The sequence below is a fragment of the Coregonus lavaretus genome (genome assembly GCF_964263955.1).
Source record: "Coregonus lavaretus genome assembly, chromosome: 30".
In the NCBI taxonomy this organism is placed as follows: Eukaryota; Metazoa; Chordata; class Actinopteri; order Salmoniformes; family Salmonidae; genus Coregonus; species Coregonus lavaretus.
Window position 1 is genome coordinate 15,196,035 of NC_140017.1, and position 143,761 is coordinate 15,339,795.

General features: G+C 44.5%; 6 protein-coding genes across 8 annotated transcripts; 2 read left to right on the plus strand and 4 right to left on the minus strand.

Moving 5' to 3' along the window:
* Positions 1-12,603: 12,603 nt before the first annotated feature.
* LOC311105756 (SPARC-related modular calcium-binding protein 2-like) lies at positions 12,604-19,348 on the minus strand (the record flags this gene model as incomplete). The annotated part of the gene is made up of 4 exons (XM_084147964.1): positions 12,604-12,862; positions 14,643-14,736; positions 15,070-15,110; positions 19,221-19,348. 4 exons carry the CDS (start codon positions 19,346-19,348, stop codon positions 12,604-12,606), a joined length of 522 nt encoding a protein of 173 aa, XP_084004090.1.
* Positions 19,349-28,157: 8,809 nt separating this feature from the next.
* Positions 28,158-65,084, minus strand: LOC311105462 (alpha-actinin-4-like). Of its 3 annotated transcripts, XR_014610259.1 has the most exons (22): positions 64,744-65,084; positions 43,959-44,073; positions 43,280-43,399; positions 42,802-42,888; positions 41,768-41,855; positions 40,772-40,850; positions 40,586-40,667; positions 40,085-40,170; positions 37,418-37,510; positions 36,874-37,104; positions 36,437-36,584; positions 35,890-36,040; positions 35,385-35,493; positions 35,039-35,179; positions 34,400-34,582; positions 33,821-33,955; positions 33,360-33,539; positions 32,589-32,735; positions 31,406-31,486; positions 30,398-30,556; positions 29,960-30,205; positions 28,158-29,461 (listed from the first exon to the last, which is right to left on the minus strand). XR_014610259.1 is itself a non-coding variant. In XM_084147622.1 (21 exons), the coding sequence occupies exons 1-21, from the start codon at positions 64,876-64,878 to the stop codon at positions 30,047-30,049; spliced, it is 2,709 nt and encodes a 902-aa protein (XP_084003748.1). In that variant the 5' UTR covers positions 64,879-65,068; the 3' UTR covers positions 28,158-30,046. The 3 variants fall into 3 exon arrangements, 2 of the variants coding, with proteins under 2 accessions (XP_084003748.1, XP_084003747.1); XM_084147622.1 differs by lacking the exon at positions 40,085-40,170 and adding an exon at positions 38,527-38,612 and having other exon boundaries at positions 28,158-30,205; positions 64,744-65,068; XM_084147621.1 differs by having other exon boundaries at positions 28,158-30,205; positions 64,744-65,068.
* Positions 65,085-67,343: 2,259 nt separating this feature from the next.
* Positions 67,344-85,049, minus strand: LOC311106275 (calpain-9-like). Its single transcript, XM_084148562.1, has 20 exons — positions 84,541-85,049; positions 83,321-83,390; positions 80,808-80,926; positions 80,438-80,571; positions 79,957-80,128; positions 79,664-79,735; positions 79,377-79,468; positions 79,209-79,283; positions 78,901-79,064; positions 78,566-78,723; positions 78,161-78,369; positions 77,416-77,458; positions 77,227-77,301; positions 77,088-77,148; positions 76,692-76,756; positions 68,672-68,740; positions 68,279-68,357; positions 67,975-68,091; positions 67,647-67,705; positions 67,344-67,456 (listed from the first exon to the last, which is right to left on the minus strand). The coding sequence occupies exons 1-20, from the start codon at positions 84,787-84,789 to the stop codon at positions 67,430-67,432; spliced, it is 2,109 nt and encodes a 702-aa protein (XP_084004688.1). The 5' UTR covers positions 84,790-85,049; the 3' UTR covers positions 67,344-67,429.
* Positions 85,050-87,376: 2,327 nt separating this feature from the next.
* LOC311105549 (eukaryotic translation initiation factor 3 subunit K) lies at positions 87,377-95,313 on the minus strand. Its single transcript, XM_084147725.1, has 8 exons — positions 95,138-95,313; positions 94,638-94,736; positions 91,116-91,236; positions 90,149-90,226; positions 89,805-89,871; positions 89,633-89,710; positions 87,803-87,928; positions 87,377-87,528 (listed from the first exon to the last, which is right to left on the minus strand). The coding sequence occupies exons 1-8, from the start codon at positions 95,197-95,199 to the stop codon at positions 87,497-87,499; spliced, it is 663 nt and encodes a 220-aa protein (XP_084003851.1). The 5' UTR covers positions 95,200-95,313; the 3' UTR covers positions 87,377-87,496.
* Positions 95,314-97,875: 2,562 nt separating this feature from the next.
* On the plus strand, positions 97,876-131,205 carry LOC311105686 (mitogen-activated protein kinase kinase kinase kinase 5-like). The gene is made up of 31 exons (XM_084147904.1): positions 97,876-98,089; positions 103,965-104,022; positions 104,926-105,016; positions 105,187-105,251; positions 106,119-106,174; positions 106,304-106,351; positions 106,649-106,691; positions 106,795-106,867; positions 106,980-107,111; positions 107,442-107,504; positions 107,630-107,711; positions 115,914-116,030; positions 116,232-116,313; positions 118,013-118,065; positions 118,215-118,276; positions 118,448-118,492; positions 118,610-118,630; positions 125,835-125,880; positions 126,005-126,164; positions 126,359-126,459; positions 126,608-126,649; positions 126,962-127,117; positions 127,427-127,487; positions 127,593-127,695; positions 128,858-128,916; positions 129,120-129,223; positions 129,481-129,658; positions 129,788-129,856; positions 130,026-130,118; positions 130,241-130,364; positions 130,459-131,205. The coding sequence occupies exons 1-31, from the start codon at positions 97,982-97,984 to the stop codon at positions 130,553-130,555; spliced, it is 2,592 nt and encodes an 863-aa protein (XP_084004030.1). The 5' UTR covers positions 97,876-97,981; the 3' UTR covers positions 130,556-131,205.
* Positions 131,206-131,832: 627 nt separating this feature from the next.
* Positions 131,833-137,177, plus strand: LOC311105801 (WD repeat-containing protein 20-like; the record flags this gene model as incomplete). The annotated part of the gene is made up of 4 exons (XM_084148001.1): positions 131,833-132,306; positions 132,971-133,153; positions 133,960-135,324; positions 135,562-137,177. 4 exons carry the CDS (start codon positions 131,833-131,835, stop codon positions 135,607-135,609), a joined length of 2,070 nt encoding a protein of 689 aa, XP_084004127.1. The 3' UTR covers positions 135,610-137,177.
* Between the last annotated feature and the right edge of the window lie 6,584 nt (positions 137,178-143,761).

A 143,761-nucleotide genomic window follows, 5' to 3' on the forward strand; every position in this document is an offset into this window, starting at 1 on the left:
GGAGTAAAAAGTACATTATTTGCTTTAGGAAAATAGTGAAGTAAAAGTTTTCAAAAATATAAATAGTAGAGTAAAGTACAGATACCCAAGAAAACTACTTAAGTAGTACTTTAAAGTATTTTTACTTAAGTACTTTACACCACTGACCACTTCCTGGTCTTTCACTCACTGAGCAATTGCTACGGTAACGATTTGCATGGTTGGAGACAGACAGGGAAGGCCATGAGTGACATTTAATTCCCTGAATCAAACATCACAGCCTCATCTCTTCCTTTTTCCTGCTATCTCTCAATCACCCCATATGGAGGGGGGGTGTGAGAGAGAGTGACAGACATAAAAATAGAAAGCTACAGACTTGTCATTTCCTCTCTCTGGGCTGCAGACAGATTATTAGACAGATGATTATAAATTTGGCTCAGCAGAGCGCTGTCAGCATCACCGGGGGGGGGGGGGGTATGTTTGTGTGTGTTTGTGTGTGTGGACTTGTTTAACTATACTTGTGGTTAAGGTTAGAATTAGTGTTAGGGTTAGAATTAGGTTTAGGGTTAGGAGCTAGGGTTAGTTTAGGGTTAGGAGCTAGGGTTAGGGTTAGGTTTTGGGGTTAAGGTTAGGGTTAATGTTAGGTTTATGGTAAGGGTCAGGTTTAGGTTTAGGGGTTAGGAAAAATAGGATTTTGAATGGGACTGAATTGTGTGTCCCCACAGGGTTAGTTATACAATACTGTGTGTGTGTGTGTGTGTGTGTGTGTGTGTGTGTGTGTAAGCTATTCCTGTGGAACCAGAACAGCTAATGTAATCAACAATTCTGCAGCGTAACTCAACCAAGACGGTACTGTGCCAGAAATCCATCCACTCTCAGACAGGGACCAGTCGGATGGAGAAATAATGGAGATGGAAGCAGTTCAGGGCAGGACAATGCTGCCAATGCCAATGCTGCCAGTGCTGAGTCTTCCACAGAGATGTACAGATGTAGGATCTTAATTTGAGCCAGTTTGCTACAGCAGGAAAATAATCCTCCAGCAACAGGAAATGTGAATTATTATGTGGATTATAATTAATGGAATTTTTTTGTAGGGGTTGATACATTTCTGTTCAGGGCAAATGAAGTCGGACATTTTAAAGTGGTAATTACAAAATTTAGAAGCCTTTTTAAACGTTGAATACACTACAAATGTGCATTTCCTGCTGTGCTCGAAAATTCTCAGCAACAGAAAAGTGATCAAATTAAGATCCTACATCTGTACTTAGTCAAAGTAGAGAAGTAGAGCAGGTGTTATGTTTTGATACTGAGGTAGGTAATAGGTAGGAAAAATACATCAAAAATACAGTAGCTCATTTTGTAATTACTTATCACTATCCACAGCACAGACCCACTGGGCGCACCATGTCATTTCAACGTGGAAATGTGGGTAATATTTGGTGGAGACGTTGATAAATGAGATTTCAACCTTTATTCACCCACTCAAAAAGACAACCAGAAGTTTGTTGAATTCCCAATGTGTTATCACTATGCTTTCAACCATCTAAAAGCATAACCAAGTTCAAATGGGAATACCATTTCAGATAGTATTTATACAACAACTTAATGTGTTATCACCGTGTTTTTTTAGTTTAGATGGAGACGTGAATCCAACATATCATTTGTTAACTTGTCGACAAGTTAATAGACTTTTTACTGTATTGCAAAAGTGATATTGAATTGTGTTTGGTTGTCAACGCAACCAAATATCAACATTTGAAAGAGATGTATATTTTGTGCCACTGACTTAGTTTGGCTTTATATCCAGTTTGTCTTCAAATTAGTAATTTATACACTGCTCAAAAACACTACAATAACACATCCTAGATCTGAATGAATGAAATAATCTTATTAAATACTTTTTTCTTTACATAGTTGAATGTGCTGACAACAAAATCACACAAAAATGATAAATGGAAATCAAATTTATCAACCCATGGAGGTCTGGATTTGGAGTCACCCTCAAAATTTAAGTGGAAAACCACACTACAGGCTGATCCAACTTTGATGTAATGTCCTTAAAACAAGTCAAAATGAGGCTCAGTAGTGTGTGTGGCCTCCACGTGCCTGTATGACCTCCCTACAACGCCTGGGCATGCTCCTGATGAGGTGGCGGATGGTGTCCTGAGGGATCTCCTCCCAGACCTGGAATAAAGCATCCGCCAACTCCTGGACAGTCTGTGGTGCAACGTGGCGTTGGTGGATGGAGCGAGACATGATGTCCCAGATGTGCACAATTGGATTCTGGTCTGGGGAACGGGCGGGCCAGTCCATAGCATCAATGCCTTCCTCTTGCAGGAACTGCTGACACACTCCAGCCACATGAGGTCTAGCATTGTCTTGCATTAGGAGGAACCCAGGGCCAACCGCACCAGCATATGGTCTCACAAGGGGTCTGAGGATCTCATCTCAGTACCTAATGGCAGTCAGGCTACCTCTGGCGAGCACATGGAGGGCTGTGCGGCCCCCCAAAGAAATGCCACCCCACACCATGACTGACCCACCGCCAAACCGGTCATGCTGGAGGATGTTGCAGGCAGCAGAACGTTCTCCACGGCGTCTCCAGACTCTGTCACGTCTGTCACATGTGCTCAGTGTGAACCTGCTTTCATCTGTGAAGAGCACAGGGCGCCAGTGGCGAATTTGCCAATCTTGATGTTCTCTGGCAAATGCCAAACGTCCTGCACGGTGTTGGACTGTAAGCACAACCCCCACCTGTGGACGTCGGGCCCTCATACCACCCTCATGGAGTCTGTTTCTGACCGTTTGAGCAGACACATGCTCATTTGTGGCCTGCTGGAGGTCATTTTGCAGGGCTCTGGCAGTGCTCCTCCTGCTCCTCCTTGCACAAAGGCGGAGGTAGCAGTCCTACTGCTGGGTTGTTGCCCTCCTACGGCCTCCTCCACGTCTCCTGATGTACTGGCCTGTCTCCTGGTAGCGCCTCCATGCTCTGGACACTACGCTGACAGACACAGCAAACCTTCTTGCCACAGCTCGCATTGATGTGCCATCCTGGATGAGCTGCACTACCTGAGCCACTTGTGTGGGTTGTAGACTCCGTCTCATGCTACCACTAGAGTGAAAGCACCGCCAGCATTCAAAAGTGACCAAAACATCAGCCAGGAAGCATAGGAACTGAGAAGTGGTCTGTGGTCACCACCTGCAAAACCAGTCCTTTATTGGGGGTGTCTTGCTAATTGCCTATAATTTCCACCTGTTGTCTATACCATTTGCACAACAGCATGTGAAATGTATTGTCAATCAGTGTTGCTTCCTAAGTGGACAGTTTGATTTCACAGAAGTGTGATTGACTTGGAGTTACCTTGTGTTGTTTAAGTGTTCCCTTTATTTTTTTGAGCAGTGTATGTTGGATTTACTTCTCCATCTCAACCAAAAATCTAAATTAAAGAATATGACTAAATCAAATCAAACTGTATTTAAAGTGCATTTAAAGTTTTATTTGATTTAGTCCTATTCATTAATTTGTATTTTTGGTTGACATGGAAACAAACTGTAATTAAAGCCAGACTAAGTCAGTGGCACAGATGGAACTATCCAAGCAGAAGATAAATCTCCTTCAAATGTGTACAAAACATAAGTGCCTTTGAACGGGGTATGGTAGTAGATGCCAGGCGCACCGGTTTGAGTGTGTCAAGAACTGCAACTGTGCTGGGTTTTTCACGCTCAACAGTTTCCCGTTTGTATCAAGAATGGTCCACCACCCAAAGGACATCCAGCCACCTTGACACAACTGGGGAAGCATTGGAGTGCTATTCGGAAAGTGCTCAAGTTAAATAACGGTTAAATAAAAATAAATAAAATAAAATAAACAGGGCTGGGTTAAAACCCTGGATGGGAGACCAACGGGGTAGCTGTAGATAGATGAGCTTTCCAGTAGGAGGTGCTGCCCAGCTCTGATGTTGTTTCAAAGGTACAAATTCAACATATTTTATACAAGGTTTGTAAAAAAAAAAAAAAAAAAAAGGGTTACAATGATGCTTCTACATCTGCATTGCTTGCTGTTTGGGGTTTTAGGCTGGGTTTCTATATAGCACTTTGTGACATCTGCTGGTGTAAAAAGGGCTTTATAAATACATTTGATTGATTTATTGATAATCATGTGGTTGAAATGTCATCATCAAACAACAGTTTACGTTGATGACTTTTTGCAAATCCAATGTATTTTCCATGTAGATTCCACGTCACAATACGTTGACAAATTATGTTGAAACAATGTTGATTCAACCAGTTTGTGGCCAGTGGGGACTGTGGTGGTGGAATTGCTTCATCTTTCATACATGGGACCAGGAAGTCCAAGAGCTCAAACACCAGACTGCCTGCAATGCTTGTCGCCTCTTCCAAAATGCAACAGAGGACAGCTTTTTAAATAATGCATCTGCCAATGTCTGGTACCCATAATATAGGTACCAGGCAGGCAGACAGGACAGGAAGCCTCGGTTTGGGCCAGCCGATCCCTGTAGGTCACACTAATCTAAATTAAATCTGCACCGACCGCTGGGAGGCCATTTCTGCTCTCCACAAAGAAAAACAAATTAGAGTTAAATCAATGCCCTTGGGGGTACGAGGACTGAACACGACCCATCTGTGATCAAGTCTGAGCTGAACGGTCGCTGCGTGGGTGGGTGGGGTGAGCCTATTGGAAATCATTAAGAAGACACCTTGCTTTGAACTGAGGCACAGTATAAATAAAGCCCTAAGATCTCAGTTTAAACTACAGGAAACCTTCACAATGGATGGAGAGAATGCAGGAGGGGAAGGATGCAACACTGGGTGAGAGAGAAACAGAGAGAGAGGATTCTGGAATAGGGAGAAGAGGAGAGAGAGGAAGGGAAGGGAATGGATGGCAATGCCCTGTGGTGCCTTTTGTGCGTATGAAATTAGAATGAATATGCTGTTAAAGCTATATTAGCACTAAACTGCTCATGCCCTGAGGAGTGTCACGGTGTGGCAGCTGTCCAGAAGGAGTGAGAGAAAAAAAGAGAAGAGATGATGAAGAGGAGAGAAGGAGACTAGAGTTACTCAACAACAGAGAAAAGTGAGGAGAGAGGAAAAATAGCAATATAAGAGCCTTATATCTGCTGTCACACTGACTTGTGCGCTTGTCTCCTGTCAAAACAACTTGTTTGCCAACAGAGCATCTGAGAAAAATGAAGAAAAATAGAATAATATTTAGATGTCATAAAGTCATGCAGTATGACACATGGCAATTGGCAAGACACCAGAGAGAGATGCTGAAGGCAGCTCAAGCACACTCAACTTTAACCAGAGACTCCATTCCCAATTAGCATGTGATTAGTTGGAAAGTAAATGAATTCAATTACAGGTGTGCACTCTTAATTTGATCACTCTGTTGTCTCAGAGAATTTCCCTGGGTAGCACGAAATGCAAATTCTAATGTTTTCAAGGTTTGAAAAGGCTTCTAAAGTCTGTAATTTCCACTTTAAAATATCAGACTTGATTTATCATAACAAAAAAGGAATCAGCCCCTACAAAAATGTCCATTAATTAGAATCCACATAATAATTCACATTTCCTGTTGCTGAAGGATTATTTTCCTTGTGTTAGAAACTGGTCAAATTAAGATATCATATCTGTACACAAACACATAAATCCTCCTCATTCAGAAAAGAGCTCTGGGCCCGAATTCATGAAGCTTCTCAGAGTAGGAGTGCTGATCTAGGTCAGTTTCGCCTTTTAGATAATAATGGATAAGGTTACCTAGACAGGCCCTGGAGAATGAACCAAATCCAACTCTGTGACTGAAATAGCCAAATCTATGGGGTGCCGTATGTAAAGTTCAATGGTCCAGACAATTCAACCCCACAGTGGAATCTAATAGAATCTCCTCTGTTTCCATCTCATTAAGTCAGTGAGATGGCAGTGAACAGTAACAGCAGAATGGGAAAAACAAAATGTCAATATCCAAAGCAAATGGTGTTGCAAAAGGAGCTATGGATTGCATGAATTATAGATTCATCATAGCATGCAAATGTCTGAGTTTCTCAAGGGGTTGGGGTAGTGGGAATGGGAAGTGAGATATATAACCAATTTGGAGATTGCTGGGATATTTATCACCCTGTATGACCTCATGCTCACGCTCCAGCCATTTGTCACAGTCTTGGCCCTTTGATACAGGACCTCAGTGGAGAGATCAACCACAATATCATATCACATATTCAAATGTAGCATATGGATAACCTTGCATATCCATCCAACCATTCACACAAGCACGCAAACAAACACACACAATGCAACCACTCATTTTGTTTTATGTATGCATGCACTGAGGTGCTATTCTGCTTCTGGGCTGGGAGCATATCTGGCAAAATAGCCCCCTCTCCTGGTCAAAATTTAGAGATTATCTGAAATATTGGGGTTCTCGCAGACATTTGTCCACACAACAAGAGTAGTTTTAAACACAACAATATCCCAACATTTAACACACAAAACCATGCATAGCCAGACAATAGTAAGATCATTTGGTAATAGTTAGTAATTCTTTGCTATTCTTGAACATGGCAATAGCACCGACATAGGCGTGCACAACATTATGTTGCAGATATGTTTATGTAATGGGTCAGACCATTACATAAACTTGAAATGTCGCCAGTGCAGTGGCGATTTTAGTATGTCAATCTTGGTGGGGCAAACTCAACAGCAACAAAAATGAGATGCATGCCAGCAAAGCCACTACACAACACAACACTAAACAATACATTAATTGGACTATGACGGTTACAAACGGTGCCCACAAAATGTTAGGGCCTACATAAAGCTGTCCCAACAGCAGAGTCCCAACAGCAGTCCCAACACCTTACCACCGCTACACATAGCTATCAGCGGAGCCTTGTCTGGCAGTGAAACAGTTCATTCAGCCTCATTTACTGCCTTTTAAAAAAACATAGCTGATATGCCTGACTTGCTTAAACAAATGTGGTTTCTACTGACAATTAAGATGTACAAACTATGGCATAAGGGGAAGACAAGCGGATAAGAGGCAATCAGTAATTTCGATTAAGACATTAATGAGTGAGCTAGAACGGACATAGTCAATGTAACTATTTGTTCAGCACTTTTGAAATGAACAGACAGAATTCAGAACATGGGCCGTTCTTACAGTATTCTCCCTGTACACCAAGTCAGAACCGTAGGATAAATAAAGGGGGCATATACGCAGACAATGAAAGCTCTTACAATATTCGATGATGACATTTCTCTAAAACAGGCTATATGTCCACCACCAAGTCAGAACAGTAGGCTAAATTATGAGGGGAAAAGGGAACTAATTATTAGGGTGAGGCACATGGGCTAGCTTACTACACAACATACACTTAGTATTACTTTCTTAGCTACAGTATACATATCTCCTTGGCATATTACATCATTTATGCAGCAGCATACAGGACAATTTTGGACACCTTGTTGTGCTGTGCTCACTTGAACAGGAAGGTGGTCCTTCGTGGGCAAATTATGTCATCAAACTTTGTCATCAAAGTCTGGCATTCTCTGGATTTATGGTGCTTTCCACACAACTGGGAACTATGAAACAAACAAGGTTGAATCATGACATTAGTGATCTTCAGGTCGGAGCTCCAGAAAGAGGCCCAAGTTCCCGACTAGGAATTCCGAGTTGGATGACCGTTCAAAACGTATTTTCCCAGTCGGAGCAAGTTTTTTCAGAGTTCCCAGTTTTCTTGAACTCACTGAAGTCTGAGATTTCCCAGTTCCGAGTTTCCAGTTGTTTTGAACGCAGCAGAAGTCATGCTGGATTGACAATGGCAAATGTTGAATGTTTATCCTTTTAAGCTTGGAAAAGAGACCCGTAAACCCAGATTTGGACCACACATCCACTCCACTGAACAGCAGGCTAGTGATTGCTTTGCAATGCTTGCAGTTAGCCACTGATTCCTTCCAAACCACTAATTGTTAAATTTGCTATTTCCAACTTGTTGTGTAATGTTTATGTCCAATGGCCGATGACCACCGATATGTTTTATCCATCATTTCTCTTCATATGACAAGGATTGAAAAGGATTTGCCAGTAGATTGTCAACTTGATTCATGATGATGACTGCTAGCTTGCTAGCTAAGATTTTGAAAGTATGATGTTGACGTGATCAGTCCAATCAAAGCTACTCTAGATATAATGTGATTTGACTAATTTTATCTATGGCCAATGACCTTGAGCCTTCTTGGATGGGCACTTCTAATGTAACTCTATGGCAGCACCCAAGGGGCTTGAATTTTTTTGCTCTCCCCGTAGATTTTGCGGTGACGTAGTGTCCCCATGAGTGACAGAAAACTGTGCCAGTCACGGCACAACTAGAGAACATTACCAACCCCTATGCTCTGTATGTTCCGCTGGCTGCCCCACCACCACAGAAAGCACCGAGCTAGGCTGAAACACCTGCATTTTGGAGCTGCCTTACTCAAGAAAGCAAAAAAGAGACCATGTTTGTATGTGGCTTTATTAACTCAATGATTTGTATTTATTTATTATTGTTTGCAAACTGATATGTGACACGTATTAATGCCCTCCAAAATGTTGAGCTAAACAGGGGGGGCTCAAAACAGGCTCTGCCCCACCTGCCCTGAATGACGGGTGGCCAGTGGCACCATCGAATCAGATCCTTTTCGTTGGCACAACTGGTTTGTACGTTGTCAAGCGAGCAGTCACAAGTGTTTGTGATCAGAGGACCACTACTAGTTCGAGGAGTCCAGTAAAGGGACAGGGACAGTGGAGCAATTTAAATGTACTATTGATCCTTGTGTGTCCCAGTCTCAGCCTTGTGACTACACTTTCCTCCCTTCTCTCGGCCTGTGGACCTCCCTGGCCCCACCTTTTCCTGGATCTTATACAGGTGTCTTCCCTTTCCCACAACTCTTGCCATTTGTTTTTAACCACAGGTCTTATCAACCCCTTGGCTTCTGCTTTACTGATGGACAATTCCATCTCAACATTAGGATGTTTAAGAGCCTGCTTGGAGATAGCATCCACCTCCTCATTCCCCTCTACTCCCACATGAGCTGGTATCCAGAGGAACATCACAAATACCCAAATCTGTTTCACCCTATACAAGCACTGCAAAACCTCATACAATACATCCTGTCTGCTCCGAGACACAAATGAATTTAAGCTCATCAGTGCTACACAGGAGTCAGAGCAGATGACTACCCTGTATGGCCTCACCCCCTTCCACCCACTCTGCAGCCAATAGTATGGCCATCAACTCCATTGTATAAACAGATAAAAGCTATTTTTGTCACTGCCACCTTAAACTCAGGAACACTAAAAGCTGCACCTGTCCATGTGTAACCTTATGTCCTTGTAGATGTACCCAATGTGTCATGGTTAGCTGTTGTCTTCTTAACTTTAACAGCATCTCTCCCAACTCTACCTGCATCACCGCCACCGGGGAGGTCCTGAGTGCTCCACAACATATTCTTAGGGCTTGGGCCTGGATTATATCTAGCTTTTTTAAAGATGGCGGAGCTGCTGATCCATATGCTACACTTCCATAATCCAGATATGACTTTAACAGCGCTATATATAGCATTTTCAACGCCATTCTATCTGCCCCTTACTCCATTCCTGACAGGCAACATTCAATATTTTCTTTCCTTTGACAACTACTCTGTTAATATGCTCTGCCCATGTCATTTGAGTGTCAAGCCAGACCCCCAGGAACCTTAACACTCCCACCCTCTCCAGATTCCTTCCATACAACTTCAAGTATATTTCCTCTAGAACCTTCCTTCCAGAAAAAAACACAGTCTGTGTTTTCTCAACTGAAAACTTGAAGCTCCACCTGAGGGATCACTGCTCAACTTCACTTATTGCTTCTTGAACTCTCCAGGCTGTAAGGGGAATATTTCTCCCTCTCTTCCACAGAGCCTCGTCATCCGCAAACAATGACCTCCCAATATCAGGTCTCACCAGGGAGAATACATTGTCAATCATAATGGAGAACCACAAAAGACTAATGACACTTCCCTGGGGGGTACCATTATCTACCTCATACTTTTCTGACATAGAGCTCCCCATTCTCACTTGTATTGATCGGCCAAAAAGAAAATCCTTTATCCAGTTAAAAACCCTTCCTCCAACCACCGTAATACCCAGCTTGATAAGTAGGCCTTCCTTCCACATCATAGGCCTTCTCTACATCAAACAAAATGGCTACCACCACCTACTTATTTGCCATTGCTTTCCGTATGACTGACTCAAGGCATTGAACAGGATCCATTGTTCCCCTCCCTTTCCTGAACCCACGTTGATCTGGTGACATTAGTTCTCTACTCTCCAGGAAGTAAGTCAGTCTTTCCGTTATCATCCTTTCCATAAGTTTACATACATGAGGCGTCAATGCTATCGGCCTATTGCTTGAAGGACTAGTAGAGTCTGTACCACTACAGCCTGCTTCCAACTTCCAGGCAGATCCCTTCCTGCCACATCTTATTGTAAAGGCCCAATACTTTCCCCACTGCAGTATCACTGCAATGAGCCATCATGATGTAACACATCTCATCCTTCCCAGGAGATGCTACCCCAGCATTAGCTAATTGCTCTCTTCAAAATCGCTGCTTTACTCTCGCAAATGTCTTTTACAGTATGTCCAGTCCTCCATCAGTCACATTGTAGGCTTGAGCGCCGTACATCTCCATTTGTCAGTGATTCCTTCAAAAGATATTGGAAATTCTTGTTGCATTCATCATAAACATAAACAGATGACAACCCTACCTGGAGAGTAAAATGACTTTACTATGCCACTTGCTCCCCAGGTGGGTTAATCCATATAGGGATCTGTACACGGTATAATAAATACAGTATTGTATTTTTAAAATCCATTTTATTTATGGTCAACAAATTTGAGCGCGGGTTTACGGATTAAAATGACAAATACACAAGTTACATTGTGGTTTTACAGCAGAAGACCTTTACTGATAAACATGAATATGAGGAAATGATCATAGCCGACAAAATAACACAAAATACATAGGGCACATTCAAATAAAGCAGAGACTATATTCTCTATTCTGTGTGCTGTATATTCTGCAACGGCGCTCCAATTGAGGCCTGATGTTTGTGCTTTACAAAATGCTGTACAACTGGATCTTCCAATGACAATTGGACAGGAGTGGAGCAGAATTTAGGTCTACCAAGCATTTCAGAGTAGGAGTGCTGTTCTAGAATCAGTTTTGCTTTTTAGATCATAACGAATCAGATTACATGGACCTGATCCTAGATCACCATTCCTACTCTAAGACGCTTGATAAATACAGGCCCAGGACTTCAGGCTTGGATCTTCTGTTTCTCTATGCTCTCCTCTGCCTTCTCTCCTCGATTCTACTGACAGATTCTGTAGGTAAAACAGGACAGGATAGGAAAGGAGAGGTAAGGGGAGAAAGAGAGATTGAATGAATTAATGATTGTCTTGTTTAAATCAACAGCACCTCTAACCAATGTCTTGTGTGCTTTAGTTCTGTTTCAGGCGAGTCGTTCTGAATCATTGGAGGTCTTCCTCATTATTCCTATTACTGTCACCAGGAGTGTCTGGGGGACAGATAAGTGTGTTAGATAGAGCCTCATTACAAGACCTCTCACCTTCTCCCCTAGCTGTCACTACACCTCAGCTAGAGTGAATCATTGGAGGTTAAGGGCGTGGTGGGATTGATAACTGACAGGGTGGCCATTTTGGCTCGAAATGTACATAAACACACAGCAGCCTTTTAATTTATCTGACACCGAGCCAAAAACAGCCATCCCTGGTGAGCTAGCACAACCTTGAGGAGGTAAAAGACCCTCTTTCTCTCCTCTGTCTCATTCTCCCTCTCGCTCACCCTCTCGTATATGGAATGGAGAGAAGGAGAGAGCAGGAGAGAGAAACCCAAACACAGAGACCAATCTGGAGCTGGTATGGAGAGGGTCTGGGCCAGTGGGGGCTGCTGAGGGGAGGACGGCTCACAATAATGGCTGGAACTGAGCAAATGAAATGGCATCAAACACATTGAAACCATGTGTTTGTTGTATTTGATACCATTCCACTCCAGCCATTACCACCAGCCTGTCGTCCCCAATTAAAGTGCCACCAACCTCCTGTGGTCTGGGCCCCTGAGGGACGTTGCTGACAGGTCTTTACACTAGGGTGAGAACACACAGCTTCTGTTACTGCTCAAACCACTTCTTGTCACGGTCTTAACATCCTTTACCCATATGGCTAAATGGCATGACACTGTGTATGTGTGGAACCCTTAAGAGTGATCATGTTCTTCCTCACCCTCCATGTAATTTAATGTGGCTAGTCTTAACACATCTTCATGCTAAGATACAGTAGAGCACATATACAATGTGGACAGGCCTAGGGAGAGAGAAGCAGTGGGTTGGAATACAGTAGGTCTTACATAACATATACAGAAGGACTAATCTCACAACTCAAAGCCTGTCACCTCAAAGTGGTAACAAACTAAACATATAAAAAAGCCACATTTGAACCCATATTCACCTCTTCAGATTTTTTTTCTCAAAGCCCAAACCCACCTCACAACCTCAGACAGGCACTGAGCTCAGACACGGTCGCAGTACTGGGCAAACTTCTTAGCACAGCGACGCGGCTTTAACCTCTTGCGCAGGTAAAGTCGGAGGGGCCGGGCCTCACGTTTGCTCAGCACTCCACTGTCATCCGTATCCAGCTGACTGAAGTGCCACCGCAGCCCCCCATCCACCCCACCCGGGCCTGACATGTCCCACTCCTCAACTCCCAGGGAGAGGACCGAGGTGGATGGGGGAGGGGACATGGTGCCTGACAGGGGGGCATCCGAAACCCTGGTAAAGAAATGACACATTTCAGACCAGTAGCATCTCTCTTCTGCACACAATTGTCATGTATTGGCTTGTATAGTCTTGAATTGAAATCAAATAAGTGATGAGCCACATGCAGAGAGCATCTAGCAGACACCAATCTGAGAGTGACTTCTTAAAGGGCCTCATGCTGACATACTGAAGATGATGTTCCAATGTGTTTTTTACAGAACCACAGAGTCTGACTAGTCAGTGAATCTATATTTATGAGATTCCTGCAGTCAGTATAAAATAATGAATTTCACACAAGCACTCCATTCCTGAACCTTAGCTGAGGCAATGCTGCTTGACCTGTAAAGGATGAGTATTCCAGACTGTTCCAGACTGTTCCAGACAGGCATATTGAACATACTGTATAACCATATTCCAATTTCTGTGTCGAGACGAAAATAGCAAACAAGTTATTTATAAACAGGAAGGCTATCGGTATGAAAAATATGTATTCGAGAGAACAAATACACTGTATATCTAAAGATAAGTTTGAAATATTTAATCACATGCTGGAGTACTATCAGATCCATTATGGCACAACAGCCAATCAGTGGCCTGGTAAATTGGTAATGTATTCAGAAATACACTATACTACTACTATCTGTCAGGGAATAGAGGAGGGTTTTGGAGAGAGCAGGGTGAGAGAAACAGGGAATTACAGATGGACGGATATGTAAAATAGAAGAGGTTGAGTGAAGGAAAAACGGACAGATGGAGAGAGAGTGAAAGGAAAAAGAGGTACGGAGCATTTAAGTGGCCACGAGAGGGAGGAGAGATGAAAGAGTGAGAAAGAGAGGGATGAACTGGAGAGATAGAGAGATGGGATGAGTAGGCCCACAGGGTTTAATAGAGTGGTATGCAGACTGACGTAGCGAGAAATAGAGGGATGGGGTCAAGATATAAACAGATGGTAGGGGGTCCAGTGGGTTTAACAGTAAGTCCAGTGGGTTTAATTATACTGAACAAAAATGTAAACGCAACATGCAACAATTTCAAAGATTTTACTGAGTTACAGTTCATGTAAGGAAATCAGTCAATTTAAATAAATTCATTAGTCTGTAATCTATGGATTTCACATGACTGGGCAGGGGCGCAGCCAGGGGTGGGCCTATGAATGAATGAGTTTTTCCCCACAAAAGGGCTTTATTACAGACAGAAATACTCCTCAGTTTCATCAGCTGTCCAGGTGGCTGGTCTCAGACGATCCTGCAGGTGAAGAAGCCGGATGTGGAGGTCCTGGGCTGGCAAGGTAACACGTGATCTGCGGTTGTGAGGCTGGTTGGACGTACTGCCAAATTCTCTCAAATGAAGTTGGAGGCGGCTTATGGTAGAGAAATGAACATTAATTTATCTGGCAACAGCTCTGGTGGACATTCCTGCAGTCAGCATGTCAATTGTACACTCCCTCAAAACTTGAGACATCTGTGGCATTGTGTTGTCAGACAAAAATGCACATTTTAGAGTGGCCTTTAATTGTCCACAGCATAAGGTGCACCTGTGTAATGATCATGCTGTTTAATCAGCTTCTTGATATGCCACACCTGTCAGGTGGATCGATTATCTTGGCAAAGGAGAAATGCTCACTAACAGGGATGTAAACAAATTTGTGCACAATATTTGGGAGAAATAAGCTTTTTGTGCATATGGACAATTTCTGGGATCTTTTATTTCAGCTCATGAAACATGGGACCAACACTTTACTTGTTGTGTTTATATTTTTGTTCAGTGCAAATAGAGTGGTATGCAGACTGACCTGTGAGGGATTAGTATTCCAGACTGTTCAGCCTCCAGCTGCAGGGCTCTCACCAGACTCCGCAGGAACTCTTTCTTCCGGGCCCCAGGGCACCCTGGGAGCAGAGAGAGGGTGTTAAGGCAAGGCAAGGGGGTCAGTTTAAGTTGTGAGTCTTGACAGAATGAGGAACGCCTACCCGCTATGATGTAAACTAGACAAGACTCCACATTGCGTTCACCACAGCTCATTGACACAGTACCCACGGTACTCAGTATAGAAAGTACCAATCAAATGAACTGTCTTAGTGTTAGCCTGGTCCTAGAATAGTTTTTAATGTCTGGCAATGTCTGGCAGAAAGAACAAACTGATCTGGGACCAGGCTAGTAAAAACAAGAAAGGTCATTGTTGAGCTATCCAGGTATAGTGCAGTACAGTAGGATGATCTGACCTGGTAGAGATCGGTCTCTGTAGCTCCTGTCAAGCTGGTTGCTGAAGGGGGCAACAACAGCCATGGGAATGATCTACGTCTGCAACCATAACTCATAGACTCCTCTTCAACCATTTAGTCACTATGATCATACATCACAATGCATTTACCCAATGGTTTGCTCCCTTTTGCCATTTGATATAATCTGTGTTATCATCCACCATTGACAGGAGGAGATGCAGTAGAGGCTACACTATACCCTATGAGCACAAGACGTGGAAAATACATTGAAAATACGTATTTTTGGTTGAGAAGACCTTGAACAGAAGTCTTTCAACCAATTCTGCTCACTGGGGTGTCAGTGGCATTGTTAGCCAGAGAAGTATATGAAGCTAAGAGAAAATACAGTGAAAATGGATGGAAATGTCCATAAAATAATGCTATGCAACCAGGATACTGAAGAAGGTCATCAATAAAACCATAGCATTGCAGTATCAAGACTTTAGTATGGTGCAGGGGGATGGTCTATTTGTAGTGCTGCCCCCCCAGAACACTTATGCCCCTGGAGGCAGTGGTTCAATCCCCCGTTCTGCCACTCGCCACTCTCTGTTCCCTTTCCTCTATCTCCACATCTACAGTACATACTGTATCTACACTAAAACATTTTATTAAAGTAGTAGTAGAAGGTTTTATTGGTTTCTCGCAGTCATAGACTGAATTGTACACCAATTTACAATATAATTGTATATAATTAGATAATAGATCATTGCCCTCAGAACAGCCTCAATTCGTTGGGGCATGGACTCTACAAGGTGTCGAAAGCGTTCCACAGGGATGCTGACCCATGTTGACTCCAATGCTTCCCACAGTTGTATCAAGTTGGCTGGATGTCCTTTGGGTGGTCGACCATTCTTGATACATACGGGAAACTGTTGAGCATGAAAAACCCAGCAGCATTGCAGTTCTTGACATAAACCGGTGCGCCTGTGTTGGAACCTACCACCATACCCCGTTCAAAGGCACTTAAATCTTTTGTGTTTCCCATTCACCCTCTGAATGGCACACATACTGTACACAATCCATGTCTCAATTGTCTCAAGGCTTAGAAATCCTTCTTTAACCTCTCCTCCCCTTCATCTACACTGATTGAAGTGGATTTAACAAGTGAGATCAATAAGGGATCATAGCTTTCACCTGGATTCACCTGGTCAGTCTCATGGAAAGAACATGACACACTGTTTTGTACACTCATCATATACTGCTGCTACTCTGTCCTTTATTTTACTCGTATTATTATCTATCCTGATGCCTAGTCACTTTATCCTGCATTCATGTACATACTGTATCTACCTCAAAGACCTCGTACCCTTGCACATTGATCTGGTACTGGTACTCCCTGTATATGGCTCCATTCTTGTGTATTTTATTCCTCTTGTGTTACTATTTTTCTTTTTATTATTATTTTTAACTCTGCATCATTGGGAAGGGCTTGTAAGCAAGCATTTCACGGTAAAGTTTACACCTGTTGTATTCGGCGCATGTGACAAATAAAATTTGATTTGCTATGATTTTCTGTATTTTGAAAGACAGACAGTACCTGCAGGAAGCTTCCGTCCGCACTGCATTCTGGGACGGTGTGGCTCCGGACACTGGACTCCAGGGCCTGACTACGCAGGCACTTGGACTGGGTGGGATCTGAAGGGGGATGTCCAGCAATGACCTCTACTACTTCCATTGGCATATATAAATCAATGCAGAAGTGTGTATAGATTGTGTGTACTGTACAGTGGGGAAAAAAAGTATTTAGTCAGCCACCAATTGTGCAAGTTCTCCCACTTAAAAAGATGAGAGAGGCCTGTAATTTTCATCATAGGTACACATCAACTATGACAGACAAATTGAGAATTTTTTTTCCAGAAAATCACATTGTAGGATTTTTTATGAATTTATTTGCAAATTATGGTGGAAAATAAGTATTTGGTCACCTACAAACAAGCAAGATTTCTGGCTCTCACAGACCTGTAACTTCTTCTTTAAGAGGCTCCTCTGTCCTCCACTCGTTACCTGTATTAATGGCACCTGTTTGAACTTGTTATCAGTATAAAAGACACCTGTCCACAACCTCAAACAGTCACACTCCAAACTCCACTATGGCCAAGACCAAAGAGCTGTCAAAGGACACCAGAAACAAAATTGTAGACCTGCACCAGGCTGGGAAGACTGAATCTGCAATAGGTAAGCAGCTTGGTTTGAAGAAATCAACTGTGGGAGCAATTATTAGGAAATGGAAGACATACAAGACCACTGATAATCTCCCTCGATCTGGGGCTCCACGCAAGATCTCACCCCGTGGGGTCAAAATGATCACAAGAACGGTGAGCAAAAATCCCAGAACCACACGGGGGGACCTAGTGAATGACCTGCAGAGAGCTGGGCCCAAAGTAACAAAGCCTACCATCAGTAACACACTACGCCGCCAGGGACTCAAATCCCTGCTTAAGCCAGTACATGTCCAGGCCCGTCTGAAGTTTGCTAGAGTGCATTTGGATGATCCAGAAGAGGATTGGGAGAATGTCATATGGTCAGATGAAACCAAAATAGAACTTTTTGGTAAAAACTCAACTCGTCGTGTTTGGAGGACAAAGAATGCTGAGTTGCATCCAAAGAACACCATACCTACTGTGAAGCATGGGGGTGGAAACATCATGCTTTGGGGCTGTTTTTCTGCAAGGGACCAGGATGACTGATCCGTGTAAAGGAAAGAATGAATGGGGCCATGTATCGTGAGATTTTGAGTGAAAACCTCCTTCCATCAGCAAGGGCATTGAAGATTAAACGTGGCTGGATCTTTCAGCATGACAATGATCCCAAACACACCGCCCGGGCAACGAAGGAGTGGCTTCGTAAGAAGCATTTCAAGGTCCTGGAGTGGCCTAGCCAGTCTCCAGATCTCAACCCCATAGAAAATCTTTGGAGGGAGTTGAAAGTCCGTGTTGCCCAGCGACAGCCCCAAAACATCACTGCTCTAGAGGAGATCTGCATGGAGGAATGGGCCAAAATACCAGCAACAGTGTGTGAAAACCTTGTGAAGACTTACAGAAAACATTTGACCTGTGTCATTGCCAACAAAGGGTATATAACAAAGTATTGAGAAACTTTTGTTATTGACCAAATACTTATTTTCCACCATAATTTGCAAATAAATTCATAAAAAATCCTACAATGTGATTTTCTGGAGAAAGAAATCTAATTTTGTCTGTCATAGTTGACGTGTACCTATGATGAAAATGACAGGCCTCTCTCATCTTTTTAAGTGGGAGAACTTGCACAATTGGTGGCTGACTAAATACTTTTTTCCCCACTGTATATATCAGGGATGGTCAACTGGCGGCCGTTTTGAAGGCCCTCAGATCAATTTCCACAACAAAAAAGTTTTTAAGAACTCAGTCGGGGTCTCAACTTTCTGTTGAGAGTTTGAATAGTAGAATACACAAGGTGCAATTTCGAAATGTGGTTGTGCATCAGTAGTTTTTCTCTTGTTATGTCAGTCAGTGATAGCAGTGGAGGCTGCTGAGGGGAGGACGGCTCTTAATAATGGCCGGAATGGAGTGAATGGAATGGTATCAGATTTGTTTTTGGGGGGTTTTCATGTGTTTGATACCATTCCATTCAATCCATTCCAGCCATTAAACTCAATTTCAGCCATTATTATGAGCAATCCTCCCCTCAGCAGCCTCCACTGCCTGATAGTCAGTCAATTAGATTGCTAAATTAGTTTAGCGGCCAGCTGTCTAAACTTGTTATCATGGTCGAATTACCAGACAGGGGACCCCCACTGATTTTGTTGGTCACTCTCACTCAGATATCATATTAAAAACTGCAAACATTTCTCTCCACCCTATGGCAAAAGGTATAGAATTGCAGGAAATTAGCAGTAAAACAGCTAATTTTCCTCTCTGCCCCATGGCAAAATGAGTAGAATTGCAAAATGTTCTTACATGCTTTAAAACTGCAACATTTTCTCCAATTTGTACAATTGCATGAAGTTAACCCGCAATGTGGGACGGGGGACGGACGGAGGAGGAGGGGGGGGGGGGGGGGGGGGGGGTGATTGAGGGGAGGGACACAGACCCAGGAGCAACTGCAGCCCCTAGGCTCTCTGGAAGGCACACAGGGCTCTCTGGAAGGCACACAGGGACTTGTAAAGGCGTCCATTGCTGCCACATACTGTCCGGTGGCGCCCCCTGTGGCAGTCCAGCGCACAACCCCGGGGCCACATGTTTTCTGTGATCAGAAACATCTGGACACAAGCAGCAACACAGGCTGTACAATGCAATTACACCCTACTGACCGGTACTCTCATATGACACACTTTGACCCCCAGCAGCATACTGTATCAGAGAGATAGATTGAAAAAGAGCAGAGTAGGGCTCGTACTGAAGTTGCGTGAGACATTTGAACACTAGTAAATACACGTTTGGAGTGTATTGGTGTGGATAGACTTTAGCAGAGTTGGTCAGAGAGAGGGATAAAAGGGAGATATTTGTTGGTGCTTTGGCTAGTGAATGCTCAGTCTGCTGCTTGTCTGGCACAGGAACAGTGTTTCAGTGTCACGCTAGGAAAAAGCAGAGAGAGGGAGCGCGTAAAAGATGAGAGGCACTGCAGCAGTCAACACATGACCAATGTATGTGAACATTTAAAATAGAAAATGGGGAAATTAGTGGATGTGTGTGTGTGTGTGTGTGTGTGTGTGTGTGTGTGTGTGTGAGGTGTGTGTATATCTTGGTCTTCACCTGCTCCTATACCTGTGAGAGCTGGTTTTGCTAGCTAACTGCTCTGTAAATAAACAGGCCCAATTGAGGGGACGGTTCCAGAACCTTCAGGCCCGCCTCACCCCCCTGCCTGTCAGCTGTGGGCTCAGTCTGCAGCTCATTGTGATGGCTGGAGTAAAGTACTGTATTTGTAAGTCGCTCTGGATAAGAGCATCTGCTAAATGACTAAAATGTAAATGTATTTTGCAGGCCTGCATGCAGAGGGTAGATGCTGGAACATTTATGTTCTGTCATCTGAATATTGCTCTAATACTCTAATACAGGACCATACACCACACATGCATGACCTCTAAAATCTCTTACCTGTCTTTGAGTCACTACCAGAGTCACATCCTAGAGAATGTGACACTTATCGCCATCATGAGAGCAAGTCTCTTTTTTGCAGAACAGGACTGCTGTCCGAGGGCTTTCCCTGTATCCCTGCTATAGTATCGGTGCATTGCAGCTTTTTCCAGCCTTATTCATAGGCACAGTGGTATCCCTAATCGTTAGTGGGATGCCCTAGGTCTAGACTGCATTTGATAAATTTCTACTGTCACACCATGTGTCTTTTTTACATCAACATTCCAGTGAGGTGGGAGGAGAGATGAGAGCAGAGGAGAGAGAGAGGTGTACTCGGATCACAGCCCACAGGCTTGTGCTAAATTGCTAACACATGCTGCCCAGTGCCAGACATCTCACTAAAAGCTAGGTATCATACATACACTCACACACGGGTCCCTCTCTTTTCCCTCTCTGTCCCTCTCACACACGGGTCCCTCTCTCCCAATCCCACTCAGATAGAGCGGCTTGCGGAAGGATTCACCCCCCTTGGCATTTTTCCTATTTTGTTGCCTTACAACCTGGAATTAAAATGGATTTGTATCATTTGATTTACAAAACATGCCTACCACTTTGAAGATGCAAAATATTTTTTTATTGTGAAACAAACAAGAAATAAGACAAAAAAACTGAAAAGTATTCATTTCCCTGTATTTAGCGCCATCCATCATTCCTTCAATTCTGATCAATTTCCCAGTCCCTGCCAATGAAAAACATCCCCACAGCATGTTGCTGCCACCACCATGCTTCACTGTGGGGATGGTGTTCTCGGGGTGATGAGAGGTGTTGGGTTTGCGCCAGACATGTTTTCCTTGATGGCCAAAAAGCTCAATTTTAGTCTCATCTGACAGAGTACCTTCTTCCATGTTTGGGGAGTCTCCCACATGCCTTTTGGCGAACACCAAATGTGTTTGCTTATTTTGTTCTTTAAGCAATGGCTTTTTTCTGGCCACTCTTCCGTAAAGCCCAGCTCTGGGCTTAAAGTGGTCCTATGGACAGATACTCCAATCTCCGCTGTGGAGCTTTGCAGCTCCTTCAGGGTTATCTTTGGTCTCTTTGTTGCCTCTGATTAATGCCCTCCTTGCCTGGTCCATTAGTTTTGGTGGGCGGCCCTCTCTTGGCAGGTTTGTTGTGGTGCCATATTCTTTCCATTTTTTTATAATGGATTTAATGGTGCTCCGTGGGATGTTCAAAGTTTTTTATATTTTATTTATAACCCAACCCTGATCTGTACTTCTCCACAACTTTGTCCCTAACCTGTTTGGAGAGCTCCTTGGTCTTCATGGTGCCGCTTGCTTGTTGGTGCCCCTTGCTTAGTGGTGTTGTAGACTCTGGGGTATTTCAGAACAGGTGTATATATACTGAGATCATGTGACACTTAAATAAAGTCCACCTGTGTGCAATCTAACTAATTATGTGACTTCTGAATGTAATTGGTTGCACCAGATCTTATTTAGGGGCTTTATAGCAAAGGGGGTGAATACATATGGACGCACCACTGTTCCTTTCATTTCACTTCACCAATTTGGACTATTGTGTGTATGTCCATTACATGAAATCCAAATAAAAATCAATTTAAATTACAGTTTGTAATGCAACAAAATTGGAAAAACGCCAAGTGGGATGAATACTTTTGCAAGGCACTGTAACTCTGGACCCAGACCATGGCCTATTCCTTTCCCTCACACTACTACCCTTGCCCCCCCTCCCCGAGCCCCAGCCATCCTCCAGGCTCTATCTTCAATACCTCTTTGTCTCCCGCTCTCCCTCACACACTCTCTCTGGCATTATTTAATTGATTGATTCCTTGTGGAGAAAACCATATACATTGAATATGTGTGTACATGTTGGAGACATCCAAGATAGAGGTAGTGTCCTCATTGTGGCTGGAGGACGGGGGAGATAGCTTTCTAACTAGGAGTTCACTGTGTTCAATACAACTGAATAGCAGGCAGACAGAGGAGGGGTGTCCAGATGCAAAGTGTAGCTAGTAGCCTTGAGTGGCTTCTCTGTTCAGGTGCAGTGTTACAATGTGTTCCCGGCTACAATTAGTGTCAGTGTTCTGGGCGGAGTGTTGAGCAGTGCAGTGTGGACAAACAAGGTGGCATGGTTTTAGGCAACCTGGTGTTAGATTGACTGATTTTATAACTGCATATGAAAATATAAATATACAGTTGAAGTCAGAAATTTACATACACCTTAGCCAAATACATTTAAACTCAGTTTTTCACAATTCCTGACATTTAATCCTAGTAACTATTCCCTGTCTTAGGTCAGTTAGGATCACCACTTTATTTTAAGAATGTGAAATGTCAGAATAATAGTAGAGAGTGATTTATTTTTTTTATTTTTATTTTTTTTATTTTTTTTAGCAGACGCTCTTATCCAGAGCGACTTACAGTTAGTGAGTGCATACATCTATTTATTTATTTTTTCTTTTCATACTGGCCCCCCGCAGGAATCGAACCCACAACCCTGGCGTTGCAAACGCCATGCTCTACCAACATCCCTGCCTGCCATTCCCTCCCCTACCCTGGACGACGCTGGGCCAATTGTGCGCCGCCCCATGGGTCTCCCGGTCACGGCCGGCTACGACAGAGCCTGGATTCGAACCAGGATCTCTAGTGGCACAGCTAGCACTGCGATGCAGTGCCTTAGACCACTGCGCCACTCGGGAGACTGTTTCAGCTTTTAATTCTTTCATCACATTCCCAATGGGTCAGAAGTTTACATACATTTGGTAGCATTGCCTTTAAATTGTTTAACTTGGGTCAAACGTTTCGGGTAGCCTTCCACAAGCGTCCCACAATAAGTTGGGTGAATTTTGGCCCACTCCTCCTGACAGATCTGGTGTAACTGAGTCAGGTGTGTAGGCTTCCTTGCTCGCACAGACTTTTTCAGTTCTGCCCACAAATTGTCTATATGATTGAGGTCAGGGCTTTGTGATGGCCACTCCAATACCTTTACTTTGTTGTCCTTAAGCCATTTTGCCACAACGTTGGAAGTATGCTTGTCCATTTGGAAGACCCATTTGCGACCAAGCTTTAACTTCCTGACTGATGTCTTGAGATGTTGCTTCAATATATCCACATAATTTTCCTTCCTCATGATGCCATCTATTTTGTGAAGTGCACCAGTCCCTCCTGCAGCAAAGCACCCCCGCAGCATAATGCTGCCACCCCCGTGCTTCACTGTTGGGATGGTGTTCTTCAGCTTGCAAGCAACCCCCTTTTTCCTCCAAATATAACGATGGTCATTATGGCCAAACAGTTCTATTTTTGTTTCATCAGACCAGAGGACATTTTTCCAAAAAGTACGATCTTTGTCCCCATGTGTAGTTGCAAACCATAGTCTAGCTTTTATATGGAGGTTTTGGAGCAGTGGCTTCTTCCTTGCTGAGCGGCCTTTCAGGTTAATGTCGATATAGGACGTGTTTTACTGTGGATATAGATACTTTTGTACCCGTTTCCTCCAGCATCTTCACAAGGTCCTTTGCTGTTGTTCTGGGATTGCACTTTTCGCATCAAAGTACGTTCATCTCTAGGAGACAGAACGCATCTCCTTCCTGAGCAGTATCACGGCTGTGTGGTCCCATGGTGTTTATACTTGTGTACTATTGTTTGTACAGATGAACGTGGTACCTTCAGGCATTTGGAAATTGCTACCATGGATGAACCAGACTTGTAGAGGTCAAAAAAAAAAATCTGAGGTCTTGGCTGATTTCTTTTGATTTTCCCATGATGTCAAGCAAAGAGGCACGGAGTTTGAAGGTAGGTCTTGAAATACATCCACAGGTACACCTCCAATTGACTCAAATTATGTAAATTAGGCTATCAGAAGCTTCTAAAGCCATGACATCATTTTCTGGAATTTTACAAGCTTTTTAAAGGCACAGTCAACTTAGTATATGTAAACTTCTGACCCCTCTGGAATTGTGATACAGTGAAGTATAAGTGAAATAATCTGTCTGTAAACAATTACAAAAATTACTTGTGTCATGCACAAAGTAGACGTCCTAACCGACTTGCCAAAACTATAGTTTGTCAACAAGAAATGTGTGGAGTGGTTGAAAGACAAGTTTTAATGACTCCAACCTAAGAGTATGTAAACTTCCGACTTCAACTGTATCTCAAGAGGGTCACCATAGGGTGATGAAATACCATGTTTTTGCTAAGACTGTGCAATTTCGCTGAAAGACTTGCATACTTTTTTTTACATCCAACTTTTCCGTTTAAATAAGCCCCCTCCCCTGTTATATGTGGAGTAAAAGTAGTGAGAGCAGTTAATCAGTCACTTGTGAGGAGTTCTTCTCCATTAATCTCTATGGCATGGCATGATGGCTGGACAGACAAACACACTGTGTGAGCAATCTGTCAATGTCATGAGCCTGTAGAATACAAACAACCAAACATTGCACACACACACGCTGACATGCTAAACAGGTGCTCTTTCACAGCTGAGTCATGTACAAGTACACATTTTCTCACATTTCAAAATTGGCATGGTAACCAAACACACTGAAACCTACAAACATTGTATGCACACACTAAAACACATACAGTGCCTTGCAAAAGTATTCATGGCATTTTTCCTATTTTGTTGCATTATAACCTGTAATTTAAATTGATTTTTATTTGGATTTCATGTAATGGACATACACAAAATAGTCCAAATTGGTGAAGTGAAATGAAAAAAATAACTTGTAAAAAAAAAAGTGGTGCGTGCATATGTATTCACCCCCTTAGCTATGAAGCCCCTAAATAAGATTTGGTGCAACCAATAACCTTCAGAAGTCACATAATTAGTTAAATAAAGTCCACCTGTGTGCAATAAGTGTCACATGATCTCAGTATGTATACACCTGTTCTGAAAGGCCCCAGAGTCTGCAACACCACTAAGCAAGGGGCACCACCAAGCAAGCGGCACCATGAAGACCAAGGAGCTCTCCAAACAGGTCAGGGACAAAGTTGTGGAGAAGTACAGATCAGGGTTGGGTTATAAAAAAAATATCCTAAACTTTGAACATCCCATGGAGCACCATTAAATCCATTGTTAAAAAAGGGAAAGAATATGGCACCACAACAAACCTGCCAAGAGAGGGCCGCCCACCAAAACTCACAGACCAGGCAAGGAGGGCATTAATCAGAGGCAACAAAGAGACCAAAGATAACCCTGAAGGAGCTGCAAAGCTCCACAGCGGAGATTGGAGTATCTGTCCATAGGACCACTTTAAGCCGTACACTCCACAGAGCTGGGCTTTATGGAAGAATGGCCAGAAAAAAGCCATTGCTTAAAGAAAAACATAAGCAAACACCTTTGGTGTTCGCCAAAAGGCATGTGGGAGACTCCCCAAACATATGGAAGAAGGTACTCTGGTCAGATGAGACTAAAATTGAGCTTGAGGGAAACCTGTTTCAGTCTTCCAGAGATTTGAGACTGGGACGGAGGTTCACCTTCCAGCAGGACAATGACCCTTAGCATACTGCTAAAGCAACACTCAAGTGGTTTAAGGGGAAACATTTAAATGTCTTGGAATGGCCTAGTCAAAGCCCAGACCTCAATCCAATTGAGAATCTGTGGTATGACTTAAAGATTGCTGTACACCAGCAGAACCCATCCAACTTGAAGGAGCTGGAGCAGTTTTGCCTTGAAGAATAGGCAAAAATCCCAGTGGCTAGATGTGCCAAGCTTATAGAGACATACCCCAAGAGACTTGCAGCTGTAATTGCTGCAAAAGGTAGCTCTACAAAGTATTGACTCTACAAAAAATCCATTTTAATTCCAGGTTGTAAGACAACAAAATAGGAAAAATGCCAAGGGGGGTAAATACTTTCACAAGCCTTCAGAAAGTATTCATACCCCTTGACTTATTCCACATTTTGTTGTGTTACAGCCTGAATTCAAAATTGATTAAATATATTTTTTCCTCACCCATCTACACACGATACCCGATAATGACAAAGTGAAAACATGTTTTTAGAAATTTTTGCAAATTTATTTAAAATGAAATACAGAAATATCTAATTTACACAAGTATTCACACCCTTGAGTCAATACATGTTAGAATCAACTTTGGCAGCAATTACAGCTATGAGTCTTTCTGGACAAGTCTCTAAGAGCTTTGCACACCTGGATTGTAAAATATTTGCACATTTTTTCTTTTTTTAATTATTCAAGCTCTGTCAAGTTGGTTGTTGATCATTGCTAGACAGTCATTTTCAAGTCTTGCCATAGATTTTCAAGCTGATTTAAGTCAAAACTATAACTAGGCCACTAAGGAACATTCAACATAGTCTTGGTAAGCAACTCCAGTGTATATTTGGCCTTGTGTTTTAGGTTATTGTCCTGCTGAAAGGTGAATTTGTCTCAAAGTGTGACGTTTTCCTGTATGATTTTGCCTGTGCTTAGCTCTATTCAGTTTCTTTTTATCCTAAAAACTCCCTAGTCCTTGCCCATGACAAGCATACCCATAACATGATGCATTCACCACCATGCTTGAAAATATGAAGAGTGGTACGCAGTGACATGTTGTGTTGGATGTGCCCCAAACGTAACACGTTGTATTCAGGACATAAAGTTAAATTTCTTTGCCATATTTTTTGCAGTTTTACTTTAGTGCCTTATTGCAAACAGGATGCATGTTTGGAATATTTGTATTCTGTACAGGCTTCCTTCTTTTCACTCTGTAATTTAGGTTAGCATTGCGGAGTAACTACAATGTTGTTGATCTATCCTCAGTTCTCCTATCACAGCCATTAAACTCAGGTGAAATCCCTGAGCGGTTTCCTTCCTCTCCAGCAACTGAGTTAGGAAAGACGCCTGTATCTTTCCTAGTGACGGGGTGTATTGATATATCATCCAAAGTGTAATTAATACCTTCACCATGCTTTTTTTTTTACCCATCTACCAATAGGTGTCCTTCTTTGCGAGGCATTGGAAAACCTCCCTGGTCTTTGCGCTTGAATCTGTGTATGAAATGCACTGCTCAACTGAGGGACCTTACAGATAATTGTATGCGTGGGGTACAGAGATGAGGTAATCATTCAAAAATCATGTTAAAAACTATTATTGCACAGAGTGAGTCCATGCAATTTTTACGTGGCTTCTTAAGCAAATGTTTACTCCTGAACTTATTTAGGCTTGCCATAAAAAAGTGGTTGAATACTTATTGACTCAAGACATTTCATCTTTTTATTTTTTAATTAATTTGCAAACATTTCTAAAAACATAATCCCACTTCGTCATTATGGGGTATTGTGAGTAGGCCAGTGACAAAAGTCAAGGGTTGTGAATACTTTCTAAAAGGCACACACCCGTTTTCCCTTGGGTAGAATAAAAAAATAACAGCTTAAATATTTACCTTGAGGCAAATTCTGACCTTTGGTCTGGGCTAGTTGGCCAGTGTTTGTCTACTCCATACACGGCCTCCTCTTTAGGGAACATTGGCTTTATAGACTTTCTCAGATTCCACTCCATGGCTTGGAGGTGTGGCCCCTACACACTGATCTTGGATCAGCTTGTCATAATCTAGTACTGACCATAACCATTTAGGAGATACAACTAAACTGACTTTAGATCACTCAGAGCTCTATGACTCAAGGTAACAGGTATATTCCATTAATTCATGGATGTAGCCAATCTGAATAAAAAAGGGTTTCAGCACTGCTTGAGATGGCAACCACTCCTTTCTGTCTATTATAGTCTACTTCACTCAGCCAGAGCACAGATGTAATATATAGTTTTGCACTTGTTTAGTTTTTATATTTTAAATGCACCATTGGTGATTGGATTTTGGTTTAAATTCAGGTGACAATCACAGAAAGTGAATAAAAAATGATTGTTTACTGTCCAGAGTCAAATATTACCAACAATAACATGTATTACAGAGGATGCATAGGCTATGTATATATATTTAGACCTAGGCCTAGAGAAGAGGAAAGAAAGACAACAAAGTAGTAGTATTTTATAAGGAAACTTTATGTGTGCTTGTGAAATTCACTTTTAGACAGAAGGCTGTTTTGCAGTTTCCAGTACAGCAGATAAGGTTTGATATTAAAGAGTACAAAAAAGAAGAAATCACAATTCCAAAGTTCAATGCTTTCCAACCTTGTAGGTAAAAGTACAAGCTTTTGGCCCAAGTCTTATTTTTCATCCTCTGGCTCACTTCCCCGGCTCACTTCCCCCTAAGCTCCTCGACCCCTCCCCTTTACAAATATTAAAGAAATAAAACAAATGTCTTGCACTTAATTTTGTCAATTAATTTCTTCAAATAAATTCCCGCCATTTCTCTCTGAACTCTGTGATATTGGATATAGATGATTGCATAGATTGGTAGTCAGTAATTTACTTTTATTTAAGACATTATGGAATGTTTATTAAGACTCTGGCCCACTCCCTTTGCCCTCCTTTCCGCTGCAGAGGGAAGACAGACAAGGAGATGGAGAGATGGAGAGAGCGAGAGACAGGGCTGTAGCCATTATCAGGCACATTTTTAGTACTCCCATCGTTTCCAACTTCATCAGGGAACTCTAAAGCAGTGTTGCTATAGAAACAATTAAGCCGAGGATAGTGTTGGGCCTTCACTTTGTCCATGTAAGCATTACATGACCTGACATGCTGTGCTTCTAGGGGATATTCTTTAATATGTTCTTCAGTTGAAACTATAATAAAGGAATAGATTGGGTGAACAAGAGCACCTTATATGCCTCCAAGATAAAAGTGATATATCATGAAAGCAAAGTTTATTAAATGCCAACATGTTTATGTCAAGTGTCATGTGATGTTTACATAGAAGCTATAAAGGCCTCACATATACTTCCTTCAACTAAATTGTCACCATATCTTCAATACAACAGGATTCCATATTTGACAGTTGAAACAAAAAAAACAAAAAAAACTTTATCCAAATGGAGACTCACAGTAACTCAAACCTATCTACCGTACTCAATGTGTGAAACTGCTATTTTTTTCCCCCTTCGCTATTTGTTGTTTTTGCTTTTAAAAATGCCACTCTTGTTTTGCCCTACAAGCCTGCGATGAGTATTCTGACTGTGTTGCGTACTGGAAAAATAAGTATGTACAGCACTGAACCCACTTACTCACATTTGCTGGAGAAAAGAAACAAACAAATGGGTAAAGGAAAGAGTTGAGGTTAGCAATCCAAGTTCCACTTATCCAGCAAAATGCGGTAAATGTCATTATTCTCTGTTCAACCCCCTGCCCCCCCTTCATATATCTCTGTGTTCTAATACGCGCAAACTCTCCACCCCCCCACCCCCCATCAAGATAAAATAAACAAAACGAAAAAATAGTATAAGAATCATCTGAATATCTTGTGCCACCCCCATCCCCCCCCCCCCCCACCCCCCAAATCCATCCCCAAGGCAGAGGGTGAAGATGGGACTTGCACTACAGAGCAGTGTTCCCATCCTGTTCTGACCCAGAAGTGCACCTGTGGTTGCTGGTTTTCACCCCATAACATGATGTGCATTTGATTGTAGTTGATCTGTGAACCAAGTAAGTTGCGCTCAATAACCGCTTGGGACAGCCAACCAGTTTGAGATGAAAACCTGTACTCAGGGGCACTGCGGGACCAGAACCTAGAGGGAGCAGTAGAGCTGTCCACCAATCACTTCCCAGGACTCTCCACCTGCAGCCCCACCCTCTTCTACAGAACCAATCAGACTCACTCCCCTCTTCTCTCCTCCTACTGCTCCCAGTGACTGCAGGCTATACCTAGAGGGGTGGAGAGTGTCTACTCTGCATTGGGCCTGGCAAGCCTCTATGTACCCCCCTTCTACCCCAAACCTCATCCCGTCTCCCTCCCTCCCCTCTGTGGTGTGCTCCTAGAGGTCACTCTCCCCGTAGAGGGCAGTGGAGAAGGACATGTAGTCGAGGGCTCCGGGCTTCGCATCGGGGCCTGAGTAGGGCGCCATGCGGGCGATGCAGTACTCCGCCTGGTCTGGAGGCAGCTCCCGCCTCAGCTCCTCGGCCATGATGAAGTTCTGACAGAGAGTGAGGGAAAGAGATGGGAGGGAGGGACGTTGAATAACAGAGTGATAGTTGAGTAATAATAGTTTGTCTACTTCAGCCGTCTCAAGTAGCTGCAACACACATTCTCTCTCTCTTACACAGACACACACACACACACTCACCACACGAGCCCAACACCATTCCACCCCCACAAACCCCCTCACCTTGTCTGCAGCCAGGATCTTGAAGGAGGCGATGACCTGGTCGGCTGTGTCTGTGTCCGTGGTCTCCCTGGACATGAAGTCTATGAAGGCCTGGAAGGTGACCGCTCCGCTGTTGTTGGGGTCCACTATGCCCATGATGCGGGCAAACTCGGCATCACCCTGGAAACCACCACCACAGGAAAACACAGGTTAACCCAGAAACAACAATAGGAAATCGAGGGTATCACTGACCAATGACCAACCTCTGAGCAATATTACCACTAATTAAACATTTAACTTGAATTTGACAACATGCCTCAACGATAAAGATTGTATTAATATCTGCTTAGGGGCAGGGTTGTTAAGAGGGATTGTGTTACAAGAGACAGTTACTACACATTATGCTTACCATGTTGCAGTAGCTACAACAGTAAGGGTCTTATTCTAAACTCAAGACAGAGGGAGAAAAAGAAAGATTGAGACGAGAGCAGAAAAAGCAGAGAGAAGCAGCAGGCAGTACCAGGCTGTTTCCAGTGGCAACGAGCAGAGCGCGGTAATTGTCTATGTCCATCTGCCCTGTGCGTTTCTGTTCCCAGGGACCGAGAGATTGAGAGGAACAGATATGGAAGGAAAAGGAGAGCAATAGAGGGAGCGTGGATTCGAGGGGGACAGAAAAGTACGAGAGGAGGAAGACATGAGCAGATAGAAGCATGGAAAGAGGAGGAACAAAGGAGGGGAAGGTGCGGAGAGGTGAGTAATGAGAGGGGAGTGAAAAAAATGGAAAAAGCAGAAACAACGTTAAAAAGAGATGAGTCAAATCAAGGTAAAAAAAAACTGCAGTGTTGGAGCCGAGGCTGTGGCTAGAGTGGAGGCCAGTGAGTGAGTGGGTGAGTGAAATGAGAGTGAATGACAGCACAGGCAAGCAAAAAGCCAGGCAGAGCGCGGCCCCAGCAGGTTAGACGGGTAACAGCAGCAGCCCCTCTCTCCTCCGCCCCTCCGCCCCCCCCCCGACTTGTCTGCGCTCCTTACCGTTTTGTTATTCTCCACATCGTAGCCCAGGCTGATCAGGCACGCCTTGAACTCCTCAGCCATCAGGGCCCCGCTGTGGTCCTGTGAGGTCAGGTGAGCGTGGTCAGTGATGGGACCATGGCATGCAAGACGAGGGTGATGACGGACAGACATGGTGGGGACAGATAGACAAACGGATGTTAGATGTTAAACAATGACAACAGCTTATGGGGAAAACAAATCTGTGATACTAGACACACTGACAGGCACACCAGTGACCATGACGGGCCAGTGTCTCCAAAGCGCTTGTCTGTAAGCGCTTTGGAACACATATGCGATACTCAAGCACTGTTTAACGGTGACCCCTATATATCTTTATGGAAATGACAACAGGTCCTCAAAGATCACCATAGTGCTAGTGACAGGACAGCTTTGTCCCAAATGGCACCCTATTCCCTAGATCCCTCATATTCAACTCTGGATCTCGAAGCCAGTTCCACTGCTTTTTTTCCCACTGTTCACCACTAACCAGGGACTTATCTAGACCTGGGACACCAGGTGGGTGCAATTCATTATCAGGTAGAACAGAAAACCAGCAGGCTCTGGACCTCATAGGATAATAGTTGAATATCTCTGCCCTATATTGTGCACACCATAAGGGCCCTGGTCAAAAGCAGTGCACTATATAGGGAATAGGGAGCCATTTAGGATGCAGCGTCTGTCTTGATATTGAGCCAAACACAGCATGCATAAAGACAGTGAGGTGAAGTGATGAGGTATGGTGTTGAGGTATGGCGCTGTGGGATGGGTGAGGTGAACTCAGGGGTTACACATCCCCCCCTCTCATTGCACTCAGCTCCACTCTACACAGCCCCAGCCCATGGTGAAACACTATTAGTTCCACCTGTGACTGTCAACAAACAACAAGGAATAGGTTTGTCCTCACAAGTCTAGTCCATTTCTTACTCCCACCTGAGTTTCCCTTCTGAAATAAGAGGGGGACTTAAGTACTATGCTTAAGACTTAAGAATATGCACATACAGGAGTTAAAAGTAAACCCATCTTCTAGAGTAAGACACTCAAAAGCTGGTGGCAATAACAGCATTCTCGCAGACATTCTTTCAATGTTATTTTATACAAAAAGATGCCCTCCTGTTCCCTCTCGCCTGATCCCCCATGTTGACCCCTGCTGTTGACCCCTGACCTTGTCAAAGTGGTTGAAGGAAGTGCGGTACTCATGCAGCTGCTCCTGGCTGATGCCCTTGGCGTCGCGGGTCAGGATCTGGTTCTCGATCTCGTTGATGGTGCGGGCGATAGTGGTGAGGAGCTGCTCCCAGCCCACCCGCAGGTGCTGAGATGGAGGGATGGAGGGATAGGGTGTGGGAGAAAGAGAAAATATGTTGAAGGTTAACCACATGCAGAAGAAACAGTATTGAGTAAGGAGGAGAGATAGTAACCAGTGTAACATGATATGTAGAACAGAGACGAACGGACAAACATTGATCTAAAAGATGGAGGACAGCAAAAACCTCCAGGCTGTCATTGTAAATAACAATTTGTTCTCAACTGACCCGCCTGGTAAAATAAACAGGTAAAATTAAAAATTTAAATAGAACAGATGATGAAAATCAGAGAAAATAATGGGGAAAAATAGTGACCTATTCCACATAGAAAAACAACAAGAGAAAGAGAACCAACAGAAAGTCGAGAGCAGGGCGGCGTCCCAAATGACCCCCTACATCAATGGAGGCTGCTGAGGGGAGGACGGCTCATAATAATGGCTGGAATGGAGTCAATGGAATGGTATCAACCACATGGTTTCCACGTGTTTGATACCATTCCATTGACTCCATTCCAGCCATTATTATGAGCCGTCCTCCCCTCAGCAGCCTCCACTGCCCTACATAGTGTACACTATAAAGGGAATAGGGGCCCATTTGGGGTGCAGTGAAAAGTCAGTGTTTTGTGTAGCTACCTCCATGCTATAGGTGGTGTATTTGTTGTCGAAGATGAGGGCCTCCTGGATGAGCTGATGGTCTCCCTCCAGCTGGTCGATGTTGGGCTTGTACTCTATGATGCTCTGCTCATACTCTCTCAGGTTCACCAGCTGGTCCTCCAGAGTTCCGTTCATCTCAATGGATATCCGCCCAATCTCCTACATACACATATATATTCAAGGATCAGATCACCAAAAGGCCAGGGCCAGCGTGTATTCACTAGGCACCAAACGGAAGAAAACAGGCTGAAACAGGAAGGGTCAACCTTAATGCTCAATTTAGTTTTCTGTTACAAAACATTTTAAAACATCTTCTGTTGAATGCCATAATGAACACGACCCAGGAGGCACAGAGCCAATAATGACACTAAGAGGGCTGGATCAATCTTATGTAGTATGGGTTGGCACAGTAAGTGTACGTCTCGGTTCCTTTACTGTACCTCCATTTTGGTCTGTATCCAGGGCCCAACGATGTTGGCCTGGGTGGCAAACTTGCGGCGCAGGTGGTCGTTGGACTGCTGCTTGGCCAGCTCCTCCTGCAGGGCCCGGTCACGCTGGGGCACCAGCTGTTCCACCTACAAACACACACCACATGGGGGCGCCACAGTCAGCACAGCACACACATTCCCATAGTAGCAGCAATGCCACAAGGCTGAGGCTCACTCAGGAGCCTGTTTTAGGTAGGTTATTAACTACCCCACACACAATATATATATGATTAATTGAATCCAAATTATTCATATATTCATGGCTACAGCCCTCCGGTAGCTCAGTTGGTAGAGCATGGCGCTTGCAAGGGTTGTGGATTCATTTCCCACGGGGGGCCAGTATGAAAAATGTATGCACTCACTAATTGTAAGTCGCTCTGGATAAGAGAGTCTGCTAAATGACTAAAATGTCATACATACATACATACACACACATACATATACAGATATATATATTTTGCAAAGCATATGAACATACAGCCACAGGTACACATTGAAAACACACACAGACACACAAACAAACACACATACCTTTTCCCATTTGTTGTCGATACTCTTGGGGGTGATGGTGGTGTAGGGGTTGCCCCCGCTCAGCTTGATGCCATTGTACTGGGCAATCTTCTGCACCTCCGCCTGAATGGCCTGGATGGCCTCCCGCTCCTTGTTGGCCTCTGGGAGGGTAGACTTGAACTGCTCATGGGCTGTGATTAGGCCCTGTAAGAGAGAGGAGAAAGGAGAGAGAAAAAAATGAGAGAGGGAGAAAGAAACAAAGGAGAAAGATGGGAAATGAGGTGAAGGACAAAGTGAAAGGAAAGATTAAAAGAAAGATCAGCATAGTATTACAGTACGTACCCATATCAGTCACATGAACTCGTGGATACCATGCATGTAGTATGAAGGAAGTTACCAGTAGTTTCGCGAGCCAATGCTAAGTAGCGTTAAAGCAATGACTGGAAGTCTACAGGTACGGTAGCATTGCTATTGTACCTGTAGATTTCCAGCCATTCCCATTCATTCTAAACGTTCGTTACCCAGTATGAGACTAAATGACAACTTTATTGACAACCTACTGTTAACAGCACAGGTCATGATGATACATTGTGATAGTGGAGACCCTCTGGAGACGTAAGGCAGTAAACGGTTGGTGATGGGTGTCCCCACGTCTTTTACCTGGATCTCTTCGATGTTGTGAACGATGAACATGTCCTGCAGGTCCTCCATGGCCCCCTCCATCCAGTTGTTGAAGGGTGCCGCCCTCTTGGCATACTCCAGGTACAGCTCGTCAATAGACTCCAGCTGCTTCTCTGTCCTCTGTGGGGGGAGAGAGGGAGGGAGGGGGAGAGACTGGGGTCAGGTGCCTGCTGGGAACACTAGAATCTATGTGACAGGGATTCAACATGAGACACAGAAGGGTAAGGGAACCCTGGTAGAAAGTCTGTGTGTGTGTTTGGGTGCGTGTCTACCCATGTATGAATAGATGGGAGTGTGTGAAAGGTGGCTGGCTGCGTGGGCGTACCTCCAGAGACTCCCTGCGGCTCTGGGTGAGAGTCCCCAGGGCGTCCCACTGCTCACAGATCTTCTGACAGCGGGCATTCACACTGGGGGAGTCGTAGTAGTCCAGCTCACTGAGGCACGGGGAACACACACACACGTAATTATTATCTTTCTACATGAGTCCTACTCAACCTGACCACAATCTCCATCCTTGAATTCTTCTGGATTATTTCTCCATTCATCTCTTCCTCCTGACTTCCCGTTCTCCCATCCACCCTCAGTCCCCTTCCCCTCCTCCCCCATCTGATTTACTCCATCCCTCCCTAGACTCCTCCCATCCCTCCCCAGACTCCTCCCATCCCCCCCCCCAGACTCCTCCCATCCCTCCCCATACTCCTCCCATCCCTCCCCAGACTCCTCCCATCCCTCCCCCCATCCCTCCCCAGACTCCTCGCATCCCTCCCCGGACTCCTCCCATCCCTCCCCGGACTCCTCCCATCCCTCCCTCCTTTTCTCCGCTCTCTTACTTGAGTTCCTGTGCGATGGCAGCGATCTGCTCCACGCGGTCCTGGTGGGCGGCCAGGTCAGACTCAAACGCCTCGTGTTTCCTCAGCAGGGCCTTGACCTCCGACAGGCTGGCTGTCTCATAGTCCTTCTGGGTCAGCATGGCCTCCTTACCTAGGGAGGGAGAAAAGGGTTAAAACAGTTAGGCTCAAGATATCCAAACCCAAATCAACTCACTCAAACCCTTATTCTTTATTATCAATATGGTAAAAGCTCTACCTAGTTCTTTGAGATCTATAGGGAGAGAGGACATCAACAAGTGTCTAGGTAGAGTACGGTTGCAAAATTCCAGTAACTTTCCCCAAATTCTAAAGTTTTCCAGAAATCCCAGTAGGAAGATTCCCAGAAACAGGATAGAACAAGCAGGAAATCCAGAATCCTCCAGCCAGGATTTCTGGAAAACCTGGGAATTTTGGGAAAGTCACTGGAATTTTGCAACCCTAAGCTAGAGTGAGGGTGAGGGAAAAGGAGCAGTGCAGCCTGTACAGTAACTAGTGAGAGTCTCCATACCATCGGTCCAGGACTCGTGGATAGTGGCTTTCTGACGGAACTTCTCGGCCAGGTGGTCGAGTCTCTCCAAGCGACGGATCTCGTTGAGCATCCACTCCTCGTAGCCCTTCTCCGCCCCCTCCAGGTTGTGCCATGACCCGTTGATATCCTGCAGCCAAGGAGAGGACACTGTGATCCACCATACAGTAGAAAGATATACTGTATCACAGCATTACTCTCTCTAAAGTGAACTACTATTATAATGATCTAAAGAAGAATGATACTGAAATAATACAGAAGAGTTTTAGGATGAACATGTGAATTGTCCAATAGATATGGATGGTATCATTGGTACAACTGCTCTACATGTCTAAACAGTCTCTGTTTCTGCTTCTAAATGTCTCTATTCCTGAGGGAGTGAGTGAGTGTCCATTCGTCCGTCCGCCAGTCCCACTCACCGACACCATGCGTCCCTCGGAGGGCATGAAGGCGGGCCTGTTGCTCAGCCTCAGCTTGGTCTGCAGGGTGTTGAAGTTGATCTCCAGCTGACACTTCTCCTGCACCTTGGGGGGCTTGTGGACACGGCGGTAGTCCCGGAAGTCCTCCAGCTTCTGCTGCATCTCGGCCATGGTCTTCTCTGGAGCCCGGTTCTCCAGCCACGGGATGGTCCGGCGGATCCACTCCAACAGCTAGGGCAGAGGAGGAGAGGGAGATGGAGTGATATAAATAACAGAGAAGTGTGAGAGAAAGGAGGGCAGATGTTTTTATGGGAGATATGAGTAGAACTGTAAAGGTAAAAGGGAAGTTTAGTGGAGAAATGGCCTATTTGGAGGTGATGAGAGGAACTATAACCTATGGAAGTTACTAGAGGAGCTAGGAAACATGGACAGCCCATCAGAGGGACAGAGCAACATTTCTCACTGACAGACACAGACAGACAGTAGATGTGTGGTGAGGAGGGAGGGATGTCGACAGACAGACAGACTGTGGGGTACTACTCACATCACTGGCCAGTTTCTCGTAGTCCTCCATCAGGTGCTCATTCTCCTGGTTGACAGCCAGCACCTTGCAGATCCTATTGGCTGCAGTCTCAGCCTATCACAGATGAGAATCGTCAGCAGTGTACACAGGTTGCTTGTTATGGATTAGGTCATCAACTCCAAGGAGCATGTGCACAAATGTGTGTGGCTTTTACCAGAGTGGGGTCAAATGTACAATTCAGATCAGCTTTCTACCAGTCGAAGACAAACACAACTGCAGTACAAGCTCAAACTGAAGGTACTATGTGCTGGCCTTACTCAACTCGAGTTAGACTTTAAACTAACTAGACGGAGTGTCATTTCTAGTTTTTAGCTATGAACAACTCAGTAAACTGAGTGAACACACAAAAACCACACACAAGCCGTGACTTGCACTCACAGATTATTTAAACACCGTGCACACACAAATCCATTGGATGGCTGTACAGTAGTAAGGGTATAGGCTAATGCAGCATGCTACAGCTGACAATGGTTAGTTCCATGTACTCTGTGTGCCAACTTCACACTCTGTGCCTCAAAAAGCTACATGCTTCTCCTGTACAATGGGAGCATTCAGTCACTGGTTCTGTACCGCTTTTGTCCACATCAGCTGGTGTGTTTATGGACTTAAACTTAAACCACTGAAATAAAGAAACAGTAACAAACTGTATTATGCCTTGGCCTAGGAACTTCCAATAACACACTATGGAGTAATCTCTATATAAAAACACATTATACACATTGAAACAGTTGTAGTGTTAATAGTTGGACATTTGAACCGTCGTTAACAGTGCTTCCCACAAATCAGTGGAAGCTTATTTCATCCCACTTTAGACTATACATTTCATAACTGCTTTGTTAGAGTAATGCCTTAACTGTAGCTATGGGAAACACTGCTAATGATCAGTCTATGGGGTCAGAGTTGAAATAGGGCAGTTGGAGAGTAAGGAGGAGCGTGTGTTTGTTGTTTCGTAGAGGTGTACTGTGAGCCCAAAGCGTCAGTGAGCATCATTGGCCAGTGTGACATTGCCAGTGATCCTGGCTGGTGTCACAGAGGTCATGGGTTAAAGGTTACATAGTGGCGGTGCTCACCTTCTGGGCGCCAGAGAAGGCGTGATAGAAGCAGGAGACATAGGTCATGATGGCCTTCTCGTCAGGCCTCAGCGTGCCCACGATGTCTACACAACCATGGCCAGGCAGTGAGCGGAGGGAGGTAGAGAGAGAGAGAGAAGTGGTGAAGCCAAGTTACCCAAAGCCAGAGTGTCCCGCCACACAGCGAGGTGGGGGGTGAGATGGGGGTGGGGGGGGGGGGGGGTAGTGAGGGGAGTCCATTGCTGCTGCCCCCTACTCTGGGGCCTCCATGATGCACCGGAGGGGTTGGGTCGCTGTGGTGTTACCATGGTAACCAGGAAAAAGAGAGAGAAAGTGTGACCGAGAGAGAGAGTCCGCCTCGGGAGACAGGAGGGGTCTGCCGGGGCCACGATGCGGAGGTTGGGACACACACACACCATGTTTAAATCAGCTCTATGTGGATTATAATATTTCAACTGTCAAGCTGGTAATAGCAGAAAAGATCCTCCTAGTCCTAAAACTAAAAGAGAAAGGGTACACTAGTCTATCCAATGTCCTTTCCTTCTCTGTATTAATGATTATCTTCCAAAATGAACAATGATTGCCCAAAGGCCTGCATGTAACCCAGCATGGGCTCACTGGCAGCTTACTGTGGTGTTCTGTAGTGTAGGCAACAGTGGGACTGTGGCAAACAACAGTTCTGCACGCGCACCTCCCCTGAGACTGGAGCTCATAAACAACTTCTTAAATTAATAAAAAAAATACAGCGCAGTCAAAAAAACATCCCCATCGGCAGGCTTCCTGTTCTCAGTCCACAGGGAGAGGGGGAGAGTGAAAAAGGAGAGAGGGAGAGGAAAGAGAGGAGGGGGAGGAAGAGAGAAGGGAAACGAGGAGGGGGAGGAAGAGAGGAGGGAAAAGAGGAGAGGAAAGAGAGGGGGAGGAAGAGAGGAGGGGGAGGAAGAGAGGAGGGGGAGGAAGAGAGGAGAGGAAAGAGAGGAGGGGGAGGAAGAGAGGAGGGAAAAGAGGAGGGGAGGAAGAGAGGAGGGGAATAAGAGGGCGGGGAGAGAGAAAAGGCAACAGAGGATGAAAACAGCAGACAGAGAGCTAGAGGGGTTGTGGTGGAGGGTGAAATCACAAACATCTATAAAGAGTTCTCAAGAGTCCCTCTGACTAGCCTACTCTCTGCTCAGACACAAACTGACCCAGGGCTGATTGTGATCACTGTCTGATTTTATATGATTCATTTAACTACCAAGGGCCCCTGAGGCCTGATCCACTCCAACTGAATCACTATACACAGACAGGCCACTACACAGGAACAATAGGGCCCTGTTATTACCAGCAAGACATTAAGATTCAGAGACTTTAAGACTTAGTGTGTGTAGCGTGTGTGTGAGGAAGGAGTGTCCCAAACCAGTTTCCGGTGAGGCCGATATCAATGCTGCAGGATAAAGCCATGCTAGAGAGGAGAGGAGCAAAGGGTGGGGGTAGATGTGGAGGACAGGACAGGACAGGACCAGGGAGGGTTAGTATCAGGGCAGGGGGGCGGGTTGGGTAAGGTGGGATGGGGAAGGGGTACCTTCTGGGCTCCAGAGAAGGCATGGTAGAAACTGGACACATAGGTCATTATGGCTTTCTCATCCGGACGGGCAGTGTTCACAATGTCTGTAGGGAAACCACAGTTACACACATACAGGCGGACAGAGACAGGGATAGTTATACACGTAGAGGGAGACACACACACAAACACTTCACAACAGGTATACACACTGGAGGATAGAATTGCGAACACACAGACAAGGGAAATAGGGGATGGACAATCCAACAGTAACAACGGTGAGCGATGATGGGAAGGAGAGGAAGGAGAGGAGCTGAGGGGACATGGGGGGGCAGAGGCTAAGGGTCTGTTTGTAAGGGTGACCACAGCAGCCGTGGTGTCACAACACATCCACCTGCACACTGGAGTCACGGAGTGTTGGGATGAAAGAGCAGTCAGATGAATTAATACAATACAGTATGAATATGCAGAAACGCACTACAGTCACACACACACACGGGAGTAACTGTGCCCCATGCATACCTTCTGCGTCCATCATCTTGGGAATGTCCAGGTACTTCTCAGCCACCTCAAAGGCATTGTTCAGGTTGGTCAAGGGGTCATCCTGAGCAACCAATCAGAGGGTGAGAAAACAAGTGACGGACGTGGCATGCACTCAAAGCGAGATGTGGGAGTGTGTGCTGACGGAGTATGTGTTGATCCACTCACCTTCCTTAGCTTGTCGTAGTCAATGAGCTCTGGCCTGTGTCTGTGGATCAGAGCGTTGAAGGCAAGGCCATCCTTCCAGCTGTCAATATGAGAGCAAGAGATCAGAGAGAGCAAGAGATCAGAGAGAGCAAGAGATCAGAGAGAGCAAGAGATCAGAGAGAGAGAGAGGTCAGAAAGAAACAGTTCTGTGGCCTCAAGAGTGGCACAGCGGTCTAAGGCACGGCAACGCAGTGCTTGAGGCGTCACTACAGACCCGGGTTCGATCCCAGGCTGTGTTACAACCGGCCATGACTGGGAGTCCCATAGGGCGGCGGAACAATTGGCCCAGCTTTGTTCGGGTTAGGGGAGTGTTTGGCCGGGGGGGGCGACTTTACTTGGCTCATCGCGCTCTAGCGACTCCTTGTTGCAGCCCGGGCGCCTGCAGGCTGACTTCGATCGTCAGTTGAATGGTGTTTCCTCCGACACATTGGTGCGGCTGGCTTCCGGGTTAAGCTGGAGGGTGTTAAGGAGAGCGGTTTGGCGGGTCATGTTTCGGAGAACGCATGTCTCGACCTTCACCTCTCCCGAGCCCGTTGGGGAGTTGCGATGAGACAAGATCGTAATTGGATATGACGAAATTTGGGAGAAAAAGTTATATTTTCTTTTTTTGCTTGAATAAAATACCCCCAAAAAAGAAAGGGACAGTTCCATGCAGCACATCCATAGGTTATGCACATACTACTAACGTCTATCCTACGTTTCACCAGCAGAGGGTAGCCTTTCTAGAAGAGCTGGTGGAGTTTGCTGGAGTGTGTGAGTGATGCAATGTTTGAACAGGCTTCACTACTGTGGAATTTTATAGAGGTCAAACAAGAATGTCTGTGGAGAATTACTATAGCCTGTTCCGGTCTCAGGTTCTGTAGTCAGGCATGACGTCTAGCTGCTGTCGAGGCTGTGTGTGTGTGTGTGTGTGTGTGTGTGTGTGTGTGTGTGTGTGTGTGTACACACGTAGGCTACCTGATGTGGAAGTTCTGCACGTTTACGTTTTTGTAGGGCGCAGTCTTCCTCTGGCACCACAGGAGCAGGCCCTCCTTGGCAGAGGTCTCTGGAAAGGGGAGAAGGAGAGTTAGATAACAGTCTATGGCAGGGATATTCAAGTCCTAACCTGGAGGTCCAGAGTACAGAGTACTGCTGGTTCTGTTCTACCTGATCATGAATTGCACCCACCTGGTGTCCCAGGTCTACATCAGTACCTGATTAGAGGGGAACAATGAAAAAAGGCAGTGGAACTGGCTTCGAAGTCCAAATTAGAATTTGAGGGATCTATGTATGTACAAAATGGCACCCTATTCCCTATATAGTGCACTACTTTTGACTAGAGCCCTATAGAAATAGGGTGACATTTCAGAGTCAGACGCAGCCTAGACCTAGTTTGACTGTGTTTGAGAGTACAGTATAGATAGCTAACGTGTTTAACGTCTCTCCCGGTCACAGATGAGTGCAGTACAGCGGAGCTGGGGAAGCTAGGGCTAACGATCTCTCCTGCCATTGTGTCTTAGTCAAGTGCCAGTGAGAACAGAGCAGGCATGTAGGCCATAATTGTATTCACTTGGCTAGGCTCACTCAACCCCCTGTGGTCTCAGCAGAACAGAACAGAACAGGGGAGGGGAGGTGTTTTTAGTTTGTGTGTGTGCGGGGGCATTGCATCTGAGATACCCAGTTGCTTCCACTTCACTTCCCTGTGGAATCCCCTCAGCACAGCTGTGTTTTGAGTAGGAGTGTGTGTGTGGAAGGGGAAAATGCCTGCTCTGTTACTGGCATAAGAACATAGAGCAGCAATGGATCCCTTTGAATATGAGGGGTGATTTAACCAGTTATATCGTTTTCAGATGAGTTTCTCATTGGAAATAGAGGAAGAACATAAAGGAAAGTTGTTTTCTAAAGCAACCTTAGTAGCTGCCTATTGGGGGGAGGGGGGGAGAGAGAGAGAGAGAGAGAGAGAGAGAGAGAGAGAGAGAGAGCGAGAGAGCGATGAAAGGAGAGAGACTGACCTTCCACAGAGATGTCCTGGATGGCGAAGCGGAGGATGATTGTCCAGATCATTCCCAGGGTCATCTTGGCGTTGCCATCCACAATTTCTAAGAGAGAAAATCACTCATAAATACAATAAAATATCAACTCAGTTATGCATTAGCCTGGTCCCAGATCTGTTTGACAACTGGGCTGTGTGTATCATGCAGTAGGAATGAGGGGTGGAGGCTGGTGGGGCCATTTGCCATGACAGCTGGAGCAGGAAGGTCATTGTCACCGTCAGAGTCGGACTACAAGGTCGTTTCTCCTCCTGATTTACTGGCCTTGTGAAGGGCCTCTTGCCCCCTCCCCCAGAGCGCCCTCCCTCTCCAGCCAAATGCCTTTGCTCCCAAGTGGGAGATGTACTTGGCAGGATGCTGTGAGCTTTGGAGTTGTTTGTCAGTGCTCTCTGTCTGTGTGTGTGTGTTGGTGCAGAGTGCTTGTGGTAGGTAAACTGACCCTCTGCGCCAATGGACACCAGCTTGACCCCCTTGCCGGCGATGTAGTCCAGCGCTTTGTTGACGTTGTTGATCTTGTGGACCCTCATCTTGCCTCTCTCGGGCTTAGGTAACCGTTCCCCTGTGGATGAACACACACACACACACACACACAGAGAAACATACAGGCAAACAAAATGCAGTGAGCCCAGAGAGTCCCATGACAAAAACAGCTCTTTCCACTGGCTCAGCAGAAGACAGGCACAGCTCCTTTTAAAGTCACAGTATCAACCTTCACAACACAAGGCCAGTCAAAACAGACAACATCTTCTACAGGGCCAAAACCATGGCCTATGACCAGACTACTTAGTTCAAAAGGTATCAAAAGAACAGGAGACACTAATACTTTAAAGAGAGTCCTTCTCTGGCACCGCATTCGGGTGTACCCAAATGGTACTCTATTCCCTACATAGTGCACTACTTTTGACCAAAGCCCTGGTCAAAGGTAGTGCATTTTATAGGGGATATGGTGCCATTTGGGACCCAGCCTCTGGTTAGTGCACAATTCAATCAGTTCACCGTCACAGTAAGTTGCAGCTCTGCAACCTGCTACAGTAGAGTGCAGTAAAGTAGATTAGCGCTTAGCTGTGGTAGTAGCTCTCTGTATGTGTCATGATGATCAAGTCAATGGGCTGGCTCACCTGAGATGACCTCCAGCAGGAGCATGAGTTTGAGGCCATCCCTAAAGTCCACCTCGATGTTTTCGATCTGCGTGCCTGCTTTCCTCAGGTGGGAGTTGCACCAGGCCGTGAACGTCTGGAGAGACAGACAGGAAGTGAGGTCAGAGAGGGCGGAAGCGAGGTCACAGAGTGGTGTGACCTCACAGAGTGGTGTTGGAGGGCCAGTAGGAGGCACTCTTTCCTCTGGTCTAAAAATAAATTGGCTCATTCATCCCTGCTCCTCTCCACTATCTATTCCCCAGGTCACTGCTGTAAATGAGAATGTATTCTCAGTCAACTTACCTAGTAAAATAATAAAAAATTGACACAGGAACAAACAAACAGAAACAGGAACAGGGGGGCTGCAGTTCCTCAGACAGTAGGCTACACGTGGCAGGAAGTGCACCGTGATTGGTTGACGTAATTCTGAGTAGAAGTGCTGATGTAGGATGAGGTCCCCCGTCCATATAAATCGCATTCATTATGATTTAAAAAGGCAAAACTGATCCCATTTCCGCACTCCTACTCCAGTAAGTATTTACCGGAGTACTTCAGGGGAAAGTGAGTTGTAAGGTTGATATACTGTAGTATACGTTATCCTGGTCACATAGGCCTATCTGTTTGTCCCATCATGTTAACTAACTAACTGTCATGACAAATATGTTTCTGTGTTCAGTGACACATTCTTTAAAAAGGACTCATGACAAGGAGTTGACTTGAGAGCAAACAGATCTGGGACCAGGCTAAATGTACACATTATTAAAAACTACACCAGCACCCAAGATAAAAAAAGATGTGTGTTTTATCCCCGCTACATTATGTCACGAGGCACTTTCTTTCTAGTGAGAAACAGTCATTGGAAAACACGTGTTTTGAATCTACTTATTTTGAAAACTTGTGGCACACACTATTCATTAGTGGAGGGTTAAAAATGTTCTCCCCAAACTCACAGAGAAGGCAACTAGGCAAGCATCTGAAATGTGAGCTAAATGGTGTTCCTTTCTGACTGGGCTATTCTTTATCAGTCAGAAATTGTATCATAAGAGCAGCACTTGTGGTTCTTGGCTCCGTGTGTAGTAGACTGGAACATAGCTTCTGTAATACACACCAACAGTAAAACACACCAATTCCTGAGTGGGTCAAACAGAGATAGAGGACACTAACCCTTGCTCTTCTTGTCCAGAGTCAACGAGACCCAACATGGCGCCATTCAACCTCTCTGAGCTACCGTTTGAACACACATCTTTGCCCTCCCCCACTCGCCCCCCCCTTTTAACTTCTGTTAACCACCTCCCCTATCACCTCCTTCTCCCCAAAAGCCTTGTTTCCCAACCCCAAGTTTGAATCAGTCGATCATCCCTCCCCGCCTCCCCTCCCTCCCCCTAGGATAGGCATGGCCCGGCAGGGTGTTACGATATGTGTTGCAGTATGACAACATTATGACAGGGTGTGGGGCCTGGACCTGCCTCTCTCCCCATTCCGCCGGGCTGCCACACAAAGGGCCCATTTAGCAGCATGTATATAATGAGTCCCTTCAGCCCCCTCCCTGCCTTCCAGCCCATCACACCCTTGCCTGAGCGAGACCGGGACTCACAGGGACAGGGGAGGAGGGCTGACACACAAACAAACATCCCCTGCAAACCATGCTCCCACACGGTGTAGCTAGCTACCGGCCTCCGTAACAGAGCAGGGATGTGGCACAGCACAGTACCATTAACATGCAAACAAAATGGCTAAAATCAACACAGTTGATAATTACCAACACAACATAAACTAACTTGAACATAGAATGTGACCTGGTTTACTCTGTCTAATTACTCTAGCTAGACACCAATAGCCTATATGACACATAACCACCAGTTGAAAATATCTATTGTATTCTACTTCCTTGCTGTGGTAACTGAGTTCAGTGACACTACTAGGCTACTACTAACCCTATGAGGAGGCGCTAAGGCTCTGGCGCCATATCCCTAACAGTCATGATGTCACACAGGGACACAGGTGTGTATCTCTTTAAGTCAGGAAGGGATTGGGCATGGCAGACCTGTGAGCATTAACAATGGCATTTTACACCTCAGTGTTGCTCAAACGTTAAATCAACTTCCATAGTGAGCAAATAGCTTGCCCTTCTATGGCCAGGTATGTGTTGGTTGAGAGTGTGTGAGGTGTACAGTACTAACAACTAGACAACACTATTCTTGTCTTGTTGAAGGACAGAGCAGGATCATTGCCACTTAGGAAAGATCTTAGTAAAACACAGATCAAGTGGATTACAGGGATCTCTGCTCTCTCAGTCTACAAACAATGACCTGGACTAACCTGGACACAGACACACAGGGCAACAGCCAGGAGGAAACATTGTCTCAATGTCTCGTTCTCTGGAAATAAAAGCCATGTGTTTCTTTCCAAAGCTACTTCGAGGGGTGGTATGGTATTCCTACCAGCTGGTATGTCCATGTTTGACTAACGAGGATCAGAATAACTCAGAGTTCCGCTGTGTTCTGCTCAGTTTGACCACAGCAAAGGTCACCTTTGGTCTTTGGGTCAGGGCTGAGCCTCACAGGGGTTAACTTAAGGGTCATGTAGATAGCTGGATAGCCCAGGTTTTAGACAAGGGGACAAACAACTCAGGTCTCTGCCTGCCAGCCAACCGACCCACGACCAGCACTCCCCGAGCAGGAATGTAAGGGAGTCGCAAGAACAGACAACCTACATAGCCGACCTACACACCCATTTCTTCCTTCTGACAGACTTTCCCTGACAACGCACGCAGCTCCCTAATCAAACATCTGCTTTTGTGACACACTAAACAGGTAAAGGTGTGGCTGGCTGGCTGCACCTAGAAATAATGAGATAGGCTCAACACTCACACAGTCAGTAACACGCTGTCTCCCAGTCAGAAAACAAGGCAGGCATCAACATGCAGCAGGGCCAGCTTAGCTCTGGGAGCGTAGCGGGTAATCAGTGGCCCGTCTGCTAGCAGCTACGCACCGACCGTGTGTGTATGACAGAAACTAATATGGCCTAATGGACAACGGCTGACAGGCCCAGTCAGGGACATGGACCAGGCCGGGGGGGATGATACTGTGTGTGTTCTCAACTGTCACAGAGGTAAGGAAACCAGTGAACAGAGAGGAAGCTCCCATGCTACTGATTATGAAGTTGTCATCATCATCATTATGGAACTCCTGTGAGGATTTCGTCAGAGGCGACAGCAGAGGTGTGTGTCGTCCACCTCTGAGTGAGTACAGGGAGAGGATGGAAGGTAGCAGGCAGGCAGGTCTGGGAGTCAGTCATCAACGCCTTGGCTGACACAAGGCCACCTATTCTTAGGCTACGGCTCAATTAGCTAGGTCTGCCTGCTGGCCAAGGCACTAGAGGTCTGTGAGGTGCCCATTGTCTCACGCAGTAGTCGCATAATAGCCACTCTGTTCAAAAACGTTGGAACAGGTAGCTCATTGTGCCTGCCCACCAGCACCACACGCCAAACTATTTCTCTAGTTGACTGCTAGGACTTAATAGCGTTTTCATGAAATGGGTTTCCATGGCCGAGATCACGATGCGCAACGCCAAGCGTCGGCTGGAGTGGTGTAAAGCTCGCCACCATTGGACTCTGGAGCAGTGGAAACGCGTTCTCTGGAGTGATGAATCACGCTTCACCATCTGGCAGTCCGACAGACGAATCTGGGTTTGGCTGATGCCAGGAGAACGCTACCTGCCCCAATGCATAGTGCAACTGTAAAGTTTGGTGGAGGAGGAATAATGGTCAGGGGCTGTTTCATGGTTCGGGCTAGGCCCCTTACTTCCAGTGAACGGAAATCTTAACGCTACAGCATACAATGACATTCTAGACGATTCTGTGCTCCCAACTTTGTGGCAACAGTTTGAGGAAGGCCCTTTCCTGTTTCAGCATCACAATGCCCCTGCGCACAAAGTGAGGTCCATACAGAAATGGTTTGTAGAGATCGTTGTGGAAGAACTTCTGGCCTGCACAGAGCCCTGACCTCAACCCCATCAAACACCTTTGGGATGAATTGCAATGACAGGCCTAATCGCCCAACCTCGCTAATTCTCGTGGCTGAATGGAAGCAAGTTCCCGCAGCAATGTTCCAACATTAGTGGAAAGCCTTCCCTGAAGAGTGGCTGTTATAGCAGCAAAGGGAGGGACTAACTCCATATTAATGCCCATGGTTTTGGAATGAGATGTTCGACGAGCAGGTGTCCACATACTTTTGGTCATGTAGTGTAGCTAGAGAACCATGCAGAACATCAGCACATCCAGAGAGCACTGGTGGGGGTTAGTGGGGTGAGATGAGGTTGCAATAAAATGCAAAAGTGCTACCAGGGTTAGTTTTCCCCAGTGTTCAGCCTCTGCAACAAAGAGAGAGGCAGAAAGAGAGAGAGGCAGAGAGAAAGTGAGAGATGGAGACAGAGAGCGACAGCCACTCTCCAGCTGAATGCATAAACAGCTGTTTGTACAATATCAGCACTCTCTCAAGGTCAGCTCTACCAGACAGTGACGCACCACTCCACCATGGTCTTCCATTCTTTTACTCACTGATCAATTCCATAAATGTAATACAGCAACACAAAAAACAACCTTAAGGGAATTAGATTTTTTGACGGCCAGCATGTTCTTATTGCTGTAGGCCTTTTACCGACCATGATTCTACCTACATAATGCCGGTCTCCAGTCCAAATTTATGCATGGCCATAATCTAGCTAGCTACCATAAGTAGTGAGCACTTATCCTCAACCATTTTCCCACAGACTTTCTGGTAGAGATTAGTTAAAATGGTTGAGTAGTAGATCCCTGGGCTGTTCCCTATGACTGGCTCCCTCCCTGATCCGGCCCCTATATTACAGAAGCCCTGGGCTGTTCCCTGCGACTGGCTCCCTCCCTGGCTCGGCCCATCTATTACAGAAGCCTTTAAAGAGCGTGCCCTGGTGCAGAGGTCTCATTACCCCGTCAGGTCTGGACAGGTGATCATTAACACACACAACCTCCCTATCTTCGTGTGCTGACAAGCCATCACTAAAAGAGGAACTAATTCAAGTACAGATTCTTATCCAGTGAGAAAGTGTTGTTTCAGTTTGTCAGTAGAAGTGACCATTAGGGCAAACTGCTGTAAACAGAAGCTGATAAACATAGTCTGATAAACTCTAATTTATCCTGACACATCTCTAGTGGGCTCTCTTATGGTCGCCCAGAAAAACAGAGATGAGGAGAGGAGGAAAAGCGGGAATGTGATTTGGTTGAGGTGTGAATATGATGCATGAAGGTACAATGTAACACCAGTGTCAAAGCCCTCCAACATGAAAGTGACCCACACATGATCTACACCTCTCATGTTATGTGATGGCTGTAGGCTACACCTCTAGCGGGGAAGAGTCTCATATTGTGTCCCAATAAATGTCTCCTTCCTCCTGAGGTGTGCACTAGTTCACTACACCCCATAAACATAAAAGCGTTGGATTGAGAGGCATGGGCTGGTGGGAGTTTCCCGCAATTTCTTATAAACAGGCATTTTCTTTCAAATCCATGAAGGGAAGTGAACAAGTGCACACTTTGAGAGTTGTCCTCAGGTCAGGTTGACTCAACTATAGGAAGCACTGCCTAAAGAGAAGTAGCGACCTAGAAGTGTTCGTGCTGCAGTCTGTTGTTACTGGCCTTTCTTTTGAAGTCTCCTGCCACAGGGGGCTAGAACAGATAGAGTAAATACCGGGGGTGTATTTTGGACTTTGTACGCACCGTAGGAACTTCCAGCAGAGGGAGGCAGTGTTTATTTGTTGATTTATTTATGTGGCTTCCTGTCTTTGTGAGAGGCCAGGTTGGGTTTCACTGAGCAAGGGGGCTCTACTGCGCTGTTAACCCTTTCAGTGACCTGACTAGGGCCAGATGCTGTTACAAGCCAAGACCCGAGGAGAGGTACAACTACAGCAGTACAGCAGGATAGGGCCACATTCAGCCTACAGACCAGCATGTTAACACTCAGGACAGTGAGGACACACTGTTGTGCAAATGTGGACTGTTGTGTGTCAATAGTAGCGCATTATTGCTTAATGTCAACTGCCAATTAGCCTATATGTTGTGTCAATAGTGGAGTCGTAAACACCTGCAGCTCCTATGTTCAATACACAGACCAAATTAAACAACTTTATCTGACCACGGAGACACACACGCACATTTGACGTACATGCTGTAATTGTAGTTAGTGGCCTAGGATTTAGTAAGGCCAAGCAGGCAGTCCTAGGAGAATCTCTCAGCTACCTTAAAAGGATGACAGTAAAGAGACACCAGGCAGCGGTCACAGTGGAGGTGAACAGGCCTAGTAGCATCCATCCATTCAGCAGCAGCACGGGGCATGGCAGGGTAAAGTGTGAAGGCCACAGGCAGCTCAGCGGACACAGGAAATATGTCCGCCCGCCCTAGCCTCCCCCCTCCCTCCCTCCCTGCTCAGTGAGAGGATAAGAGTGTTTAATGAGAGGCTGGGACTGTGGCAGTGACCTGTAAGGGAATCTCCCAGATGTCCACCGCTCCTTTGATCTGCGCTCCAGTAGACTCCCTTTAACCAGGGAAGGGGAGGGCAAGGAGGGAAGGGATGAGAAAGTGAGGGGGGAAAGGGAGAGAGAGGGAGGGTTGGTGAGGAGAGCCAGGAGAGCCGTCGAAAGGAATGACTGTCATCTCAATTAGCATGATAGAGATGTCAGGAATGTCATCGAGAGAAAACTTCTGGAGGTGTGGCTGGTTTGGGTCATGGCGTGTTTTGGGCAAGAATACAGAAAGAGAGCAGTGAGGCAAGAGAGGGCCAAGCCGTCAGAGGAGACAAGAACAGACAGGAACCTCTCACGACTGAACTGTGGTGGAAAAAATAAAAATGTTTTTAAAAAAGTACACTTTAACCACTGTTAGTGATAGATCGATGAAACCAACCTACAAAAAAAAAAAAGACCCAAGCAAATGTTAAAAGACCCAGTGCATTCAGAAACGTGATCTTGTGTTTTATATAGATTTCCACATTATGAGGTTGGAATAATAGTGTGAATTTGTGAAAATGATAATGCCCTTTAACTGTAAGAGCTGTTTTTGGTGGGATGGAGTTTTGGCCTGCCCGGTGACATCACCAGGCGGTAAATTAGTTAGACCAATAAGAAAGCCAGTTCCAAACCTCTCTGCCAATAACAGCTAGTTTTCAGTTTTCCCCTCCCCACTCAGACCACTCCCAGACAGTCCTAGCTATATTTCCCTATTTTAAATTGGAAACAATCACATGCTAAAATTCGAATAGTTCACGTAATTTCAGTTTATGTGACAAATCAAGCAGTCATTGTAAAATCTAAACCGCTGTGAAATATATTTTCCATAACCAAAAATTGTATTTTCAGCTGTTTGAAGCTGGTTTACAAAACCAAAAGACGCAAAAACAAAACTTAAGAACGGGAAGCATGTCCATCTTTTAGTCTACATCCATCCAGGAAGGAGATTGTCTTGAGATGAATCATTAGGAATGATAGTAATCTATCGGTGTAACACCAACACAGCTCTAACAATGTAGAAACCAGGAAACTCAACAACAGGAAATTAAGTCATCCTTAGCGTGATACTCTACGTAGGTGCGTCTAAAATGTGTCGTAAATAGCTGAGTTCACTTCAAGATAAGATGGGGATAGTGATATTTGTTCATGGTTTCATGAGGTATAGCAACCTTTACACTACTACGGACGTGTTTACCAAGGAAATGCTCGCACAGCCGCTCAAGGACCCCGATCACTTTCAGAGAAAATGCCAAATGTAAACGAACCCAGCCCGTCAGGAAAGGAGATTAGAGTGTGCAGACTAAATAGAGTGCTCCAGGCCTCATCCTTTTGGCAGTTGGCTTTGGGGAGGACTGGGCCTTTCCCATTTAAACCTCCTTAAAGCTACCAACTCACATTCCAGACTCAACTATGACATGGACACCTATTAAACACATAGCCTAAATAAATCACAGGTCAGATAGAGAGAGATACTGTGGCAAGGTTCACATGTTAAATGTAGGGGGCATGACAGGAGGTATGGAAATAAATGGACAATTTGATTAAAGAGTTCTCTTCCGTCTCAAACCCTCCACCCCTATGAAGAGGCGAGCTCTTAAGGATTGTGCCTTATCCAGATTCTTAAAATGGCATTGTGGGGCGTCAAACATGAGATAAGGATCCCTTTCAGTCACGTCCCAGTTCGAGGCCAACGCCTGGAAACACAAGCATTGAATCCCACACAATGGAGGCATGCTAACAGACCTCTATGGGGCACATCCAGACCATAGTCTGTGGCCCACACATTCTGATTATCCATGATTTATGGAAAGGATTCTTCATCCGTTTGTACTATTCTGTATCTGTTAGTAGTCATAAAACTGCATGTATGACAATGAAATACAAATCAGAGGATCAAAATGGAACTTGACTATTAAGGCATGGAAAGAAATTGGTTGAAATGAGAAATGACCTTCAGAGAGTTTGCTGTTGTACTACGAGACCTTTGAGCGAGTTACATATTCCAGACTTCAGCCACCCTCAAAGACATTTATTTGCTTTCCAGAAGCTCTTTCGCCACTTTTTGACCTTTAATAACAAAGCAGCAGTTCAGCCAATAACAAAATAAGCTGATGTCATTACATGGCTCTGTGAGTTAGTCACAATCTGGCAGCCCCAGAGAGGGATTGGCAGATATCATTGTTAACCCTTTGTATAGGCCTTGATGAAGTAATTGCATCATTTTAGGGATATGTATGTCTCAGTTTGTGCTGGGTTGGAGGAATATCTGTCAAATGCTGCCAAACAGGGAGGATTTGTACTGTGAGGCAAGTCACCCAACAGATGCTTTGATATGGCTTAGATCAGTCTGAATTTCCTGCAGCCTCTATGAGTAAGCGGTGATCGAGAACAGCATCAATGGGGCTGGTCACCATAATGATGACACAGCCTTTCCACATAATACATCCAGCTCTGCAGGTTTACCCTACTGTGGGCTAAACAATGGATGGGAGGATGGGGGGGTCACAACTTAAGGGTGTGGTTCCACCCATAGTTTCTTCCATCACTCAAACTACTATTGCATTTTTTGCTAATCGAATCTATGAGAACTGAGTTGTGTTTTCTGGTAATAAAAAAATGCCTTGAACAGACAACACTATTTGAGTAATGTTATGAAAGAGACAGTGTAAATATATTATTTCCTGATAGCCTCTGCACTAAGCCACAGCATCTCCTTCTCTGTAGGGGCTTACCAGAGCGAGAAGCAGTCCAAAACAGAGTGGCTGCTGACCTTCTCTGCCTGGCCATTGAAAGGGGAAGCCGTCACAAAGAGAAACAACAAGTGTAGGACAGTAAAGCACAGCTGAGGAGCGAATAGAGCAACCGCAAGCATCCGAAACAAGGCAACTGTGGTCATCTGAGCAGCAACCACATGCGTGGGAATCAACCCATGTAGACTTCTTACTCAAACTATTAGTAGGACGTTGGTCAAGCCGGTAGTTCTCACTGTACTCAACCAGGCGTGAGGTATTTCAAACTTAATCCACAGACTCACTGTAACCAAACAGGGTGCTTGGTTGGTAAAACCACCTCCACCTCATTGGCCCACACCAGAAGCCCACACCATCAGTAAAGCTGGCCAAGCAGCCAAGATTGTGGGGGTGAGCCGTCTGCTTGACTTCTCACTGTGTGTGGCCAAGCGACAGCACATTTTTAACAGGTTACTGTGAACTTGTTGCTGCCCTTGTCCCAGACATCTCAACGTTGAGACTGGACTGGAGTACCAATGAGCCATTTGTTCAAAGACAGGAATATGGGGGAGGATAGTCATTTCCTCAAATCAAATGGGTGTAGCTGAAATGACCACCTTCATTAGACAAAGGAATTTGTGAATGGCAGGCAACAGTCTTAACTTCATGTCTCCAACACCACTTTAATGTAAGAACAAGAAGAAATGTTCGGTGGGAATGCTGGCATTTGCGCCCAGCTGAACATGCTTAGGTAATCATCCTTGGGACTCATTTCACAGTGATGGTGGGAGAGAGAGAGAGAAAGGGAGCGTGACATCTCTGCTTTATTCCAGACATTCCCAATGGGGCTGGAGGGTGTAGCTCCGGCCTCAGTAGTCTGCACCTCATCTGCTCCAAATCTGTCATATCCTCCTCCGTGGAGGTTCTCAGAGCCAGATGAGATGTCTAAAACAGCCTCTGCAATAGCGCAGCCTGGAGTCATCTCTTTAAGTGATAGTCAGCCTGGTCTGCAAGATCAGAATCTATGAAACATGAATGCTCTATGGATTCCACAGCCCATTTTATGAAAGATAGCCTAGGCCTATAGCTTAAATAGTCATGACGCTACTCAACTAATGTTTCATCTTGTGAATGCTCGTGTTAAATCACCAAAAATAGGTTAAGACCAAAGCCTTATGGCAGTGGAATAATCAATCATAAATACCTTTCTCATTAACATTAAGTCAGGCAAAGGCTTTAAGATCAAGATGAAAACCAGAACGTGACAGAGGGGAAGGTGAGGGCTATGTGTAGAAAGCCTTTGAAAGGCAGGAACAAAATTCAAGGTGGATGAGAGAGAGAGGGAAAGAGAGCGAGCACGAGCCTGAGAAAATGTGACCAAACGAAAAAGACAGGCTGGCCCAGTAGACAGCATTGTCACATTAACTGCCTCTTCCTGTCGTTGCCTGCCTCTCGCACTTCGTTGCCTTATAAGGCAACGCATTTAACTGCCTGTCACCGTGGCGATGATGTAACAGCTTACCAAGTGCACCCCCCCGCGTGCGCACACACAAACCACAATAGTTTTTTTTTTTAAACACATGGGGGGGGGGAAACACACGTCTTTCTCACACGGAAACGTTTGTTCCAAAAATTGCCTGCATCTTAAAAATTACAATCCCACATCCTTTCACAACATTTGTGTCCTGGATGTGTTTGTTTGTTCTAAAGTGAAGGAATGTGAAAAACGACACCACCCCCCCCCACGTGCAAACAGCACCCAACTTCCTGCCTCTGGAGGAGGAGTCATGCTCCCAGTCTCAGGAAAGGTCTCTTAAAGCAAAGTCAAATGTGTGCATGTGTGTGGCCTGAGATACCCTGCAGTGGAGGCTGGTGAGTTATACAGCCATGTGGGTCATTAGGTGGGGGCAGGAGGAGGAAGTAAAGACCTGAGATGGTCACTGCAGCGTGCTGTTTGTTCCTCTGCGTTTCCGGTTTAGAATGAACCCCCCACCACCACCGCAACCACCTCCGACAGACAGTCCACAGCTAACCCGGCCCTTTATGACTCACAGCCCTACGTGTCTGACACACACACGGCAGGCTCACACTCTCAAAATGGATGCCAAGACACTCTTCAACACATATTGCAAAGGCATTTCCAAGGATTTACAGGATGCCAAAATTCTTGCTTTACTATTGTCCAAATGGCCATTGCCTAATCAGACCCTTAAACAGTCGAGAGCAGACTCACATAACTCTCACCCAACACGTAAACATCCAAGCAGCCATTTCTAAAACAGAAACACTGATCCCAAACATAATGAAGAAGACGAGGAGGGGGCGGGATGAAGGAGAGAACACATCACCAGACAACACAGCCCTCCTCTGCAGTCAGGGGGTGTGACGGGTGATGTGTGTGATGTGGTGAGAGTGGGCAGGGAGGGGAGGGAGCCCTGGAGCTCAGCCCCTCTGCAGCCATGCAGAAGTGGAGGGCAGACCGAGCCGTATTTGATACAATGAGCCTGTCTCAGATTGACCCCCACAGAGTCAGTAGGCCTGGGGTGCTAAGCCAAGGGGGTACCACCATACATGCAGGGGGGTGGGTATTACAACCCCCCCCCCCCCCCCAATGCTGTAAGCGTCAGATACTGATATGTTCACATTCTTACATCCTGTAAATGAATTACACTGGCCTAGTCCCTAAAGAGCATGGTAGTAGAGCAATGCCAAAGACTTAGATGTGTACAGCTCAGAGACTGAACAAGATCATACCAACAACAATTAAAAAGAAGAGTGGTACTGTGTGGCTCGCAACACATACTGTTCTTCTCACCGTGCTTCTCGCTGGTGGTGTGAACGCTGACACACTGAGGCGTTCATTCACACATGAGATTCACACATCTGTCTGGCTGGGGCTACGCTGCTGCAGGTTGTTAGGCTTTCCAGTACACATCTGTCTGGCTGGGGCTACGCTGCTGCAGGTTGTTAGGCTTTCCAGTACACATCTGTCTGGCTGGGGCTACGCTGCTGCAGGTTGTTAGGCTTTCCAGTACACATCTGTCTGGCAGGGGCTACGCTGCTGCAGGTTGTTAGGCTTTCCAGTACACATCTGTCTGGCAGGGGCTACGCTGCTGCAGGTTGTTAGGCTTTCCAGTACACATCTGTCTGGCTGGGGCTACGCTGCTGCAGGTTGTTAGGCTTTCCAGTACACATCTGTCTGGCTGGGGCTACGCTGCTGCAGGTTGTTAGGCTTTCCAGTACACATATGCGGTGGAGGGACCCTGTACAGAGCGCTCTTTGTTAAAAGCACTCTCGTTAAATAATGCCTTTGGGGGCTTTGATTCGATTTGTCCGAGCGATTGTCTGGTGCATTTCCCTGGCCTGCACGGCTCTTTGAGGAAGGAGAAGAGAGACGCAGGCAGTTGGGTGATTCCCCAGTGAGTATAGAAGAGGAAGGATTCACTGGGGGGAAACATATCGATGATGCACAGCCTGGGCCTGCTGTGATAGGGCCCTCTGTCAGCTGTGACACACAGGGAAAGGCAGGTCACACTACAGACAGAACCACCCAAAGTCCTTTCCTCATCTCTCATCCTGCAGGTTAGCCACTAAGAGGCCTGATTAAGAGAGGGGAGGGACACACCTCAAGGGCAATCCTCCTCCTCCGGTGAACAATGATCATCGCTCTGTATTAGCTCCCAATCGGTTCTGCCTCACGCTGTGCTTAGGACTCCAAATCACTCCTACCATGAGGAACTGAAAGACACAGAGTGATCTGATTCTGAGGGCTACTTCTACAACTGGAGTTTAATAAAGAAGCAACAGCAAACCACTGAAACCACAGCCTTCCTTCCCCTTTCCTGCTACTCCCTTGAGATGGACTCTAGTAGTGGAGTCACATACTGGGCTGAACTAGGACAAACAAGCCCATGGGACTGGGTGAATTTGAATGGGGGCATCTACGGCACGAGATGAGCCAGTAGTCTTGGCACTTCATAATAGAGAGTTGGTGATGTCTGTGCCCAAAGTAGCATGAATACCATTTGTTTTGCGTTGTTTCAACATTCTCAAGTTAGAGGACAACTTTTATGAGTCTAGTGCATGAACTGTCTGGCGTATCTGTGTGTTTCTGGTCTTTATAAAAGATTGTCTGTGAGCTAGCAACAGTCTCTGAAGAGCTGCCTTTGTGTTGCAACACACTCGGAAAAAAAGCCAGGCATTTCTCTCCCTCCCTGACGATCTGCTAGTCCTCCTCTGTAAATGCCTGACTAGAAAGAGCGCCCCCCACACGAGGACCCGACCACATGGCCGAAATGTTAAACTGCACTGGCTTGGTGATGAAGACGGAATCCAACCGGCTGCTGGCCAAAAAAGAAAAATATATAGCCTAAATCCTAAAAATAAGCCTGTGTATTCCCGTGAGCAGCGCTCTAATCCTCTTACAAACAGTCTTTTGTCTGAGCCCTGTACACTTAAGTCTTTCAGTGGCGCTGCAGACATATGCAAACAATGGCCAAGGACAGAGAAAGTGTTGCTGTGGTTGGTTATCTCTGTGCCCACTCTGACTGGGTGCAGGGGGACGGGCGGTGACAAGACTCTGGGTTGGCCTAGTGGCTGCTGGGTCGCGCTGGAAATATTTAAATCGCACTTGCCCTGCATGCAACCACCAGGGGTTCAGAGTCAGACAGAGACTGTGTGTGTGTTGGTGGGTTTGTGCACTTGTTTATTTTCCAAGGGCTGGGGGCGATTAACAACATCCCAAGTTCCAACAGGCTTAGTTTCGAGACCCTCTCTCACACTGTGCCCCACTTACCAGGGTCTTCAATAATAAAACAAGAAAAGTCACAATAGAAATGAGAGAGGGCCTCAGAGAAAACACTTCAAAGAGCTGCTTCTCTCTATGACCTTCCCTTATCATGGCTACAGTGTAGAAGGAGCCCCATAAAAAGATATTGTGAGGCAGTTGTGTCTGGCAATGACCCCTGATTTAAACTAACTAGTATAGGTCCTTAAAAAGGCGGGGGGGGTCTACCATACAGAGATAACAATATGAGTTTATGTGTACCGTTGATTGGCAGCCAAGCCTGTTCACTCAAGGCCGTTTTGTTAATACACACCTGCTAGGAGAGCCACCAGCAGATTCATCAGATCAAACCACATCCATCCAGACCACCCGGTCTCGACCCAAACTCAGCTGACCGACGGTTAAATCCATCAAACCTGCAGTTTATAAGCCAACCCTCGCATCACTTCTATCCAAACAGATCTGTAAAGTAGGTCGTTGGGAATGTGTCCTTCAGCTCAAGGTTACCCTTGAGCAGTGTTCTCCACAGCTATGGAAAGCCACTGACCAAACGGCTTACCGATACTGTGTGTCTCTGGCCATGCCTTCCTGATCCTCCTTAGCCCAGCCCTTCCACCAGAGCCATGTTCTTAAGCCCCTTGATCCAGCTGCCTCTCCTCCAGCTGGGATAAGGGTGGGATCATGTCAGGGTCCTGCCTGCTACCAGAGCTTGATGCAGCTCAGACACCAAGTCCTGCAGTTAAACAAACACTAGATACATTAAAACTCAATGACAAGTCAGTGGGAGGATGGAGTCAATGGTAGAAACGTTTTCTATTGCGAGTCAACTTTAAAAGGGCGAAGCCCAAGGCAGATCTTTACCAAATGGTATAGCACTGGACTGTAACTGCCTGGAGTATATCACTGATGTGCTTTAGATAGAACCATCCATTGATAGCATGCCCCAGGGGATGATGACCCAGTCAAATATCACCTTTAAAAGGAACTGGTCTCTGGTTCATTGAGAATTCAGGTGGACTGCATAGCTGTAGTAGGCATTCTACCAGCCGAAATGTCTAGGTTGCACTGTGGAGGAGCCTTTCCTATAGCAGAGATAAAAGCCTTCAGCCTGCTGTAACAGTTGAGTCATTCAAACACACAGCATGTTTCTCTGAAGCAACATCTTGATGTAAAGTGCAAAGTAGTCGCTCTGCACATCTGCTCCCAGCAACGTAGTCTCCCTGTGGCCTGACACTGACTGGATATGATATGAAATCTCAGAACCAGCCTTTTATCCAGACAGTCTTTCCTGGGGGTGTTTCAGTGGATTTGTGGGACAGATGTCGTGTAGGTTTCAGGCCAGAGTTAACTTCCAGCACAGATTGGGGACATCTACCACTGCAGTGGTGGTGGCACTTGGCAAGACCAGTAACATGGGTCAATTGACAGAGATACAAATGATATCTAGTCAAACCTGGCAGGCTACACTAGAGGACGGTATTTCAGGTCCTTCACTTAAGTGCTTGACTATGACTATAGTCAAGCTGAGGACAAAATGAGTGTTGTGGTTGAGCAAGCTAGACAAACGCACTGGTGACTAAAAACCACTGTTGGTGGTAGTGACTCAGATCTGAAATTGGTTAGGACTGCCATTTTTCACTAAAGCAAGATGCTTAACCTGAACTTCTAAAGAAAAGTATCTCATAGTGCAGGGGTAGGCAACTCATGTCCTGGAGTGCAGCAGACACTTCATGTTTTTGATTTAACTGACCTGGAAGACCAGGTGTGTTGAATTTAGGCAATCATTGAACTGATCAATTAGCTCAGTTGGTCAGGTGTGGTGCCTAGTTGGAACAAAATCCTGCAGTACCTGTGGCACTCCAGGAACAGGGTTACCTGCCCCTGTCATAGTATGTATGGGTTATATAGCCTGCAAGCTAACTTAGTCCACTTCTGCATTAGAATACATACAAATAAAAGCCTATATTGGTATCTATTTACATTACACTAACCGGTGCCCTCGCACATTGACTCAGTACCGGTACCCCCTGTATATAGCCTCGCTATTGTTATTTTTACTACTGCTCTTTAATTATTTGTTACTTGTATTTCTCAGACACAACGCCATGATTAGACAGTGGATTGCAGTAGTGGTGCTTTTAATAGCAGCAGAGTGCCTCTTGTGCTCTAGGCCTGCTAAAAGCCCTGCTGAGCAGCACTGTGGTCTGGCTCCCCTGCATCACTAAGCATGGCTCTCTCACAGGTACAGACTAAATAATGAATGGTCCACCACTGCCAAAAATTCTACCTGCGCTGAGGTCTTGGTGAGGCTATTTTCAGAATAGACATATGCTAGACACACATCACATCTTTGCTGACTGAAGGGACAAAAAAAATGCTCATGCATTTATTTTGCACACACCAATCTACTAGCGTTGACTGGCTAAATTGCCAGAACATGCAACAGGAGAGGGAACTTTGTTTATTTAGACGGAACAGTGTTAAACACCAACCCATGGCGAAACCCCACAGCAATTTCTCTGCTACGTGGAAAAACGTTTATCCTAAAGCCACTCCCCTTTTTGCCCCCATAATAATGCAGCCCCTCCCCTTCTGCACAGACGCCACACCTAAACACACATTCCTTTCTCTGAATTGCCTACAAGCCCCCGAAAGCACAGGGCCTGGTCCAATAAGCACAGACACACACACACACACAAATAAGTACTTCAAGTTGATGTAGACAAACACTGTCTCACATGTACAGACAGAAACCACAGACTCAAGTAGGGGAGCTGCACATTGCAGATTTGACTCCTGGCTTTAAACAATCCTAAATGAGATTTGGGGGTTTATATCTAGAGTCAAACACAGTGGCATGTTGGCACCAGCTCAGAATAATAATAATAATAATAATAATAAGCCATTTAGCAGACATTTTTATCCAAAGCGACTTACAGTCATGCGTGCATACATTTTTACGTATGGGTGGTCCCGGGGATCGAACCCACTACCTTGGCGTTACAAGCGCTGTGCTCTACCAGCTGAGCTACAGAGGACCACAGAAGGACCCCAGAAGACAATCTCCCAACAGAAACTCAGTGTAGTAGTACTACTGATAAGTAGGCTATACAAGATGTACAAGTCACTAACATTAGCCACACTATTATAGCTTGTGTGGCACCTCAATTTCAATGACCCGATCTATGGCCATGTGAAGGCATTGTGGACCTCTCCTCACTCCCCTAAAATGTATCCCCACAAACAAACAGGAGGGGGAGCGAGAAACAGGCCAGAAAGAGTGGCTGACACAGAAAAACACAAACAGCCCCCCCCGATCACAAAACGAGAGCACCCAAAGATGGTAGGACGACGCCCTTTGCCAAGCCCTCAATATGTGGCCACGCAACTTCCCTGCTAGCCTGCCTGCCCTGGAGGACTTTCCCAGCACATCTGCAATCCTGCAAAAACTCATTTTCAGTCAGGCAAAAAAAACAGGACACCCCGCCCCCCTGAACCCCCCCCCCCCCCCCCCCCGCCCGCTACTAGCTATAATGGGCCACAAATGGAATGTTTCCCCCTGCATGCTCTTGCTGTGGGAGAGAGAGAGAGAGAGAAAAGAGGGAGTGAGAGAAAAAGGGAGCGAGGGAGAGGGGTTACATTCCATTCTGCTCTGTCCCTCTCACCGCCTGGTCGTTTTAAATTCAGCTGATTTCAGATCAGGGTCAGCAGTATTGCTCCCAGGCTGATGACAGGTCGAACACTGACGTGAGATCAGGGAGGGACCACTTGAAACTTAACACCCAGTGGCCTGAGTCTACAACAGCAAAAAAAGTGGGCAGCTAGAAGGCCCTCATGCAGATAAAACAATTGAAACTCAGGTGTAGTTTCTCTATGGGCGGAGATAGGAATATCCACACCCACAATTGAGTCTTTCCTGTTTATCCCTACATCAGCCCCAGTCACATAAACACACACTCGACAAAGGAGAAACAACCGGTTTTAACATGGATATCACTCCCAGTAATCCAGTGCTTTGTGCCCCAATTCCTTAAAAACAGCCATGGCCACTTGTGAGAAACCAAACCAGCCAGCCCTGAACTGACTGAGTCATCCAGTTAAATGACTAGCTTAGGGAAATGGGAGGGGAAGGAAGAAACTTAGAACACTGCCCACCTTGGCTGTGTGGTAATCTATGCAAGTCAGGGCACTGTGGCATGGGTGAGTCTGGTTAGGAGAGAATGAGCATTTCTCTTGGTGGGGCTAAGTTGTAAAAGACTATCAACAACAATCACAGTCACGCAAACAGGCAGGTACTTTGATAGTGCAGTGAGTATAGGGAAATGAGGAGCAATAAAAATTCCCACTGATCATAAACATATGTTAAACTGAATAATGTGAGACGAGACCATATCCAAACAGTGTACGAAAAAGTGTTGCCATCACATCAGACTGACAGTGGTTGAGTTTTGGGTGGTTTTTACCATTTTCCACATATTTGGTGGCTGAATGCCCTTTGCTTTGAAGTAGGTAGGCTAACTGACATCCCAATACATTTGCATGGACACAGATGGTATGGCAACTGCTCGGCCTCCAACCGCAAGGCACTACAGAGGGTAGTGCGTACGGCCCGGTACATCACCGGGGCCAAGCTTCCTGCCATCCTGGACCTCTATACCAGGCGGTGTCAGAGGAAGGCCCTAAAAATGGTCAAAGACTCCAGCTACCCTAGTCATAGACTGTTCTCTCTGCTACCGCACGGCAAGCGGTACCAGAACGCCATGTCTAGGTCCAAGAGGCTTCTAAACAGCTTCTACCCCCAAGCCATAAGACTCCTGAACATCTAATCAAATGGCTACCCAGACTATTTGCATTGCTTTTACACTGCTACTACTCTCTGTTTATTATCTATGCATAGTCACTTTAATAACTCTACCTACACGTACATATTACCTCAATTACCTCGACTAACCGGTGCCCCCGCACATTGACTCGGTACCGGTACCCCCTGTATATAGCCTCGCTATTGTTATTTTTACTACTGCTCTTTAATTATTTGTTACTTTTATTTTGTATTATGTTGTGTTTTTTTGTGTGTTAAAAAAAAAACTGCATTGTTGGTTAAGGGCTTGTAAGTAAGCATTTCACTGTAAGGTTGTATTTGGCGCATGTGACAAATTAAATTTGATTTGATTCCAACATTGCCCCTGAAGTATTGCAATAAAACAGAAAGAATGCCCTTTCACAGAATGTTGTGTATTACAACATGTCTCGGCATGCGGTTGACTTTTGGCATTAGGTTGGACTTAATTACACGTTTCTCAAGCTGAAATAGAGCTCTCTGAAGTTTGTTAAATTGTAACCAGTGTATTAAACTGGACTAGACTGAGCATTACGAAACTTGGGTGTTGGAAAAAACACGTAGGCTATTAATTGACAATTGACTTTCTTTTGACATTAGCACTTAGTCCATACCCTTGTTTAGTGCCTCCACTTGAAGTCTGATTTCCACATATATACAGTAGGCCTAATTACATAGGCTACATTAAGTACAGAATCATTGGTGGGAGGCATTCAATAACTTTATGCAATAACTGGCACAGCAGCGTGAAAAACGCCACAGGAATTTGCCCTTTGTTCCCCGTCGACTTTTCTGAAATAAATGTCCTGTCTATGAATGTCACGCCTCCCCAATGCCCAGTCCAATCAAACTCCCTGTTGAATTTCAGTAGCCAGTGTTTCTTATCCCATGCATTTAAGGATACACATGTTAAATGTGTTACAAAAATCTATACATATTTTAGTCACCGGTGTTGATTTCAGGACAGAAGCCCCTATTGCCTGCGTTTGTAAGCCATCTGAGTCATATTTGTTAATCATTGATTATTCTTGTTCCTGTGAGGAAACTTTGGCCTCCCTTTATAGGCAAACATATTTAGAGGAACGACATACATCGAGGGTAAAGCTGAACGCATGGTTGAGCTATCAATTAGTTGAATGAATAATGCTGACAGTCAAAACGCTGAGTAATGATGGGCTGTAATCTAATGCTCGGTGTGATGTCACTCCACTAAAAAGAATGCAAATCATTTTGACAGCGAGGTGTAGCAATACACACCCTCAATCATTCCAGACTGTTAAGCAACGTTGCTTCAAATTATCCTCATTCCATATTTCACAGTTCTAGGGCTTGATCATAGCTACAAGTGCGCGAGCATTAAAGGATTAAGACAAGTCTAAAAACCTCTAAAATATTTTCAGCTGTAAAAAGTGGCCTGCTGCTGCGACAGAAAGTAGATTCCAAAAAACAAGAGAATTCAGCAGTGTTTTATCTGCTTCGACCCAGAACATCTGATAGCACTTTTAGGACACCATTTCTTATACTATTTTTGACTCGCATCGAAATTATGCCTATAGCCATCTTGAAAAATTGCAGAAATATCGACTGGAAAATAAACCAGGCTAACATAAGCGCCAGAACTAGATGGGCTAAGTTACAATGTTTCATTCCAATAAAAAAATCACCGCTGTCCTCAGTCGACTGCGAAAATACCGGTTGCGGTCGAAATTACGCATGTGGAAAGATTTGTATAGCACATTTCTTGTTTGACATATACCATATCGACACAGGAAAGTTCGTTACATTGAGTTGGTATAAAATGTCGTTGTTTTATAGATGCAGCGGCAAGGCAACCAGGGCCCAAATTCAGTCCCCGACCTCTCCCTGCCATTTTACCTTTCTTTGCTGTTTCTCCCAGGCCGGGTCCAGCAGCAGGTCCCGGTCCCAGTCATTTTCTTGTTCTCTTGGGTCCATGTAAACCGCTGGTCCTCCAGACGATGCTTGATTATTAGAAGAGTGATAATCTACCATAGTCAGATAGCTAATAATTTGCCGGTCTATCTAAGACTATCGAACGAGAAATAAAAGGGAATGTGACCCAGTTGCGGCAACTCTCTTTGCTTTTAATGTTCGGTCAGGTAATATCCGGTCTATATACTGACAATACTCGCTAAAAGAATGCTTAATCTCCACCCAAGGAGGGAATGGTGTGGTCGAAAGCAAATAGCCGCTCCTACAAAGCTTGAGTAGGTTACCAGGCCCAAATAGCTCATGAATATTCAGTGACCTGCTTATTATTCATGAGCTGTGTAAATCCTGCCCCCGAAAGGCTGAGAACACATAATTTAGTAGTAGACTATAGCCTACTGAAAGTATTGTTCTAACAAGTATCATGCCTGATATGTCGCCTAATGTCTTTGTAAAGTAGCCTAAATCATTACAGATGGAAGTCTGCGCATGTTGCTAAATATATCATTGCAACATTGTATAAAAATGTAGATGCAACTTATGTTGTCCCCTTGAAACGATACAATGTTAAAAAAAATAAGAAATGCACAAATGGATTTGTAGCCAGTATAGACAGAATTACGAATTTTGAGCTCTATACTTCAATAGTTCTGATAACTACTACTTGTATAATATCCATAGAATATTAAAGTAACTGTCCAGTGAACATGTCACTGTTAACTCATATCCAAATAATGTTGTTGACTCATCTTATACTGGTATGTGGCCAAAGCATAAATTGGAGAAAAAACACTTACAAAAACCCACCTCAAACTTGTATTTCAAAAATGCTTGCTATTTCCTAATAGAGGATGATGTCATGAGGAGGATTGGCTGGCCAATCAGCGGTCTACTCACAGTAATATGTTTTAACAACCAGTATATGCCCTCACCATTCTGTTGGGGTATGCCCACACCATTCCAACACAGAAAAGCTGGTTTTTAACATACCTAATTTTAAAGAAAATTGGAAGGAAAACTATTTCACTCATATTGTAATTAATTCTAGGTAATATTTAATATAAATCTGGACAGTTACTTTAAGCACAAGCTACACACTACACAGGGCCATATATTAGTCTAAATATATAACTCTGCACAGGGGCGCTTTCAGCAGGATGCAACATTTTGGAACGTTCAGATAGAAATACGACATACGCTATGTAGAACACACATGCCTCTCTTACATGTATAATAAGGAATCGCGTCAGCTTTATTCATGCCATTTCTATGTGCAACATTCTACAATGTTTCTTCTTCTTGCGAGACACGAATCAGATGGAGCCTATAACAAGACCCACCCATTTGATGTAATATTAATGAGGACATGCTACACCATGAATCATTTAGCCAGTGAGCCCATTGGTATTGTTACTCTACTCAGATTTTTGTTGTCCCCTCATGGAGAGCCTACGCCACCTCACTGGTGCCCAAACCAATAGTCTTACATGCAGGTGCATCGAAACCAAAAACGCATGAAACTAACTTAGGCCTATGCTTTTGTTTGAAAGCTTGTCGTGTGTAAATTGGCTTATATTTACCATTCAAACTTGATAGGCTGGGTCTGACTGACATGCCCAGACACTACATTAAGTAGGTCACACTCCAACTGTGTGTCCATGCCAATAATCATCAGCGAGGCCCGACATACCATATTTAATTTAATTTTTAATATTTAATTATGGCAGGCCGCCCTTGCCCTCTTTAATGTTTTGTGATGTTTTCATGACTGCCACATAGTGCCACATTCCTAATCGTTATCTGATATACAGAAATCCCATGGGCATTGGACGCCATTGCCATTACTATAAGGCATCATTGTGGTGTGTACAATGTCACGGTTAAATGATTACACATCAAACCGTCATATCCATTTTTTCATGAATTCTATTTCATTGTAATGACAGTTATGCCTATATTTGGCAACTCCTTTTTCAAAAAGCCCCGAAGTCAGCCTGTTTCAGGTGACGCTAATACATAGGGAAAATGACAATTAATTCAAGGTGTGCATCTACATCTGTTATTCTTTGATCATGTTTATTGATCTTAATTTCAGTTATTCTAGATGTGTTGAGAGGAGTACAAAATGAGCAGATGTACTTCTTCAAGCTCATTTTTTGGCTTCTGAAATCAGGCCGAGTTATTTAACACAAGCGTATTAACGGCACAACAGGAAATTACTTAGTCCCTCTGTGTCTGGTATGTGCTTTTTTGACTATTCATATATCAAGACTGTCCATAGAGTGCGAAGCTTCAAATCAGATATTTTCTCATACCAAAAGTCAAGGTCTCTCTGCAGAACATAAATGTTTAAAAACATTCAGTGTCCAAGTCCTCTTCTCTACACTTACTCAGTCTGCTGAAAAGGAGGCAACAGAAAGTTAAACAGAATGACAGCATGCACTTAGTTGCTATGATGACGTAGCATTGTTATGGAATGACTCAAATCTGATGCACAAATAATTGAAAGTCTTTCTTGCAAAAATAAATCTACTGTAACTTTTTATTTAAAACAATGCTGCAACAAAAACCAGTTGAACCTGCGGAGGAGGGGTTGAAATCCAGTGAGAACGGGTCAGTTGTACATCGTAATGTGGAGCCACTACAACCAGAAAAAAGGGTGAGACACAACAAATCAATATTTAATTAAATGGATGTCCAGGCCATTATGGATGTGTGATCATATGCAAAAGCTGCTTTTTCATTCATTTTAAATCTGTCATATTCTGCATGTTTACTAGGCTGTGAGAAAAATAGTATGTTTTGATAATCTGTGTCCTGTGTGCTTTTACCTGTCTGTAGCTGACTGATATGGTCCCCATTCCCACAATGTCATAGGCTTGAAATGTATCTGTGAATGGAGCGAACATGATGAATTAGACCAATTAGCCTACATACAAATACACATCCACCCCCCACACACAACAACATTTTGCTCTTCCATGCTGATTATTATTATTATGATATTTTTTTCCTAAGTGCACCCCAAAAGTAACACATTTCAGTCTTTCTTCTATTTCTCGTCACCCATTTTAAATCCCACATCAATCAGTCTTCCTAAATTCCTATTTTCAGCCCTTGTTGGACCACACCCTACTCTCCACCTCTGCCCTCCCTTACGGATCATGCTGTCCAGTTTCATCAGCAGGTAAAGGAAACCGGGGTAACTGATCGTCATGTCTGGCTCCGTGTAGCGCAGGCCGATCAGCTGAAGGACGAAGTCATCCACCTGCATGCCTAGACCAGACCAGACGAGCACAGATCAACTCATGTTCAACCACATCCCCTACTGTTTTAGCAGTGTAAATGCTGTTGGCATGCTGTTCATATGGACCAATCGGGACTGAACATTGAGAGTGGTGTTTTGGCGCCCCCTAAAAGGCACCAATGGAAGTTCTGTCATTATATCATAAGTGTGTCCTACCTGCAGCATTCAAGGCTGGTGAGACTTCAGGGTACTCCAGCAACTGGGATTTGTTTATGTCAAACGTCATGAATATATCCTGTTGTTAAGTGGAAGATCAAGACCAGCATGACTGAATAATTTCAGACAAATATAATTCAATCACTTCAGATGCATCGGAACGGGTCAAATTATTATTGAATTAGTGCAGTCACACATGATTGAGTCAGAAAAGTCACAAATTACAGATCACTATTATATTTCCTTTAGCCAACCATAATTAGACTTCAAAGACACAAATCATGCTTTAGCCAGTCAAACTACTGCCCAATCTTCTCATCATATTGAAAGAACAGAATGATTGAAACTGTAACCCTTCCACTGACAGACGGCTTAGTATGGTTTAGACCTTACCGTCCATTTCCTGATCTTGTCCCACAGTGCCTGGAACCCCTGCCAGTCTAGTTGAGCTAACCCCCGTCTCTGGGTTGCCACTGCAGTCAAGGAAATGGTCCATCAAAAATGCATGGAAAAATTAAGCTCTTGGTAAATCAGCAGACCAAATGAGGTCATGGTGGACAAGTTACCCTACCTTTGTATGTCTATGTACATACATAACATTACACAGCCCTTTTTTTGGGAGCTACGATCTTCAAACAGTCGGCCTAGCCGAGACTCGAACCCCCATTGCCAGGGGGTATATGTGAGCTTAGACCACTACACCAGACTCTGGCATACATTTAACCTGCAGTGCCTTGCAAAAGTATTCATCCCCCTTGGTGTTTTTCCTATTTTGTTTCATTACAACCTGTAATTTAAATAGATTTTTATTTGGATTTCATGTAATGGACATACACAAAATATTCCAAATTGGTGAAGTGAAATGGAAAAAAATAACTTGTTTAAAAAATAAATAACGGAAAAGTGGTGCGTCCATATGTATTCACTCCCTTTGCTATGAAGCCCCTAAATAAGATCTGGCGCACCCAATTACCTTCAGAAGTCACATAATTAGTTAAATAAAGTCCACCTGTGTGCAATCTAAGTGTCACATGATCTGTCACATGACCTCAGTATACAGTGAGGGAAAAAAAGTATTTGATCCCCTGCTGATTTTGTACGTTTGCCCACTGACAAAGACATGATCAGTCTATAATTCTAATGGTAGGTTTATTTGAACAGTGAGAGACAGAATAACAACAAAAATATCCAGATAAACGCATGTCAAAAATGTTATAAATTGATTTGCATTTTAATGAGGGAAATAAGTATTTGACCCCTCTGCAAAACATGACTTAGTACTTGGTGGCAAAACCCTTGTTGGCAATCACAGAGGTCAGATGTTTCTTGTAGTTGGCCACCCGGTTTGCACACATCTAAGGAGGGATTTTGTTCCACTCCTCTTTGCAGATCTTCTCCAAGTCATTAAGATTTCGAGGCTGATGTTTGGCAACTCGAACCTTCAGCTCCCTCCACAGATTTTCTATGGGATTAAGGTCTGGAGACTGGCTAGGCCACTCCAGGACTTTAATGTGCTTCTTGTTGAGCCACTCCTTTGTTGCCTTGGCCTTGTGTTTTGGGTCATTGTCATGCTGGAATACCCATCCACGACCCATTTTCAATGCCCTGGCTGAGGAAAGGAGGTTCTCATCCAAGATTTGACGGTACATGGCCCCATCCATTGTAACTTTGATGCAGTGAAGTTGTCCTGTCCCCTTAGCAGAAAAACACCCCCAAAAGCGTAATGTTTCCACCTCCATGTTTGACGGTGGGGATGGTGTTCTTGGGGTCATATGCAGCATTCCTCCTCCTCCAAACACGGCGAGTTGAGTTGATGCCAAAGAGCTCGATTTTGGTCTCATCTGACCACAAGACTTTCACCCAGTTCTCCTCTGAATCATTCAGATGTTCATTGGCAAACTTCAGACGGCCCTGTATATGTGCTTTCTTGAGTAGGGGGACCTTGCAGGCGCTGCAGGATTTCAGTCCTTCACGGCATAGTGCGTTACCAATTGTTTTCTTGATGACTATGGTCCCAGCTGCCTTGAGATCATTGACAAGATCCTCCCATGTAGTTCTGGGCTGATTCCTCACCGTTCTCATGATCATTGCAACTCCACGAGGTGAGATCTTGTATGGAGCCCCAGGCCGAGGGAGATTGACAGTTATTTTGTGTTTCTTCCATTTGTGAATAATCGCACCAACTGTTGTCACCTTCTCACCAAGCTGCTTGGCAATGGTCTTGTAGCCCATTCCAGCCTTGTGTAGGTCTACAATCTTGTCCCTGACATCCTTGGAGAGCTCTTTGGTCTTGGCCATGGTGGAGAGTTTGGAATCTGATTGATTGATTGCTTCTGTGGACAGGTGTCTTTTATACAGGTAACAAGCTGAGATTAGGAGCACTCCCTTTAAGAGTGTGCTCCTAATCTCAGCTCGTTACCTGTATAAAAGACACCTGGGAGCCAGAAATCTTTCTGATTGAGAGGGGGTCAAATACTTATTTCCCTCATTAAAATGCAAATCAATTTATAACATTTTTGACATGCGTTTTTCTGGATTTCTTTGTTGTTATTCTGTCTCTCACGGTTCAAATAAACCTACCATTAAAATTATAGACTGATAATTATTTGTCAGTGGGCAAACGTACAAAATCAGCAGGGGATCAAATACTTTTTTCCCCTCACTGTATATACAGTGGGAAAAAAAAGTATTTAGTCAGCCACCAATTGTGCAAGTTCTCCCACTTAAAAAGATGGGAGAGGCCTGTAATTTCCATCATAGGTACACGTCAACTATGACAGACAAAATGAGAAAAAAAATCCAGAAAATCACATTGTAGGATTTTTAATGAATTTATTTGCAAATTATGGTGGAAAATAAGTATTTGGTCAATAACAAAAGTTTCTCAATACTTTGTTATATACCCTTTGTTGGCAATGACACAGGTCAAACGTTTTCTGTAAGTCTTCTCAAGGTTTTCACACACTGTTGCTGGTATTTTGGCCCATTCCTCCATGCAGATCTCCTCTAGAGCAGTGATGTTTTGGGGCTGTCGCTGGGCAACACAGACTTTCAACTCCCTCCAAAGATTTTCTATGGGGTTGAGATCTGGAGACTGGCTAGGCCACTCCAGGACCTTGAAATGTTTCTTACGAAGCCACTCCTTTGTTGCCCGGGCGGTGTGTTTGGGATCATTGTCATGCTGAAAGACCCAGCCACATTTCATCTTCAATGCCCTTGCTGATGGAAGGAGGTTTTCACTCAAAATCTCACGATACATGGCCCCATTCATTCTTTCCTTTACACGGATCAGTCGTCCTGGTCCCTTTGCAGAACAACAGCCCCAAAGCATGATGTTTCCACCCCCATGCTTCACAGTAGGTATGGTGTTCTTTGGATGCAACTCAGCATTCTTTGTCCTCCAAACACGACGAGTTGAGTTTTTACCAAAAAGTTCTATTTTGGTTTCATCTGACCATATGACATTCTCCCAATCCTCTTCTGGATCATCCAAATGCACTCTAGCAAACTTCAGACGGGCCTGAACATGTACTGGCTTAAGCAGGGGGACACGTCTTTCACTGCAGGATTTGAGTCCCTGGCGGCGTAGTGTGTTACTGATGGTAGGCTTTGTTACTTTGGTCCCAGCTCTCTGCAGGTCATTCACTAGGTCCCCCCGTGTGGTTCTGGGATTTTTGCTCACCGTTCTTGTGATCATTTTGACCCCACGGGGTGAGATCTTGCGTGGAGCCCCAGATCGAGGGAGATTATCAGTGGTCTTGTATGTCTTCCATTTCCTAATAATTGCTCCCACAGTTGATTTCTTCAAACCAAGCTGCTTACCTATTGCAGATTCAGTCTTCCCAGCCTGGTGCAGGTCTACAATTTTGTTTCTGGTGTCCTTTGACAGCTCTTTGGTCTTGGCCATAGTGGAGTTTGGAGTGTGACTGTTTGAGGTTGTGGACAGGTGTCTTTTATACTGATAACAAGTTCAAACAGGTGCCATTAATACAGGTAACGAGTGGAGGACAGAGGAGCCTCTTAAAGAAGAAGTTACAGGTCTGTGAGAGCCAGAAATCTTGCTTGTTTGTAGGTGAACAAATACTTATTTTCCACCATAATTTGCAAATAAATTCATTAAAAATCCTACAATGTGATTTTCTGGAATTTTTTTCCTCAATTTGTCTGTCATAGTTGACGTGTACCTATGATGAAAATTACAGGCCTCTCTCATCTTTTTAAGTGGGAGAACATGCACAATTAGTGGCTGACTAAATACTTTTTCCCCCCACTGTATATACCTGTTCTGAAAGGCCCCAGAGTCTGCAACACCACTTAGCAAAGGGCATCACCAAGCAAGCGGCACCATGAAGACCAAGGGGCTCTCCAAACAGGTCAGGGACAAAGTTGTGGCGAAGTACAGATCAGGGTTGGGTTATAAAAAAATATCCATAACTTTGAACATCCCACGGAGCACCATTAAATCCATTATCCTCCTGAGACCCAGCCCATTGACTTATGTCCACTGTAGTGGACATTTGAGTTTCATCCCTCTTCTTGGAATCTTTTGTGCAAGTCTCTTAATTCCTGATGTACTGTACAGAGGACATCCTGGGCTTTTCAGTGATATGTCATTTGATTGGCTGGGAGGCCGGGAACCGCCTCTATCTTTCCTTTCAAAATGGACGGCATAGGAACAAGCACATTTTATGGAAAGATGAGAGGTAAGTCAAATATTGTTTGTCTATGGTTTTGTTACTATGATAATCATATATTTTCTTGTTCATTAAGGTGTTAGGAATCATATATTTAGTTCTGATAGCAACTAAATTATGTATCTTTTGAAAGATTTGCCATTTTATGAATGTCAATTATAGTGGACATCAGGACTATCTTCATGTAAATAATGACTCCACATTGTCGTAGGAAACAGAACTGAAGCAGAAAGAATTCTTTACCGAATAGTCGAGGGAGATTCAGATTTGGAGTTGTCAGATGATGAGAGAGATGAGGATAAGTTTCAACCAGTGATACAAAACGGTGATGAAGAAGAGGAAGACAATGCAGAAGGCTCAGTTGAAGGGACAGATGCAGACACAGACACAGATACAGACAGGGATGAACAGGAAACTCGTCGCCCTCTGTGGGCCAGGAGTAACATGTATGTTTGATGCAGTTCCACAATTTTAAATTCAGCTGCATTGAGTATTTAAACTGTTATTACTTATCATTTATTATTCTTTTTTCCTTCATATCAGATTTGCACCTGTGTTACCTGGGCTTCCTGTGTGTCAAGATGACCCTACAACACGTGCAGACTGGAGTCCAATTGAATACTTTTCACAGTACATTGACAACAAGGTCTTTGAAGATTTGGCAACATACACAAATCAAAGAGAGCTGCAAATCAAAGGAGTGTGCATGAACACCACGCCACAAGAAATAAAAATCTTCTTGGGCATTTCAGTCCACATGGCCTGCCTTGGCTATCCCAGAATTAAAATGTTTTGGGCCAACAAAACTAAAGTGCCAGTCATAAGTAGCAAAATGACTAGGGATAGATTCTTCAGGATAAGAAATTCCCTCAAGATTGTCAATGACCTGGCTGTAACAGAGGAAACAAAGAAGGCAGATATTCTTTGGAAAGTCAGGCCAATACTCGATCGTGTGCGCCAAGGCTGTCTCAGCCTTGCAAAGCCAGAAAGGGTCTGCACAAATCATCCCATTCACAGGCCGTTGTCCAGTCAGGCAATATGTTCCCGGCAAGCCAAACCCTACTGGCCTAAAGGTCTTTGTCCTTGCATCCCCAAATGGTCTGATGCTTGATTTTGAAGTCTACCAAGGGAAGAATACCTTTACAGTCCAAAGGTTAGGAGTTGGAGCTGCAGCAGTTCTACGCATGGTTGAATCTGTTCCAACAGGAAGCCACATATTCTTTGACAGGTACTTCACAACCATAGATCTATTGGATGCATTGCTGGCAAAGGGCCTTCCTGCAACTGGAACTATAATGAAGAACCGTGTCCCAAAGCTGTGCCAGCTGCCAGTAGACAAACAGTTGAAAAAAGAGGGGAGAGGAACATCAGTGTCAGTGGCCAGAAAGAGTCCTGAGCTGGCCATCACAAAATGGTTCGACAACAAACCAGTGCTCATGGCATCCACTGTACATGGGAAAGACCCAGAAGACATCTGTACCAGATGGTCCCAGAAAGAAAAGCACCTGGTCCAGGTTAGAAGACCAGCAGTAATTAAGCAGTATAATGATAACATGGGTGGCGTAGATCTTTGTGATCGCATGCTTAGCTTCTATCGTATGTCAAGCAGGACCAAGAAGTGGACATCGCGCGTGATCAGTCACTTCTTTGATGTTGCCATCACCAACTCCTGGATACAATACCAGTCTGACAGCAAAGCTCTGCACAGACCATCCAAGAACACACATCAGTACCTGGACTTCAAACTACTCCTAGCTGAGGAGCTGTTGGAGAGTCCGGAACTGGAAAACAGCTGTGAAGAGAGTGAGGATGAGTATGAGCCACCATCTAAAATGAGGATCCCACAACCAGAGCCATCTGTGCGCAGACTAGGAGCCATGCACATGCCTGAGATGATGGATACCAAGCATGCAGAAAGATGCAGAAATAAGGGCTGCAAGAGCAAGACGTACATGAGATGTACCAAATGCAAGATGTTCCTCTGCATTACCAAAAAGAGAAATTGCTTCCAGGACTTTCACCACTAACAAAGAAAATACTAAGAACAAAATGAAGAGTGAAGGAAAAAGCTAGATTGGATTCAGTTTGACAGAAGGAAAAAATCCAAAATAAATCTGTTACACATTAGTTATATGTTCATTGTTCAAATAACACTGAAAGGATTCAAGGGGACCAATCAAAGGATATGGACATAACAAAGTGTTAAGCTTTAATAGTAAAGCTATCCTTGCGAAATGTAAGGAAAATGATTCAAGAATGATTAATGTGTATTGTATAATCAAAATGTCTGTATTCTTGGATAATAATCAATCTACAGCCCAAAATGTATGTATTCTTAGTTCATAAAAACTCTGTAATCTGTAAGAACTCTGTAAAAATGTGTATCTACCAAATGTGTCTCTTTTCGTACTCAAATGATCCTGTTGTCCACTACAGTGGACATGCTGTAAAATAAAAAATAAAAATAAAAATTAAAATGTGGAAATTGTAGGATGCTTTTTTTAACCCTAAACAGTTATTGAATCACAAAAAATATGATTAGGAAAAACAATATTTTCCTTGGTTCTCAGGATTATTAAGAAAATGGAAAGAATATGGCACCACAACAAACCTGCCAAGAGAGGGCCGCCCACCAAAACTCACGGACCAGGCAAGGAGGGCATTAATCAGAGGCAACAAAGAGACCAAAGATAACCCTAAAGGAGCTGCAAAGCTCCACAGCGGAGAATGGAGTATCTGTCCATAGGACCACTTTAAGCTGTACACTCCACAGAGCTGGGCTTTATGGAAGAGTGGTCAGAAAAGAGCCATTGCTTAAAGAAAAAAATTTGCAAACACGTTTGGTGTTCACCAAAAGGCATGTGGGAGACTCCCAAAACATATGGAAGAAGGTACTCTGGTCAGATGAGACTAAAATTGAGCTTTTTGGCCATCAAGGAAAACATGTCTGGCGCAAACCCAACACCTCTCATCACCTCGAGAACACCATCAATGTTTTTCATCGGCAGGGACTGGGAAACTGGTCAGAATTGAAGGAATGATGGATGGCGCTAAATACAGGGAAATTCTTGAGGGAAACCTGTTTCAGTCTTCCAGAGATTTGAGACTGGGACGGAGGTTCACCTTCCAGCAGGACAATGACCCTAAGCATACTGCTAAAGCAACACTCAAGTGGTTTAAGGGGAAACATTTAAATGTCTTGGAATGGCCTAGTCAAAGCCCAGACCTCAATCCAATTGAGAATCTGTGGTATGACTTAAAGATTGCTGTACACCAGCAGAACCCATCCAACTTGAAGGAGCTGGTTTGCCTTGAAGAATGGGCAAAAATCCCAGTGGCTATATGTGCCAAGCTTATAGAGACATACCCCAAGAGACCTGCAGCTGTAATTGCTGCAAAATGGGGGGGGGGGGGGGGGGGGGTCTCTTATTTCTCGTTTGTTTCACAAGAAAACATATTGTGCATCTTCAAAGTGGTAGGCATGTTGTGTAAATCAATTGATACAACCCCCCCCCCCCCCCCCCCCCCAAAAAATAATTTTAATTCCAGGTTGTAAGGCAACAAAACAGGAAAAATGCCAAGGGGGGTGAATACTTTTGCAAGCCACTGTATATTAACATGGTTATTGATCTATATACTACTGACCATATAGCCATGCTGAGACACGATGCACACTATTTGAGACAGACATGTATTTCTTTCCCCAAGAGAAAGGATACATCCATGAGGACCACAAAGCTCTTGCAGTGCTCCAGGACCAGCATCTTCTCGCTCCCCGCCAGCACTGCAGGCCACAGCCCAGGAAGAGAGCAGGAAGCCACACAGACAAAACGTACGTTAGGAACAGTTAAGACTTCCTCCTGCAGTGACGTCACTACTTCCTGAATGTTCCCACAGTGGTTATGGCTTATGGAAGACTACTAAATCAGTAGAGGGATTCGTACAGTTTTCCAGAATTTCCCAGATGCATGTTGGCGAGGCAATGGCTACTGGTTGACAGTTGCCATTGTAACAAGCTGTTGTAAAGGGGAAGTGTGTACAAGGTAATCAAAGGTGTGTCTTAGCTCCCATTTTTTAGGGAAGATAGCTGTCCATGTTTGGAGCCAGACCCTTACCTCCGCCTTTTATGGCCTCGGTAAGCAGGTTGAGAAGCTCCAAAGGTCGACACTCCCCTTTCTGTTGGGAGGTTAGAAAATAAGTTTAGAAAGTAAATATTACAGATCTTAGGCTAGAATGGTGGTGGCGTTATCTCACCTTGTTGCTGTGCTTCTTAAAGAGCTGTCGTGTGGCTTCAGGAGAGGGCAGAGCTGACAGGTGTGGAAAGGAGGGCTGCCAGTGAAACACACAGGATCATCCATTTAGTCATATCACAAACACTCATACTAATGGAAACAGGTGGTGATGGATTGTGGATACTTTGGACTTCAATGCCATGACTTCTACCTGTGTGGGAGAGTTTTCTTCAGTTCCGGGCTTCTCAGCTGGCCTGCAAACACAAAGAAAATACAGAATCATACGGTTTAACTTGAAAAACATACTTTTTAATTGGTGGATAACAAACATATACACTGAGTGTACAAAACATTAGGAACATCTTCCTAATATTGAGTTGCACCCCCTTTTTCCCTCAGAACAGCCTCAATTTGCCGGGGTATGGTGTCAAAAGCGTTCCACAGGGATGCTGGCCCAGGTTGACTCCAATGCTTCCCACAGTTGTGTCACGTTGGCTGGAAGTCCTTTGAGTGGTGGACCATTCTTGATACACACAGGAAACCGATGAGTGTGAAAAACCCGGCAGTGAAGCAGTTCTTGACACACTCAAACCGGAGCGCCAGGCACCTACTACCATACCCCGTTGAAAGGCACTTAAATCTTTAGCTTTGCCCATTCACCCACTGAATGGCACACATACACAATCCATGTCTCAATTGTCTCAAGGCTTAAAAATCCTTCTTTAACCGGTCTCCTCGACTTCATCTACACTGACTGAAGTGGATTTAACAAGTGACATCAATAAGGGATCATAGTTTTCACCTGGTCAGTTTGTCAAGGAAAGAGCAGGTGTTCCTCATGTTTTGTAAACTCAGTGTAATTTAGAGAGCCTTTTCTTGACCTAGTGCCGTGAAACTTTAACATTTATCATAGGTATCTCTTCCTCCAACCTCCAGTCATGGACTGGTCCACTCACGTTGCATCGTTGCCCTTTTCTGTCAACACCCGCAGGATGAACTCTCCCTGCTGATTGGTCTCCGCGGTGGAGGGGATGATGACATAATGGCCGGGCGCCAGGCGACCGCGAATCACCACCTCTGTTCGCTGGGCGTAACCCTGGGTGCTGATGAGTGGGCGAAGCAAGCTCAGGTCCAGAGAGGACAGGTAAGCGCACTCTGAGCGTGCCTGGGAAGAGAGGGGTAGGTATTGTAGGGTGTACACACACATTTCCACACTGAGAAAAATTCTGCCACACTCAAATATTCCCTCACTTCTTCCCCTCTCATATTTAGTGTGGCTCATTTAAATCTACTCTGGTTGTATTTCCTGTTGGGTGTGTTTGTGAACATGTGCATACATTCATGTGCAGGTGTGTGTGTACCTTGTAGATATCCAGGCCGATGCCCAGGTGGACTCCTCTGAGTCTCTGGTGCTTCTGCATGAGGGCCACCAGGAAGGAACAGGTCAGCTCAGGGTCACTGGGGTCATCGTCCTCCTCCAGCAGGGTCAAGTGGAACTGAGGGTTCTGCCAGAACCAGCCTAGACACACACACATATATCCAGTACATAAAGATGTACAATACTTAATATTTATGTACAATAAACACATGGATATCAATCTATTCTTCTCTGATTATGTATGAGTGAAAATTATTTTTGTCATAGTTGTGGTGTGTGTGTGTGTGTGTGGGTCAGTAGGATTGTGCCTTTTCTTACCCCCTCTGGGAGAACCCCCGGCAGAGATGTGTGGTACCCATCTCCCATGATGCATTGTGCAGTTCCATGGTCTCTGTGTGGCGCCCGGCTTGCTCAGGGTCTCCTCACTCAGGTGACACACCTCCATCGACTCGAAGTTCTGACGGAAGTCTGACACCGCCATCCTGAGAGCGAGGGAGAGGGAGAGAAGGGGGGAGAGACAAGACAGAGAGTAAAGAGAGAGAAAGAGAGAGAGGTTATTAATATATGAGAACAGGTGAAGTATGGAGGCACAAAGTGAGAGTCTATGAAGAGAGAGGTCCACTTACCAGAACTCCCCGTCCTCCTTCTGAACCCTGTCCAGACGCTTCTGCTCCTCCTCACGGACATGACTCCACTCAGGCCTGTGGACAGACAAACACACTGTGAGGAACCTGCCCCAAACACACACACACACACAGACACAGTGGTAATGGTTTGATTAATAGCTAGCTAACCCATTCATGTCACTCCAGGGTCCCTCCCACTCTGTCTTTCCCCAGGGGTTGTGAACACGGACCAGCTCCACAGTCTCATACTTTTTCTTCACCTGAGGGAGTGGAAGAGACAGAGTCACCCAACCTGAAAACCTATTTGACTATTAAATACAGGAAACCCAACACCACTGAATGTGTGCAGGTTTTGGCCGGCGGCTTTTGGATACTATTGGCCTTGGTGTGCAGTCGTGAATCTGAGAGTGAATTTGACAACAGTGCTTAGTATCCAGCAGAGGGGGTAGTCTTACCTTTTCAAACCCCGTTACAGAGTAGGCATGTCTGAACAGGATTCCAAACCCATTTCTCTGCTCAAGAGGGCCCTGTGGGAAAACCAACCCAGACACACACAACATCATTTATGTTCATGTGTAAGCAAAGTAGAACAGAAGGTTATACCACCGTATTCTGTGGGTTTGAATCATAATACACATAGAAAGGTTACGCACACAAAAGAAATGTCCATCAGAAAGATGAGCTTGGCACCTACGTTTCATCACTACGTCCCCTGTAACTTCCCCAGAAACGGTACACACACACACACCTGGCAGTTGGCACAGTTGATGAGGGCTCCCTTGGCCAGAAGGGGCTTGAGGAAGGCTGCCAGGTCCTTGGGCAGAGAAGCCACAGTCAGCACCTCCGTCACGCCCCCTGTCATGTCCACCATGGCCTCGTGGGGGAAGCCCATGTTCAGGGCCTGATAGCCCCCCTTCAGTCTGACAGAGAGGGTGAATCACAACAGGTAAGTTCCGAGGTCAGAGTCCAGAGCAGCATTCCAGTGCAGTGGACAAACTGGTACGTCCTGGTATTATCAACTTTAGCCTTATGCAACTTCAAAACCACATGCAAAAGGAGGTAATTACACTGACAAGATAGAATGACATTGAGATACAGTTCTAGACAAACACAGAGTTAAAAGATCAAATAATTTGCTTCTGCATCCAGAAGTGTGTGTGTGACAGGATAGCAGAAAAAAACCAGCATGCATAGAACACCAGAGATCGCACAGACAGACAGACACTGACTTGGCGTAGGCCTTCTCCAACAGAGCGCTCCAGAACTCTCTTTTCTCTGAGGAGCAAAGGTAGATCAGCTTGCCCTTTTGCGTAGGCAGCAGGTCATCAACCTTCACCTTCACCCACTCACCGTACTGCCAGAACTACAGACAGACACACACACACACACACACACACACACACACACACACACACACACACACACACACACACACACACACACACACAGGTATTAATTGTAATCTCAGAGATGGGCATCAACCAACTCCAACTAAATAGTAATTCACCCATATCTCCTATTTACAGGAGTGCAAATTCAACAACCCCTTGATAAATACTGTACAGCCTAATATGGTGTGTTTAATGTCCTGAGGCTGACCTGGAAATAAAAGCTGCCGTTGTAACCCTCCTGGAAGCTCTGTCCCATGGGCACCACTCGCTCCAACAGCTGGCGATGCAGGGAGAGGGATGCCACCGCAGACAGGAACCAGCAGTCACCTAATCAACAGAGAGCAGGGGAGGACAGAGGGCCAGGTAAAGGAATATTATATATAGATATACACTGCTCAAAAAACACTTAAACAACACAATGTAACTCCAAGTCAATCACACTTCTGTGAAATCAAACTGTCCACTTAGGAAGCAACACTGATTGACAATACATTTCACATGCTGTTGTGCAAATGGAATAGACAACAGGTGGAAATTATAGGCAATTAGCAAGACACCCCCAATAAAGGACTGGTTTTGCAGGTGGTGACCACAGACCACTTCTCAGTTCCTATGCTTCCTGGCTGATGTTTTGGTCATTTTTGAATGCTGGCGGTGCATTCACTCTAGTGGTAGCATGAGACTGAGTCTACAACCCACACAAGTGGCTCAGGTAGTGCAGCTCATCCAGGATGGCACATCAATGCAAGCTGTGGCAAGAAGGTTTGCTGTGTCTGTCAGCGTAGTGTCCAGAGCATGGAGGCGCTACCAGGAGACAGGCCAGTACATCAGGAGACGTGGAGGAGGCCAACAACCCAGCAGCAGGACTGCTACCTCCGCCTTTGTGCAAGGAGGAGCACTGCCAGAGCCCTGCAAAATGACCTCCAGCAGGCCACAGATGTGCATGTGTCTGCTCAAACGGTCAGAAACAGACTCCATGAGGGTGGTATGAGGGCCCGACGTCCACAGGTGGGGGTTGTGCTTACAGCCCAACACCGTGCAGGACGTTTGGCATTTGCCAGAGAACACCAAGATTGGCAAATTCGCCACTGGCGCCCTGTGCTCTTCACAGATGAAAGCAGGTTCACACTGAGCACATGTGACAGACGTGACAGAGTCTGGAGACGCCGTGGAGAACGTTCTGCTGCCTGCAACATCCTCCAGCATGACCGGTTTGGCGGTGGGTCAGTCATGGTGTGGGGTGGCATTTCTTTGGGGGGCCGCACAGCCCTCCATGTGCTCGCCAGAGGTAGCCTGACTGCCATTAGGTACCGAGATGAGATCCTCAGACCCCTTGTGAGACCATATGCTGGTGCGGTTGGCCCTGGGTTCCTCCTAATGCAAGACAATGCTAGACCTCATGTGGCTGGAGTGTGTCAGCAGTTCCTGCAAGAGGAAGGCATTGATGCTATGGACTGGCCCGCCCGTTCCCCAGACCTGAATCCAATTGAGCACATCTGGGACATCATGTCTCGCTCCATCCACCAACGCCACGTTGCACCACAGACTGTCCAGGAGTTGGCAGATGCTTTAGTCCAGGTCTGGGAGGAGATCCCTCAGGAGACCATCCGCCACTTCATCAGGAGCATGCCCAGGTGTTGTAGGGAGGTCATACAGGCACGTGGAGGCCACACACACTACTGAGCCTCATTTTGACTTGTTTTAAGGACATTACATCAAAGTTGGATCAGCCTGTAGTGTGGTTTTCCACTTAAATTTTGAGGGTGACTCCAAATCCAGACCTCAATGGGTTGATAAATTTGATTTCCATTGATAATTTGTGTGATTTTGTTGTCAGCACATTCAACTATGTAAAGAAAAAAGTATTTAATAAGATTATTTCATTCATTCAGATCTAGGATGTGTTATTTTAGTGTTCCCTTTATTTTTTTGAGCAGTGTATATCACATTCACTTCACTGGGTAAGTCAAGGGAGAGCATGTTTAGTAGTTTGATGACAGCCACCTGGCGTTTACTGTATAGTAGGTCAGACATACAATTAATTAATGATGTCAATGCCATTCTGTACTCTTGGGTAGAACTTTTCCATCAATGGGAGAAAACTTTGGGTAATAAGGAAACAGATCAACCGTATCCCTGCTTATTGTGGTACTGCAATGGCTGGAAACAAGACTAAGGGCTCTATTCAATCTGTAATGCTTCAGCGTTACAGATTCCACAATAGAAATGTTAAGGTAATTTCCGATTGAGCAGACATATGCAGAGTTTACTGTGAATGCAGCCTCCACTAAAGTCTCCCGAGTGGCGCAGTGGTCTATGGCACTGCATCGCAGTGCTAGCTGTGCCACTAGAGATCCTGGTTCGAATCCAGGCTCTGTCGTAGCCGGCCACGACCGGGAGACCCATGGGGCGGCGCACAATTCGTCCAGGGTAGGGGAGGGAATGGCCGGCAGGGATGTAGAGCATGGCGTTTGCAACACCAGGGTTGTGGGTTCGATTCCGACCAGGGGCCAGTATGAAAAATAAAAAGATAATGTAAGTTGCTCTGGATAAGAGCGTCTGCTAAATGATGTAAATGTAAAGTGGGAACATTGCCTTTAAATTTCAATCACGCTGTAAAGCTAAATTTCCGCGATGCAGATTGAATAGGGCCCTAATATGTTAAGAGGCAGGTGGAAAGCCACTGCTTCGGGCAACATACATACGGCATGTTCCACTTACTCAGAACCCCCTGACACACGTCCATACGTGTTGCTCCATCCACTATGAACTGTGCTGAAGGGAAGATATCCTGGGGAGAGAAAGCAAGACACAACATGCCTCTTAAACGTTTAGCGGAGTTTCCCCTTTACTGGGAAAAATGAAGTGCATAACCACATACCAGGGACATAAATATACTCTGTTTAAGTTATCTAAAGTAGTGGAGACAACTGTTGCTTTTTAAAGTTTGGTTTATTTAATGATTGACTGAACACTACTAGGCTTATGATAGATAAATAAACTGAAAAAAGTGCCTAGATATACAGTGACAGGCATTGTTTACCTAATACTCCATCTTCAATGGAGAGTAACAAAGAAAATACAACATGTATAAGGTAGGTAAGGAGACCTTTGTGTCTTTATGACAAAAAACAGCCAAACAGGCTTGGCTCTATCCAGTCCTGGGATTGGATGTTCACAATGTATGGAAACATTGTTTCAGGGTTGTTTTTTTACATTTAGCCATGACAGTTTGACAATTGGCTAAGCATTCTGATGATAAAATCACTATGACCTAGTCCTGCCCTAATGCAGTAGCCTTCAATCCAGGGCCTGTATTCATAAAGCATTGTGCAAAAGCAGGGGTATTCAACTCTTACCCTACGAGGTCTGGAGCCAGCTGGTTTTCTGTTCTATCTGATCATTATTAGCACCCACCTATGATTGAGTAATCAGGAGCTTGATGCACACCCTGTGGATCAGGGCCAGGATGGAAGAACACTGCCCCAATGTTTCTCACCACCACTTCATTGACATCTGGTTTTGGGTTACAAAAGCTAGGCCCTATACCAAAAATTACCCATCCAACTAATAGAATATGCATCTGTGGGTGTATTGTTATGGCTGTTGTCAGTACAAGTCTGTACATGCATGATTGTTAGCACGTCTATAGGACCTGGAAGAGAAATATATGACACACCCCTCAAAACTTGCATTTGTCATGCATTGAAAATAACTGTCCAGAAGAGACATCCTTCCACTCCTATTGTCAATGCAAAAATATATCACACTCAGTGTATTGCAATTATACATAACATGGTATGTCCGATGGTTTAATTAATACACACTTCTTTTGTAAGACAGATAAGTTTCCATTTAAATTAAGTATTTTCATTTATGAATTGGTATATCTTTTTTTGTGCTTTTTTAATAAAACTTATAACAATGTAATACTTCGCTACCTTTGGTCGTTTCCATTCCATCGCGGGATGAAGACGCATATCTCCCATTGGAAAGTCGTGGTCCACGAACAACCCATCATCCATTGAATTACCGCCGTTATCAGGTTTATGAAGAACTGGAGAAGGCTTGTCAGCGAGAAGTGACGAGAACCACCGTTTGGAGGTAAATGAGCTTCCGAGATCTTCCGTCGTTGCCTCTGCTGTACCTTTTTCTGCGACCGGAGACTCCATGTCATTACTGTCAGTCATACCGTCGCAATTCTTTCTGAATGTCCTTACATAAACTGATGTTTATTGTAGTTAAAATAGTGTGTGCAGCGAAACCCTACAACTTTATAAACGCGATTGCTTTATCCACTTTACATTACTTATCCAGGAGTTACCGTAACAACTTTCCTAGTCTTCTGACTTTTTAGCTTTGAACCGATGTACCTTATCAAATCGCCATTCGCAAACACCCTCAATACCGCACAGTAGCTCACCTGTGCAGCCTGCGAAAATTGAGGAGCGTGCGCACTTTGCAATCTCATGATTCATAAGTCATTGCATGATGCCCCCAAGTCATATTGTGAGAGATTTATTATTCTCATAATTGATGGGATGACTAACTTAGAAAGAATGCATTCTTGACTGGGCTAATGTAGGTTGTGTCACCTGGCAGGCTGTGATTGATGTGAAGAGCTGTTTTGGGGGGTAAGATGAGATAGGGATTTGTGTCTCCAGATACTGGAATATACTGGTTCTTTGTGATCTGTGAACCTTCCTTGGACGTAGGAATGGTGTCTAAGGGAGCTGGCTCTTCTCACTATGACAGGTTGTTATGATAAACGTATGCCTGGTAACAGAAGAGGCGGGGACTAGCCTGTGCGCCAACGGATAGGCTGAGTAAGTCTAAATCACGCTCAAGTCTTTACTCTGATTGGCCAGCAGAGAGGTGGGAAACTCTCTCTGTAAGAGTATTTGAAGAACAATCTGAAACAATGGATTTAGTTCTCTGAAGTGCCCTGCGAGGTATTTCAAAGAGCCCGTATATACGAAACATCATATTTACCATTGAAGGTTTTTGCATTAATTAAAATAACTAGTATATCTTAGAAGTCGTGTTGACCTCTTTTGTTCCTAATACCAGATTTGAATTGACGCAACTTTGACAATATACACTGAACAAAAATATAAATGCAACATGTACAGTTTTGGTCACGTTTCATGAGCTGAAATAAAAGATCCCAGAAATGTTCCATATGCACAAACAGCTTATTTCTCTAAAACGTTGTGCACACATTCGTTTACATCACTGTTAGTGAGCATTTCTCCTTTGCCAAGATAATCCATCCATCTGACAGGTTTGGCATATCAAGAAGCTGATTAAACAGCATAATCATTACACAGGTGCACCTTGTGCTGGGGACAATACAAGGCCACTAAGATGTGCAGTTTTGTCACAACACAATGCCACAGATGTGCAGGCTCCCTCAAGCTGGCATGCTGACTGCAGGAAGTCCACCAGAGGTGTTGCCAGAGAATTGAATGTTCATGTTCTACCATAAGCCGCCTCTAACATCATTTTAGAGAATTTAGTAGTATGTTCAACCGGCCTCGCACCCGCAGACCACGTGTAACCGGCTTCTTCACCTGCGGGATCGCCTGACACCAGCCACATGGACAGCTGATGAAACTTTGGGTTGAACAGTCTCATTGAAGCTCATCTGCATGCTCGTCCTCCTCACCATGGTCTTCACCTGACTGCAGTTCGAACCGACTTCAGTGGCCAAATGCTCACCTTCGATTTCTATTTGCATGCTAGAAAAGTGTGCTCTTCACAGATGAATCTTGGTTTCAACTGTACCGTGCAGATGGCAGAAAGCTTGTATGTCGTCGTGTGGGCGAGCGGTTTGCTGATGTCAACGTTGTGTACAGAGTGCCCAATGGTGGCGGTGGGGTTATGGTATGGGCAGGCATAAGCTATGGACAATGAACACACTTCCATTTTATCGATGGCAATTTAAATGCAGACATACCGTGACGAAATACAGAGGCCCATTGTCTTGCCATTCGTCTGCCGCCATCACCTTATGTTACAGCATGATAATGCACTGCCCCATGTCGCAAGAATCTGTACACAATTCCTGTAAACTGAAAATGTCCCAGTTCTTCCGTGGCCTGCATACTCACCAGACAGTTCCCGCCAATATCCTGTAACGTCACACAGCCATTGAAGAGGAGTGGGCCAACATTCCACAGGCCACAATCAACAGCCTGATGAACTCTATGCGAAGGACATGTGTTGCGCTGCATGAGGCAAATGGTGGTCATACGAGATACTGACTGGTTTTCTGATCCACACCACTACCGTTTAAGGTATCTGTATTCCCAGTTGTGAAATCCATAGATTAGGGCCTAATGAATTGCTTTCAATCGTCTGATTTCCTTATATGAACTGTAACTGAGTAAAATCTTTGAAATTGTTGCATGTTGCGTTTATATTTTTGTTCAGTGTAGTTTGTCATAAATAGTCGAAGGAATGTTTTGTGTGAAGTTATGACAAATGATTAGGCATAGCATGCAAAAATGTAGACGATTTCTTTTTTTCTCTATAAATCCTAACCTTGTCCCCAGGCTCAGAACAGGCTTGAACAGGATACAGACAGTGTTCATTTACTGACATGCCAAGTAAAAGATAAAATAGCTCTCTCTCCTTAGGCACACCCACATCTTATCACAGATAAGAAAATACAGGCCCTATTTCTGGTAATTATTCATTTCCTGAAATGGACTTAATAGGTTAACATCAGAGACTAGTTCAATCTAATCAGTGAAAAGATCAGAACACTTTGGGTCTGAGTTTGAATGGATAATTAAAATTTATTGTTAAAGGTTGGTTTGAGGAATATGTACTGCTGTCTTGTTGAATTTCTTTTTATTGTGCGTTCTGAGTGTTTGTGCAGATGTGTCAGTATCACTGAGATGTGGCCATGATGCTGGATACACCTGTGGAAGAGGGACAGAAACAAAGGAAAATACAGGAGTGAAAAGGAGGGAAATAAGACAGAGGGGAGCAGGAGAAAAAGGGAAAGAAGGTCAACAAAATTGTCTTTCCATGAAAAGTCTTAGGTTATATAAAGCTACACTGGGAGGGGGGGGGGGTAAGGAAGAAGTTGACCTTTGAAAATGTATGCTAAAAGTGACTACAGACAGACAAAAAAAATCCACTTCACTGCATAACAGCAAGTAAGACTGGGACACAAGACAAGGAAACACTCACTCTCAAAGTCAATCTTTTCCACAATGTTCTTGGGCTTGACGCTCTCCTCCTGGTTAAAGATGAAGATCTGCCCTTCCTCGTTCTCCGTCCACCCGTACTTGCTCATCCACACCTTCACCTGTGTGTCTGTATGGGGAGCAGGAAGTCAAATTAGCAGGCTGAAGTGGGATATGACTTACAGATAATGAACACTGTAGTGTCACTGAAAGAAAGGAAATCAATAGGACATTGCATTCGGAAAGTATTCAGATCCCTTGACCTTTTCCACATTGTTACGTTACAGCCTTATTCTAAAATGGATTCAATTAATTTTTCCCCTCATCAATCTACACACAATACCCCATAATGACAAAGCGAAAACACATTTTTTGAAATGTTTGCAACTTTATAGCAAATAAAAAAACATTAATATTCAGACCCTTTGCTATGAGACTCGAAATTGAGCTCAGGTGCATCCTGTTTCCATTGATCATCCTTGAGATGTTTCTACAACTTGATTGAGTCCACCTGTGGTAAATTCAATTGATTGGACATGATTTGGAAAGGCACACACCTGTCTATATAAGGTCCCACAGTTGACAGTGCATGTCAGAGCAAAAACCAAGCCATGAGGTTGAAGGAATTGTCCGTATAGCTCCGAGACAGGATTGTGTCGAGGTACAGATCTGGGGAAGGTTACCAAAAAAGTTCTGCAGCATTGAAGGTCCCCAAGAACACAGTGGCCTCCATTCTTAAATGGAAAAAGTTTGGAACCACCAAGACTCTTCCTAGAGCTGGCCGCCTGGCCAAACTGAGCAATCGGGGGAGAAGTGCCTTGGTCAGGGAGGTGACCAAGAACCGGATGGTCACTCTGACAGAGCTCCAGAGTTCCTATGTAGAGATTGGAGAACCTTCCAGAAGGACAACCATCTCTGCAGTACTCCACCAATCAGGCCTTTATGGTAGAGTGGCCAGACGGAAGCCACTACTCAGTAAAAGACACATGACGGACTGCTTGGAGTTTGCCAAAAGGCACCTAAAGAACTCTCAGACCATGAGAAACAAGATTCTCTGGTCTGATGAAACCAAGATTGAACTCTTTGGCCTGAATGCCAAGCGGCACGTCTGGAGGAAACCTGGCACCATCCCTACAGTGAAGCATGGTGGTGGCAGCATCATGCTGTGGGGATGTTTTTCAGCGGCAGGGACTGGGAGATTAGTCAGGATCGAGGGAAAGATGAATGGCGCATAGTACAGAGAGATCCTTGATGAAAACCTGCTCCAGAGTGCTCAGGACCTCAGATTGGGGCGAAGGTTCACAGGACAACGACCCTAAGCACACAGCCAAGACAACACAGGAGTGGCTTCGGGACATGTCTCTGAATGTCCTTGAGCGGCCCAGCCAGATCCCAGACTTGAACCCGCTCTAACATCTCTGGAGAGACCTGAAAATAGCCGTGCAGCGACGCTCCCCATCCAACCTGACAGAGCTTGAGAGGATCTGCACAGAAGAATGGGAGAAACTCTCCAAATACAGGTGTGCCAAGCTTGTAGTGTCATACCCAAGAAGACTTGAGGCTGTAAGCACTGCCAAAGGTGCTTCAACAAAGTACTGAGTAAATGGTCTGAATACTTATGTAAATGTCATATCCTTTTTTATTTTTTTATACATTAGCAAAAATTTCTAAACACCAGTTTTTGCTTTGTCATTATGAGGTATTGTGTGTAGGGGGGAAAAAAACAATTTAAATCAATTTTAGAATAAGGCTGTAACGTAACAAAATGTGGAAAAAGTCAAGGGGGTCTAAATACTTTCTGAATACACTGTACATCTTAAATGAATGGTCTTACCAAGGGGGTCACCCAGCATCTCAGACAGAAGTCGATGCTCAATGTTCTGGTATGTGATTCCAACCACATGGCAGATAACTGGAGAGAGAAGCAGTTAGACAGGCTATTATCACGTTTTATTGCAATATTACGCAGTCAGCAACTAAACTTGATTTCCAAATATTCTACTCACACTTGCGCACTGAGTCCTCAAAGCCTGTGATGCCGTCAATGAATTCCCTGTTCTCCTCCAGACTGGACTATGTGACAGACAAAGGAATGAGTACCATACAATCGTACCATTATGAGAACTGGATGTTACATTTCATAAAGATATAATAAAGTCATGATAGGGGTTGTCTATTAGTACAGCCATCGATCTCCAGTTAGTCATGTTTAACCGCAATACATAACCTTCATGTCAGGATATGATCCCCAAAATTCTTTAACTATGATTGGAAAGTTGTGTGAAATGAGCAGGACAAAAAGGCAGGTGAAACAAAAAGAGAGAAACAGAGATATGTATTGTGTACATACCCAGAAGGACTGGAAATGGCAGGTCTCCAGGAGGTTCCCCAAGTACAGGATCTGCCTTATGGGGCGCTCCTCCTGCTGCTTCACTGTAGTCAAGGAAAGCCACCACACACAGAGCAAACAACTGGCCCCATAATAGACAGTAATGTCCACACCATTACTTAAAAACAAACTCCGGAAAACAACAATCAACCAAAACTAATTATTGTAGGCTTGCACAATCTTCTGCACATCTATCATTCCAGTGTTAATACGAAATTGTAACTATTTTGCACTAAAGCCTATTTGCCTTACCTCCATAACTTACTACATTCGCACACACTGTATATATATTTTCTGTTATATTTTTGACTTTGTTTTGTTTACCCCATATGTAACTGTTTTTAAATCGCACTGCTTTGCTTTATCTTGGCCAGGTCACAGTTGTAAATGAGAACTTGTTCTCAACTGGCTTACCTGGTTAAATAAAGGTGAAATAATAAATTTAAAAAATTGGGCGGTATCCAGATTGCCGTACTTTAATACCGACCTTGTGCCATACCGGGTGTTCTGTAATACCGGCACTGAACACAAGGGGCGCTGTTTTTCCAAACCTCAGGTCTCTCAGTTGTGTCCTTGTAAACAAATGCCAGGTGACTGGGGACTACTGGTAAGCTTCATAATGAAAAAATTGACAGATGCAATGAAGAACACAATCTTCTTTATCTCTAAACGTATTGCACAAGTTGACTGCAAGTATTTACTTAAAAAGTAGCTACAAATATTCAAATAAAATAAAATAAAACACTTCAAATAAATAGTTTCAACGGTATTGAAAAACCATGCTGTGGCCATTTCCAAATACCCCGGTATATGGTATACCGCCCAAGCCTAAATTATTGTCTGTTTTTGTTGACAGGGAGTACAGAAGTGGACAAACTGCACTAGATGCTGGATTGATACTAGATTATACTGAGCACCAAAAGGATACGTGTGTCTGGTCAATCATGCACTTGCACAGAGTAAAGTCTGTGTGTGGTAGGTTGGTCAGGGCCTTGAGCAGAATCTGCGACGTCACTGTGACCTGGAAGTAGGCAGGGTTGAACTGATACCTACAGGAACAAGAACAGCATCTCTGTTACTGATATAGCCATGAGTGGTATTCTGCTAGCCCAAGAATGTACACCTTAAGGTCCAAGGACCGTATATGTTATTTTGAGAGGTAGACTGGCTCTGGCAGCCAAAAACTCCATCTAAATGTAAACGATTCTCAATTGCATAAACATAAAGCTCTTTACCTTCATATCACATCAAAATAATTTCACTTACTGTACAGTCGTGGTCAAAAGTTGAGAATGACACAAGTATTGGTCTTCACAAAGTTAGCTGCTTCAGTGTTATGAGATATTTTTGTCAGATGTTACTATGGTATACTGAAGTATAATTACAAGCATTCCATAAGTGTGGAATGTTATTGACAATTACATTAAGTTTATGCAAAGAGTCAATATTTGCAGTGTTGACACATCTTTTTCAAGACCTCTGCAATCCGCCCTGGCATGCTGTCAATTAACTTCTGGGCCACATCCTGACTGATGGCAGCACATTCTTGCATAATCAATGCTTGGAGTTTGTCAGAATTTGTGGGTTTTTGTTTGTCCACCCGCCTCTTGAGGATCGACCACAAGTTCTCAATGGGATTAAGGTCTGGGGAGTTTCCTGGCCATGGACCCAAAATGTCAATGTTTTGTTCCCCGAGCCACTTAGTTATCACTTTTGCCTTATGGCAAGGTGCTCCATCATGCTGGAAAAGGCCTTGATCATCACCAAACTGTTCTTGGATGGTTGGGAGAAGTTGCTCTCGGAGGATGTGTTGGTACCATTCTTTATTCATGGCTGTGTTCTTAGGCAAAATTGTGAGTGAGCCCACTCCCTTGGCTGAGAAGCAACCCCACACATGAATGGTCTCAGGATGCTTTACTGTTGGCATGACACAGGACTGATGGTAGCACTCACCTTGTCTTCTCCGGACAAGGTGTTTTCCGGATGCCCCAAACAATCGAAAAGGGGATTCATCAGAGAAAATCACTTTACCCCAGTCCACAGCAGTCCAATCCTTGTACCTTTTGCAGAATATCAGTCTGTCCTTGATGTTTTTCCTGGAGAGAAGTGGCTTCTTTGCTGCCCTTCTTGACACCAGGCCATCCTCCAAAAGTGTTCGCCTCACTGTGCGTGCAGATGCACTCACACCTGCCTGCTGCCATTCCTGAGCAAGCTCTGCACTGGTGGTGCCCCGATCCCGCAGCTGAATCAACTTTAGGAGACGGTCCTGGCGCTTGCTGGACTTTCTTGGGCGCCCTGACGCCTTCTTCACAACAATTGAACCTCTCTCCTTGAAGTTCTTGATGATCAGATAAATGCACCTAAATCAACCAATCTTACTAGCAGCAATATCCTTGCCTGTGAAGCCCTTTTTGTGCAAAGCAATGATGACGGCACGTGTTTCCTTGCAGGTAACCATGGTTAACAGAGGAAGAACAATGATTTCAAGCACCACCCTCCTTTTAAAGCTTCCAGTCTGTTATTCTAACTCAATCAGCATGACAGAGTGATCTCCAGCCTTGTCCTCGTCAACACTCACCTGTGTTAACGAGAGAATCACTGACATGATGTCAGCTGGTCCTTTTGTGGCAGGGCTGAAATGCAGTGGGTTTTTTTTACCGGCTTTATCACAGTTGCAGCCGACAGTATTTTTCAGTTACAACACGTTTCTGGCGGCCTTCTTCAGTTACACACAGGTGTTCAGAGCATGCTAGATAGTAGGGATGTGCATCTCTCCTTACAAGCATGAATCAATACGCATCTAGATACATGGGCTCCGATACGATTCAGGAACGATACTTTTAGTTTGAAACAAGTCGGTGCGTTTTGATTTGATTAGCGGAACGAATCGTTGCGATGCACTAACAATTGTTGCATGAACACATTCATTTTCCATTCTAAATTAATATCTGATACTGCTGGAGCTCAGGAGCTGGATCTGTCTGAGCTGACTTCTCTGAGCGGCCCTGTGTGTGTGAATGATGTAGTGTGTGAGCTGAGCCATATGGCAGACCGAGCATCTACCACTGTTCATGTAAAAATGACCAAATGCACAGACTGTTTAAATATTTCGTATGGTGACCCTGGCAATCGAAAAGCCCCAATCAGCAGTTAGATGTGCGTTCAGTTGTGTCCACCCTGGTAGCCTACACAGCTCCACTGATAAAAAATATATTTATACAGCACATTTGGTAACAATGACCCAGCAAATTACATTGATTGTCCAATTAATAAAGCCTATGATTTAATATTACAAAATCCATTTTACAAACATCTGAACGAGTGGCGCAGTGGTCTAAGGCACTGCATCGCAGTGCTAGCTGTGCCACTAGAGATCCTGGTTCGAATCCAGGCTCTGTCGTAGCCGGCCGCGACTGGGAGACCCATGGGGCGGCGCACAATTGGCCCAGTGTCTTCTAGGGTAGGAGAGGGAATGGCCGGCAGGGATGTAGCTCAGTTGGTAGAGCATGGCGTTTGCAACGACAGGGTTGTGGGTCCGTTTCCCACGGGGGGCCAGTATGATTTTTTTATATATATATATATATATATATATATATATATATATATATATATATATATATATATATATATATATATAAATAAATAAATAATGTATGCACTCACTAACTAAGTCGCTCTGGATAAGAGCGTCTGCTACATGACTAAAATGTAAAATGTAAGGTGACTTGCAGATGTAGCCTACGAATTTTAGCACTGGGTAGACCTACCTCTCATTGGCGCGAGCAGCTGCGTCTCCTGCACTGTGCACACAGTTATCTGACTAGTAGATCAATGTCATACATGCATACAAGTTTGATAGGCTGAAGGAGAGGACGCATCAATTCAGTCACAACAGATTATCGGTATTTTCAGAATAAGGCAGAAAGAAAATATATATTTTTAAATTGAATCGGTTTTCTTACCGATTGCTCATTCATTTGGATCGGTTTTGGGCTCCCGCAGACAGATGCACTCGCATTTTAAACATCTGAACCGACGACCGATGCTTATCAGTGAATCGTTACATCCCCACTAGATAGCTAATTAGCACAGGTGGTCAACCTATGTCTTGCGTAAACACGCAATGTAACATGGAGATATGGCAGTGTGCGAACACTAACCCTATCAAGGTGTGTATCAATTCAACATTTTTGTTGTTGTTGATTTCTCGCTGATATGAAAGATAAGGTCCTTATGCTTCCAAAACCGTACCGCAAGTGACGCGTGTTAATGTTCAGATTGAGCGCCGAAGAAGCCTTCGTCCAATGATTTATGTGTAATGTAATGGAACTGAGAGTCATGATCAATGGCTACTTGCCACCCAGCAGGAAAATATAACTACATGTTACCCATTTTGTACAGGCATAACTAATGTGATAGTAGTCAGACAGTCAGAGGTAGGTTGACTCACAATTTAAGGATAGCCAAATTGGCCTCTAGGTCGTATGCATTCTCTTTAACTTGTGTTTCCACGTAGCGTTCCAATGTTGCAAGGTTTTCTGGGTTGTATCTGTAAGAGATCATAAACAATGTAACATTAAGGGCATGGATTCAACAGATAGCCGACACAGCTAGCTAACTACAACACACAAGTTGTGCAAAAACATGCATAGAGACAATCAATCTGCATCACAACCAACCAGCTGTCAAAGGATGTTGTGCTAGGTAAATAACATTAACTTACGGTTTACCGGTACAAGCCGGTGTAACAGTACCTAGCTAGTTAGTTAACGTTAGTTTATAAGTAACACTAGGTAAACCAAAGGTATGTGACACCTACACGTCGTTAGATGTTGGATATGTCTAATAAATGATTCCAACAGCTAACTGTTTTAACTGTAACTTTCTGCATAATGTCAAACAATCAAATGTAGCTAGCTAAGCTAGTATTTGTCAAACAAGTGTCCATACCGATCGATTCCTCGTAAGAGCTTTCCTACGTTGGCTCTCATCTGCTCGAATGACGACGCCATTTGGTCCAAACTCTTATTGTGGTCTTTTTGGTGCTAAATTCTAAGAAATCCGCACGTGGACCGAAAAGTAGAAAAGAGAGCAAGCGGAGGGAGAAAAGGCTTGGAACGGAAAGGGCTGTTGTGACGTAAACAGGAAGTTATATTACTGACGGACCACCGTTAGAAACATACATTGGAGACAATTAAAGTTCAACAAATCAGTATGTTTCATTTGTGAACATATAGACGAATGGCCAAATATATGCACTATATTTATCATTGACGATCGTTTCGAATGACGTGAATGCAGTGAGGAGCCTGAATGTGATGGTTATACTTCCACTATTTTCAATAGACTGAAACCACTTTGGTTCCTGGTTCCTACCCAAACAAAATGACTGATGCATGGTAACTTTACTGCCTGTAGTCCGCCATAAAACCTACAGAAGAAGAATAACTTTACTGCTTCCTGTTGTTGTGATGGAGTATGAGCTACGCTAGTAAGATAAATATGTTGGTTGCTGTAAAAGCAGTAGATTTAGTATTGCTCTTACATTGTAATATGTTCTATAGTTATAATGTTGTGCTAATTAGCGAACCAATTTACATCAACAAGATTCAGCAGCGGGCCGATTAATCTTGAGCGGATGTTCGGGGGGCCAGAACAGCATTACATATAATTTGTAGACCGCAATTTGACCGCAAGAATCCCAAATAGAAGAATCTCAAACAGATATAATAGTTGACTAAAACATAATAATTTCAAACCTTGCTTACATTTGTATAAGATCACATGTATATATTTATTGTAAAAAAACAAAAAAACATTGTAAAGTGGTTATCCCACTGGCTATAAGGTGAATGCACCAATTTGTAAGTCGTTCTGGATAAGAGCGTCTGCTAAATGACATACATGTAAATGTAAATGTAAATGTATCTCTATAATGCGTGGGAATACTTGGGAAAATATTTTCAAAATTAAAATCACTTGGAGATGATTTCCTGGTGTTTTTACAGTATTTTATGTCCAACAATTAACATAAAAAAATATATACAAATTGTATTTATTGTTGCTCAGAAAACCGCGGGTCGCCAGTTGGGGAACACTGCCCTAGTGCATGTGGTATGGATATTGCCTGTGCCTTATGCAACAGTGATCTATTTTTCAGTGGTGATGTGTGGTTTCTAGGGGACTGCACAAGTGCAAGACATTACTTCCATTTATGGCCAAACCTTTAAATGACATAGGCATCGACTATCTCTCTGCCTTTATAACAGTTTATTGAAACTCCATTATAAAGTGACATTTCTATTATCAATGCATATCACAACTAACGCCATACAGTCTCATTTCAAACCTGATCATCACACCTTAATTGCCCTTTCGTTGTTCAAATGAAGGTTATCTGTGGTTGCTTGCTATATGCCTGTGTCTAACAACAGTGGGTGTTTGTGTGCTATGGCCTTTGACAGACACACTTTGGGCTTTCTTGTATGCTCAGACACGCACACACACTTTCACATTCATCATATGCTGCTGCTACTCTGTTCTTTATTTTACTCATATTATTATCTATCCTGATGCCTAGTCACTTAACCCTGCCTTTATGTACATATCTACCTCAAAGACCTTGTACCCCTGCACAGTGATATGGTACAGGCACTGGTACTCCCTGTATATAGCTTCATTCTTGTGCATTTTATTCCTCTTGTGTTAATTATTATTATCATTTTTAACTCTGCATAGTTGGGGAGGGCTCGTAAGCAAGCATTTCACGATAAAGTCTACACCCGTTGTATTCGGCGCATGTGACAACATTTGATTTGATTTGACAATATCATGCTATATAGCCTGCTGTCATTCTAACAACAGTATACAACGGGGCCCCGTGTAGCTCAGTTGGTAGAGCATGGCGCTTGCAACGCCAGGGTTGTGGGTTCGTTTCCCACGGGGGGCCAGTATGAAAATGTATGCACTCACTAACTGTAAGTCGCTCTGGATAAGAGCGTCTGGTAAATGACTAAAATGTAAAAATGTACAACGTAGTGTACAACGTTTTTAGTGCTCTCAGCAGGTCCAGCAAATGTTTCCTCTCTTTTGTTTTCTTTTTAATTTCTTATCACCAATACTGGAGCAATGTGATGCCTTTGACTTATGTCAGAGAATTCAGTCAATTAAGTATGCATCAGAATGTTTTTTTCAAGTTTCCTCATTGGAAACGCTACCACTCTGAAGCATGGCAATTCAAATAGTTTAATATTTAACACTATTCTTGTTTTTCATGTGTATCGACATGCTGCTCTACAGGAAGTCAGGCCATTATAAATGGCTCCAAATGAGAGCAGCATTGCAGATTTGTAGCTCACACATCTGCAGGCATGCCCAAGTGACAAGAGAAAACCCACACAGAAAACCAAGTAGTGCAGCTGCACACACACACACACACACACACACACACACACACACACACACACACACACACACACACACACACACTACAAAGAATGTCAAAAAGCTAATGGTGAAACTAAGTCTCATACCCTCTCACTCACTCTCTCCCCCCCCCCCCTCTCTCTCTCTCTCTCTCTCATACACTCACACCTACACAGACATGCACCGAACAGGAAATAAAACCAGAGTAAATGTAAATGAGCTTCACTGAACATGCAACAGAGAGAGAAAAAAGAGACGAGAGTGAGTGAAGAAGGAAGGTGAGGGTGAGTGTGGTGTGTTTTTTGTGCGCTTGCAGCATAAACAGTAGTCAGTGGAGGGAGTCTGTGTGTGTGCCATGCCCCAGGAGTAATGGACTCCCAGAACCGGGCTGCACTGGACATCTCCACCCGGAACCCCCAGGATGACTTTGAGATTCTGCTCCGGGTCGGTGGAGGCACCTATGGCGAGGTTTACAAGGTCAGAGATTAAAAAAACTCACAACCAGGACATTTTCAGAGAGTTTTATGCTACCTTGTTGTGCTTTTTACTTTTTTGAAATGTTGCTAATGGTGTTTCGAATGTCAATACTCCTGATTTACAGTAAAATATTCCATTTAAGATTTTATTTGTGGGGGCAGGCAATGGTTTGATTTCATGTAGGCCTAAATCATTCACATTCTCAAGGAATTTAGACTTTTTGTAATTCCTGTTTCAAAAAAGGAAGCGGTTTTAGAAAAAGTTAAAGCATATATGATCAGATATTTTAGATTTACTTTTTTTCACATATGGGTTTCCTTTGTCTCTTCATCTTTCACTTTTGGTTAGTGAATATGTCCCTTTGTATTACATTAACGTGTATTACATTAAAACAAACTTGTATCACTCTTGCTTTAGCTCAATTCTGTGGAATACATTTCCTCAAATAGTGAAGGATTGGCTTATAGCTCATCAGGGGAAAGAGGTTGATCTATGTTGTCTTTCTTGTGGTAACTGATTCCTATACTCTTACCATGATGTGAGTTGTGTTTACCACTCACAGCTCAACCCCAGTCAGTTACACTGTGGCCTTTTATGTAGCAGTTTTGTTCATGGGCAGAATGTCTTCTCAGTCAGTAACTGTGTTAGAACAAGACAAACTGACACTGCTCTGGAGAATTCACTGTCCTAAAGACACATTTATTGTGACCATATTAGGAACACAATGTGTTTACCTGGAATCAGGATAGGGTATAAGGACGGGACCAATAAGTGAGTTGGAACATCACATCCATTAAAACAAATATATAAGCTTAATCATTGATATGCATGGAGGTTGGGAGGCAATATCAAATTGTATCTTGCAGTAACACTTGTTACATACAAGTTGCAAGGACATATTCTATCTCTGAATAAGTCATATTGTCACCTGTCACAGAACTTTGCAGAAATGCAGTGTGCTTTGCACCTGTTTGACCGCCACATGATGAGTGTGCTATTCAGCACCAGCCATGATCATTCAGTTCAGTTGCTATGTGCCTTCTCTGTATTGGACGCTAAAGCTACAGTATAGAATGAATTCAATGCGGAGCACACCATTTTCACTTTTATTCCATTATTCCATAAGAAACATTTGGTGTAAAGTGTGTATCTTATCTTATGTGGAATGTATGCCCCTTTCCAGAATCCTGGTACACTCTACAATGTCAATAATGGTATTATAGAAAAATGACAAAGATTTTACAATGTCTTACTGGACGAGCATTGGCAGAGTATGCCAGCTGCTGTGTTCAGGAGCTTGTCCACTGTGCATGTGACTTATGCAAAGTAGGGGGAACATGGAGCGCACTTCCTCTCCAGAGAGAAACGGAGGCCATCAATAGTTTATGCTCTATTTTCACAGTACTTTGCATTTATTCAACAACTTATAGTAACAATGTCTGCAAACAAATAGTTAAAGGAAACAAAAATAAACACCAGAAAAATACCTGAACTTCTGCCAATATTTGTCAATGGCTCATATGTTCATTATGGCGGCTAGTTGTTCTTGTTGGGCAACAACATGAAGCTTCTCAGTAATTGTAAGAGCTATGTGTTTTTATGGGTTGGTAACTTTGTAGCCTCAACATCACTGTGGGTACACCTCTGTTGAACTACATTGTTATCAGGCCTCCCAACTGTCCGTAGGCCTCCTGTAAATACAAACAGACACCTTTGTTCGGCACACTGTTCCATGAAAGCAGAATACTTTAGCTAAGACTCCTTTTTTCAACTTGAACTGCTATCCTCTATCTAGGGTAAAACCATTTGAATTCAATCCCTTTTTGATAGCACCCCTTTTGATTTGAACTGAACCTTCCATACATACAGTATTTGCCCATTGTAGAAGTGGTCAGAAAGTGACTTTTTGGACCTGAATGCCAAAACATTCAAGAAATAAAGGTGCTCAAAGTTGACCTATTTTGCATACCCCACCATACCATAAGACAGTGATCACTGGAAAAGATAAACGGTTGAGATTGATATCATTTAAAAACTTACAAACAGGGTTGTCAAACTGTTTTATAATAACCTTAAATGTAAATTATCTAAAAACACGTCAATTCCTTTTTTAAATTCTCACATAAACTCAGATTTGTTTCATATTCACATACAGTGGGGAGAACAAGTATTTGATACACTGCCGATTTTGCAGGTTTTCCTACTTACAAAGCATGTAGAGGTCTGTAATTTTTATCATAGGTACACTTCAACTGTGAGAGACGGAATCTAAAACAAAAATCCAGAAAATCACATTGTATGATTTTTAAGTAATTAATTTGCATTTTATTGCATGACATAATTATTTGATACATCAGAAAAGCAGAACTTAATATTTGGTACAGAAACCTTTGTTTGCAATTTCAGAGATCATACGTTTCCTGTAGGTCTTGACCAGGTTTGCACACACTGCAGCAGGGATTTTGGCCCACTCCTCCATACAGACCTCCTCCAGATCCTTCAGGTTTCGGGGCTGTCGCTGGGCAATACGGACTTTCAGCTCCCTCCAAAGATTTTCTATTGGGTTCAGGTCTGGAGACTGGCTAGGCCACTCCAGGACCTTGAGATGCTTCTTACGGAGCCACTCCTTAGTTGCCCTGGCTGTGTGTTTCGGGTCGTTGTCATGCTGGAAGACCCAGCCACGACCCATCTTCAATGCTCTTACTGAGGCAAGGAGGTTGTTGGCCAAGATCTCGCGATACATGGCCCCATCCATCCTCCCCTCAATATGGTGCAGTCGTCCTGTCCCCTTTGCAGAAAAGCATCCCCAAAGAATGATGTTTCCACCTCCATGCTTCACGGTTGGGATGGTGTTCTTGGGGTTGTACTCATCCTTCTTCTTCCTCCAAACACGGCGAGTGGAGTTTAGACCAAAAAGCTCTATTTTTGTCTCATCAGACCACATGACCTTCTCCCATTCCTCCTCTGGATCATCCAGATGGTCATTGGCAAACTTCAGACGGGCCTGGACATGCGCTGGCTTGAGCAAGGGGACCTTGCGTGCGCTGCAGGATTTTAATCCATGACGGCGTAGTGTGTTACTAATGGTTTTCTTTGAGACTGTGGTCCCAGCTCTCTTCAGGTCATTGACCAGGTCCTGCCGTGTAGTTCTGGGCTGATCCCTCACCTTCCTCATGATCATTGATGCCCCACGAGGTGAGATCTTGCATGGAGCCCCAGACCGAGGGTGATTGACCGTCATCTTGAACTTCTTCCATTTTCTAATAATTGCGCCAACAGTTGTTGCCTTCTCACCAAGCTGCTTGCCTATTGTCCTGTAGCCCATCCCAGCCTTGTGCAGGTCTACAATTTTATCCCTGATGTCCTTACATAGCTCTCTGGTCTTGGCCATTGTGGAGAGGTTGGAGTCTGTTTGATTGAGTGTGTGGACAGGTGTCTTTTATACAGGTACCGAGTTCAAACAGGTGCAGTTAATACAGGTAATGAGTGGTGAACAGGAGGGCTTCTTAAAGAAAAACTAACAGGTCTGTGAGAGCCGGAATTCTTACTGGTTGATAGGTGATCAAATACTTATGTCATGCAATAAAATGCAAATTAATTACTTAAAAATCATACAATGTGATTTTCTGGATTTTTGTTTTAGATTCCGTCTCTCACAGTTGAAGTGTACCTATGATAAAAATTACAGACATCTACATGCTTTGTAAGTAGGAAAACCTGTAAAATCGGCAGTGTATCAAATACTTGTTCTCCCCACTGTATGTTGTAGCTTAGACCCTATTTTACATCATCTGAGGGTTTTTTGTTGTGCCCGCCATCAGTTGAGACACAACATGCTGTTGAATACAGGGTGGGTGTCATGTTTTGGTTTATAAATGTACTAAAATGGGAATAAAATAGAAATGTCTACTTTCAAATGGTACCACAAAGATGGTTGGAGGTCCACACATCATAGAATGTTGACATGAATGGTAATATCTGTTGTTTGAAATAATACTGTCAATCCTCCATAGGAAACGTATTGAAATCATAGAAATATAGATAATAGAATAGACATTTAAGTTGACATTCGACGGTGGGTGGACCGGCGGCCATCTTGTGGTAGTAATTAGAAGTAAAAATGTCAATTCAATTTAAATTTCAATGGTGTACCAGCTAAATTGCAGTGTTCTGAAGGGATAGGTCCATTCTATGAAATATATTTATATGATTGAAATGACACCCACCCTTTATTCAAGAGCATGTTGTTTCTCAACCGATGGTGGGCACAACACAAAAACCTCAAGTAGGGTCTAAGCTACAACATATGTGAATATGAACCAAATCTGAATTGACGTGTTTTTAGATAATTGACATTAAATGTAAAAAAAAATGTTTTCAAGAAGTTCTAAAATAGTTTGACAACCATGTTTGTAAGCTTTAAAATGATATCAAATTCAACCGTTTATCTTTTCCAGTGATGAAGACATGGAGGTCTCATAGTATGGTGGGGTATGCAAAATTTGTGCACCTCTATCTCCTGAATGTTTTGGAATTCAGGTCCAAAAAGTCACTTTCTGACCACTTCTTCCATGGGAAAACATTTATGGTTACTTTCAAAAAGTGACTGAACTCAAATGGATTTACCCTCTATGGAAGTAGACTTGTTACGTTTGTAGACAGGGATCCTGCTAATGTGACATTCAGAAGAACTACTTACACAATCTCAAGTTTTCGATGCAATAGAATTTATCCCACAGGCTCATATGCATTGACTCATCGTGTACCAAAGTAAGAAGGACAGGATAAGGTTGAGTTTCAGCTGAGCCACAATACTTATAATACTGAAAACAGTGGCTTACTGTAATGTGTCTCAGCCAATAAAATGCGATTACATTTTGTGCCAGGTGCAATCTTTGAAACCAGGCCAGAAAGTCAAAATAAAGAAGTGAGAGAGTCATTGGTATTTACAGTATCTACACTTCACAATAAATATATTGTGTGTTTGTGTGTGTGTGTGTGTGTGTGTGTGTGAAAACTCTGAGAAAGAGGAAGGGAGAAAATCGTACAAACTTACTGAGAGGTGATCTACAGTTCTACATTGTGAAGTACCACTGGGAGGAAGTTTTGTTATGATGTGCCCAAAGTTCAGACACAGGGACACTCTTAAAGGTCACCTATCACCATTTACCATTACACTGTAATACCCCTCCGACCAAAACATCTTCTGCATTCGCCTATTTTTATAGATTTAATTTGAGTGATCATAAGTTACTCATCATTATCGACTGCTGTGCTTCTTAAGACATTTGTCACTTCGTCCTCCATGAGTGTAAGAGCTTGTGAGTGTGTCTGTATGTGTATCTGTGTGGTGTCAATCTGTCAATAAGGTCAGTGACATCACCATGGAAACTGCCTGGCTTCGATCACAACGTTTCCAGTGGTCTGTGAGATGAGCACTGTTTGTTTTGTGGCTTTCCTTCAGTGACCATCTCTCTCCACTCACCCCAGCACCCCGCCAGCTAACCCCACCTTATTGTCTGTCTACTTTCCACTGTGCACACCCAGGGGCTATGTTTAGTGTTGTTGTGTCAACCAACAAACAGGGTCTCTCATTGGTGTGCTCCAGTAGGCTGTGTGATTAGGCAATGCAGAAGTAAATAGAACAGTCTGGGCAGTCCTGGTAGGTATTTTCTCACAGCAGACCACAGACCTTTTTAGCACAGTAAAGCTACACCATATAAATTCTTAACAGATAATGAACACAGTTTTTCAATGGAAAGTAATTGTAGCATAAACTCATAGACCCAACATGATCTGTACTGATGTCAGTGAATCAGGTTATACTCCCCTTCCATAACAAGCCTACTGACTGATGCAGCTGTCTGTTACTCAGGCTCGGAACAAGCAGAACGGGGAGCTAGCGGCCATCAAGGTCATCAAGATGGAGCCAGGTAAAAGAAGCCCCCTCTGTTACTACAGATTCTAGAGACCACACATGGGTTCAAATCAATGATTTATATATACACTAGATGACTGATAGGGGGCGCTGTGTTGAAGCCACCGTGCCTCCATCTTGGCACTCCCCCACCATTGTAAAAAATATTTTGGAAGCTATAGAAATGCATTTATTAATGTCTACATTACTTTTTGCCACATGTATTCTATTACAGACACCTTTATGCATACTTTTAAATATATTATGTGAGCTAAACATACAAATAGAAAAGAATATATATATATATACATTTTTAAATCCTTAAAGTATAATTTTTATAGATTACTAATGTTACTGTCCCCACTACAACAACAAAACATACTTAAATACATGTAATTTTGTCCTTGAAACATTTAATTGAAATAATGTAGAAGTCCATTCATTCCTATGGAGGACTGCTCCTACTGGAGAGTGCCAATGTGGCTGACCGGTGGCTTCAAAGCCTCTCAATGGCCAATACATAGCATCAGCAATCCAGGGTTTATATACATCATTGGTTCATATACTATTTGATATCTTTCAAATACTTGGAGCGTTTGCTTTAACCTGTCTGGAGTGCCAGGTGGGCGGGGTTTGGTCATTCTTTACATTTATATTGGTTCCATTACAACAGGCAAGCTCAATGGAGCACAAATATAGTATTTGAAATGATTTCAAGTAGTATTTGACCCCAGGTCAGAAAGAAATCAACCTTTAAATCCACATTGGTTTCAGATTTCTGCAGTAATACCTGTGTCAAATGTTCCAAATCAAGATGATGTTGTGGTGCTATATTGTGACATCATCTGGCATCCATATACATTGCAGTGTGGTACATGGAATAAAATAATATGAGATGATATGACATTTTCCCACACAGACGAGGACTTCTCAGTAATCCAGCAGGAGATCGTCATCGTGAAGAGCTGCAAGCACCGCAACATTGTGGCCTATTATGGCAGCTATATACGGTGAGTGGGCACTGAGCAGGCCCTCCCACACACAGCCACATATCATACACTAGTTGGAATGGGATGATACAGACTAATTGGGAATATTATCAGTTGTGATCATGAAAAAGTTACTGGGAGAATAAACCTTTAATATGACAGATGTGTGTGTGACATGCGTGTGTTTCCAGGGCTAACAAGCTGTCGATCTGCATGGAGTTCTGTGGAGGAGGCTCACTCCAGGACGTCTACCATGGTGTGTGTGTGTGTGTGTGTGTGTGTGTGTGTGTGTGTGTGTGTGTGTGTGTGTGTGTGTGTGTGTGTGTGTGTGTGTGTGTGTGTGTGTGTGTGTGTGTCAGCTTAAGTTGATTTGTGATGCATCTCTTTAACTGAGAAAAGTTTGAAAAAACTCTGAGGAGGAAGGTGAAAATATTAGACAAACAAAAAGTGAGAGGTGATCTACAGTATGTGTGAATGAAGGAGAAATAAAGGAGTTTGATCAGGCTTTGAATACAGATCAGACTCACAACCAGCAGGGTTTACTCTGTGAAGTACCTCTGGCAGGAAGTTATGTAATGTTATGATGTGCTCAAACACAGGGACACTCTTAAAGGTCACTTACACTCTTAGAAAACAAGGTGCTATCTAGAACCTAAAAGAACCTTTGGCTGTCCCCATAGGAGAACCTTTTGAATAACAATTTTTGGTTCCAGGTAGAACTCTTTTGAGTTCCATGTAGAACCCTTTCCACAGAGAGTTCTACGTGGTATCCAAAAGGGTTCTACCTGGAACCAAAAAGGGTTCTCCTATGGGACAGCCAAAGAACCCTTTTGGAACCCTTTTTTCTAAGAGTATCACCATTGACCATTACACTGCAAAACCCCTCCGCCCAAAACATCTTCTGCATTTGCCTATTTTTATAGATTTGAGTGATCATAAGTTACTCATCATTATCGACTGCAGTGCTTCTTAAGACATTTGTCACTTCGTCCTCTAGAGAAATGTGTGTGTGTGTGTGTGTGTGTCTGTGTGTGTGGGTGGGTCAGCTGGAGCAGATTACGATCTACAACTGTAAGTTTATAAAACAGCGTCCTACTTCACACCCCCTCTTCTCTCCCTTTAGTGACCGGGCCTCTCTCTGAGCTTCAGATTGCATTTGTCTGCAGGGAGATGTTGCAGGTTAGACCACTCATATCACACATTACAATATAGCATGTATAACATGTCACTTGGCTGTTATAGGTAATAGTTTTGATATCTCCAGCTTTGATATCAACATGTAACAGTGTACTAACTGTCTACCTGCAGGGTCTGGATTATTTACATGGCCAGAAGAAGATTCACAGAGATATAAAGGTGAGATGACCAGGTTTGACTCCCTAATCTGCTGGGATGAGTTATGCCTCTAAAATTGTTATGAATGGCACATAGGGGCAGGAGCCTATCTCCTGTTTCAATAGCATGAGACAACTTGATGTACTAGTACACCTCCTAGACAGGACGCTAGTCTGTCGCTATGGGCCATTCTGGCTCAGACAAGGCTTGCTTTAAGTTATGATGCAATGTTTGTTGTGTTTTCCTGCTGTCCAGACAGCATATACTGTACACAGTGCTCTGTCGTGATCGCTTGTGTCTCATCTTCCTGTTGTCCAGGGTGCCAACATCCTTCTGAATGACCAAGGAGAGGTGAAGCTAGGTGTGTGACTGTGAAGCCCTAATACACTCATCAGGCAGTAAATAACATTCATTTCTGTCCTCACATATTAAATAAGTGACATATTTATCGTCTGGCTGTTTAGCGGACTTTGGGATTTCGGCACAGATCACGGCTACTCTGGCACGGCGGATGTCCTTCATCGGGACTCCTTACTGGTGAGGTTTAAGGTCAAATGAGTTCCCTCCCTGTGGCTCTTCTTGAGGTTGTATCTGATATCAGATGCTCTTGATGTTGATAGTAGCAGTTGCTGTTGTCCGTGTCTTTCAGGATGGCGCCAGAGGTGGCTGCCGTGGAGATAAAGGGGGGTTACAATGAGCTGTGTGACGTGTGGTCTGTGGGAATCACTGCAATCGAGCTGGCTGAGCTGCAGCCTCCCTTTTTCGATGTGCACCCACTACGGTAATCACACACACACAAATCATTCCTCTCAACCCCCCCCCCCACCCCCCCTTACATTCACACTCCCCGTAGAAATAATCAAGACTTTCCTCCTACCACACCCCCTCATGTTCCAGTTGTATATACATTCATGCATGCCGTTAACCAATTACCCACATGCCTACCCCCACTTTTTAAAATTTAATTTCACCTTTATTTATACAGGTAAGTTGATTAAGAACTAATTCTTATTTACAATGATGACCTGTGACGACATACAAACACACAAAAACACACACACAGACAGACCGACACACAGAAACCTCACATCAAAGTCTTGTCTTTTCTCAGGGTGCTGTTCCTCATGTCCAAAAGTGGCTACCAGCCTCCTAAACTAAAGGAAAAGGCCAAATGGTATGCAGTAAGACCATTACTACCCGCTTGAGCTGTGGCAATGATACCTGTATTCTTTAATTCAGTCAATTCATCTACAGTCTGTAATATGCAGTTGGTATTTTCTTCTACCAATTTCATGTTAGGTCCTCGATTTTCTATAACTTTGTCAAGGCGATGCTGATCAGGAACACTAAGAAGAGACCCAGTGCCTCAAAGATGCTGACAGTGAGTAAACCTCAAGAAACTCAGAGAATATATCTTCTCTGCTAGATCTCACTCACTCACCCACCTCTCCTCTTTCTCCTTCCCTAAAAATGCCCTAGCTAGAATAGTGAAAGTGGGAAGTAAGATCACGGGAGTCCAGCAGAGTAGTCTGTCAGACCTGTACAACAGACAAATGGTGAGGAAGGCAGAATCCATCCTGTCTGACTGTGCCCACCCCCTACAACATTTACATTTACATTTTAGTCATTTAGCAGACGCTCTTATCCAGAGCGACTTACAGTTAGTGAGTGCATTCATTATTGTTTTATTTTTTCATACTGGCCCCCTTGGGAAACGAACCCACAACCCTGGCGTTGCAAACGCCATGCTCTACCAACTGAGCTACATCCCTGCCGGCCATTCCCTCCCCTACCCTGGACGACGCTGGGCCAATTGTGCGCCGCCCCATGGGTCTCCCGGTCGCGGCCGGCTACGACAGAGCCTGGATTCGGGAGTACTGTTTCAATTATGATTAACTTCTAAATTACACTGCTATCGCCAAATGCACAGAGCACAAAAATATCAAAATGTATTTCTCCACCAAGTCAGCCTCGTTTAGGCCCATGAGTTCCAGGTCCTACCCTGTGGCTCCCAGTTTAGATTCCCCACTGTTAAGACTAACCGGTACAAGCACTCCCTTACCCTTATGGCCATTTCAATACAGGGAAGTGAAGGAGGTAAGGCTAGGGATGATGATGATTTTGAGGATGACGATGGTAATATGTTGATGATGGTAGTGTTGAAGTTGATGTTTTTTAGTTTTTGTCAGCACATTGTTGATATGTTGTTGACGAGATGATCAAAAAATGCACTGAGCACTTTACTTATTAGGCAACTTTGGCTTGCTATACGTTGTGCTGCTGCTAATGTTGACCACTAGTAGACCTACTGTATACACTGACTATACCAAACATTAAGAACACCTCCTAATATTGAGTTGCACCCCCTTTTGACCTCAGAACAGCCTCAATTCTTCAGGGCAAGCTGTCGAAAGTGTTCCACAGGGATGCTGGCCCATGTTGACTCCAATGCTTCCCACAGTTGTGTCAAGTTGGCTGGATGTCCTTTCGGGGGGTGGACCATTCTTGATACACACCGGAAACTGTTGAGCGTGAAAAACCCAGCAGCGTTGCAGTTCTTGACACAAACCGGTGCGCATGGTACCCACTACCATACCCCGTTCAAAGGCATTTAAATATTTTGTCTGGCCCATTCACCCTCTCAATGGCACACATACGCAATCCATGTCTCAATTGTCTCAAGGCCTAAAAATCCTTCTTTAACCTGTCTCCTTGTGACGAGTACTGGGGATACGAAGAGGCAGGATGCAGATGCAGGAATAAACAAGGATAAAAGTTTACTTAACAATGAGAAAGAGAATAACAAAGAGCGAGTAAACGACACAACGCTAACAATTACACACAACAATGACTGAGCAGTCCAGTGGTGGTGATGAAATGAGGTGCAGGTACGCTGGAGGTGATTAGGGTACGTTGGGTTTCCATTCCTGTGTTGCCGAGGTGGTGCGCTCAGACCGGTGGCTCAGTAGACTGGCGAATCAGAGCGCCGGAGGGGAGCAAATTAGGTTGGGTTCCAGAACGTCTCCAGCCGGAACCCAGCTCCTCTCCTCAGGGCCATACCCCTCCCAGTCGACCAGGTAACGGAGCCATCCCCCACGGAACCTGGAGTCCAGCAGGTCCCTCACAACATACGTCCATGACGCAGTATTCATAGTGGCCTAAGGTAGTGCTGAATGCGGTCTCCTTCCCAGATTCGGATCAGGTTGTAGGCACTCCTTAGGTCCAACTTGGTAAAGTACCGGGCCCCTCGTAGCTACTCGATGGCCGATGGAACCAGAGGGAGGGGGTACCGGTACTTGGTGGTGACTTTGTTCAGCCCCCTGTAGTCAATGCACGGCCTCAGTCCTCCGTCTTTTTTGGCCACGAAGAAGAAACTGGCGGAGGCAGGAGAGGTAGAGCGTCTGATGAACCCCTGTTTCAGGGTCTCCGCAACATACTTCTCCATGGCCACAGTCTCCGCCATGGAAAGGGAGTAAATGCGACTCGGCGGGGGGTGTTGTCCCTCCAGCAGGTCAATGGCGCAGTCCCAGGGCCTGTGAGGAGGGAGACACCTAGCCTTTGATGAAGAGAAGACATTGGAGAGATCTGCGTACTCACGTGGAATGTTGGGCTGGAGGGCGGACTCCGGACTCTTCACTGACGTGGAACAACAAACCACCGGCAGGCAGGTCTTCCGGCATGAGGTGGACCAGGCTGGGATCCTCTTGGTGATGCAATTGATGGTGGGGTTGTGTAGTCTGTGCCAGGGCAATCCCAAGACGATCCGGTGAAGGGGTGACGTGACGATGTGGAATGACAGCTCCTCGTGGTGCTCCGGTAGTGTGGGAATGGTGATGGTGATGGGGAGAGGGACGTGCGTAATGGTGCCTGATCAAATCAAATCAAATCGTATTTGTCACATACACGTGTTTAGCAGATGTTATAGCGGGTGTAGTGAAATGCTTGTGCTTCTAGCTCCGACAGTGCAGTAATATCTAACAAGTAATATCTAACAATTTCACAACATACAGTGGGGAAAAAAAGTATTTAGTCAGCCACCAATTGTGCAAGTTCTCCCACTTAAAAAGATGAGAGAGGCCTGTAATTTTCATCATAGGTACACGTCAACTATGACAGACAAAATGAGAAAAAATAATCCAGAAAATCACATTGTAGGATTTTTAATGAATTTATTTGCAAATTATGGTGGAAAATAAGTATTTGGTCAATAACAAAAGTTTCTCAATACTTTGTTATATACCCTTTGTTGGCAATGACACAGGTCAAACGTTTTCTGTAAGTCTTCACAAGGTTTTCACACACTGTTGCTGGCCCAATTTTGGCCCATTCCTCCATGCAGATCTCCTCTAGAGCAGTGATGTTTTGGGGCTGTCGCTGGGCAACACGGACTTTCAACTCCCTCCAAAGATTTTCTATGGGGTTGAGATCTGGAGACTGGCTAGGCCACTCCAGGACCTTGAAATGCTTCTTACGAAGCCACTCCTTCGTTGCCCGGGCGGTGTGTTTGGGATCATTGTCATGCTGAAAGACCCAGCCACGTTTCATCTTCAATGCCCTTGCTGATGGAAGGAGGTTTTCACTTAAAAATTCACGATACATGGCCCCATTCATTCTTTCCTTTACACGGATCAGTCGTCCTGGTCCCTTTGCAGAAAAACAGCCCCAAAGCATGATGTTTCCACCCCCATGCTTCACAGTAGGTATGGTGTTCTTTGGATGCAACTCAGAATTCTTTGTCCTCCAAACACGACGAGTTGAGTTTTTACCAAAAAATTCTATTTTGGTTTCATCTGACCATATGACATTCTCCCAATCCTCTTCTGGATCATCCAAATGCACTCTAGCACACTTCAGACGGGCCTGGACATGTACTGGCTAAAGCAGGGGTACACGTCTGGCGCAGCAGGATTTGAGTCCCTGGCGGCGTAGTGTGTTACTGATGGTAGGCTTTGTTACTTTGGTCCCAGCTCTCTGCAGGTCATTCACTAGGTCCCCCTGTGTGGTTCTGGGATTTTTGCTCACCGTTCTTGTGATCATTTTGACCCCACGGGGTGAGATCTTGCGTGGAGCCTCAGATCGAGGGAGATTATCAGTGGTCTTGTATGTCTTCCATTTCCTAATAATTGCTCCCACAGTTGATTTCTTCAAACCAAGCTGCTTACCTATTGCAGATTCAGTCTTCCCAGCCTGTTGCAGGTCTACAATTTTGTTTCTGGTGTCCTTTGACAGCTCTTTGGTCTTGGCCACAGTGGAGTTTGGAGTGTGACTGTTTGAGGTTGTGGACAGGTGTCTTTTATACTGATAACAAGTTCAAACAGGTGCCATTAATACAGGTAACGAGTGGAGGACAGAGGAGCCTCTTAAAGAAGAAGTTACAGGTCTGTGAGAGCCAGAAATCTTGCTTGTTTGTAGGTGACCAAATACTTATTTTCCACCATAATTTGCAAATAAATTCATAAAAAATCCTACAATGTGATTTTCTGGATTTTGTTTTCTAAATGTGTCTGTCATAGTTGACGTGTACCTATGATGAAAATTACAGGCCTCTCTCATCTTTTTAAGTGGGAGAACTTGCACAATTGGTGGCTGACTAAATACTTTTTTTCCCCACTGTATACCCAATACACACAAAGCTAGTAAGGAATGGGATTTAAGAATATATATGGACAAGCAATTACAGAGCGGCATGGACTAAGATACAGTAGAATATTATAGAATAGAATGCAGTATATACATATGAGATGAGTAGTGCAAGATATGTAAACATTATTAAAGTGACTAGTGTTCCATTCCTTAAAGTGGCAGTGATTTCAATAGGCAACAGCAGCCTCTAATGTGCTAGTGATGGCTATTTAACAGTCTGAAGGCCTTGAGATAGAAGCTGTTTTTCATTCTCTCGGTCCCAGCTTTGATGCACCTGTACTGATCTCGCCTTCTGGTTGATAGTGGGGTGAACAGGCAGTGGCTCGTGTGGTTGATGTCCTTGATGATCGTTTTGGCCTTCCTGTGACATCGGGTGCTGTATGTATCTTGGAGGGTGGGTAGTTTGCCCCCGGTAATGCGTTCGGCAGACCGCACCACCCTCTGGAGAGCCCTGCGATTGTGGGCAGTGCAGTTGCCGTACCAGGCGGTGATACAGCCCGACAGGATGCTCTCAATTGTGCATCTGTAAAAGTTTGTGAGGGTTTTAGGTGCTATGCCGAATTTCTTCAGCCTCCTGAGGTTGAAGAGGCTCTGTTGCGCCTTCTTCACCACACTGTCTGCGTGGGTGGACCATTTCAGTTTGTCGGTGATGTGTATGCCAAGGAACTTGAAGCTTTCCACCTTCTTCACTGCGGTCCCGTCGATGTGAATAGGGGGGTGCACCCTCTGCTGTTTCCTGAAGTCCACGATCATCTCCTTTGTTTTGTTGATGTTGAGTGAGAGGTTATTTTCCTGGCACCACACTCCCAGAGCCCTCACCTCCTCCCTGTAGGCGGTCTCGTCATTGTTGGTAATCAAGCCTACTGCTGTTGTGTCGTCTGCAAACTTTGATTGAGTTGGAGGCGTGCTTGGCCATGCAGTCATGCAGTCATGGGTGAACAGGGAGTACAGGAGGGGGCTGAGGACGCACCCTTGTGGGGCCCCAGTGTTGAGGATCAGCGAAGTGGAGATGTTGTTTCCTACCTTCACCACCTGGGGGCGGCCCGTCAGGAAGTCCAGGACCCAGTTGCACAGGGCTGGGTTCAGACCCAATCTTGAAGCGTGGATTCCGATTGGTCAGACCAGTGTTGAATAGTCCTTAGCACGGGTACTTCCTGTTTGAGATTCTGCCTATAGGAAGGGAGAAGCAAAATGCAGTCGTGGTCAGATTTGCCGAAAAGAGGGCGGGGGAGGGCCTTATAACCATCCCGGAAGTTCGAATAGCAATGGTTGACGATTTTGGCAGCGCGAGTACAACAGTCGATATGTTGATAGAACTTCGGCAGCCTAGTCCTCAAATTTGCTTTGTTAGAATCCCCGGCTACAATAAATGCAGCCTCAGGATATGTGGTTTCCAGTTTGCATAAGGTCCAGTGAAGTTCTTTGAGGGCCGTCATGGTATCGGCTTGAGGGGAGATATACACGACCGTGACTATAACCGAAGAAAATTATCTTGGGAGATAATACGGTCTGCATTTGATTGTGAGATATTCTAGGTCGGTTGAACAGAAGGACTCAAGTTCCTGTATGTTACTACAATTACACCATGAGTCGTTAAACATGAAACACACACCTCCGCCGTTCTGCTTCCCAGAGAGATATTTATTCCTCTCTGCGCGATGAACTTGAACTGAGAACCCATCTGGCTGGACCGATTTCGACAGAATATCCCAAGAGAGCCATGTTTCTGTGAAACAGAGTATGTTACAGGCCTTGATGTGTCTCTGGAAAGAAATCCTTGCCCGTAGTTCGTCGAGCTTGTTAACCAGAGACTGAACATTAGCGATTAGTATACTTGGAAGCGGTGGGTGGTGTGCACGCCTCCTAAGTCGAACCAGCAGGCCGCTCCGAGTGCCTCTCCTCTGCTGGCGATGTTTTGGGTCAGCCGCTGGAATCAGTTCAGTTGCCCTGGGGAGAGCAAACAAAGGATCTGCTTCGGGAAAGTCATATTCCTGGTCGTAATGCTGGTGAGTTACCGTCGCTCTGATATCCAATAGTTTTTCCCGGCTGTATGTAATGATGCCAAACACTCAGAGCTAATAATGTAAAAAATTATACATAAAAAACAAAATACTGCAAAGTTTCCTAAGAGCTAGTCGCGAGGCCACCATCTTCGTCGGCGCCAGGTAGTGTAAGTGATCCAAGTGGTTTATTGTCCAGCGAGGAAGGCAGTGGCACGGTGGGCAACCAGAGACCAGGTCCCTATCTATAAGGTTCCCCGCTGATCCGGAATCTATCATTGCAGTGGAAATTGGAAGAGAAGGAATAACCAGTCACCGTTATGGGAACTAAAAACAATGGTTTTGTGATAGGAGATGATGTAACACTCACGGAGCGGTGACGGGAGTCATACCGCCTAGATTGGGAGCCGCAATGAGATCTGTGGTCATCTAGGGGGTGCTGCCCACCTCCATGGGTGAGGACTCGGAGGTAGGGCGGCTTCCATAGCTCAGATGGGGTGAGCGTCGAGGCTCCGGGAGGTGTTGGGCACACCGTCTGTCTCTCAACATGTCGTCAAGACGGTTGGACGTGGCGATGACGGTATCAAGGTCCATCTCGTCGTCCCAACATGCGAGTACCGTCTTGATGTCCTCCCGTAAGCCTCTCCTGAAGGCCGTGCGCAGAGCATGCTCATTCCAGCCGGAAGACGCCGCCACCGCGCGAAAGCTCAGCGTATACTTGGACGCGGGCCCCTCTCCCTGTTGTAGCTGGAGGAGACACTCACCCCTGTCCTTTCCCTCCGTGGGATGATCAAACACCGCCCTGAACCAAGCGAAGAAGGTGGAGTAGGGAAGCGCCACGGCCTCTCCTCCTTCCCAGACTGCGTGGCCCAATCCAGCGCCTTTCCTTTAAGTAGCGAAATCACCAGCGCTATCCTGGCTTGGTCAGATGGATATGCCCCAGGCTGACGCGCCAGATAAAGTGAAACCTGTAGCAGGAAGCCGCTACATTTAGTAGCGTTACCGTCATAGCGCTCCGGTAGGGTGAGGGGTACCTCAGAAGTTGGTGATAGCACGGGAACAGGTGGACTGGGTGCACTCGCCGCTCCCTGAGGTGGAACCGGAGCGCTGGGCAGATTATGCAGAGTTTGGAGCACTTCCTACATGGCGGCGTTCAACTGGGCAAGCTGCTGCTGGTGCTGGTCGAGGCACTGGGAAACTCCAGGAAGATTACCTGTTGCATCCATTTTTGTGAGAGGTGTGTAATTCTGTGGCGAGTACTGAGGATACGAAGAGGCAGGACGCAGACGCAGGAATAAACAAGGATAAAGGTTTACTTAACAATGAGAAAGAGAATAACAAAGAACGCGTAAACGACACGACGCTAACAGTTACACACAACAATGACTGAACAGTCCAGGGCTATATAGTGGTGGCGATGAGATGATGAGGTGCAGGTGCGCTGGAGGTGATTAGGGTGCGTTGGGTTTCCATTCCTGTGTTGCCGAGGTGGTGCGCTCAGACCGGTGGCTCAGTGGACCGGCGAATCAGAGCGCCGGAGGGGAGCAACGGGAGGAGACGTGACACTCCTCCCCTTCATCTACACTGATTGAAGTGGATTTAACAAGTGACGTCAATAAGGGATCATAGCTTTCACCTGGATTTACCTGGTCAGCCTATGTACACTCAGTGTATGTGTCTATTAATGGCTGTAAGTCCTATGACTTCATGTACTAGCCCATTGTATTTACTACAACTGTGTGTCAATGTGATCCTTGTGGATTTTATATGTTCAATGTTGTTTTTATGCTCCAATTGCCTTCTTGCCCAGTCTGGGAGAGATAAAGTTGAAACTTGAGTTTGTCTATTCATCTCTTGTAATCACTGTACTCCTTTTTCTCTCCCTGATTCCCCCCCCCCCCCCCCCCCCCTCTCTCGCTCTCTCTCTCTCTGTCCTGCAGCACCTGTTTCTGACCCAGCCGTGTCTGAGACAGGATCTGATCTTGGATCTGCTGGAGAAGCTGCATCACCCTGAGAAACTGAAGCCCTGCCTGCCGTCTGAGGAGGAGGACGTGGAGGTCAGAGCATCACACACATACCCTCCACAATCAAACACACACACACACACAAACACACACACCGTAATGTAATATAGTAACAGACCTTGTATACACAATACACATGAATGATACAGATCAATACACATGATCACACAATGTAAAAGATATGTAAAATGTAAGAATGCAATACTCATGGCTATATGATGATATCTCCTAAAGGTTGTGGTACCAGGCTCCTTGAGAAGGATTCACTCCATTAACAGACACAACCAGGCAGAGAGAACCAACTCCGACATCAGCTGTGAGAAATATATATATTTTATTTCATTTGTGAACCTGTCCAGGAAATGTTATCGGTTGTATATACAGTGCATTCGGAAAGTATTCAGACTCCTTTGCTTTTTCCACATTTTGTTACGTTACAGCCTTATTCTTAAATTAATTAAATAAATAAAAATCCTCTACAATCTACACACAATACCCCATAATGATGAAAACAGGTTTTTAGAAATGTTTGCTAATTTATTAAAAATAAAGAACAGAAATACCTTGTTTACATAAGTATTCAGACCCTTTGCTGTGAGACTCGAAATTGAGCTCAGGTGCATTCTGTTTCCATTGATCATCCTTGAGATGTTTCTACAACTTGATTGGAGTCCACTTGTGGTAAATTCAATTGATTGGACATGATTTGGAAAGGCACACGCCTGTCTATATAAGGTCCCACAGTTGACAGTGCATGTCAGAGCAAAAGCCAAGCCATGAGGTTGAAGGAATTGTCCATATAGCTCCGAGACAGGATTGTGTCGAGGCACAGATCTAGGGAAGGGTACCAAAAAATGTCTGCAGCATTGAAGGTCCCCAAGGACATAGTGGCCACCATTATTCTTAAAGGGAAAAAGTTTAGAACCACCAAGACTCTTCCTAGAGCTGGCCGCCTGGCCAAACTGAGCAATCGGGTGAGAAGGGTCTTGGTCAGGGAGGTGACCAAGAATCCGATGGTCACTCTGACAGAGCTCCAGAGTTCCTATGTAGAGATGGGAGAACCTTCCAGAAGGACAACCATCTCTGCAGTACTCCACCAACCAGACGGAAGCCACTACTCAGTAAAAGGCACATGACGGACTGCTTGGAGTTTGCCAAAAGACACCTAAAGGACTCTCAGACCATGAGAAACAAGATGCTCTGGTCTGATGAAACTAAGATTGAACTCTTTGGCCTGAATGCCAAGCGTCATGTCTGGAGGTAACCTGGCACCATCCCTACGGTGAAGCATGGTGGTGGCAGCATCATGCTGTGGGGATGTTTTTCAGCAGCAGGGAGACTAGTCAGGATCAAGGGAAAGATGAATGGTGCAAAGTACAGAGAGATCCTTGATGAAAACCTGCTCCAGAGCGCTCAGGACCTCAGACTGGGGCAAAGGTTCACCTTCCAACAGGACAATGACACAGGAGTGGCTTTGGGACAAGTCTCTGAATGTCCTTGAGTGGCCCAGCCAGAGCCCAGTCTTGAACCCGATCGAACATCTCTGGAGAGACCTGGAAATAGCTGTGCAGCGACGCTCCCCATCGAACCTGACAGAGCTTGAGAGGATCTGCAGAGAAGAATGGGAGATACTCCCCAAATACAGGTGTGCCAAGCTTGTAGCGTCATACCCAAGAAGACACAAGGCTATAATCGCTGCCAAATGTGCTTCAATAAAGTATTGAGTAAAGGGTCTGAATACTTATGTAAATGTGATATTTCCGTTAAAAAATAAAATAATTTATTAGCAAACATTTCTAAAAACCTGTTTTTGCTTTGTCATTATGGGGTATTGTGTGTAGATCGATGTGGAGAAAAAAAAACATTTAATCCATTTTAGAATAAGGCTGTAACGTAATAAAATGTGGAAAAAGTAAAGGGGTCTGAATACTTTCGCAATGCACTGTACATGTGTAACTAATCATTGGATTGGTGTGTGTCTGTGTGTGTGTCTGTGTGTGTGTGTGTGTTATCAGTGGAGCAGCTCTACACCAGGAGGCCAGTAAAGACAGCCTCACCAGAAGCAACAGTAAGTGTGTGTGTGTATGAGTGTGTCCATGTGTGTACCTGTGGTGGTATCCATGCCTGCGTACCACTGTGCTTTCTAGTGTGTATACAGATGTAGGCCTGTGTATCTTATTGATCAGAATCTTCTGTCATTGTCTTTCTGTACTTCAGGTACGACCTACAGTACAGTGTCGCACACTGGGATCCACTGGCAGCGACAAGAGCCTAATCAGGTATGCGGATTACTGCTTAGAATGCCAATAACACACTGACTGATGGCTCCATCATCGCCAAGTCTTCCACTTACAGGACAAATGATCCAATGAGCCATGAGAAGGCCACTGTTGACTACCGATCTTATCTGGCACTGTGTTGATCTCTTTCCCTTTCTCTCTTTCCCATAGAGACCAATGCATGGACTCAGATGATGACTATGATGACGTGGACATGTAATCATGATTCACAGTTGATTATTAATTCATCAGTTTATTGAAATGTCTTCAGTTGTACATTTGTCTGAGTTTTGACAACCCTCTCTCTCTCTTCTCTCTATCTTCTTTCCACAGTCCCACCATCTGCACCAGAAGGTAAGCAATCCTACTGAGACATACTTCACCCATTCACTCTGATCTGTATTTCTGGGCCCATATTCATAGTCCCAGAGTAGTGGTGCTGATTGATCAGCACCCCCTCTCTTATCCATTATGATAAAACTGATCCTAGATTAGCACTCTGAGACACTTTGTGAATACAGGTTTGGATGTACACACTTAGAAAGAAGGGTTCCAAAAGGGTTCTTCGGCTGTCCCTATAGGATAACCCTTTTTGTAAAGGGTTCTAGGTGGAACCAAAAAGGGTTCTTCAAAGGGTTTTCCTATGACGAATAACCTTTTTTTTCTAAGAGCGTACTGTATTTCTCGAGTCGATGGACTACTCTCAACATCATTGTCTTTACCATTGTTAGGTTCTGAACAAACGGAGTAAAAACTCACGAACAACTAGTAAAAAGTTCAAATCAAGTTTATTCACCCACTGGGTCAAACAGCTGTCTTATACCAGTGTCACGCTTCACATAACACACATAACCAAAATGATTCACGGTTGTCTTCCTATTTCCACATAATCAAATCAAATCAAATCAAATCAAATTTTATTGGTCACATGCGCCGAATACAACAGGTGCAGACATTACAGTGAAATGCTTACTTACAGCCCTTAACCAACAGTGCATTTATTTTTAACAAAAAAAGTAAAAATAAAACAACAAAAAAAGTGTTGAGAAAAAAAGAGCAGAAGTAAAATAAAATAACAGTAGGGAGCCTATATATACAGGGGGGTACCGGTGCAGAGTCAATGTGCGGGGGCACCGGCTAGTTGAGATGGTTGAAGTAATATGTACATGTGGGTAGAGTTAAAGTGACTATGCATAAATAATTAACAGAGTAGCACCAGCGTAAAAAGGATGGGGTGGGGGGGCAGTGCAAATAGTCCGGGTAGCCATGATTAGCTGTTCAGGAGTCTTATGGCTTGGGGGTAGAAGCTGTTGAGAAGTATTTTGGACCTAGACTTGGCACTCCGGTACCGCTTGCCGTGTGGTAGCAGGGAGAACAGTCTATGACTAGGGTGGCTGGAGTCTTTGACAATTTTGAGGGCCTTCCTCTGACACCGCCTGGTATAGAGGTCCTGGATGGCAGGAAGCTTGGCCCCAGTGATGTACTGGGCCGTACGCACTACCCTCTGTAGTGCCTTGCGGTCGGAGGCCAAGCAGTTGCCATACCAGGCGGTGATGCAACCAGTCAGGATGCTCTCGATGGTGCAGCTGTAGAATTTTTTGAGGATCTGAGGACCCATGCCAAATTTTTTCAGTCTCCTGAGGGGGAATAGGCTTTGTCGTGCCCTCTTCACGACTGTCTTGGTGTGTTTGGACCATGATAGTTCGTTGGTGATGTGGACACCAAGGAACTTGAAGCTCTCAACCTGTTCCACTACAGCCCCGTCGATGAGAATGGGGGCGTGCTCAGTCCTCTTTTTTTTCCTGTAGTCCACAATCATCTCCTTTGTCTTGGTCACGTTGAGGGAGAGGTTGTTGTCCTGGCACCACACGGCCAGGTCTCTGACCTCCTCCCTATAGGCTGTCTCATCGTTGTCGGTGATCAGGCCTACCACTGTTGTGTCGTCGGCAAACTTAATGATGGTGTTGGAGTCGTGCCTGGCCATGCAGTCATGGGTGAACAGAGAGTACAGGAGGGGACTGAGCACGCACCCCTGAGGGGCCCCCGTGTTGAGGATCAGTGTGGCAGATGTGTTGTTACCTACCCTTACCACCTGGGGGCGGCCCGTCAGGAAGTCCAGGATCCAGTTGCAGAGGGAGGTGTTTAGTCCCAGGATCCTTAGCTTAGTGATGAGCTTAGAGGGCACTATGGTGTTGAATGCTGAGCTGTAGTCAATGAATAGCATTCTCACGTAGGTGTTCCTCTTGTCCAGGTGGGAAAGGGTAGTGTGGAGTGCAATAGAGATTGCATCATCTGTGGATCTGTTGGGGCGGTATGCAAATTGGAGTGGGTCTAGGGTTTCTGGGATAATGCTGTTGATGTGAGCCATGACCAGCCTTTCAAAGCACTTCATGGCTACAGACGTCAGTGCTACGGGTCGGTAGTCATTTAGGCAGGTTATCTTAGAGTCCTTGGGCACGGGGACTATGGTGGTCTGCTTGAAACATGTTGGTATTACAGACTCAGTCAGGGACATGTTGACAATGTCAGTGAAGACACTTGCCAGTTGGTCAGCACATGCTCGGAGTACACGTCCTGGTAATCCGTCTGGCCCTGCTGCCTTGTAAATGTTGACCTGCTTAAAAGTCTTACTCACATCGGCTACGGAGAGCGTGATCACATAGTCATCCGGAACAGCTGGTGCTCTCATGCATGCTTCAGTGTTGCTTGCCTCGAAGCGAGCATAGAAGTGGTTTAGCTCGTCTGGTAGGCTTGTGTCACTGGGCAGCTCGCGGCTGTGCTTCCCTTTGTAGTCTGTAATAGTTTTCAAGCCCTGCCACATCCGACGAGCGTCAGAGCCAGTGTAGTACGATTCAATCTTAGCCCTGTATTGACTCTTTGCCTGTTTGATAGTTCGTCGGAGGGCATAGCGGGATTTCTTATAAGCGTCCGGGTTAGAGTCCCGTTCCTTGAAAGCGGCAGCTCTACCCTTTAGCTCAGTGCGGATGTTTCCTGTAATCCATGGCTTCTGGTTGGGGTATGTACGTACGGTCACTGTGGGGACGACATCATCGATGCACTTATTGATGAAGCCAGTGACTGATGTGGTGTACTCCTCAATGCTGTCTGAAGAATCCCGGAACATGTTCCAGTCTGTGCTAGCAAAACAGTCCTGTAGCTTAGCATCTGCGTCATCTGACCACTTTTTTATTAACCGAGTCACTGGTGCTTCCTGCTTTAGTTTTTGCTTATAAGCAGGAATCAGGAGGATAGAGTTATGGTCAGATTTGCCAAATGGAGGGCGAGGGAGAGCTTTGTATGCGTCTCTGTGTGTGGAGTAAAGGTGGTCTAGAGTTTTTTTTCCTCTGGTTGCACATTTAACATGCTGGTAGAAATTAGATAGAACGGATTTAAGTTTCCTTCCATTAAAGTCCCCGGCCACTAGGAGCGCTGCATCTGGATGAGCGTTTTCCTGTTGATTTATGGCCTTGTACAACTCATTCAGTGCAATCTTAATGCCAGCATTGGTTTGTGGTGGTAAATAGACAGCTATGAAAAATATAGATGAAAACACTCTTGGTAAATAGTGTGGTCTACAGCTTATCATAAGATACTCTACCTCAGGCGAGCAAAACCTCGAGACTTCCTTAGTATTTGATTTTGTGCACCAGCTGTTGTTTACAAATATACACAGACCGCCACCCCTTGTCTTATCGGAGTCAGCCGTTCTATCCTGCCGATGTAGCGTATAGCCCGCTAGCTGTATGTTATCATTGTCGTCGTTCAGCCACGACTCGGTGAAACATAGGATATTACAGTTTTTAATGTCCCGTTGGTAGGATAACCGTAATCTTAGGTCATCCAATTTGTTATCCAATGATTGAAGATTGGCTAATAGGATTGATGGAAGAGGCAGTTTACTCGCTCGCCGTCGGATCCTTACAAGGCACCCCGATCTACGTCCACGATATCTCCGTCTCTTCCTCACGCGAATGACGGAGATTTGGGCCTTGTCGGGTGTCTGTATGATATCCTTCGTGGCCGCCTCGTTGAAGAAAAAATCTTCGTCCAATACGAGGTGAGTAATCGCTGTCCTGATATCCAGAAGCTCTTTTTGGTTATAAGAGAGTCACGGTTCTCCGCCCCAAAAGGGCATAAACCAACCTCTCTCCTTATTGCTACTGCTAATACACATGAATCATGTTCAAACAACGTTCAACTATCTGCTTTGCTCCTCCAGAACTTATAGACTTCTATCACCATCCACTGACCATGTTTCATCTTTAAGCACAGATATCCTCGGATATCTCCTATTCTCCACCGAATGCACTGGCTGCCTTTGTCCTTCTTCATTGACTACTTCTCTACAACCTATCATACTAGTACACAAGCATGACAATTTATCCATACACACACACACTCTACGCCTCACGGCCACCGCGGCTGGGACTTTTGGCCACTTACGGATCTCGCAGAGGAACACTCCCACTCAGGACCTATCCTTACGGAACCTACCCTACACCAAATATTTACGACCAGTCGTTACACAATGGGCCTACTGAATAAACTCAGGCTTTCTAGGTCCGTATCCTATAATTGTTCAGCCTACGATCCTCATCTCCCCAAGATGTCAGAATGAGTGGTAACAGGTGTAGGAACTGTGCCTACCTTGTGTTTGCTGCCAGCTCCTGTTTCTCTGATTCGGACTCTCTAGTTCGACTGTAAATCGTGGTGAATCCTGCCGACAACGCCAACTGTTAGGTTCTGAAGAAAGGGAGTACAAACTCCCGGACAACTAGTAAAAAGCTCAAACCAAGTTTATTCACCCACTGGGTCAAACAGCTGCAAAGACAAAGACATGATTACACAAGCACATACAGTGGGGAGAACAAGTATTTGATACACTGCCGATTTTGCAGGTTTTCCTACTTACAAAGCATGTAGAGGTGTATCATAGGTACACTTCAACTGTGAGAGACGGAATCTAAAACAAAAATCCAGAAAATCACATTGTATGATTTTTAAGTAATTAATTTGCATTTTATTGCATGACATAAGTATTTGATCACCTACCAACCAGTAAGAATTCCGGCTCTCACAGACCTGTTAGTTTTTCTTTAAGAAGCCCTCCTGTTCTCCACTCTTTACCTGTATTAACTGCACCTGTTTGAACTCATTACCTGTGTAAAAGACACCTGTCCACACACTCAATCAAACAGACTCCAACCTCTCCACAATGGCCAAGACCAGAGAGCTGTGTAAAATTGTAGACCTGCACAAGGCTGGGATGGGCTACAGGACAATAGGCAAGCAGCTTGGTGAGAAGGCAACAACTGTTGGCGCAATTATTAGAAAATTGAAGAAGTTCAAGATGACGGTCAATCACCCTCGGTCTGGGGCTCCATGCAAGATCTCACCTCGTGGGGCATCAATGATCATGAGGAAGATGAGGGATCAGCCCAGAACTACAGGGGAGGACCTGGTCAATGACCTGAAGAGAGATGGGACCACAGTCTCAAAGAAAACCATTAGTAACACACTACGCTGTCATGGATTAAAATCCTGCAGCGCACACAAGGTCCCCTTGCTCAAGCCAGCGCATGTCCAGGCCCGTCTGAAGTTTGCCAATGACCATCTGGATGATCCAGAGGAGGAATGGGAGAAGGTCATGTGGTCTGATGAGACAAAAATAGAGCTTTTTGGTCTAAACTCCACTCGCCGTGTTTGGAGGAAGAAGAAGGATGAGTACAACCCCAAGAACACCATCCCAACCGTGAAGCATGGAGGTGGGAACATCATTCTTTGGGGATGCTTTTCTGCAAAGGGGACAGGACGACTGCACCGTATTGAGGGGAGGATGGATGGGGCCATGTATTGCGAGATCTTGGCCAACAACCTCCTTCCCTCAGTAAGAGCATTAAAGATGGGTCGTGGCTGGGTCTTCCAGCATGACAACGACCCGAAACACACAGCCAGGGCAACTAAGGAGTGGCTCCGTAAGAAGCATCTCAAGGTCCTGGAGTGGCCTAGCCAGTCTCCAGACCTGAACCCAATAGAAAATCTTTGGAGGGAGCTGAAAGTCCGTATTGCCCAGCGACAGCCCCGAAACCTGAAGGATCTGGAGAAGGTCTGTATGGAGGAGTGGGCCAAAATCCCCGCTGCAGTGTGTGTGTAGTGTATCTTGTCGCTGCTGGTGCTCATTGCTGTCAAACAAAGGAGTCCGCTCATACTGAACCTTTGATCATACGTTTTATTCATATCACACGATTTCAGCATAAGTGACGGATGTCATGACACCCGGAGAGCGACGTCCCCGATTGCAATGGTCGCTCTAACCTCTTCTTCGTCTAGCCCATACTTATAAACAATGCAAAAATATGGGTTGCTCCCTCTGCTGTCCAATCACCTGTCTCCCCTGGGGCGTCACCCTACAAATGGCTACTTTTGAACTAAGATAAACATCCCCTCTTTGTTCCTCTAGAATAGTCATAATCTTCATACGACATGTGCAAACCTGGTCAAGACCTACAGGAAACGTATGATCTCTGAAATTGCAAACAAAGGTTTCTGTACCAAATATTAAGTTCTGCTTTTCTGATGTATCAAATAATTATGTCATGCAATAAAATGCAAATTAATTACTTAAAAATCATACAATGTGATTTTCTGGATTTTTGTTTTAGATTCCGTCTCTCACAGTTGAAGTGTACCTATGATAAAAATTACAGACCTCTACATGCTTTGTAAGTAGGAAAACCTGCAAAATCGGCAGTGTATCAAATACTTGTTCTCCCCACTGTAACTGCCTTAATCTTGCTGGACCCCAGGAAAAGTAGCTGCTTCCTTGGCAGCAGCTAATAAATACAAATACAAATACAAATGGGACAAAACAGATGGGGTTGGCTTAGACTGTTGACAACATGTAAACTATTTTAGTCTCCAAATGAGCACTTGATGTCTCTTAAATACATCGTTACAGTTGTTGGTTAGCTAGCTAGCTAATTTTTGCCATCCCTTACAAAAAAAGATTGCGGTCAGAGTGCAGTATAACTGCAGTACAACTGCAGTACGCTACAAATACTGTGACCAAAATAACACTTTATTTTTACTGCAGTACTTTTGCAGTGTAACTGCAGTTACAGTGCAGTATAACTGCAGAATAACTGCAGTACACAGCAGTTATTCTGCAATTACTGTTTCCAAAATACCACAGTGGACTGCAGTTACTGCACTTTTATTGCAGTTTCAAAACTGCAATCTTTTTTTGTAAGGGATATTAGCATAGACATGTCATCAGTCAAAACACCTCAAAACAAGACAAGGTATCAACAACAAGATACATTGAGCTGAAACGAGCCACCTACGATTCCCCACATGGCAGCTTCTTGTCATTGTTGCTAGCTATATGACCGTTCAGAATCATAACAACATCCACCTTCTGGCCACATCGATGCGCACATCATTTTTGTGACTTTGTCAGCCAACCCGTCTATATAACAGAGCTTTATGGGAAAAGAGATCCAAAGATTTGGATGAAAACAACAATCTGAAACAACAATTTCTGTTTTACCCTGAACAGCGAAACAATCCCCCTAGATGACATCCCACCCCCACTCCCTCCTAAGGTAAACAAACATTACATTTTTCTAAACTATGGCAATTCGTTACCTCTACATATCCCATGTGTCTATGAATATGGTGTTGACATAGCCTAATTTCCAGTGCCTGACCTCATATATGCCCACGCAGCCCAAAGTTTGTACCAGTTCAGAGGAGATTGTGACAGGAGAGGACGAACGTGGCCGGACACTGCACTCCCTCTACGCCCCCTTGCCCCTCCGCCGGACCTCTAGTGGTACCCACACACGCCCTGTCCCCCGTCCACGCTCCCAGCGAAACATCAACTCCGGTGAGTGTCAGCTCCACTCTTATCCCTACTTGTTACCTACAGTTACCGATGTAGGATCTTAATTTGATCACCCTGTTGTCCCTTCTGAATTGCATACCATGTACAGTGAAGGACCTTTGACCTATGACATTTACCCTGAAGAACATCTCCATGCTCTCTAATGTACAGTAACAACATGATTGTGTCCCCTGTAGACCCTGTTTCCTTCCCATTACACATAACAGACAGACCAGCGGACCTCCAACCTCCTGAGCTGCCCCCCAAGAAAGACAGGAGAAGGAGACAGCCCCCCCAGGTATGGATGGGACCCAGAATTAAAACAGCATTTCATTTTTCCTTCTGAGAGGAGGACTAGCAAAACGCATTACTTGTTGGCTCGCAGAAATTTGGATAAACTGATTCCAATATGCATGTTTAGAGTATGTCTCTGTTTTCTATTTCAGGGTCCAGTTGAATGTGCCAGCCCTGTGCTGAAGAAACCTCCAGTAAGTTTGTCCACCAATCTCATGAGTATGTCGCTCTACAGTTTACGACAGTTACTGTAACTCTGTATCGATGCACTGAGACTTGCTCACACCTTTATCTGGAACACTATACACACACTATGAACAATGAGAGTGACTCCTGGGCCCGTATTCATAAAGCGTCTCAGAGTAGAAGTGCTGATCTAGGATCAGTTTAGTTTTTTTGATCATAATGAATCAGATTATATAGACACGTCAGAAATTATCCTAGATCAGCACTCCTACACTGAGACGGTTTATGAATATGGGTCCTGTTCTCCATCTCGTGTCTAGGTGTACTTTAAGAAAGTATTCAATGGCTGTCCGTTGAGCGTGAATTGTTCAACGATGTGGGACCATCCGACAACCAAAGACCACCACCTGATCCTGGGAGCAGACGAGGGGATCTACACCCTCAACCTGAACAGCTCAGAGGCCACCATGGAGCTGGTGAGAATCTGCTCTAATATCTTTCTATGTCTGCAGTGAGGCTAGGTCTGGTCCCATTGCGTGATGTCAATAACGAGTTGAACAAGTCCTAACGCCCTGGACCACAGCTACAGTGAGGCTAAATGAATGGTCTTAGAGATTAAGCTCATGCTACAGTATGACTGTACAATTCAGTAAAATAGATGTTATAGCTACAGTATTGCATTTTGCTTTCATATTGCTTGTAATCTCTACTTAACTCTACATGTGCCTCACTCATCCGCTTCTAAAACCCTTGAAATGTTCTCTTCGCCCGCATCTCTCCTGCAGCTCTATCCAGGAAAGTGCAGCTGGGTTTACACCATTAGTAATGTCCTCATGTCAATATCAGGTGAGATTCAGCAAGCCATAGACATTCTACAATACTAACATCTGTCAAATAAATAGACTGAAATCATCTGTGTGTGCGTGTGCCTGTGTGTGTTTTCCTCCCCAGGTAAATCGTCCCAGCTCCATTCTCACTTACTGAAGGAGTTGTATGAGCAGGGCCGAAAGGAGCAGCGAATGGTGGCCTTGCCAACCCACAGACTATTGCCTAGGTAACCCTACAATTCATTGCCATAGGCTAGTGCTGGGTCTTATTAATTAGTGAACACCGTAGCAAAGCATTTCCCAACAGAAAAGCAAAACAAGCATTTCTTATTCTTATTTATTTATTCCATGTAAAACTGACTATCCTACCGATCCTTGACTTCGGCGATGTCATTTACAAAATAGCTTCCAACACTCTACTCAGCAAATTGGATGTAGTCTATCACAGTGCCATCCGTTTTGTCACCAAAGCCCCATATACTACCCACCATTGTGACCTGTACGCTCTCGTTGGCTGGCCCACACTACATATTCGTCGCCAAACCCACTGGCTCCAGGTCATCTATAAATCACTTCTAGGCAAATCCCCGCCTTATCTTAGATCATTGGTCACCATAGCAACACCCACCCGTAGTATGCATTCCAGCAGGTATATCTCACTGGTCATCCCCAAAGTCAACACTTCCTTTGGCCGCCATTCCTTCCAGTTCTCTGCTGCAAATGACTGGAACGAACTACAAAAATCTCTGAAGCTGGAGACACTTATCTCCCTCACTAACTTTAAGCATCACTTGTCAGAGCAGCTTACCGATCACTGCACCTGTACACAGCCCATCTGTAATTAGCCCACCCAACTACCTCATCCCCATATTGTTATTTACATTGTTATTTATTTTGCTCATTTGCACCCCAGTATCTCTATTTGCACATATTCTTCTGCACATCTATCACTCCAGTGTTAATACTAAATTGTAATTATTTTGCACTATGGCCTATTTATTGCCTTACCTCCATAACTTACTATGTTTGCACACACTGTATATAGATTTTCTATTGTGTTATTGACTGTACGTTTTGTTTTTGTTTATTCCATATGTAACTCTGTGTTGTTGTTGTTTTTATCGCACTGCTTTGCTTTATCTTGGCCAGGTCGCAGTTGTAAATGAGAACTTGTTCTCAACTGGCTTACCTGGTTAAATAAAGGTGAAATAAATACAAATTAAATACAAATGTCTTATTAAGTTCAGTAGTAGTCCCTCCCCGTTTCGGCCTGTTTCCTTCCGCTTCGTTCCTAGTGAATACAACCCTGGTGTTTGTTGTTGATGATAACATTGTCTCCCCCTGTAGTTACTATGACGTATCAACATAGATTTTCTTTCTTATTTCCAGGAAGTTTGCGGTCTCATGTAAGATACCAGACACCAAAGGCTGCAAGACCTGCTCAGTGGGTGAGAAAAGAGAAGTTGAGAAGTCCTGTTTAGCTTGATAAAAAAATTATTCAGGCAGTTCAGTCACTGAACTTCAGTTGTGGTGTTGTGCTTGTAACACGAGTGGGTTTGAAGTCAAAGTTGAGTTAGATCAATGTGTCTGCTAAATGACTGTTATACTAGAATGCTGAGGTCCTCTCCTGTCCCCCCCTTGCTCCCTGCAGCCAGTAACGTGCAGCAGGGCTGTGTGTTCCTGTGCTGTGCCCTGGAGGCCAGTGTGGTGCTCCTGCAGTGGTACGAGCCCATGCATAAGTTCATGCTCATCAAGGTGAGTACACACACGATCCCACAACAATCCTTCTCATCATCCTGCTGCCCACTGTCTTCCTGGGTCCTATTCAGTAGGGCACATCATAGCAAAACAGTTTGCAAAAGATCTTATCGGATAAGTTCATATATTTCTTCCTTGTTTCACGCCGTTTCAAATAGTTTTGTCCATACTAGACACAACCCTGTAGTCACGTATACAGTCACAGCTGACAGTCCCTGACTATTTCCCTGACTGTGTGTATTTGTCCCCTGCAGTCCTTTGACTTCCCCCTGCCCAGTCCCCTGCGTGTGTTTGAGATGGTGGTGGCACCGCAGCAGGAGTACCCTCTAGTGTGTATTGGGGTACACAGGGGTCCCAGTCCTGAGCAGCCCATTAAACTGGACAACATGAACCTCAACTCCAACACCTCTTGGTTCACCAACACTGGCTTAGGTACTATGAACTGAACACATCACAGAGCATGCTTATTTCTATGAACATACAGTTCAATGGAATTCAACGTAAGCTTCTTAGTTTGGACCAATCTGACAGTTGTGTTGTAACTGTGTGTTTGTGTTCCAGAGAGCAAGTGTCCTGACACAGTGCAGGTGAACCAGCTGGACTGTAACACTCTGCTGGTGCTCATTGAGAGTAAGTCATGTTATTATCATCACCATCCTCAGGAAGAGTAGGCTGGTTACATACCAAGTCTGTTTTAACCCCTAAATGACGGTGTCTTTATCAGTCTATAAGAGGGAAATGAAATGTGTAGGAAGGCCTAATGTGTGTGTGTGTGTGTGCCTCTCTCCCCTCTGAATAGATTCAGTACACATAGTGGGCCTGGAGGGGGAGCAGAGGAGCCACAGGATGCTTCAAGCTGAGACTACTTTCACTTTTGATGTGGAAGCTGTAGGTAAGAAGGGGAGGAGTAGAGGAGCATGGTCATCATAATAAAATCATTGTGAGGTTTGAGGGGTGTGGCCTAATGCACATTCTCTCCCTCTGTCTATCTGTCTGTCTGTCTGTCTGGTTCAGTGTATTTTGAGAACACTCTGCTGGCTGTGTGGCGTCATGGCTGGCAGAGGAGAGGAGAGGGCCCAGAAGTACTGCAGGAGATCACAGACTCCAAGAAGACCTTCCGTCTAGTGGGATCAGATCGGTATGTGTGCCTGTATACTTTCATGGGATACACACTGACACACACACAATCAAGTAAATATAGTTTTGATTGACCCATTAATAACCCTCTGCAGGATAGTTGTCATGGAGACACGGCAGAGTGAGGACCATTCGGAGCTCTGTAACCTGTACATCCTGGAGATTGCGGAGAACTATGTCCCAGTACCTTGAGAACTCTAGCACTTGGGACCAAGCTCAAAGTAGCACCACCTCGAAAATATCAAGCAGCAGCCATGGCACTGTGTTCATGTCCAACAATACTGCTGTGCTGCTGGTTTAAAGGAGCACAGGCTGAATTCCTCCCTCACAATCTGGGAGCAGATGGAGTGCTTCCACTGCCAGCCCACACAGGCAGAGTGTGCCAAGACACACATGTGCATTCATTCCTCCACAAAGACCTATTTCTCCTGTAACAGTCCTACAGTACCTGCCCTCTGCTGCAACCTGATCTCAGAGCATTTCGTATTATTCTGTATGCAAATCAGAAACGCTCCATTAAGTATGATATGTTACGTTTCGTATGGTATGTATTAATTGATGGATGTCCATCATCCATTTCATATGACATGTTACAAATTACAGTTCATATTTTATATGTTATGAATTTGCGAAATGTATAATATGTTACGAATCTGCAAAACGTACAATATGTAACATATCATACTATTTTGAGTGTCCCGGAATTACGTTTAATATGTTATGTCTAGTCTATGAGACCAAGCTGTCTTTCTTTCATCTACAGGCTCACAGACACATAAGGGCCTACACTTCCCATCACAATCTATTCAAATAAATGGGGAACATTACCCAATAAAGGTCTACCAAGTCTGACTTATTTTTCATAACACTGTAATGTCAACAAGTGGCCAACTGGGTTCACAGTGCATGAAAGTGTTTTTGGAGTGACATCAAGTTTAATTGCCCATAGGCACTATTCTGACTGTAGCTTCCATCTCTCTGAGGTCTGCGCAGACTGCATTGAAGACTTCCTTCAATTAGTGAGTTGTCCTGATAACAGGAAAGGGCGGTTGTTTCAATCATAATAATAATAATAATAATAATAATATCAGGAGGTTGCTGCAAACGGATGAGGTTTTGACTTAGTTTTAACACAAGTTGAATATGATTTACTAGTTCATGATGGTCATCCAGAGGGATGAATACCAAAACTTTAATTCACCTAATTCTACACATCAGTAGCCTAGTTGTAGCGCCTCATTACAGATGTATAGCGAATGCGCAGCGCAGCTCGCCGATACTCATGAATTTGCAGCACCACTCGCACTCTTCTAGGGGGCGCGCGCTACCGATGGCTGTAATAACTAGGCAACCATGACCAATGATTTATGACGCTTGAAGAGGGTATCTCAGCTTGTTCACTGAATAGCAGTCTTTTAAAAATGCGCTTGAAGACCCATTAATTTATTGGATCTACAAGCTCACTAACTATGCCCGTCTCTCCCATTTTCATTGTAGTTTCGAGTATTATTTCCAGGTCAACATTTCAATTTCCTGTGCAGCTTGATTGTGGGCTACTAAAAATGGCTGGTGATGGAGGCGCTCTGAAGGATATCAATGAGATTAAATCCCAGTTCAGGACTAGAGAGGGTTTTTACAAACTGCTGACCCTCTCGGATTCACAACAACGAGGCGGACTACCTCGGGGTCTGTCCGCAGGTACCACGGTGGGCCCCGGGGGTGGACCGGGTTCGATACCCGGTGGTGGTTTAGGTCTGGTGCAGGGGCCCGGAGCTGCCTCCTCCTCCAATGCCGCAGCCAACTCCTCTCCGGCGGGCTTCCTCCCTCCTGTCAGGGTCTCCATGGTGAAGCTTCAGCCCGAGGACCCGAGCGAAGAATCCGAGAGAGTGTGTTTTAACATCGGAAGAGAGCTTTATTTCTACACCTACACAAATATCAAGAAGGTAAGTTGAATGACGGCGCATGCAATTAATGAATAGACGACTGAGATTTATTATAAACTAACGTTAGCCAATTTGCTTTAGTTTGTTGTAGGCAAACCTATTTTCTCTGTTGACAGTAGTCGCTATGTCCCAGACTAGTTTGCTCTAGTGGTGTTAATCCAAATTTAATATCCAAAGAAATCGTGAACACGTTCTTTTGAGGCAATCAAGTCGTGCATTCATTATTGTTTTGCTAAGCATCTGTAGACCACAGAAAATGTTGCATGCACGTAAAGGCGTGTAGACGGTGTTGCTGGAACGCAACAATGTTGCAACATTTCAGAAATACAGTTGCAAGGATGTAGCTGCATTGATGTTACATGTAGCGCGTCATTTTTGTGACAGCAAATGTTTGCATCCAGTTTTACACAACACTTAATCGTGTAGTTTTTAATGCAAAAAATGCCTTAATGAGGGGGAATCTCATTATAAAACGCTTAGTTCAACTAATCTCCTATACTCATAAAATGTATTTTAAACATGTACCAAATTGAACTTCCACAAAGGGGACAAACACTGAAGTAGAACACAGAAACAGGGAAACATTTTTGAAAAGGTTCTGTCACTTGTTCTTTTTAAATGCTTCTTGCTCCTAACTCTCTCCCCCTCTGTGTTGTCTGTGTAGGCTGTGGACCTCAGTAAACCTATAGACAAGCGTATCTACAAGGGCACCCAGCCCACCTGCCATGACTTCAACCAGTACTCTGCCAGAGCAGACAGTGTGGCCCTCATTGTGGGCTTCTCAGCAGGCCAGGTTCAATACCTGGACCCCATTAAGAAGGAGACAAGCAAGCTCTTCAATGAGGAAGTGTGTGTTTGTCTGTCTCTGTTTTCTTGTCTGTGTTTGGAGGGGGGTTGAGCTATAGCCTATGTCTTTGTTGCCATTTGCTTTATTTCATAGGAATATTTGGAACACTGCAAATACTTTTTTAAGAGCTCTTCTTTTGAAGTACTGCCTGCCTTCTTGGAGAATGACGTTCTTAAAGGCCCAATGTAGCTGTTTTTCTATATAAATGTCAAATAATTTCTGGGTAACAATTAAGTACCTTACTATAATAGATTTCCATTAAAATGGGAAAAAATCGTTTTCTGCAAAAAATATTCATAGCACGCAATGACTACATCAAGCTTGTGACTATACACATTTTTGGGATGCATTTGCTGTTTGTTTTGGTTGTGTTTCAGATTATTTTTATTTCAAATTCAAACTTTTGGAGTATAGAGCTAAAATAAGAAAAATGCTTCACTGTCGCAATACTTACGGAGGGTACTGTAGGTCTGATTTTCCGGACAAAGCCTAGTCCTGGACTAAAAGCACTTTGAATGGAGAATCTCTATTGAACATGCTTCTTTGTCCAGAACTAGGAAGCCGACCCATAGTCTTTCACTCCAGATGTCATTTCATGTAGGCTGTCGTTTTGTAACACTGTAGTTTAGGAGGACATAGAACCTCTAACCGTTCAGATATTAGTTACAGCTGTTGTGACACCTGGCGTCCTCTTTCAGATAAATCTCTTACCATTGTCACTGAACATTGCATATAAGCGTTTCAAATGTACCAGTGTTGCTAATATCAAATTCTTATTCTCATCACACCCCCATGTTGCCTTTCAGAGGATGATAGACAAGTCCAAGGTGACCTGTCTGAAATGGCTGCCCAAGTCAGAAAACCTGTTCCTGGCCTCCTACGCCAGTGGCCACCTCTACCTCTACAACGTGGAGCACCCGTGTGGCACCGCCGCCCCGCAGTACTCCCTGCTCCGCCAGGGCGAGGGCTTTGCAGTCTACGCCTGCAAGACGAAGACGCCCCGAAACCCGCTGCTGCGCTGGGCCGTGGGCGACGGAGGCCTCAACGAGTTTGCCTTTTCGCCGGACGGCGTGCATGTGGCGTGCGTGGGCCAGGACGGCTGCCTGCGCGTCTTCCACTTTGACTCCATGGAGCTGCAGGGCGTAATGAAGAGTTACTTTGGCGGCCTGCTGTGCGTCTCCTGGAGCCCCGACGGCAAATACCTGGCCACGGGTGGCGAGGACGACCTGGTGACTGTGTGGTCATTCGCGGAAAGCCGCGTGGTGGCCCGGGGACACGGCCACAAGTCCTGGGTGAACGTGGTGGCCTTTGACCCCTTCACCACCAGCCTGGAGGACGAGGAGCCCATGGAGCTGAGCGGCAGCGAGGAGGACCTACAGCAGGGACCGCTGCACTTTGGCCGCGTGCGCACCAGCAGCACGCTGTCACGCCTCTCCCGCCACAGCTCCAAGGGCGGCTCGCCCTCCGTCACCTACCGCTTCGGCTCGGTGGGCCAGGATACCCAGTTCTGCCTGTGGGACCTGACGGATGACGTGCTGTACCCGCGTTTGCCCCTGTCCCGTGCCCTCACCAACACCTTCGGCCCCACCATCCCCCCCTCTGTCAGCAGCACCATCAACAACACTACAGGTGGAGGGAGTGGAGGGGTAGAGGGCCACCAGCACCCCACCACTAACCCCCACCAGCCCCCCACCATGCCCCTGCCTCTCCCCCGCTCCCTTTCGCGCTCCAACTCCCTCCCCCACCCCGCTGTGGCCAACGTCTCTAAGGGCCAGAGCACGACGGAGAGCGGGGGAGGGAGCGGAGGGGGCAACGCCACCCCCTTCAGTATCGGCCGCTTCGCCACGCTCTCCCTGCAGGAGCGTAAGTCGGACAAGTCTGGGGGGAGCGGGGTGGGCGGGGAGAAGGAGCACAAGCGCTACCATAGCCTGGGCAACATCAGCAAGAGCAACGACAAGATCAACGTAGCGCCACGCAGCAGTCGCCTGGACGCCGCCAAGGTGCTGGGCACCACCCTGTGCCCGCGGATGCACGAGGTGCCCCTGCTGGAGCCCCTGGTGTGTAAGAAGATCGCCCACGAGAGGCTGACCGTGCTGGTGTTCATGGACGACTGCATCATCACCGCGTGCCAGGAGGGCCTCATCTGCACCTGGGCACGGCCGGGTAAAGTGGTGAGTCCTGCGCCCAGCGTCCGTAACGTTATGGCAGCAAAACATCTATCAATGAATAATGCTCTGTAGGCTGTCCTATCAGCTTTTTCGTTTACTAGTTTATACTCCCAAGTTATTTTATAGGACTTCTGCCCTTGAGAGTATTTCTGGATTACTTGCCATGACTCTAACCTTTCTTCCTTTCTCTCCCCCTCTTTCCCCTCCCTGATGCTGCCTGCCCCCTGCCCCCTCCTCCAGAACTTGACAGCACAGAACGGGAACTCTCCCAGTGGCACGGTGGTATAGCTGGAAGTGGAACTTTGCACTCGCCCCTCCCCTCCTCCCCCCACCAAACCCCCATCATGGCTGAAGAGGGGCCAGCATTTGCATCCTGTCATCACGGTATTGCACCCCTGATGTATCCCCTTGCCTCTCCTCAGCCTCTCACCGCTTCTCTTTAGAAAGACTACAAAACAAAACGGGGACCGTCTTTTCCCAGAAGCATAGAGAAGGCAGACTCCTCTCCAACCTGCAAACACTACGAAAGCCACGGTCATTGTATTTTATTTATTTACCTTAGCACAAGACTGAAGTAATTTATATTGTAAATAATACGAATACTCTATAAAGACAGAGGACAAAGAGCATTGAAATAATGACTCAAGCGAGTGAAAAAAATACAATATTACTATATGAAGATCCTATATTGTACATAGCGACACAGTTAACATTGAATGTCTGCAGTTAGGGACCTGAAGATAGTGTTTTTGTGTGATAGAGTTCCTTGATTTGTTATGTCCCTTGACGCAAACTGGTTTGGTTTGTCGATGAAGACGGACGCATTTAGGGTCTCTGGCATCAGACTTGACCCTTGTGTAGTACGGAGCGCAGTCTTCCTATGGCTGCTACTGTACTCTTCAGCTGAGACTGTCCGCTCCCAATTACACTTGTTCCTAACATTACTGCACAGAGTGACACACTGTACCCAAGTACGCATCCAAGCAGTGTAGCATCCACTAGGCTCCATTCCACGTACACCTGCAATGCCTCTTGCAAGATTTTGCACGTTCGACAGTCATCATTTTAGCCCACAGAAGGAAAGAGGCAATTTGTCTTGTTGTGATTTTCTTTTGTGTTTTGTTAATTTACATGGCTTTTATTTCAAGTCATGTCAAGCTACTGATTCTAACTCGGCTGTATTATTTGTGGATTATTCTGTGTACGTGATATCCATGATATTCTACCAACCTGGTTAAATGACAATGATCAGTGGGTCTTGCATCAAACCATTGTTTTACCTAGAAATTATTTTATGTGTGGGGTTTGAGGTTCGGTATGCTGAAAGGCATGCAACTGACAAATGAGTCAAAGCTACCGGTGTAATAACACCAGACTAGAAATGGTGGTGGACCAACTAAAATAATTTGTAGGGAAGATGTGACTTTGTTGTGTGTTTAGGATCTGGCCAGTTAAGATAAGAACACTGTTGATAATGGAACCGTTTACTCTGGCAAGTTCAAGGGGCTACCATTTTATTAGTATTTATATGTCCTAATAACAGTTATGTGAAATAGCAAAAGGTGACACTAGAACCATCAACACTAAAATAATTTAATGTACAATAATTTAATGTACACTGAAGACTACCCTCTGATCGAATGCAAGAGAATGGAACTAACCATTTTATGCCAAGGGAAGAAAATCCATTGCATTTATTGTTTTTCTTTTTGACCATTTACAGCAAACCATAGCATGTATTGTTTTTTTGTTCAATGTGCATTATTACACTTATGCCTGAGGTGGTGAAGTTAGTGGCAAATGATATCACAGTATCAAGTTTGTATATGGAGATCTGTTATTAAAAGTCTAAACCCAAATGCTACCTGTTATTCACAGCCTATATCCATCTCATTGATTTGCAATAGGAATATCTGAATCTAGTTCCGTTTTGTTTTTTGTAGTTATAAACTCTCCAGGCTCTTGCACTTTAATAATCACAAATATAGGTTTATCTTGTCATCCAAGATCTATTATCTTGTTATCAAAGTTTAAAGTGGGGGGGCTTTACTTAGCTCATCGCGCTCTAGCGACTCCTTGTGGCGGGCTGGGCACCTGCAGGCTGACCTCGGTTGTCAGGTAAACAGTGTTTCCTCCGAAACATTGGTGCGGCTGGCTTCCGGGTTAAACGGGCAGATGTTAAGAAGCGTGGTTTGGCGGGTCATGTTTCAGAGGACTCATGACTCGACATTCGCCTCCCGAGCCCATTGGGGAGTTGCAGCGATGAGACGATCGAAAAAGGGGGTAAAATACAAAAAAACATGCCAGAAAATGGTAATTTAAAGAAAGAGCAAAATGTAGACAGATATGCTTGCCTTGAACAGAGACAGACACGTTTGCTTGTAAGTGTAGACTGCACTGAGAGTTTTTATTTCACTTGGCTGTAACGATTGAGTCCAGAGAAATTACATTGAATAGGATGAAAACCGTCTCTTGCTCAGACAAGGTAAGCAGAGAAACTAACACCACCATATGCACCCTGACTCTCAGTACAAATGACATGGAGCACATAAATGACATAGATCTGTCAATACCTCTGACTTTGTCATTGTTGTTTGGAAAACACTTCACATTACATCACCTGTGCATAACTTTAAATGAATAACCTATGGAGTAACCATGTAATAAGGAAATACAGTCACATAGTAATGTTAAGAAATAATTTTGTATGAAGACCATCATGAAATGTGTGAAAGTTGCTCACTTTAGCATGTCATTAAGGGACAGTTAGAAAATTACTGGGGTGGGTCCAACTCCAGGTGCCTCCCCTTGTACTGTCAAATAAATTGCACACTATCCCCCTTTATTTAATTAACTCAAAAATAATGTTTACGACCACAAATAACAACAACTCTAGCGACCCTGTGTTTATAAACATCAACTTTGCCACTACCAGCATGCTTTTGTGGCGCACTTGATGCCATGCACGGCTAAGGTTGAGGGTTCGCCGACCACCACGGACGAGCTCACTCTCTCTGCCTGTTTCATTACACTACGATCAGAGCCAGCTGCAGACAATGATCAGCTAGGGGGAAATCAGATTTTCAAAATGTTGATGCTATATAATTATATAAAATATATGCAATTAACAGGTTTCTGTGCCAATGCACCAAACAACCTATAAGCAAAGCATAGTCCTGCATACCGATTACCGACTTCGGGCGCTTCAAAATCATGGTTTGCGTTTACAACAGCACAATCAAATAGACTATGTCAATCTCTGCAAAAATAGAATATATCCCTCCCTACCATGTACCCAGTATCGAAGGCTTGGCTTAACAATCTCCGAATGTTATTAAACGTTATGGTGTTTTGTAGCAGATATCTCTTTCCATTCATCAGTCTGAATGCTGGTATTATATTAGAGTGGAGTGGACGAACGTGCCCAGGTAGCCTACAGGAGACTTTTGAAGTAGCCTAATCAGATTAAAACATTCGCACTGGGAACACCACATCATTTCAACGTGGAGAATTTGGTAATATTAGGTAGATACGTTGATTAATGAGATTCCAACCTATTTTCACCCTCTCAAAAAGACAGCCAAAAGGTTGTTGAATTCCCAATGTGTTATCACTATGCTTTCAACCATCTAAAAGCACAACCAAATTCCAATGGAAAATCAATGTCTAAAATGTTGTGTATTTAAATACAACTGAATGTGTTATCACTGTTCTTGATCAAATAGCACAACCAAATGACCTGGATTGCAGTTAGTTGAGATAACATTAAAGTACATGGTGCAAGTGATCAATGTCATTTGAGATTTTGTGCAGATTATTATAGCAATTGTGAATATTTCTACAGACCTGCGACCCTTAACGCTTTCTGTGATTACATAAGAAGAGATTTACTGTTACAGTAACCTCAAAATGTGGCTATGGATGTGTTCCTCATTTTAAGGTTGAATAAATACTGTTATATTAGTTTGTAAGATAGCATTAACGTTAGGCTATTTACTGTCTTACAAAAGTCAAATTGAATTGTGTTTGGTTGACAACGCAACAAAATATCAACATTTAAATGAGATAGCTCCATCTGGGCCACTGGCTTAATCCTATTCTTTAACTTTTATTTTTGGTTGAGATGGAGACGTGAATCAAACATACACTACATGGCCAAAAGTATGTGGACACCATCTAGAATGTCATTGTATGCTGTAGCGTTAAGACTTCCCTTCACTGGAACTAAGGGGCCTAACCCGAACCATGAAAAACAGCCCCAGACCATTATTCCTCCTCCACCAAACTTTACAGTTGACACTATGTATTTGGTCAGGTAGCGTTCTCCTGGCATCCGCCAAACCCAGATTCGTCCGTCGGACTGCCAGATGGTGAAGCGTAATTCATCACTCCAGAGAACGCGTTTCCACTGCTCCAGAGTCCAATGGCGGCGAGCTTTACACCACTCCAGCCAACACTTGGCATTGCGCATGGTGATCTTAGGCTTGTGTGCGGCTGCTCGGCCATGGAAACCCATTTCATGAAGCTCCCGACGAACAGTTATTGTGCTGATGTTGCTTCCAGAGGCAGTTTGAAACTCGGTAGTGAGTGTTGCAACCGAGGACAGACAGTTTTTACACACTATGCGCTTCAGCACTCGGCGGTCCCATTCTGTGAGCTTTTCGGCTGAGCCGTTGTTACTCCTAGACGTATCCACTTCACAGTAACAGCACTTACAGTGCAGCTCTAGCAGGGCAGAAATTTGACGAACTGACTTGTTGGAAAGGTGGAACCCTATGATGGTGCCATGTTGAAAGTCACTGAGCTCTTCGGTACGGGCCATTCTACTGCCAATGTTTGTCTATGGAGATTGCATGGCTGTGTGCTTGATTTTATACACCTGTCAGCAATGAGTGTGGCTGAAATAGCCGAATCCACTCATTTGAAGGGGTTTCCACATACTTTAGGCCATGTAGTGTATCATTTTTTTACTTGTCGACAAGTTAATAGGCTCTTTACCGTGTTGCAAAAGTGAATTGTGTTTGGTTGTCAACGCAACCAAATCTAAACATTTAAAGGAGATATATCTTCAGCTTGGATAGCTCCATCTGTGCCACTGAGTCTGGCTTTAATTCCAGTCAAATTAATAATTGATATGTTGGATTCACGTCTCCATTTCAACCAAAAATCTAAGTTGAGGAATAGGACTAAATCAAATCAAACTTTAAATGCACTTTAAATACAGTTTGATCTGATTTAATCCTTTTCTTTAACTTTTATTTTTGGTTGAGATGTGAATCCAACACATTTTATACAAGGTTTGTCTATGTTGAAAATTGGATACCATGATGACATAATCCTGTAGATTCCACGTCACAATAAGTTGACAAGTTACGTGGAAACAATTTGACTCCAATGCTTACCACAGTTATGTCAAGTTGGCTGGATGTCCTTTGGGTGGTGGACCATTCTTGATACACACGGGAAACTGTTGAGTGTGAAAAACCCAGCAGCGTTGCAGTACTTGACACACTCAAACCAGTGTGCCTGGCACCTGCTACCATACTCCATTCAAAGGCACTTAAATATTTTGTCTTGCCCATTCACCCTCTGAATGGCACACATACACAATCCATGTCTCAATTGTCTCAAGGCTTAAAAATCATTCTTTAACCTGTCTCCTCCCCTTCGTCTACACTGATTTAAGTGGATTTAAGTGACATCAATAAGGGATCATAGCTTTCACCTGGATTCACCTGGTCAGTCTGTCATGGAAAGAGCAGGTGTTTCTCAGGTTTTGTACACTAAGTGTAAATACCTGCTATGCTGATGAGTTTTCTTGGACCTAACTTGCTTACCACTTTTTCCATGTGGTTTCTTCCTTCTCAGACCCTTTAGCCCAATTTACCCCACTCTCCATTACACAATGGACACATGTCCATTTAATATCAAATTTGGTGTGTCAATCTGTCTGTTATATTTGCTGTTTGTATGCACCACCCTGTGGGCATTTGTGATGCTCTGGACTGGTGTCTGATAAAATCAACACCAATGGGAAAGAGGGGCCAATGTTTTGGGATTGGGAGACTGAGGACAGTCATGTTATTCACAGCCCTACAGGGGGCACTCTACTAACCTTCCTCTGGGCAAGGTGAGTTTCACACAACCTCAAAGTACTTTGCCTTATTTTTAAGGAGTCAAAACAATAAAACACCAAATTTTTTCCTCATAGATACATTTTCAAAAGGGTGAATTAACTATTTGGGAAATGTAGCTGTGGCCTATATTACACTGTCATCAACGTTCACCAACGCATTCTGCTTTCTCCACCCAACTCTCCAAGCCAATAGGTCGTGGTAGTCAGACAATGACAGCTGAATACCACTGATCCATCCATAGAAGTAGAAGAAGAAATTGGACGCGTTCGAGTGGATCATTGTTGGTCACTGCCTTTCAGTATGTTGCATGCATTATGGAGGAATAAACGTAAACTACATGTCGATTGCATGGCTACACGTCGACTGCATGAACATGTACAAAAAAACATGTCATCAAAGGTCCTGCAGTTTTTTATGAAGTCGCCTTCAAGTTGCTTCTCACTGGCTGCACCTATTTGTCAACCAATCATTAGGGTGTTTTTGTATGGTAAATCCCAAACCAGCCCCTCACCCTGCCAACTCCGAGGGCACTACGTCGTCACGTGTTGCTGACGAAACTCTGAGGGTGACTTCCAGAGAGTGGCGAGGGGATCAATAAAGCCATTTCGAGCAGTAAGGCTTTAACGCAGCCAACTGTAGACGAAAGTCAACGAGGGAAGTCGGGGGAGGTGCATGGTTTACCTACAGCAAGAGACTATAAGGACACTGCTGACCTGCAAAACGACTAACCAAAATCTAAAACTGACCCTTAACTGTAACCTAAATCCTTAACTACTTTGGTCCCAGAGATTCTCACAGTGAAAAGCTGAAATTAACTACTTTCATTAATTTGCTTGCACTGCTTTCATATTTTCAGGAGTATTGAATTACAAGTAAATACCCCTCAAGATACACTTCATTTTAACTAGCTAAATCCTGTGTAACACCTAGTAATTACATTGTATTTATGCAGATATTACATGTGTAAGTCGCTTTGGATAAAAGCGTCTGCTAAATGGCATATTATTATTATTATTATTATTATTATTATTATTATTATGTACTCTGTGATGTACTAGTGTGTTTATCTTCCCACTTTGATCGCGCTTTCAAAAGCTTTAAAATTAGGGCCAGGTTGGGACGTAGATCCTAACCCTAACCTAATTTTTACCAATTCTGAAATTAAATTTAGGTTTGCAGGTCAGGAGTGTCCATATAGCCTTTTCCCTAAAACAAGGCTCTGTGCAACATGGGAGTGTTGCCATTGCGGTTTGCAGCTCAGGACTCAGGAGTGTCCATATATATAGCCTTTTCCCTACAGCAAGGCTCCTAGCAACATGGCAGTGTTGCCATTGTTTATAAAAGTGTTTCATTGTTTGTAATAAAACAAAAAAACATGAAATAAGCAACTGTAGTGACTTGAAGGCGCTTGCATAAAAAACTGCATGACCTTTGATTACACGTTTTTTTGCAAAGTTCACGCAGTCGACATGTAGTCCCCTGTAGCTCAGTTGGTAGAGCATGGCGCTTGCAACGCTAGGGTTGTGGGTTCGTTTCCCACGGGGGGCCAGTATCAAAATGTATGCAATCACTAACTGTAAGTCGCTCTGGATAAGAGCGTCTGCTAAATAACTTCCTATAACGCAACACACTTTGAAAGGCGTGACCACTGACTTGATCCGCTCGAAATCGTCCATAGGAAGGATAATGGGCACGTTCGAGCTGCTTGCACCTACATGTGAACTTTACATAAATCATGTGCTCAAAGGTCATGACGTTTTGACTGTTAGTTTCTGCAGTTGCTCTTCACCAACTTCATCCTGCAGCCATCGGCTGCATTGTGGGAGGCTCTAATTGTCAATCTATCATTAGGGTGTTTTTATTTGACCTACATAAACGTGACCAAAGACATCACTGAAACAGGAACCAACTTTGCTGCCATTCATGTAAACAGTGGATATATAGAAATTCATGTGATATTTGGGACTGTCACTAATTGATTGTACAATGTACACACATTTGATGTGAGTGTGTGATATGGGGGTTGAAGGCATGTTTATTTCGACATTATAAAGAAAAACTTTGATAAACAATGACCCCGCCATGCTGATCTGAGCCTTGCTGTTGGAAAACCACATTAGTGTCCGACTTTCAGCTGTCGCAACTGCACCTCCTCGAATTTCTTCTACAGTCGGTTGCTTTAGCCTTACCACTTAAACGAGTTGTGCCTGGGGTTCATTCAGTTCGATTTAATGTTTGCTACGTTACGTGACGGTTTGTACTGAACGGCACGTTTCCTCAAAACGTTCTTCAATGTTGTTGAA

Excerpts from the sequence above, each read along its gene's own strand:
- LOC311105462 (XM_084147622.1), bottom strand. The coding sequence starts at position 64,878 with ATGGTAGATTATCACTCTTCTAATAATCAAGCATCGTCTGGAGGACCA. Across the intron at positions 33,956-34,399 it reads TCGACAACAAATGGGAAAAG|GTGGAACAGCTGGTGCCCCA; the intron begins GTATGTGTGTTT and ends GTGTGTTTGTAG. Across the intron at positions 30,557-31,405 it reads ATGTGGAGAATAACAAAACG|GGTGATGCCGAGTTTGCCCG; the intron begins GTAAGGAGCGCA and ends GGTGGTTTCCAG.
- LOC311106275 (XM_084148562.1), bottom strand. The coding sequence starts at position 84,789 with ATGACTGACAGTAATGACATGGAGTCTCCGGTCGCAGAAAAAGGTACA. Across the intron at positions 80,129-80,437 it reads TTGGAGAAGGCCTACGCCAA|ACTGAAGGGGGGCTATCAGG; the intron begins GTCAGTGTCTGT and ends CCTCTCTGTCAG. Across the intron at positions 67,706-67,974 it reads GAAACTGGACAGCATGATCC|ATACATTTCAAGCCTATGAC; the intron begins GTAAGGGAGGGC and ends CTCCATTCACAG.
- LOC311105549 (XM_084147725.1), bottom strand. The coding sequence starts at position 95,199 with ATGGCGTCGTCATTCGAGCAGATGAGAGCCAACGTAGGAAAGCTCTTA. Across the intron at positions 91,237-94,637 it reads AATTTGGCTATCCTTAAATT|GTATCAGTTCAACCCTGCCT; the intron begins GTGAGTCAACCT and ends TTGTTCCTGTAG. Across the intron at positions 87,929-89,632 it reads GATGCTGGGTGACCCCCTTG|ACACACAGGTGAAGGTGTGG; the intron begins GTAAGACCATTC and ends CTCCCCATACAG.
- LOC311105686 (XM_084147904.1), top strand. The coding sequence starts at position 97,982 with ATGGACTCCCAGAACCGGGCTGCACTGGACATCTCCACCCGGAACCCC. Across the intron at positions 127,118-127,426 it reads CAGAGGCCACCATGGAGCTG|CTCTATCCAGGAAAGTGCAG; the intron begins GTGAGAATCTGC and ends TCTCTCCTGCAG. Across the intron at positions 129,659-129,787 it reads GTTCACCAACACTGGCTTAG|AGAGCAAGTGTCCTGACACA; the intron begins GTACTATGAACT and ends TTTGTGTTCCAG.